Below are 144,179 nucleotides of genomic sequence, written 5' to 3'. Positions count from 1 at the left end.
CCCCCCCTTCATGTGATTGGTCCATATTTGATAGTTCTCCAAAAGTCACCAAATTTTGCATGCAAGCCAGGCCTGGTGATAAATTTGATATTTCATGGTTTGCTTTAATGGGCGTGGCCTAACGGCTCAACAGCGCCCCCTAGAATACTTTTCTCTGCCATAACTTTGGAATGGTTTGACATAGAGTTGTGGGTGGTGTCATGGGACTCTGTAATGAGTCCTTAAGCTTCGTTGGCCTTAATTAGCCCCGCCCCTTCTTCTGATTGGTTGTCCCTTTTTTCTGCTATAACTTTTGAATGGTTTGACATAGGAAGTTGTGGGTGGTATCATGGGACTCTGTAATGAGTTCTTAAGCTTCGTTGGCCTTAATTAGCCCCGCCCCTTCTTCTGATTGGTTGTCCCGATTTTCTGCTATAACTTTGGAATGGTTTGACATAGAGAGTCCTGGGTGGTGTCATAAAATTCTGTATGGAGTCCTTGACCTTCATTGGCCTGAATTAGCCCCGCCCCTTCTTCTGATTGGTTGTCCCTTTTTTCTGCTATAACTTTTCAATGGTTTGACATAGGAAGTCGTGGGTGGTGTCATTTCTGATACTTATGGGGGGCGGTGGCCGTGAGTGCGAGGGCCCGTTCATTGCTGCTTGCAGCTTTAATTAGGGCCCGAGCACCTTCAGAGCGAAGGCCCTATTGTATTTGCAGGAATTTTTATTATTATTAGGGCCCGAGCACCTTCAGTGCGAAGGCCCTATTGTATTTGCAGGAATTTTTATTATTAGGGCCCGAGCACTTGCAGTGCGAAGGCCCTATTGTATTTGCAGGAATTTTTATTATTATTATTATTATTTTCCTGACAAAGTGAAGGCCTTTTTGCCCCCCTTAACATGCCCAAAAAGTCACCAAATTTTGCACCCTAGTCAGGCCTGGCGAAAAATTTGATATTTAAAGGTTTGCATTAATGGGCGTGGCAAAATGGCTCAACAGCGCCCCCTTGAAAACTTTGTGGCTCAAGCCCCACGATACGGTTTGACGTACATGCACGAAAATCGGTACACACCTGTATCATGTGACAACTTAAACAAAAGTCTCTTGGGGTCATGCCCGAAACCGAACAGGATGTCGGCCATTTTGAATTAGTCGTGACATTTTGGCGAAATTTATGCCATTCCTTCGAAAGTTAATTCAGCCCGAACCGTAACGTGCCCCCAAGTGTGTTATACATCAAAATGTGCGTCTCCCTCCTGCGACCACACGCATTACTTTTCTCTTTCAAAAGCGTTACCGTGGCGACGCTAGACGCCAAAAAGCGCGCCCACCCTTCATCTCGTTGCTTCAGACAGAAAAAACTTTGCGCCTCAAGCCCCATAATACGGTTTGACGTACTTGAACGAAAATCGGTACACTCCTGTATCATGTCGCAACTAAAAGAAAAGTCTCTTGGCGCCATGGCCGAAACCGAACAGGAAGTCGGCCATTTTGAACATTCTGAATTAATCGCGTAATTTTGGAGCAATATATGCCATTCCTTCGAGAATTAATTCAGCCCGAACCGTATCGTAAACCCAGATGTGTTATACATCAAAATGTGCGTCTCCATCCTGCGACTACACGCATTACTTTTCTCTTTGAAAAGTGTTACCGTGGCGACGCTAGACGCCAACAAGCGCACCCCCCCTTCATCTGATTGGTCCATATTTGATAGTTCCCCAAAAGGCACCAAATTTGGCATGCAAGCCAGGCCTGGCGATAAATTTGATATTTCATGGTTTGCATTAATGGGCGTGGCAAAATGGCTGAACAGCGCCCCCCGGAAAACTTTGTGCCTCAAGCCCCACAATACGGTTTGACGTACATGCACGAAAATCGCTACACACCTGTATCATGGCACAACTTAAAGAAAAGTCTCTTGGAGCCATGGCCGAAACCGAACAGGATGTCGGCCATTTTGAATAAATTGTGTCATTTTGGCGAAATTTATGCCATTCCTTCGGCAGTTAATTCAGCCCGAACCGTAACGTGCACCCAGGTGTGTTATACATCAAAATGTGCGTCTACATCCTGCGACACCACGCATTACTTTTCTCTTTCAAAAGTGTTACCGTGGCGACGCTAGATGCCAAAAGGCGCGCCCCCCCTTCATGTGATTGGTCCATATTTGATAGTTCTCCAAAAGTCACCAAATTTTGCATGCAAGCCAGACTTGGTGATAAATTTGATATTTCATGGTTTGCATTAATGGGCGTGGCCTAACGGCTCAACAGCGCCCCCTAGAATACTTTTATCTGCCATTACTTTTGAATGGTTTGACATAGGAAGTCGTGGTTGGTGTCATGGGACTCTGTAATGAGTCCTTAAGCTTCGTTGGCCTTAATTAGCCCCGCCCCTTCTTCTGATTGGTTGGCCCGATTTTCTGCTATAACATTGGAATGTTTTGACATAGAGAGTCCTGGGTGGTGTCATCAGATTCTGTATGGAGTCCTTGACCTTCATTGGCCAGAATTAGCACCGCCCCTTCTTCTGATTGGTTGTCCCTTTTTTCTGCTATAAATTTTGAATGGTTTGACATAGGAAGTCATGGGTGGTATCATGGGACTCTGTAATGAGTTCTTAAACTTCGTTGGCCTTAATTAGCCCCGCCCCTTCTTCTGATTGGTTGTCCCGATTTTCTGCTATAACTTTGGAATGGTTTGACATAGAGAGTCGTGGGTGGTGTCACAATATTCTGTATGGAGTCCTTGACCTTCATTGGCCTGAATTAGCCCCGCCCCTTCTTCTGATTGGTTGTCCCTATTTCCTGCTATAACTTTTGAATGTTTTGACATAGAGAGTAGTGGGTGGTGTCATCAGATTCTGTATGGAGTCCTTGACCTTCATGGGCCTGAACTAGCCCGGCCCCTTCTTCTGATTGGTTGTCCCTTTTTTCTGCTATAACTTTTGAATGGTTTGACATAGGAAGTCTTGGGTGCTGTCATTTCTGATATGCTTATGGGGGGCGGTGGACGTGAGTGCGAGGGCCCGTTCATCGCTGCTTGCAGCTTTAATTATTATTATTATTTTCCTGACAAAGTGAAGGCCTTTTTGCCCCCCTTAACATGCCCAAAAAGTCACCAAATTTTGCACCCTAGTCAGGCCTGGCGAAAAATTTGATATTTAAAGGTTTGCATTAATGGGCGTGGCAAAATGGCTCAACAGCGCCCCCCGGAAAACTTTGTGCCTCAAGCCCCACGATACGGTTTGACGTACATGCACGAAAATCAGTACACACCTGTATCATGGGACAACTTAAACAAAAGTCTCTTGGGGTCATGCCCGAAACCGAACAGGATGTCGGCCATTTTGAATTAGTTGTGTCATTTTGGCGAAATTTATGCCATTCCTTCGAAAGTTAATTCAGCCCGAACCGTAACGTGCCCCCAAGTGTGTTATACATCAAAATGTGCGTCTCCATCCTGCGACAACACGCATTACTTTTCTCTTTCAAAAGCGTTACCGTGGCGACGCTAGACGCCAAAAAGCGCGCCCACCCTTCATCTCGTTGCTTCAGACAGAAAAAACTTTGCGCCTCAAGCCCCATAATACGGTTTGACGTACTTGAACGAAAATCGGTACACTCCTGTATCATGTCGCAACTAAAAGAAAAGTCTCTTGGCGCCATGGCCGAAACCGAACAGGAAGTCGGCCATTTTGAACATTCTGAATTAATCGCGTAATTTTGGAGCAATATATGCCATTCCTTCGAGAATTAATTCAGCCCGAACCGTATCGTAAACCCAGATGTGTTATACATCAAAATGTGCGTCTCCATCCTGCGACTACACGCATTACTTTTCTCTTTGAAAAGTGTTACCGTGGCGACGCTAGACGCCAACAAGCGCACCCCCCCTTCATCTGATTGGTCCATATTTGATAGTTCCCCAAAAGGCACCAAATTTGGCATGCAAGCCAGGCCTGGCGATAAATTTGATATTTCATGGTTTGCATTAATGGGCGTGGCAAAATGGCTGAACAGCGCCCCCCGGAAAACTTTGTGCCTCAAGCCCCACGATACGGTTTGACGTACATGCACGAAAATCAGTACACACCTGTATCATGGGACAACTTAAACAAAAGTCTCTTGGGGTCATGCCCGAAACCGAACAGGATGTCGGCCATTTTGAATTAGTTGTGTCATTTTGGCGAAATTTATGCCATTCCTTCGAAAGTTAATTCAGCCCGAACCGTAACGTGCCCCCAAGTGTGTTATACATCAAAATGTGCGTCTCCATCCTGCGACAACACGCATTACTTTTCTCTTTCAAAAGCGTTACCGTGGCGGCGCTAGACGCCAAAAAGCGCGCCCACCCTTCATCTGATTGTTTCGACAGAAAAAACTTTGTGCCTCAAGCCCCATAATACGGTTTGACGTACATGAACGAAAATCGGTACACACCTGTATCATGTCGCAACTAAAAGAAAAGTCTCTTGGCGCCATGGCCGAAACCGAACAGGAAGTCGGCCATTTTGAACATTCTGAATTAATTGCGTAATTTTGGAGCAATATATGCCATTCCTTCGAGAGTTAATTCAGCCCGAACCGTATCGTGAACCCAGATGTGTTATACATCAAAATGTGCGTCTCCATCCTGCGACTACACGCATTACTTTTCTCTTTCGAAAGTGTTACCGTGGCGACGCTAGACGCCAACAAGCGCACCCCCCCTTCATCTGATTGGTCCATATTTGATAGTTCTCCAAAAGTCACCAAATTTTACATGCAAGCCAGACTTGGCGATAAATTTGATATTTCATGGTTTCCATTAATGGGCGTGGCCTAACTGCTCAACAGCGCCCCCTAGAATACTTTTATCTGCCATAACTTTTGAATGGTTTGACATAGGAAGTCGTGGGTGGTGTCATGGGATTCTGTAATGAGTCCTCAAGCTTCGTTGGCCTTAATTAGCCCCGCCCCTTCTTCTGATTGGTTGTCCCGATTTTCTGCTATAACTTTTGAATGGTTTGACATAAAGAGTCGTGGGTGGTGTCATGGGACTCGGTATTGAGTCCTTGACCATAATTGGCCTGAATTAGCCCCGCCCCTTCTTCTGATTGGTTGTCCCGATTTTCTGCCATAACTTTTGAATGGTTTGACATAGAGAGTCGTGGGTGGTGTCATCAGAGTCTGTAATGAGTCCTTGACCTTCATTTGCCTGAATTAGCCCCGCCCCTTCTTCTGATTGGTTGTTCCTTTTTTCTGCTATAACTTTTGAATGGTTTGACATAGAGAGTCGTGGGTGGTGTCATTTCTGATATGCTTATGGGGGGCGGTGGACGTGAGTGCGAGGGCCCGTTCATCGCTGCTTGCAGCTTTAATTATTATTATTATTTTTCTTCTGACAAAGTGATGGCCTTTTTGCCCCCCTTAACATGCCCAAAAAGTCACCAAATTTTGCACCCAAGTCAGGCCTGGCGAAAAATTTGATATTTAATGGTTTGCATTAATGGGCGTGGCAAAATGGCTCAACAGCGCCCCCTTGAAAACTTTGTGCCTCAAGCCCCACGATACGGTTTGACGTACATGCACGAAGATCGGTACACACCTGTATCATGGCGCAACTGAAAGAAAAGTCTCTTGGCGTCATGCCCGAAACCGAACAGGAAGTCGGCCATTTTGAATTAGTCGTGTCATTTTGGCGAAATTTATGCCATTCCTTCCAAAGTTAATTCAGCCCGAACCGTAACGTGCACCCAGGTGTGTTATACATCAAAATGTGCGTCTCCATCCTCCGACACCACGCATTACTTTTCTCTTTCAAAAGCGTTACCGTGGCGACGCTAGACGCCAAAAAGCGTGCCCACCCTTCATCTGATTGGTTCAGACAGAAAAAACTTTGCGCCTCAAGCCCCATAATACGCTTTGACGTACATGAACAAAAATCGGTACACACCTGTATCATGTCGCAACTTAAAGAAAAGTCTCTTGGCGCCATGGCCGAAACCGAACAGGAAGTCGGCCATTTTGAACATTCTGAATTAATCGCGTAATTTTGGAGCAATATGAGCCATTCCTTCGAGAGTTAATTCAGCCCGAACCGTATCGTGAACCCAGATGTGTTATACATCAAAATATGTGTCTCCATCCTGCGACTACACGCATTACTTTTCTCTTTCGAAAGTGTTACCGTGGCGACGCTAGACGCCAACAAGCGCACCCCCCCTTCATCTGATTGGTCCATATTTGATAGTTCCCCAAAAGGCACCAAATTTGGCATGCAAGGCAGGCCTGGCGATAAATTTGATATTTCATGGTTTGCATTAATGGGCGTGGCAAAATGGCTCAACAGCGCCCCCCGGAAAACTTTGTGCCTCAAGCCCCACAATACGGTTTGACGTACATGCACGAAAATCGGTACACACCTGTATCATGTCGCAACTTAAAGAAAAGTCTCTTGGAGCCATGGCCGAAACCGAACAGGAAGTCAGCCATTTTGAATTAATTGTGTAATTTTGGCACAATTTATGCCATTCCTTCGGCAGTTAATTCAGCCCGAACCGTAACGTGCACCCAGGTGTGTTATACACCAAAATGTGCGTCTCCATCGTGCGACACCACGCATTACTTTTCTCTTTCAAAAGTGTTACCGTGGCGACGCTAGACGCAAAAAAGCGCACCCACCCTTCATCTGATTGGTCCATATTTGATAGTTCTCCAAAAGTCACCAAAATTTGCATGCAAGCCAGGCCTGGCGATAAATGTGATATTTCATGGTTTGCATTAATGGGCGTGGCCTAACGGCTCAACAGCGCCCCCTAGAATACTTTTCTCTGCCATAACTTTTGAATGGTTTCACATAGAGAGTCGTGGGTGGTGTCATGGGACTCTGTAATGAGTCCTTAAGCTTCGTTGGCCTTAATTAGCCCCGCCCCTTCTTCTGATTGGTTGTCCCGATTTTCTGCTATAACTTTTGAATGGTTTGACATAGAGAGTCGTGGGTGGTGTCATCCGATTCTTTATGGAGTCCTTGAACTTCATTGGCCTGAATTAGCCCCGCCCCTTCTTCTGATTGGTTGTCCTTTTTTTATAATAAAATTGCCGCGAGCCGCCAGTCGCTCTCGCGCTGACTCCCGCTTCCTGATTCAAACGTCTGCCGGCCCCGCCCCCTGACCAATCAGTGGCGAGTAGGGTGATGGCGGCCCCGCCCCCCGACCAATCAGTGGCGAGTAGGGTGATGACGGCCCCGCCCCCCGACCAATCAGTGGCGAGTAGGGTGATGACGGCCCCGCCCCCCGACCAATCAGCTCCCTGTAATGTGGTGACTTCAGAAATATTCCCGGCTCAGCCCGGTTACAACCTTGGCAGAATGGTTACAGAAAAAGTAATAATTTAAATAGTAGGGTTTTACTAATATTTATAACTTACAAATATTTAAAAAATTAGGAAAAAAAAGTTCCAGACATTTTATCGCTATGTTGGTCTGTCCTAAGCCAGTAGGTCAAATAAAAAGGAATAGCTGAGACTTAGCTCAGCCAGATTATTGCGGTCTTTGCTGCCAGAGGTCGAGAGTTCAAGCCTGGCTTGATATGCCAAAATTTTTGTCAGCAATTTTTGTGTTTTTTTTTACATCAGAATGTTCGTCTCTGTCCTGTGACGACGCACATTACTTTTCTCTTTCCCCTTCTTCTGATTGGTTGTCCCGATTTTCTGCCATAACTTTTGAATTTGAGTGGAGTTTGCGCGCGCAGCTCCCGCGGGGGGAGGGGCTGATGTTCAGCGCGGCCGCCATCTTGGTCGAGGCGCCGCATTGACTGCCTGAGAACGTCGGGCGTGGCCGCCATCTTGGATCGGTATCGCTTTAACTCTAGAGCGTTCACTTCTATTGTGGAAGGAGGTGTCTGCATAAGTAAAATAACTATAACTCACTTGATTTTCAACCGATTTTCACGCGGTTTGCTTTGTTACAAACGGCAGACATGTAGCTATGATACAGGATGCTTGATGTACGTTAAATATGCAAGCTTTCATGCTAAAATACGTTCTGCAGGTAGTCACACTTCAGGTATACACACACACACACACACACATATATATATATATATATATATATATATATATATATATATATATATATATATATATATATATATATATATATATATATACACACACACACACACACACACACACACACACACACACACACACACACACACACACACACACAATATACACAATACAAAATACAGTATAGCATATTAATGAATGTATTAATATATTTGAATAACAGACATAACAAGCTTAAAAACAAAAAACATAACGGATGACAGCATACAATTGTCATAATGGAGAAAAAAAAGAAACATTTGGAAGGAGTGTGTGTGTGAGGAATTGTATATTAGTGTTATAAATTGAAATTATATAATAATGCAATCGCTATGATATATAATTTTACAATATAATACAGTCAAAAATATATGAAATGAAGCAACATACAATGCAATAATACAATATGCTATATCACTGGGTACGCTAATATGAAATAACAACATGTAATATAATATGGTATAATAGATTAATATAATATCATACATTCTGGACCATGAGATACAGCTGTACTGTATGATCGTCGTTCATTTGAGTGATCTGATTTTTTTTTTCATGGTTTGCATTAATGGGCGTGTCCTCACGGCTCAACAGCGCCCCCTAGAATACTTTTTTCTGCCATAACTTTTGAAAGGTTTGACATAGAGAGTCGTGGGTGGTGTCATGGGACTCGGCATTGAGTCCTTGACCATAGTTGGTGACAATTAGCCCAGTCCCTTTTTCTGATTGGTTGTCCCTATTTTCTGCTATAACTTTTGAATGTTTTGACATAGAGAGTCGTGGGTGGTGTCATGGGACTCTGTAATGAGTCCTTGATCTTCTTTGCCCTGAATTAGCCCCGCCCCTTCTTCTGACAGGTCGTCCCTTTTTTCTGCTATAACTTTTGAAGGGTTTGACATAGGAAGTCGTGGGTGGTGTCATTTCTGATATGCTTATGGGGGGCGGTTGACGTGAGTGCGAGGGCCCGTTCATTGCTGCTTGCAGCTTTAATTATTATTATTATTTTTCTTCTGACAAAGTGATGGCCTTTTTGCCCCCCTAAACATGCCCAAAAAGTCACCAAATTTTGCACCCAAGTCAGGCCTGGCGAAAAATTTGATATTTAATGGTTTGCATTAATGGGCGTGGCAAAATGGCTCAACAGCGCCACCTTGAAAACTTTGTGCCTCAAGCCCCACGATACGGTTTGACGTACATGCACGAAATTCGGTACACACCTGTATCATGGGACAACTTAAAGAAAAGTCTCTTGGCGTCATGCCCGAAACCGAACAGGAAGTCGGCCATTTTGAATTAGTTGTGTCATTTTGGCGAAATTTATGCCATTCCTTCGAAAGTTAATTCAGCCCGAACCGTAACGTGCACCCAAGTGTGTTATACATCAAAATGTGCGTCTCCATCCTGCGACTACACGCATTACTTTTCTCTTTCAAAAGCGTTACCGTGGCGACGCTAGACGCCAAAAAGCGCGGCCACCCTTCATCTGGTTGGTTCAGACAGAAAAAACTTTGCGCCTCAAGCCCCATAATACGGTTTGACGTACATGAACGAAAATTGGTACACTCCTGTATCATGTCGCAACTAAAAGAAAAGTCTCTTGGCGCCATGGCCGAAACCGAACAGGAAGTCGGCCATTTTGAACATTCTGAATTAATTGCGTAATTTTGTAGCAATATATGCCATTCCTTCGAGAGTTAATTCAGCCCGAACCGTATCGTGAACCCAGATGTGTTATACATCAAAATGTGCGTCTCCATCCTGCGACTACACGCATTACTTTTCTCTTTCGAAAGTGTTACCGTGGCAACGCTAGACGCCAACAAGCGCACCCCCCCTTCATCTGATTGGTCCATATTTGATAGTTCCCCAAAAGGCACCAAATTTGGCATGCAAGCCAGGCCTGGCGATAACTTTGATATTTCATGGTTTGAATTAATGGGCGTGGCAAAATGGCTCAACAGCGCCCCCCGGAAAACTTTGTGCCTCAAGCCCCACAATACGGTTTGACGTACATGCACGAAAATCGCTACACACCTGTATCATGGCACAACTTAAAGAAAAGTCTCTTGGAGCCATGGCCGAAACCGAACAGGATGTCGGCCATTTTGAATACATTGTGTCATTTTGGCGAAATTTATGCCATTCCTTCGGCAGTTAATTCAGCCCGAACCGTAACGTGCCCCCAGGTGTGTTATACCTCAAAATGTGCGTCTACATCCTGCGACACCACGCATTACTTTTCTCTTTCAAAAGTGTTACCGTGGCGACGCTAGACGCCAAAAGGCGCCCCCCCTTCATGTGATTGGTCCATATTTGATAGTTCTCCAAAAGTCACCAAATTTTGCATGCAAGCCAGGCCTGGTGATAAATTTGATATTTCATGGTTTGCTTTAATGGGCGTGGCCTAACGGCTCAACAGCGCCCCCTAGAATACTTTTCTCTGCCATAACTTTGGAATGGTTTGACATAGAGTTGTGGGTGGTGTCATGGGACTCTGTAATGAGTCCTTAAGCTTCGTTGGCCTTAATTAGCCCCGCCCCTTCTTCTGATTGGTTGTCCCTTTTTTCTGCTATAACTTTTGAATGGTTTGACATAGGAAGTTGTGGGTGGTATCATGGGACTCTGTAATGAGTTCTTAAGCTTCGTTGGCCTTAATTAGCCCCGCCCCTTCTTCTGATTGGTTGTCCCGATTTTCTGCTATAACTTTGGAATGGTTTGACATAGAGAGTCCTGGGTGGTGTCATAAAATTCTGTATGGAGTCCTTGACCTTCATTGGCCTGAATTAGCCCCGCCCCTTCTTCTGATTGGTTGTCCCTTTTTTCTGCTATAACTTTTCAATGGTTTGACATAGGAAGTCGTGGGTGGTGTCATTTCTGATACTTATGGGGGGCGGTGGCCGTGAGTGCGAGGGCCCGTTCATTGCTGCTTGCAGCTTTAATTATTATTATTATTATTAGGGCCCGAGCACTTGCAGTGCGAAGGCCCTATTGTATCTGTAGGAATTGTTTTTCTTTCTTCTTCTGACGAAAGGAGGGCCTTTTTGCCCCCCTAAACGTGCCCAAAAAGTCACCAAATTTTGCACGCAAGTCAGGCCTGGCGAAAAATTTGATATTTAATGGTTTGCATTAATGGGCGTGGCAAAATGGCTCAACAGCGCCCCCTTGAAAACTTTGTGCCTCAAGCCCCACAATATGGTTTATCGTACATGCATGAAAATCGGTACACACCTGTATCATGTCGCAACTTAAACAAAAGTCTCTAGGGGTCATGCCCGAAACCGAACAGGATCTCGGCCATTTTGAATTAAACGTGTCATTTTGGCGAAATGTATGCCATTCCTTTGGCAGTTAATTCAGCCCGAACCGTAACGTGCACCCAGGTGTGTTATACATAAAAATGTGCGTCTCCATCGTGCGACACCACGCATTACTTTTCTCTTTCAAAAGCGTTACCGTGGAGTCGCTAGACGCCAAAAAGCGCGCCCACCCTTCATCTGATTGGTTCAGACAGAAAAAACTTTGAGCCTCAAGCCCCATAATACGGTTTGACGTACATGAACGAAAATCGGTACACACCTGTATCATGTCGCAACTAAAAGAAAAGTCTCTTGGTGCCATGGTCGAAACCGAACAGGAAGTCGGCCATTTTGAACATTCTGAATTAATCGCGTAATTTTGGAGCAATATATTCCATTCCTTCGAGAGTTAATTCAGCCCGAACCGTATCGTGAACCCAGATGTGTTATACATCAAAATGTGCGTCTCCATCCTGCGACTACACGCATTACTTTTCTCTTTCAAAAGTGTTACCGTGGCGACGCTAGACGCCAACAAGCGCACCCCCCCTTCATCTGATTGGTCCATATTTGATAGTTCCCCAAAAGGCACCAAATTTGGCATGCAAGCCAGGCCTGGCGATAAATTTGATATTTCATGGTTTGCATTAATGGGCGTGGCAAAATGGCTCAACAGCGCCCCCCGGAAAACTTTGTGCCTCAAGCCCCACAATACGGTTTGACGTATATGCACGAAAATCGCTACACACCTGTATCATGGCACAACTTAAAGAAAAGTCTCTTGGAGCCATGGCCGAAACCGAACAGGATGTCGGCCATTTTGAATACATTGTGTCATTTTGGCGAAATTTATGCCATTCCTTCGGCAGTTAATTCAGCCCGAACCGTAACGTGCACCCAGGTGTGTTATACATCAAAATGTGCGTCTACATCCTGCGACCCCACGCATTACTTTTCTCTTTCAAAAGTGTTACCGTGGTGACACTAGATGCCAAAAGGCGCGCCCCCCCTTCATGTGATTGGTCCATATTTGATAGTTCTCCAAAAGTCACCAAATTTTGCATGCAAGCCAGACTTGGCGATACATTTGATATTTCATTGTTTGCATTAATGGGTGTGGCCTAACGGCTCAACAGCGCCCCCTAGAATACTTTTCTCTGCCATAACTTTTGAATGGTTTGACATAGAGAGTTGTGGGTGGTGTCATGGGACTCTGTAATGAGTCCTTAAGCTTCGTTGGCCTTAATTAGCCCCGCCCCTTCTTCTGATTGGTTGTCCCTTTTTTCTGCTATAACTTTTGAATGGTTTGACATAGGAAGTCATGGGTGGTATCATGGGACTCTGTAATGAGTTCTTAAGCTTCGTTGGCCTTAATTAGCCCCGCCCCTTCTTGTCATTGGTTGTCCCTTTTTTCTGCTATAACATTTTAATTGTTTGACATAGGAAGTCGTGGGTGGTGTCATGGGACTCTGTAATGAGTCCTTAAGCTTCGTTGGCCTTAATTAGCCCCGCCCCTTCTTCTGATTGGTTGTCCCTTTTTTCTGCTATAACTTTTTAATGGTTTGACATATGAAGTTGTGGGTGGTGTCATGGGACTCTGTAATGAGTCCTTAAGCTTCGTTAGCCTTAATTAGCCCCGCCCCTTCTTCTGATTGGTTGTCCCGATTTTCTGCTATAACTTCGGAATGGTTTGACATAGAGAGTCGTGGGTGGTGTCATCAGATTCTGTATGGAGTCCTTGACCTTCATTGGCCTGAATTAGCCCCGCCCCTTCTTCTGATTGGTTGTCCCTTTTTTCTGCTATAACTTTTCAATGGTTTGACATAGGAAGTCGTGGGTGGTGTCATTTCTGATACTTATGGGGGGCGGTGGCCGTGAGTGCGAGGGCCCGTTCATTGCTGCTTGCAGCTTTAATTATTATTATTATTATTATTATTATTATTATTATTATTATTATTATTATTATTATTATTATTACATTATTTGTTTGCTCTAAAGTTGCTTCTCCCCTCTTTCTCTCTCTGCAACACTTCACTGTAACTTTGAGCAAACCTTTGGACCTAATGACCGACTGCAGAAGAAAAACAATGTTGGATGCCAAAACACGAGCGGCTTTTTTATCAGAACAATGACCTATAAAGCAATTTCCCCGCTGAGCAGGTGAGTGGTACTGACAGGATGGAGATAGGAGGACACCTGTCCATCAAATCAGTGTACACATCAAAGTTCAAAGACACTGCCTGCAAAACATGTTTTCTCCCATCTCAATGAGAGTCCACGTGGGGTCAAAGAGGCAGTCATAAACATGTGGTTTAAAAGCCTCAGCAGGAATAAATTACCTGTAGTTGCGAGAAAAAAAAGAAATTTTAACTATTTTCCTGGTCAAAAAGTGATGGGTGCAATAATGATTATTTCTATCATATATGGTGTCATTCAAAAAGACTTACTCAATATGGAAACACAAAATTAGCTTAAACGTTATGTCAAATAATAGTACCCAAGACAGTTAGAACTTGCACGTGGACAAGAATTGACCAGGTCAAAGTCCAAACTTACCACAACAACCTTTTTATAACAATTACAGCTACCAGTTTCTTGGAGAAAGACACTATTAGTTTGGCAATACTGGAAAGGGAGCGTCTGTGTCCCGGGCAGGACAATGGAGCCGTGACTTTGCCCCCACTGACCCAGACACTCGCAGTGCCAGTCCCAAGCCCGGATAAACGGGCAGGGTTGAGTCAGGAAAGGCATATGACGTAAATCCTATGCCAAACCGATATGTGAAACACAATGGTCTGTAGTGGCAAACCTTCAAAGGGAAAGGCCGAAATAAGTTGCTTTGATTTGTCCCAAGACAAAACTGCTGTCCTTATTTTTTTATTTTTTTTTACAGAACTGTTACATCAGGATGGACGAGCTGCTGCTGCTAACGATCTAACGAAGTCATATCGCAGATTCACAACGAGTTTGAGGTCTGCTAGATTCTGTTACACTAGCAAACAGATTGATCAGCCACCACAAAAGCTGATGTTTTAGGGCTTCGCTGATTTGGAGCATTCAAGTGTGCGCTAACACAACACCAAGTAAGCAAGACATCAGTTTTGATCTGACAGAAACGCATGCTGTTCTTCACCAATTTGGGAAGAGTTAAAGGCCATTTCCATACAGTCGGAAGTCAGTCACTCTACAATAACTATCTTTATTCACAACAGTCAAGACAGTTTGTAATGTTCCCAGCATTGGAGGTCCCAGAAGGTCCACCCTAAGGTTGGGGTACAGAAAAACCTTTGCCTTGTTTGGAAGGATTGAGAAAGACTCTGAAAAGAAAATGCAAGCATGTCTTCGGTTTGCAAGCCTATCTTCTGAATAGCCAAGACCAAAGTTGAGATGTTTCTGTACAGTGTTACATTTGTAAAAAGAAAAAATAGCCAAATTAGCACAAGCACCTCATACCAACTGTCACACATGCAGTTGGAGGTGCACTGATTTGGAGCTGCTCATTGAGTTGGCCATGAACTCCTCTGTATACAAGTTACCTTAGTCAAACATGAAGCAAACTGACCCACAGATAAAACTAGCCTAAAATAGGCTTATGCAACAAGTCAGTGACCCCAAGTACACCTGCAACCACGCCCGCCGATAGGGGGGGACAAACGGGTCTGTTGTCCCGGGCCCAGGGTAGGGAGGGGGGGGCCAGAACTGAAAAAAAATACAAAAATAAAAAAAATAAATAAATAAATTAAAAAAAAAAAAAAAAAAAAATATATATATATATATATATATATATATATATATATATATATATATATATATATATATATATATATATTATTATTATTTTTTTTTTTTATTTTTTTTTTTATTCTCATTAAATTATGGAATTATTTTTTCAAAATGCTTCAAAATATCCTTATTTGTGGAAAGAATATGTAGTACTTGAGTTACATAAAAGCTTGTTTTCTTCCTAATTGTCCTTGTGGTCAAGAACACCCAACACAAAAATGGTTTGGCCGCTGATCAAAATTTGATTTCATTTAATTCAACCATGAGAATGGTCAAAATGTCCAGTCAGCACAAGTCCAGTGCTCAGAAAAGAAGAGAAAAGAAAAGAAGAAAAGAAGAAAATAGAGGACTCATAGATTCTCTACACCAATATTTTAAAAAGGGTGGTGACGGTGAAGCTGGAATTAATAAAGTCAGCGTAGAGCAAGGTAAGAAACAGTGCAGCCAACGTTTACCAACCTTGTAACTTAACCTAACTGGCTAGCTCTAATGTTAACGTCCATTAGCTTGTATAACCTGAAGAGCAGAGGGAGAGGAGAGGAAGAGGAGAAGGAGAGATACGGACGTAGGGGGGCCCATCTTAGATTATTTTGTCCGGGGCCCCGGCAAGACTGTCAGCTGGCCTGCCTGCAACTGTGCTGGAAAGTGTCTGAAAAAGAAAAGGAAAAAGGTAGGTAGGCCCAGGTAGAGTTCAGACTTCAACCTGATTAAAATGCTGTTTTGGGACCTTACAGGAGTCAAATACCTGCAAACCTCAATACTGATGTTGCAAAGAAGTGTGGGATGAAATTCATCATCATCGATATTAGGGAATGATGGATGATGCAAGAAACATTTAAGTTGTTGGGGCGAAACTTGGGGTGAAGACATGATATAATATATTCTGTCATGAGATGCCTTGCTCACCTGAGATTCTATTAACTAAGTTTCAAGACCAGGTAAGACTGATGATGTATCTGGGATGGATGGATGGATGGATGGACGGACGGATGGACGGACGGACGGACGGACGGACGGATGGAAGGATGGATGGATGGATGTGCTTTTACAGCCTAACCTTCTCAACTGAATGAAATCTAACCACTCATTAAAGTAGAGCATCCCTCCAATTATATAGGTTTGATCAAATCTTTTTTTTTATAGTTTTCTTTATCCCAGTTAAAGCAGCACAATTTAACTTTCAGCTTTTGTTGAGTTTGGCGGCTCCTTTGGACAAAAGCGGTAGTGCTTTACCAGAAAGAACACTACATTTCCCATGAGCACCAGCGCGTACTACCGGAAAGATCCTGTCCCCGTCACGTGCATTTGTTTTGATAGTGAATGAGAGAAGACTTTCAAAACTACTTTTCTGTTTTCAGCGGTCGTTTGCAGGATGGATAGCGAAGAGGTAATGTATCTATTTTTGGCTAAATATTGTTGAAAATCACTAATTTCAACTTGGTTTTATTAGTGAAGTCACCCCCGCCCCCCTGTCCTGTTTCAGCCAGATAATGCGCCCCAAACTACAATCTCTACAAGCTACAAGCTCTGCACCTTTTTCCTGTCACGTTTTTTAGAGGGACTTCGTCATAAATTAGTAGTCCAACATACTTACTGACAAAATAAAAAAATACTTTATAACCTGTTAATAACTGAATGTTTTGCAGATCAGCCCTGCACAATTTTACAGTTCTCAGGAAAAATACTAGAAATATTCTATACATTTTCTTTGCATTGCATTCTTTCCTCTAGTGCTGTAATTCTATTCAATTGTATTGAACATCCCTCTTCGTCTTTCATTTCACGCCAGCGAGTGAATGTCGGGCCAATGTTTATTCTTGTCCGGGCATTTAGCTTGTTACTCTCCCGCTTTCTTTTTTCGCCTCCTCCGATAAAACTTTTATTTTCTTTGGTTTTTTCGCTGCTTCGGCCATGATACCAGCTTCTGCTGAGCTCTGCGCTCCAAGCCCCGCCCAGCTTTCGTCTCAACTACGAATCGGGAAGGAGGGGGAAGTGACGTATGCCGTAAAGCAGTCAAAGCCGTAAAAATGTGTCGTTTTTTGGTGTGGCAGGGTTCCTACCATGCTCCTCAAAGTTACATAGTGCCAGTGAAGGCGATACAGAGGTGTCATTAAACCTATTGGAAGTTGATATACCATCACAATGACTCTGGAAATATGATATTAAGGTGGAAAAGTGACATAATGCTGCTTTAAAACATTATGCTAACAAATCTGTAGTTACACTGCTTTTTTTTTAGATTCTCCGTCACTGAAGAGCACCCCACACAAGCTTCTGTGTTAAACTGGAATGTTTTTCTCCCAGTGCAGCTTTTCCTCCTGGTTTCTGGGTGAAAGGGGAACTGAATGAAAGAGCAGGATCACCTGTGTCACGGCAGGGGTGACGGACAAGCAACGGATCAATGAACCATGCAGTCCAACAGAGGTCTAGACCTAATACCTCATTAATATGACAACAGGGGGAAATCTGACCTTTACTCAGAGGCGGTTTTAGGCACTGGCGAACCGGGCAGTCGCCTTGGGCGGCGTTTATTCATGACACATGGGGGGCTGCACGGGCACTAAAAAAAGAAAGAAAGAAAAAAGAAAAAAAAATCTACAGTTTTCTATTATCTATCATGTCAAATCATATGTGGGGAAGGGTTTTCCCCTGGCGAGTAATCCAATGCCACTGCTTTACCTTCAGAATATCAGCTGTATGTTTCATGCATTGAAACAGAAAGGAAATCTGATGAGGTTAAAGAGAGTTTAGTAGCAACTTTATTTTTCCTACGCTGAAACTAATTACCAGTATCATTTCATTCATTCATTTCATTTATTAATTAAGGACTGCACAACAAGTCGGCAGAATTTTCTTTCGGCACAGCATAGTGCCAGCACATAGTACTGTGTGGCAACAGACATCAGTTATACATTTAACATACATAAGTATCAAACATTAAAGAGAAAAACACTATGGATTTTGTTATGTGGAGGACAACGATCAAAGGTGAAAGTCCCCGCTCATGAATGTGTATCTATCACAGCAATATGGACTTATAAACTCAGGAAGAATGAGAAAACAGGACAAGTCCCAACACATGTCCCAACACATGTCCCAACGCCTACACAATGAATACTTTGAAAGGTGCATTCATCCTGAATAAAAGACCAAATGAATACACTGGCTTTGTGCTAAATGCAGTTCAGAGTGCTACTGATGAGGTGATGGAAAGATTTTTACTCAGAGAAATGAATCCTGAAGAGTAGAACCAGACATGCCATGGCCTTTTGTCAAAAGTTGATACAATGCTTTTGAGCTTTTCATAAAACTTCTGTGGCATCTTAAGCGAAAAATAACACATGGACACGCCACAGAGGTTTAAAACTGTGATGGAAATGTAATAGTTTGTTTTTCTTTGGTTTTTTGGTAATCAGTTTAGATTTTAAAATAATATTTCCCATTTAAAATTACTTTGACTTAAGTGTCCTGCCAAGACACTTCTTCTTGTTGCGTAACTTGCTGTTACATAATAGAGCAATTACCTAATCAGATTCTGGTCTTGATTAGTCACTTTCTTTATCACAGTGAACTATGAAGGGCTTTTTATCAATGGAGTCCAATGATAAAAACATTTCTTTCAGCTCGATCCATCCATCCATGCATCCATCCACCTTCACATATCCATTTGGGTCGTGGGAACAGCATCAAAAGCAGAGAGACCCAGACCCCCCTGTCCCTCAGTCACCTCCTCCAGCTTTTCCACGATGGTACCAAGGTGTTCACAGGCCAGCTGAAAACTATGATGTTTCCAGCATGTCTTGGGTGTTCCTCAGGGCCTCCTCCTGGTTGTACGTGCCCAGAACACCTCGACACCAGAGAGCTGTCCAAGAGGCATCCGATCGAGATGCTTGAGTCGCCTCAACTGGCTGCTCTTGATGTGGAGGAGCAGCAACTGTACTCCAAGTCGATACCCATTAACGCTCTGACGAAGCCTCCAGCCACCTCTAAGATAAACATTTGTTTCAGATGCTTCTATCTGCGATCTCGCTCTTTTGGTCCGTACCTTTGGTCTTGTACTCTTCCTCAACACTCTCTTTGTCTCTAAAGATCGGTACAAAGTCTGCACTACTGCAGATTTTCCACAACTCAGTTCTCTCAGTTCTTCGAAACTGATGCCAACAATCAAAAACAATAATGCTCCAATGAACACCAGAAGGAGGAGTTTCATGGGAATGAACAGACCTCCAGACGCATCACATGAAAGAAAGCAAGTGGAAACAAGGCGCTAGCATTGAGACGTCACATTTGTATTGTAGTTCCTTGTGTTGAACACCAGGGAGCCCGTTCCTTATTTCATGTGCATTAACATGGGGATTACTTTTAGGACATTTTGCCATGTTCCTGTGGTGACGTCACTTTTATCAGCAGAAAGCGCCCAGAATAACTTAAGAGTCTCCTCCAGACTGTCTCTTGTGACATCAATGTATATTGTTTTTAGCAAAAATTCACCGCCAACACATTCATGGCAAAGGGATATAAGCTTAACAAAAAATTAAAAATACCAATGACACAAATTCCAGCTGTAGAAACACACTAAAACATGTACATGGATTTAAGTTAACTGATTCATGTTCACAGCGTTTCACAGAAGTCCTAAAGCCCCACTGAGACTGTCATGAAAACAAGAAAAGTCAGTAGTTTTACAGCATCAACAAACAGCTGACCTTTGACTGACATGGCTCCCTTTGATCAGAGAGGAGACTCCTCGAGGAAGCGGCGCTTCTCTCTGGGTCAAAGTGCACTCAGAGATTGCTGAGAAGAAAAACAGTAACACGTTCCAAAGTGAGGAGGAGCTCAAGACTAGAGATGCTGAAAGAGTCTGAAAACTGGGGAAAAGGTCAGCGTGATGGGAGTGAAAGTATCAGTCTTTGAATTGTTAATAACAGCTGCTCCTAATGCTTCCCATGTGACAACAACAATATTTCCTCACGAGCACATGAACTGCACACGAGCACAACCTTTTACCCAGTTTTCTCCTCCTGCCAAATCCAGTGACGTAGAAATGATGCTAAGAAGATTCAGAAGTTTGGCCAGGGGGAAAGGACTGCGCTCCAAAAACCCTCCTCTACTAAAAACAAGTGATTTAACGAATAAACCAAAGCTCAAAACATGGCAGTAAATTCACAGTTTGTTTTTGTCATTGTTCCTCTGTGTCAGGATGATTTTGAAGTATGAAAGATTTGGGGATTAAAAGGACAAGAAAATGATCATGGTGAAATGCAGATTGTGCCTGGGTGATAATAAAGGTCCGTCCACAGCAAAGAGCTGCAATCGAGATGAAAAAGCATCTGCAGACTAAAGCGCCAGTTACAAGCTTCCAATACAACTGATATGAAACTGTTAATAAATCACAAAAAAAAGTCATTACTTTGAATTAAATACAGGGTAATTAAATAAAAGCATAGTTCAAGTCATTCAATATTGTTGATTGTAACTCAATTCCCTTTTTCATTGATATTTATGGAGACGAGATGGTCCAGAATCAGAGGATGAATGCTCAATACAGTCAGGGCGGCACAACATATACAGGATGTATATATGCATGAGACTGGCCTTAATTGTTCTATTTTCATGGTTTAATGCTTTATAATATAACAAGAACCGTAAAAAAGTTAAATGAAAAGAAAAAAGTGTGCTTGTGTGTCATAGATCATTCAAAACCATCAGTCAATTTGTTCAATCAAACTCAATTAAGTACAGTTACACTGTTCTCTGAAAAGTTGGTTCATGCTTTTATCTCCAGTAGATTAGATTATTGCAATGCACTTTTTGCAGGACTAACAAAGCAAGTGTTACATAAACTCCAGCTTATTCAAAATGCTGCGGCCAGAATTCTAACAAAAACCAAGAGGTATGAACACATCACTCCTGTTTTATCCTCTCTGCACTGGCTCCCTTTTAAACAAAGAGTAGATTTTAAAGTACTTCTTATTGTCTTTAAATCTATGAATGGTTTATCTCCCTCCTACATGGTTGACATGCTCACTGAATACATACTGGACAGATCCCTTAGATCAGGGGTCACCAATCCTGGTCCTCGAGGGCCGGTGTCCTGCATGTTTTCTCTGCTTTAACACACCTGATTCCAATTAATCATCGTCATCAGCTTGTCATTGAGGTCTGCACAATTCTCTTAACGACACAGTCACTTTTATCATGGTGCAATGAAGCAGCGAAACATGTAAAACATGCAGGACACCGGCCCTCGAGGACCAGGATTGGTGACCACTGGCTAAAATCATCAAATATAAGAGTCTTCTCATCATACCTAGAATCCACACTAGATCTGCTCATGGTGCTTTCAGTCGAAACTACACTCTCTGCAGGAACTAAGGTCTGCTCCAACAGCCCTCTTTCAAAAGCAGACTAAAAACTTACCTTATTGCACAGGGGTTTGAGTAAACTCTACATGGTTGGCAGGGTGATCGCACTTTTGTTAAAATGGAATTATGGTTGTTATTCTTGTTTTTCTCTTGACATACTTTTGTCTGTTTATGTTATTGTAAACCTGTAATTTTGTTTGTTTGTTTGTTTGTTTGTTTATGTATTTGAGCACATTGAGTCCATGCTCATCATGTGAAATGTGCTTTATAAATACATTTGCCTTGCTTTATTCTGGGTTCAGTGAGTGAAACAAACGAAGACAAATTCCCTGTTCATATAAATAAAATAAAAAAATAAAAATAAAATAAATAAATAAATAAATAATAATAATAAAAATAAAGCTGATTCTATTCTATTCTATTCTGTTCTATTAGGCATAATGGTATTGGTGAAAGCCAATTACATCAAAAAATATTGTTTTATTTTATTGGTTTAGTTGATAGGGACAATGCAGTTTAAACATAGTTTCAGTACAATGACAGCAACTGATGTTCTGCACATAGAGTTTATAGCTATTGCTAATTTGCAACTCCTGTCCCTAGTTGGGCTTTTCTAACAATAAAATACAATACAACAATATCTAGGACCAATAATACAAAATATACAATTACATCTATTTAAAAACAATCACAAAATAAACAGTCACATAATCCCACAATCTCCACACATCATACACATACTCCCTCACTCATTCACTCCCTCACTCATTCACTCCCTCTCAACATGCATACTTCTTTATTTCTTGTAAACGTCATCACAAACTCTTCCAGACAGAATAGTTTCAACAATTCCTCTTTCATAATGACTTTTAATAATCAACCAAATCTTTAATAGTTAATCTTTCAGTGGTTTCACTTCCCTCATCCGTCGTGTTGTCCATGTGTGTTACTGAAGTTACTGATCTTTACAACACGGGCACTAGTGGTGAGAGATGGATCCCCAGCTCCGGCCCTTCAGCCATGCGCGTCCGAGCCCCAGCAGCCGGGGATATTTCTGCCTGGGAGGCTGATGCAACATACCAGACGCGTAACAACAGCCCGACCTTTCGCACACTAACCCACTGGTGCCTGAAACGCGGCGAGCCCCCGCCTCTCCCCCACGGTTCCACCTCTCCTCCGCCTCTCCTCTCCTCACATGTGCGGGTAGGAGCACGCTGCACACTCGTGTCAAGGCCTACGGCGTAACCTACGGCGTAGTCTCTGCGTAGGTGTAACGCGGAACCATAAATCAGCCTTCAGCCGTGAGCGATTGAAGCCTGGTGACAGAAGCTGTCTTCATGTGTTGAGACGATGAATCAAAAGATAAACATAATTTGGAAACAGTTTGAGGTATTTATAAGAAGAGGCTGCCACGCAGCTCCGTGATCATGTACTTGTGATACACAAACAAAATAAACACAGTTGGTATCTACAACTGAACTTTGCCATAGAAACATAGAATTGAGGTCTAAGGTGAGATGTAAACAGAGGTGTCAAAAGTATTCACATTCATTACTCAGGTAGAAGTATAGATACTAGAGTTTAAAAATACTCCTGTAGAAGTTGAAGTATAAACTCAAGTTTTTTACTCAAGTAAAAGTATAAAAGTACTGGTTTCAAAACTACTTAAAGTATAAAAGTAAAAGTAATGTAAGGGGGAAAAAACCCATTAAGGACAAAAGCCATTGAAAATGAATGCATCTTAGTATAATGCAAATATATTAAAGAACCATATATGTGTACTATTGAGCATTAACATGTGTTTCAGAGAGCAGGAGATATGATGACCAGATGCCTATAAGTATTGTAATGGTGCAAAAAGTAAAACTTCAGAGGCATGTTATCATTTATCCAAACTTTATTGGAATGTACATCCAAGTTTAGTTGCAGGAATCTGAGGGAACGGATGTAAGAACAAAACTGGACAAGAACATCTGAAACAACCACAACTAAATTCACTCTATCCGGAAGGCGCAATTTAACTGGATAGTTATTTTTTAAAGGCGGAAATGAAATAGAGTAACAAGGCTGTTTTTAAAATGTAAGGAGTAAAAAGTACAGATAATTGTGTGAAAATGTAAGGAGTAAAAGTAAAAAGACGTCTGAAAAATAATTACTCCAGTGAAGTATAGATAACCAAAATTTCTACTTAAGTAAGGTAACGAAGTATTTGTACTTCGTTACTTGACACCTCTGGATGTAAACTACATTTAAAGGGCTTGATTTAATACTTTGATTAAACAAAAGAGGTTTACAGTTTGATGTATATTTGCGTGTTTATTCGACATAGTCTGCCAAAGTCTTCAGGGGATGAACTTGTTCAATTTAAAATCTGTATACGCTCTTCTATTATTACTGAAAGATCCTCGTGTTCGTTTGTCTGGTGCACCATAAGAAAACCAGTGAACAGAATCAAATGTTAATACAAGCTTTTATCACGCACAATGTTTTCCAGCCGGAGGTTCACTTCTCTCAAACCACCTAGATAAGAGAGAAATGCACACTGTGGTCATCAATCCACTCATATGTATACTGAAAAAGGGAGGTGTTTTGTACATTATAGGAGCAGATGTTGAACCTTATCTGTTGAACCTTATCTGGGAGGCCGACTGCAGGGAAAGAAGGTTAAACATGTCACACCTTCAGCCATAGATTTTCTGTTGTCTATCTCTAATCCGACATACCAACCCAGCAAAGACCTACAACAACCAAAACCCAGAGAAAAACAGGAGGAGAACCATCAATCTTAAACATCCATTCCTCTTCACCGTCCTCACCTAAAGAAGAACTCAGCTAATCAGTCTGGTCATGAAAACAGGAGGTGGTTCTGCACAGAGAGCAACCATCAGTGTACAATCTTATAGAAAAAACCCTCGTACTTTTAACAATTTCATAAAATCCTAACATTACACTGTATTATTACACTTTTAACCGTGAGCTTATTAAACCTTTAATGTGCAGATCATCTGCTTGTTGAGCTGAGTTTGTTTTGTTTCAAAGAATAAACCAAAGATACAAAAATGGTCAATTAAAAAAAAACATCAGTCATTGGTGCTGAAACAAACACGAGGCACAACCTGTTTCTGTGTTCAACACTCACTGGTCTACAAATACAGTGCTCCTAGCACGTGCTGCTTGGAGCAGCCGTGTGTGTGTGTGTGTGTGTGTGTGTGTGTGTGTTTGTTTCCCCTCCTCCCCAAACCCATACCAGACACACGTGGCTTAAAAAAAAAGAAAAAGAAAGAAACAAAGAGTGAAGGTCTGTTTTCAATTTTCCCAGTAGGACCTAATTATATTGGAAGTTCAACATAATTGGTTCTGTGTGACTGGATTGCCTGAAGTCGTTTTGTTCTGATAAGAAATGCTGCAGCTTATTTTTAACACGATTTTAACTGAACATCTGAGTTAAACTGCGAGTTCAGGTAACACTGAGGTTCCTCCCTGATCTAAAAACAGACATCGTTGCAGGCCAAATATCTGCTACCTTATCTTTGTTTTATTTACTTCAGTGATTAGATAAGTTTGCAGAAATGTCACTACCAGAAGCATTGTATCAAAGCAGTGTCTCCCAACCTGGGGTCTGGGCCCCCCCTGGGGGGGCGCCAGAGATCTCTGGGGGGGGCGCGAATCTTTGTCTGCTTTGAAGATATGCAGTTGTAAAAATTCTATTTGCGCATGTTAAATAAATACAAAAATCATAACACACCTAATGGAATACTGTAATCCAAGTCTGTATAAACCCACTTAGTATTTTATTTATTCATACTACTACTCTGACAGGTTGTTGAAGGAAAAATGTTGAACAAATGTTGCTCTCATATTAAAACACACACATTTTTCAGAAATTATTTTATGTTTTTGTTCGTATTTTATACATTGGTGACACAAAATGAAGGTGAGAAAAAAGAAGTCATATCTGTACAGGGTAAACCAAAGAGAAATGTATCAAAAAAACATAATTAATGTTAAGTTTTATCAATTAAAGATTTTTAACAAATCACTTTACTCTATTGGTGCTAGTACGTACGGGTCGGGGGGCCCGGCTGGTCTTAGACACAAGTAGGGAGGCTCCAAGGAAAAAAGGTTGGGAACCACTGTATTAAAGTAATAAACTAGAAAAAAATAATTACAAAATTACCATGAGGAAATAATATTGGGACTTTTCTGTGATCTCTCTGTAGAAATGTTGAACAGCTCAGCTTTTTGCTTGTAGTAAACTTGTTAATAACTGGCAATCGAAACGTATAGAAAGTAAATAAATGAAGCCCTAAATGTTCAGTGAGATGGAACCTCACCAACCCTCAACCAGTGGAGGCAGATATCTGCCTTTCCTGAGATTGGTTACACTGGAAGCGTCTTCCTGTTAAAAAGGAAGTTCTTCCTCTCTGACGCACAACACCGTGTGAATGCTAAATATGGAGGATTTAATCAGAATCAGAATCAGAAAGGGGTTTATTGCCAAGTTTTCACACGAGGAATATGTTATGGGGATTGGTGCAACACAATACAAATATAAAAACAAATATATAAGAGATAAAATAAAATAGAATGAAATGTATAAACAATAAAAAGTATAAACAGTAAAATAAAATATAGACCAGAAATGTACAATATAATTTAAGTGAAGATTCAATCTGATTAGATTTACTTGGGCTAAGGGTTAGGCTAGGTTTTTTTTTTTCAAATCTATGTTTAAATAACTGACGTTAAATGAAAACAGTTTTAAGTAAATTAACTGAAATTGACCTGGATAACTGGATAGGATGGAGCTGCACACCTCTGTACTTCCACTGCTGAGGGATTGGAGATGGTACTCTCTGTCCTGCAGCCAGTCACGGCTGTCTGCAAGGAAAATTAACAGCACAACAAAATGTATTCTCTTTTAAAATGTAAATGATTATGCTCCGTTATACCCTTATTCACAGCTAAGCTTCAAAATGACGGTGTTTGATTCCTGTGCAGTCGGAAGTTCACACTCATAATTTTTCATAAATTATTGGCCTAATAATTTTACCTGATTTTTTTTTTAAATAACAAAAATCTGCCATGGATGTGAAATTAGCTATGCAGCCCAGTGTGCCCGCCCCTGGTGGTCAGTCAAGGAACTGCAATTGTGTAACAGAACGTAGTTTTCATGAGATAATATAGTTGTTACAATATAAAGACAGCTAATTTTAAAAAGTCTTCTGACATTTTTATCTTGCCGCTTCCACCAAACGTCATTTGTAACGTGTCTGATGTACAAAAGTCACAAACCCACTGAAAACACATCATACTGTCATGGTGTGGTTGTTGAGGACCCAAAAGCAGGAGCGCAGGAGGCAGGAGTTGCAACAAAACAGGATTTATTTAGCAAAAAAACAAAAAACAAAATCGCTGCAGAGCAGGATCAAAGGCTGAACAAAAACAGGAATCCAAAAAACCAGAGGAGACATGGAGGGAACAAACAGTACGGACCGACAGGGAAAAGGGGAATGACAAGACCAGATATACACAGGGAATAACGAGACACAGGTGCAGACAATCAGGGCAGATGGGACACAGGAGGGACAGAGCTGAAACTGAAAAACTGGGGGGGGTGTCAAACCCTGACACATACAAAGTAACACTGGACCCTTCTGAGTAGCATTAATGCTTTGTGATTATTTTATGTTCCATTAAATTGTGTACACTTTTAAACACACGTGCTTGCAAGCTTAGCTTTGATGTCATCAAGTACATAATTGCAGAAGAAATTAAATGCATCCGACCGGCAAGTACTTTCAACTACCCGAGTCCAAACCTGGCATCCTTGTTATTGAGAAATGAGATTATTCTGGTTCCTCTGGAAACAGTCTGGCAGAGCAACAACAGGACAAGTATCAACAAAACACAGCCAAAACAGCGTTGCAGTGAAGTTGGAACGCTGGTGAGCGGCTGTTGTTGGTTTACAATCAAAACATGTTGATGGAAGGTGTTATTAGCAATCCTGCTTTGTTGGATTTTTCAACAGTAGCTCTTGGACACTCCTGTCATTAGCTAACCCCCGCCTACTCCTCATTGTGATTGGATCAGTATGTTCTGTACCAGTGTAAATGGGAGGGGTACCAGATGCATTTCACAGAGTTAACAAGTATGGCTGGCCAGGATTGTGGTGATTCCTGAATTAACTAAAACCACACAACCACAAAAACTCCAGCCCTGCACACTTTGCACCTCCCAGATTTACTTCTGCAGAAGTCAGCACACATTTTTATTCCAATTCACAGGAAGCAGCTGTAAATATAGCTGAGCTGCGGCTCAGACATGTCAGCTTTAGCGTCCAAAAACAAACTCTCTCCGCTGAACATTGTGTCCTGCCGCGGCTGGGATGGTGAAGTGTGCAGGGCCGCTCAGGCCGAGGCTGCAGAGAGAAGGTGCTCCCCATCGTCAGCTGACAGGAGCAGCTACGGGACATACGTGCAGAAGTCCTGCGGCCTGCAGGACGAGCTACGTGACACCAGCAGGGCCGGTTATGTTCCCCATGTGCAAACCAAACCCACCCCCGTCTCAGCACAGGTATTACAGAAAACAGATGTAAGTGTGTAGAAGGCAGATGATAGTGCCAAAGTTAAATATAGAAACACAACTTTACCAGGTATCCCTGCTCCATGTTTCAGGAAACTTTAAAAAAAATCTTATTGCTCTTTATAACACATCATCATCACATCATAGTTCCTCTTCAGGAGCCTGAGTCGTCCTTTTTTTTTTGCAACTGAAGTGAATTCCGGCTCTGACGAGTCACAGACGGTAAATGACTGCAGAGACTTTTGCAACGACACATTGTTTTTTATGGGACTCCCCAGTCCTGCTTCAAACTCGGCGACCTTTTACGTTTGTCCTGGATGCATGTTCTACAGCTGGTTTGTCAGGTCGTAATTTCAGCCGGGACTGAATCATCTGTGCGTTTGTCTGCATTTACGATGGCCTGCAGGCTTTACAGGCCTTGACTCTCATGTCACCAGCATTTCCTTCTTCCAGGGAATTTTCTCAAAAACGTACCAGACCATCTGGAAATGTTGCCGGTATTCACGATGCCCAGATCATGGATCCCGCTGATCCTAAAGGTTCAGTGAAGGCTAAAAGTTAATGTTTGTAAAATAAAGCTATTAGAGTATTTCGACCAAAAAAGAGGCTGATTTGGGACCAGGTGTATTTATTCTGGAAAGAGAAAGTTAGTCTGATCAGAATGGAGATTTTAATTCACCAGAGGGTGAAAAGCAGCCAGATTTCAGATTTATCTCAAAACTAGTCAGCAAGGAAGGAGGAGAAGAGGTAGAATAGATCAACCTCATACTCTAGGATCTCCCCCCACACTGCCCCTGATCATGAAATTACTACAAACTATCATAAAAGTGCTGTGTGGAACATTAAATAGGTACAAAACATGATCTCATCTGTGTAAAGATTAACTGAAACCATTCGAATTTACATCTAAAAATATATTAGTTTTTTTATAATTCAAACACAAGCTAAATATTTATTTATAAAGGATTGACAACTAAGAGATAAAACTGTTTTGTTTGGTAAATATTTGTTGCTCTATTAGTCATCTATAACTGGAAAGCGTTGAAGAGAAATACTCCACAGTCGCAGTTTTTCTAGCACATACAGTAAAGAATGTGTTTCAGCATTTTCCAGTCAGGACACCACGTGCCTTGTGTCTACGAGTGTGTGTGTGTGTGTGTGTGTGTGTGTGTGTGTGTGTGTGTGTGTGTGTGTGTGTGTGTGTGTGTGTGTGTGTGTGTGTGTGTGTGTGTGTGTGTGTGTGCTGGTGCAGGATTGTGTTGTTAGGAATGGGTGAGTAAAAGGGCCCGAGGGCTGAACTTTCCCCTACTTCTCACAGCGACTCCTTCATCCTCGTTCTCCCAAACTCCTCGTTCAACTGATCAGCTTTTTGAAAAAGATAAACTGCATGTTTTATTGCTCTCGCTGGAAAGGTCACAAAGGGAAAAAAAAAAACGGAAAAACATTTTACAGCGGGGGACATTGATTAATGAGTTCAGTTATCAATCAGTGGTGTCTCTCCGGGTTGTAAAATGGGGATGTTTCTATGATAGGGATGTTGGATATGTGCGTCAGTCAGGCTGAAACAGATAAATACGGTATATGAATCCTGTTAAATGTGGGTCAAAGGGCCTTCTCAGCATGATAGTTTAACTTCTTTATTAGGCAATCAAAAGAAAATACCACCTCACAGGAAAACGTCTAAGAGTTTCAACTTCTCACCTGTGAGATTTCCCCCGCTTTCCTTGGCACACAAATGCTTCCTGGATAAAGACAAGTAGAATGTTCTGTGACTAATATGTCATATTTGAATCTTCACCCCTGTTTGAACTAGTTGTAGTATTTTTGTATTGATAAAAATATATTTATATGTATAATTCTTATCAAATCCCTGCGTCGGCGAGGGCTTAACCATTTTTTTTTCATAGCTTTCATTACATCATTGCCCATGTCCTGGCTTTGAAAGGCTTTCCCCTCCCTTCCCCCCACCTCCTCTTCCTCCTCTACCTTCAAGCAGCCAATCAGACAAGCCCTCTGTTGCAGCACAGAGCTATAAAAAAGCCCACAATGCCATTCAGCAGCACAGACAGAGACACACACAAGAAGAAGCACTGATTGCTACGCAAGAATTACAGATACAAAGATGAAGACGCCTCAGCTTCTCGTCCTCCTCTTGACCCTTTTGGTGAACGCCGTGGCTGGATTCCCCTCGGACAGAGGGAGCCGGGACAAGCACGCCTCCTGGGACGACGTGAACGTGGTGGCCCACGGCCTCCTGCAGCTCGGGCAGGGGCTGAAGGAGCACGTGGACAAGACCAAGGCCCAGATGAAAGATGTGAACAGCAAGCTGAAGAGCCTCAACGGCACGGTGGCCGAGCTGGAGAGAAAGCAGCAGGAGCAGGCAAAAAACACAGAGGGGGAGAAGACGGACAGGCTCCTGACAGAGCTGGCAGATGAGATGAATGTGAAGGTGGAGGAGGTGAAGAGGCAGACGCAGGACATCACCTCCAGGATGGACAGACTCGAGGAGGTGCTGACAAAGCCCATGCCGGACAGCAATGACAGCAATCAAGCAGGAGTTTCATTCATCCAGGTAGGCACAAGGATGCGTTCATGTTATATTAGTGAAAGAAAAAGGCTCTGCAAAGTTCACATATATGCAGGAGAAGCTGATGTGAATTATCAACATTTCCCCCTGCTGCTTTTTCCAGAAGTTGATGGCATCACAGAACAGACGCATCGACCAGCTGGTTGAGAAAATCCAGCAGCAACAGGACAAACTGGAGAAACAGAGTCTGCATCTCCAAGCCCTGCAGAACAAGGTGAGCTGCACATTTGTGGTTAATCCCAAACAGATGCACATTCCAGAAACTCAGGATGACCTCTGAAATAACAAACCTGCCTCACAGTTAACAGGAATGTGACAAACTGTCTTTCGTTTCTTCCAAAGGTTGCCCACAAGAGAAAAGTGAAATCGCACCGACGGAGAGATGAAGAGGTGGCATTGAGGGGCAAGGCAGAGCCCGTCCAAGCTGCAAGCGGTGAGATTTCAGCCCTGAAACAAAACAACTGAGCCTTGCTGCAATCATAAATCATTAATGATCCTGACAAATCAGCAGCCAAAATAGTTAAGCCCTTGCAGTCATTCAATCACTAATCCTGTAATCTTAGTGAATCACAGTGTGCAGCAGCAAAACACGGAGTCTCATAAGCCACACATGCTGGACACTCATCTAAAATATTATCACAGTCAGAGGAAACCAGCAAGCAATTCTTTTTAAACTGTAATAATACGTACAAGCTACCGAAGAGTCATTATATGACATAAGAGCATAAGGTTTCACCTTTGCACTTTGAATTTATAATGTTTGACTCGCTGGCAGAGCTGTTCAAGAACAGATCAAAGATCAGCTAAAATGAGGGCAGCAGCTTCTAAAACCCGTCTGCTGTGCATGAAGCTTCAGGGATGCAGAGGAATGAAATAATGGCAGGAAAAGATACAAAACTAGAGATTCATCAGCAGCAACATTGAGAAGTAAAGCTGAAGCCTCAGTCTCATAAAGCTCTGTGTTCTTCTGTTTTCAGGTTTGGCCAAAGACTGCCATGATCTGTTTCTCCAAGGACAGCGAGTCAGCGGCGTCTACAAGATCCAACCCGACAACTCGCTTCCCTTCAACGTTCTGTGTGAAATGACCTCAGGTCAGTCAAGACTGAGTGCATATGCACCAAGTGCAAATTCATTCTCGTTAATTGCATGAAAATAAGAAAGATCCCAGCTGGATGTGTGTCTGAACAGTTTTCTTGTGCTCTCTGTGCAGACGCTGGATGGACCGTCATCCAGAGACGCCACGATGGATCTCAAAACTTTAACCAGCTGTGGGAGAGCTACAAGAAGGGCTTTGGCGACATGAACGGTAAGATTATATGTCCCTTGAATTCATATATATTTTTTTTATGAATAATTTACCTGGAGTCACAAAAATAAACTTTTCTCATTTATTTTCCCTCTCAGGCGAGTTTTGGTTGGGTTTGGACAACATCCACTCCCTTTCCAGACAGGGCCAGTACACCCTGCAGGTGGATCTCTCTGACGAGGCGGGGCAGCAGCAGAACACTCGTTACAGGTTTCACCTTGACGGAGAAGAGAAGCTGTTCGCCCTCCACCTGGAGGACGAGTCTTCACCTGATGCTCAGGAGAAACTCCTAACCGCCGGAGCTGTCGGTGTTCCTTTCTCCACCGCTGACAGAGACAACGACCTCGCGGCAGACACCAACTGTGCTGAGCTGCTCTCAGGTATGTCGGCATCTCTAAAAAACCTCACTGAAAATGGACAGTTTGTCCACTTAAACACTAAAAAGTCCTGGTGATTGAGCGTTTTAGATTTTTTGGCGGTGGTCCTAAACAGCTGCTCTCGTGTTACAGGTGGCTGGTGGTTCAGCAGCTGCGGGGAGTCAAACCTCAACGGCAAGTTTCCCAGACACCCCACACTCCCGCGGAGACACCACTCCAGAAGACGAGCCATGTTTTGGACGAGCGCACAAGGACAGAGGGAAACTCCACGGACCACCCTGCTCAAGATCGCACCAGCATCCATAAAAAACTGAGCAGCAGGAGAACTATAATCACTTCATATAGTACCCTACTACTGAAAGACTGAAAGGAGCAGCTGTAATACGCACATTATTGATTTCCTGAGATTTTATGCAATGCATATGGGAGTTTAGTGTTTTAATAGACTTATTCAGTCACATTGACTTTGACTTTTATCCCTTTATAAGGGGTTTTAATATGTATTTTTCCATCATAACTTTGTACTTTTTTTTACTTTAAACATCTGATCCACACTTGAAGTGCTTTTTTTCATTTGTACTAAGTGAATAAACTCTCTAAACAGTAAATAACTCTGTTTGTGGTTGAAAGTGATGTAGTGCAGCTTTTTATATATGAATCAACATTTGATTGAAGTCTAAAGAAGAGATGGCAGATGTTTTATGAGCAGGTGACATTTCAATAACAGAAGGTGAATTAACGTTGGAAAGTTGAAGCTTTACATCTTATTAATCACAGTAATCGCGTTTCCATTATCCCTAGATTTGCGTAAAACCCAAATATCGAAGAAGAAAAAACTGTAGTTTGAAGTACGTACTGCATTGTCTTTTACAGGAAGAAGTGATTTAGTAAGAGCAGTGTGCACATTTCATTTACACGTGAACCAAAGCAGGAACAATCAAACCCCTAGGCGGAGCAGGTAGAAACCAGTGCAATGTTCTTGTAAATAAGGTGCTAAAAACCCCCTCAGTAGGAACATTGATGCAGTGCAAATAGCTTGAGTGTGTTGTTCTGTGTATCAGTGTGGATCCATATTAGCTTTGATTCTCCAACCTCCAGCTTCAGTTTTTTTTTCTCAACGAGTTTGATTCAGTATTGATCAACAGAGCCAAAGGTTCATGTTGTCAGCCACATTAAAAGGTGATAAAAGCTTTACAGATCCACAACCAAAAATGCAGATGTTAAAATATTGACTTCTTGATTTCAGGAACTGGTAAAAACTAAAATCAGCACGATGAAAAACAGACTTTAGACAAAAGAAGAAACTTAACGCTTCCTTGTTCGTACATTGAGATTATTTAAATATTAAGGGTCTGCTGGAACTAATCTCAGCTGTCATCACTGAGACACCATGCTGAATAAAGAGCAGTTATGATCACATCTTTAAAGGTAGGGTAAGGGATTTTTGGATATCATGACATCTGTTTAATAAAACAGAAAGTAAGTTCCTCCTTCCCTTTCCTCCAGTTTTCCTCAATAGACCCAATCACGAGCTCTGTAAAAGCTTTTCTCCTTCCCATGACAGTTATGTTTATTACGGTTTAGAGGGAAGGCTGCTATCAGTTTTTGTTTCTTTCTTATTAGTGTACTCACAAGACAGTCCTCAAGCAGATGGTGAGGAATTATTCACTAAATGTGACCAAAACTGTTCTGGGTTAGCAGCAATGTGGAAACTCTTAGGCCCCGTTTACACGGAGCAAAAACGGTGGCGTTTTCATGCGTTTTGGCCGTTCGTTTACACGAAAACGAAGCTCAAAGTCACCAAAAACTAACATTTCTGAAAACTCTGGCCAAATTGGAGATTTTCAAAAACTCCGTTTTCACGTTTGCTTGTAAACGGAGGGAAACAGAGATTTAGGCTTCAGAACGTCACATTATGAGACAGAAACGTCACCAGCATCATTTGTGCGACCTGTGTTTACAATTTGTTTGGCCACCGTCAATATTTTCTTGTATTTTACCTGTTTTATATTCTAAAGTCACACTTTAAAGTAACTCCACTTCTCTCTATCACTCCAAACGAAAGACTGTCGTTCCGTCTTGGAAGTAACTGGCATTGAAGGCTGATTTATGGTTCCGCGTTACACCAACGCAGAGCCTACGGCGTAGGGTACGCAGCGACCCGCACCGTACGTAGGCTACGCCGTCGATTTAACACGGAACCATATTATTCAGGCTTCACACGTGTCATTTGTTGACGTTTTTTTCCAGGATTCTGATTGGCTAGCATGACTTTACGCTTCTCGTTACACTGCCCCCTGCAGGTTTCGATGCTCATAGCACCTTAACAGCGTATTCATGCGGGTTCGTGTAAATGATGGTATTTTTCAAAACGTAGAGGGGGAAATATCAGTTTTTGTAAATACCTGGCTGTGTAAACGTGGCCTTAGTCTACCTTTTAGCTTATCTCCGTTTGCTTTTAAACTTGCTCATATTATAGGGGCCAAACTAAAAATACACTAGTACACTTTTACAGGTATAACTCCTCGGTTCATACTGTATTTTACACATGATCACAATCACTGAAATTGTTGCCAAAAATAAAAAATAAAATATATATGCAGCTAAAACAAGACTTGGAAAAAGATTGTTTACTTGTTTATTTATCTTTTTTTCAGTCTGAGTACATTTTACCATGTACAGATCATGATAGGTCATCTTACAGATGTTCAGACATTAACAAGGCATTTTATTGTTGTGGGTCCTGCGTGTCACCCGACCTTCCTGATAAACATTTACTACGTGAAAAGGTTCTCTTAAACTCTTGCAAGGCACCTCAGACTGCCAACAGTTCTTCAAACATCATCTTATAGGTCAGTTTGTTGGCACCAAGGCAAACATCTACTGTGCAAAAGTCTTCAGCAGCATAAAGAAAGAGAAGCTCCCCAGAGGGTTAAAGCAAATGACCGAGTGAAACAGCGACAGGTCGCTACATATTTCCATCATTTATGAATGCATAAAAGTTTTTCCTTTTTTTTTTTTTCTTTTCTTGTTTCTTAAAATAATGTTACCCAATAAAACTGAAGCAGGAAACTGTATATGCATTTTAAAAATAACCCATGATAACACATAACAGACCAATCTCAGAGAAAAACACTAAAAAAAAATGAATAAAGCGGTTAAGATTTGCTTGAATGCTCTGAAACAGTTGTACATTTGCTAACTTTACACCAGTGTTTATTAACAGGGAGAAGAGTAATATCTTGGTCAGTTGCGTTCAAGAGAAAAAGTTGCTAAAAAAGAATGAGCCTTTTCATTGTGAAACCTGCAAGAAGAACGTCCATGTATTTATGTTTTTGCATTGCTAAATATGTTGTCCAGTTAATGCTGCAGCAAGCAGAATTTTAAACATGTATCCATCCTCTTATTTTCTCTGTAAACCATCACCAAAACCACTGAAAACTCCATTGCCGTCTGTTCTGGATCAACAGTGCCCTCTGCTGGTTCTGGGGCTTCAAGCAATCCGTCAATCTTCCCTGTCAAACGCAGGAGGAAAGACTAGCAGACGCCTGAGCTTCCATGGTCTCATTCATGCAAGTCAGAGCGACATCTAAGTCTCGACATGACATTCTCATGCTTAAATGCTGCAGCATCTCGAAGATGGACAAACAATCCTTGAGGTGTGGCGCGGTTTGGCACAGTTAGCATTCAACAAATCATAAAATGAAGTGACGTAAGCGGTGATGCAGATTTGGATGACCAGCAAAAAGCCAGGAGATGAGGAGAGCAGGAGGTGAAGGAAAGTGAGTCTGTGAAAAAGCTCATCAGAGGTTCTCTTGGAGGAAATGCAGCAGTGTAATCTCATAATGCTCTCCAGACTCCGGACACCTGATGCTGTGTCGCTCGTTTGGATAAATCTGGAGAATCAGAAAATGACATCAGAAACAATTAATCACTGGGGAATACATTTCCAGGGTTTCATCTTTTACACCACTTTCTATTCTAGGTTTCACAGACCCGAACGAGAGCAAAAGGATCCTCATTTTACGTGTAGAACATGACTACTAATTAAGACCGTACGTTTAAATGTGCTGTTCTCTCTCTGAATAAAGAAGTACAAGAGTTAAAGGGTATTTATTAGGCCTGTTTTGAAAAAAATCGATTTCCCAATGCTAAATCGATTCTCATATTAATTCCTAAAAATCGATTCATATGTCTAAAGATCGATTTTTATTTAGTTATTTTTTTAAATTTATTTATGTATTTTTTTTTTCATCATTACATTACAACTTTTGGTTATTTTTTTGTTTATCCCCAAAAAAGGAATGTTTTGTTGGACACGAGAATAACTGGCGCCATGTTTTTGCCTTTAAATATTTTTAAAGGTATGAAAACATTAAAGTGTTAAGTTATAATTGCATAAATTATTATATTTCATTACTTTATATACTGTCTTGGGGTTAAATTTGCAAAAAATACTAAAAACCAAATGCTCAAAAATTAAAAACCAAAATAGACCGAAAATGGAACAAATAAAAACGGAATGTGGGAAAAAATAAAACCGATTTAATCCGTCTCTGTTTCCTCCCTGGATCTGTTTGATAATTCTGCCCCACGATGTTTCTGAAAGCAGTTCTATCAGCTGATTGGTCCTTACAGCATCATTAGCTGCCAATACTTGCTGTTTAATCTCAATATAATATTAGTATTAATATTTTGCATAACTACAGTCATATAATTCATGCAACAGCTCAAAAAACAGTTTTAATAACACTAACCCAAATCAATATCCGAATTGAATCAAATCTTGATAATCGATTCTGAATCTTAAGAATCGGAATCGAATCGGTTCTTGACATTTGAATCGATCCCCAGCCCTAGTATTTATGCTTCTACTTAAACCAACGACACATGCCGTTGTCCTAACCTCCTCAGTAGCCCGGCGTGCACCATCCAAGAAAGTTAGAAAGTTAGCCACAGGTCACGTCAACGCAGACCACAACAATGTGATTAGTCTACTTGGTCAAACTGTATCTCCGTAAACATATTTCTTGCAAGTACTACTTCATCATTTTCAAATCAGAAAAACAGATTCCTTTAATGTCAGTAAAGGTTTATAAGCTCCAACTCATAAAATATGTTCCATTTGGTCTGTTGTTATGGCAGCAACTTTCAGCTTACGGAGGTGTACTTACATCATAACAAACACGTGTAAACAGCAACCATGACGCAGGTTCTGTACATCATTTATGTGCATAGTTGCTAAATACAAGCATAGATCGCACTGTAATTAAGTGTTTATATCTTCAAACTTTCCTCAATTTGAAACAAACCCAATACTCAATACTGATGTCACCTGTCATGTTGCCTATTAGTTTGTCTAGTTATAATGTTGCTTTTTGTGCATGGCTTTTTATTCTGTGTTTAGTGCTTTTGTCTTGTTTGTTTTTGGCCTGTTAGAGTGTTATTGTGTCTTGTGTTATTAATGCTGATGTTACTGTTGCTGCTTCATGTTGTTTCTGTTTTCGTTTGTAGCAATTGTCTGTTGTTGAGCTTATGTTAACCTGTGTGTGTATGTATTTTAGCTTAGTTTTTTAACTCTTAATCTCTATTCTGATATAGCCTTTTTATTCGGAAAAGTTTTATTGATTGTATCTAATAATTCTTTCTTTTAGGTTGACTATTTTTACACCAGTCCAGGGACAGCGGATGCAAAATAGCCTTTTTGGCTAATTCCGGCACATTTTATATTTGTTTAAATGTGTTATTAATGTCAATTGTCCCTCTTATCTAAACCTTTAAATGAATAAAATAAAAATAAACTCACATCCTTATTAGTCTTGACTAAACAAAACTAAACGGTCATTGTGTAATTGTTAGTAAAGGATCATACCTGGAGGTGGTATGGTTTTCCTGCTCGGATGAGTTGAGACACCAGGAAGTTGGTGTGGAAAAAGTGCACATTCTCATCCAGAAATCCGTGCAGGATCAGCAGTCTGTTGGGCCTGTTTTGAGAACAAACGTTTTTTTTTAAATATATATTTGCAAACATGTGAGAAGAAGGAGGTGTACTGTACTGGTAGAAACAGTTGGAGGTTTCTGCGCAAAAAATAAATAATTACTGTATATAAACTGTAACCTAAAATATCGCCAGTAATAAAGTACAAAAAGAAAAAGGGATCATTTTTTTCAGGTGGATACATTTTGATTACTCTTATGTTAATAAGTAGCTACATTTATTCTCCGGAGTAGGAACAGCTGATGATTCAGTTCATCAGTCATGAGAGTGAGATTCTGACTGTGTACAATAAACAGGGCAGTTTACGACAACGGCTCTCACTCGTTGGGAAGTTTGTCGACGTGCAGGGCAACGGAGCAAGCTTCGTATCCCTCCTGGTTTTTGTCAGGCGTGTCCAGATATCGTTCTGTGTATCCAGTGTCGTAGGCCATCCACAGTGTCACTGGAGCTCCTGCAATGGCGACCTAAGAAAACAACAACATGGAACATTCCTTTCAATAAATAAACTACAGAATGTAGCTAAAAGTAAAGTCAGACATCATAACCTTAGACTTTGCCATAAAAACTACAAAACTAATAGAAAATGTATGTGTAATCCGATACAAGTTAAACAATCATATCAAATAAAATTATAAGCAGGAAGGCGTTATTTCTAATGGGACAACTTAAAATAGCTATAGGTGCCTAATACAAACTAATACCTTTGCATTTCAAAGCTCTATTAATTACTTACAATTCCTCATTTACTTCTTAGCTTAAACATTAAAGCATTTCTGGTGGAGGTTTTTCCACAAAATAAAATTAAGAAAAAAAAAGACAAAGAAATAAGTCACTCAAGAAAAGAGAAAAAACAAAAGTCTAAATCTGCATGAACTGCTGACTGAAAAAGGTAAACTGTAAGAAAAGATCTCCCCGTACCCCGGTGAATGTTTTCAGAATTTACCTTAAATACGTCAGGCTTGTGGATGAGGCCCATGAGGGAGAGGAAACCTCCGTACGACCACCCGTGGACAGCGACACGACTCAGGTCCACAAACTTATACTTGTCAGCTATATAGTGCAAACCCTCCACCTGGTCTTCAATCTCCACCTGACCCTGGACGGAGAACAACACCACACATATTTCACACAGCAGTCATTGATGGAACTACTGCCGTCTCCAGAACAGAAATTATTAATGTGACCACTGTACCACAAATGTACTTCTTAAAGTAATCATTCTGTATTATTTTTATATTTTGTTGTACTGAATTGAACATTTGTAAATGGTTGATGCACCTTTATTGCACCGTTCCAGATTTTGTTTCAGGCACCAAAATTAGGATTTATAGAAAAATAAATCAAGCCATGTTAATAACAATGAAAACTGGCTGGCACCTTAAGCAGGGCCATAAAGCTTCACTCCTTATTTAAGGACATAATGTATCTTATATATCTTTTCATTTGCATCCTTCCAGATATAATCGAAGTCTCGCTCTCTCTGCATCTTAACGTGCACATCTGACTCTCTGACATTTACCATTTCATCCTTCACAGCTCCTTCAAACTTCAGTCCTCGCTGGCAGGAGCCCCGTCCATCGATAACCAGCACAACATACCCGAGAGACGCCAGCGTGCTCAGCCGCAGGTACTTCACTCCCTTGTAAGAGTTATTCACTAACTGCACCTGGAAGAACAAATGTTTATATTAATGTCAAACTAATTCTGATCACTCACCAACAAAATGAGTTAACCAATCAGGAAAAAGTATTAAAAAAAACAACCAAAATAGTCATTCATAGTTACAGATTTGAACAGTTCTTCTAAAATACCGTATTTCCCGCACTATAAGGTGCACCGCATTATAAGGTGCACCTTCAATGAATGACGTATTTTGAAACTTTTCCATATATAAGGCGCACCGCATTATAAGGCGCACTAAATAAATGGTAAAACACCGTACTATAGTGGCTGGGGTTGAGTTACTCATCTACCTGATGGAGCTGCGCTACAGGAAATGCTACAAAATCTTACAGCAAATGCAAAAAAAAAAAAAAACAAGAAGAAAAGTACCGTATGTCAAACTTTATTAACAAAATAAAAACCAGCTTTGCTCCGTCTCGTCAAAGTCGCCATTATGCGAGTCTGCTTTGCTGCTGTTGTCTTGAACGTCTGTGACGATTCCTGACGTTTTTAGTGCCATTACTTTGGCGACACCAACTACAGTAGCTACAATCCCCCTGACTACAGCAACAGAAATTACCGTAATGATCATATATAAGGCGCACTGCATTATAAAGCGCACTGCCGGTTTTTGAGAAAATTAAAGGCTTTTAGGTGCGCCTTATAGTGCGGAAAATACGGTACATGAAAAAAGGACCATGAAGAGCCTCAGTAATTTTACAGAAGATCAATATCACATTAAATCCTTCATTGTTTCACGGCTTCAAAGCTTTACAAATTGAATCTATTTACAAAACGGAAGAGATCAAACCTGAGGGCCACCGTAGACAAAGAGGACGGTGGGATGCTTCCTGCCGGGGACCAGGTTGTGCGGTTTGTACAACAAGCCATACAGCTCAAAGCCAGACTTTCCTGTGAAGCTAAAAATTTCTGGAGTTCCAGCATCACACTGGTAACCTGAAAAAGGAAAAAAAAAATAAGTCTCACTTTAAAAAAAAAATAATAAATAAATAAATAAATCCCCTTATGATGTTGGGATCCTAACCATGGTTTAGCCTTACACCTACATATTCTGTGGGCTCCTTCTTAAACAGCAGAGATAACATTAATCATGCAGCCAAACAATGTCTGAATGGTTCAAGTGAGTGGAATTCAGCACCAGCAGATTCCAACATGCTCGCCCAGAACTGAGGCTCTTTGTGCAGGGGGTCGCTGTCCGAGCCGCTCAGCTTGTAGATGTGAACACAGGGAGTGGAGGTCAAGCTGCTGTAATGGCTGATAAACATGTCGAAGTTCTGTGTGAAAGAGAAGAGACAAGTCGCTCTTAAGCAGCGTCCACAACATTTGTAATCTCTATTTGAATCTGTGGAGCAAAACAAATTAGATAAATATGTGATATTTTGATTTCAAATCTGGCAATTAGGAGCAGAGTGGTGGTGTGCGTGACTGTGTGCGTGACTGTGTGCGTGACTGTGTGCGTGACTGTGTGCGTGACTGTGTGCGTGACTGTGTGCGTGACTGTGTGCGTGACTGTGTGCGTGACTGTGTGCGTGACTGTGTGCGTGACTGTGTGCGTGACTGTGTGCGTGAGTGTGTGCGTGACTGTGTGCGTGACTGTGTGCTGGGATACCTGGCTCACGGAGCAGCTGTGAGAGAAGCCCAGTTTGGTGAGTCTGACGATTTCACCCGGCGAGTCGTAGCTACAAACGTAAAGGTGATGCTCCAGAGGAGAGTCTTTGGTTCCCTGGAAGTAAACCAGCTTTGCTGCTTCGTCCACCCAAATCTGAGGACTGCATGAACGCTGCATTCACAGCAAAAAGAAAGAAAAAACAAGATATATCAGACTCATCCACTTTCTATACCTGCTTCATGGTCCCTGTACCACACATGTACTTCAGGTTGTGGGAGTCTATCCCAGCTCATTACAGGCAAAAGGCAGGGCTGGCAAGTCTATCACAGGGCCAGGTGTATAGACAAATAACCAGCCATCCAAATTTGTGTTTTGTGAGATCCTTACACAAACAGGAGTATGTATATGTTGCATACTCCTGTTAAATCCTTGTTTTGATTGTTTTTGTTTTTTTATTTATTTTTATTTATTAATTTTTATTATGTTTGCATAATGTTATGTTCGCATGTGTTAGCTAGTCATATTTAAGGAGAGGGGGTGAGAGTTTATAAGTTTTACTTCTTCTCACTCCCTTTCGAATATGTACTTTGTTATGTCTCATGTTAAGACGATTGTCTTATTTTCTTTCTTTTTTTATATGATTCATATTCGAAATAAACACTACTACTACTGCTACTACTACTACTACTACTACTACTACTAAATATTAGTCATCATCAGAATTGGTAAACAAAAGAGAAGAAGCAGGGCCTTACCTTTGCTCCATGATTGGCCAGCACCTCCCAGTCCCCACTGGTCACCGCCACCTCCTCTTTGATGGGACACTTGAAATCATCTAAAGGCAGAAGGGCAAAGATGAGCCATGACCAGATCAGCTTAGATAGATAGACAAAATTATATCTGAAGCTGCACAAAAACATGGACTAAAACACTGATGAAACTGATTTTTCACAAGTTCACACTGATGATTGTAAAATCTTGGACTAATTTTAAAAGGACATGCCCCACTTTTTCACAGATTGAGACAATGTTCTGGGGTCTTAATGAAACGTGTGATATGCTTTAGACAAAATATGACAAAGGCGAAGATAAACTACTCTCTTGAGTTAAAGGGGACCTATTATGAAAAACATGTTTTTTCTTGCTTTAACATATGTAAAGTGGTCTCCCCTCAATCTGCCAACTCAGAGAAGGAGGAAAGCAACCAAATTCTGCAGTTTCTGTACAGCCGCCCGGATGAGCCGTCCAGTGTGATGTGGCTTCTACGAGTCGTTCAGATTCTGCTCCCATTGTTACGCAACGACGGGAGCGATGCGTGAAACCACGCCCACAACTAACTCCGCCGGCCGGAGCTTCTGCCATTTTTTCGTAGCGGTGTATCGCGTCATTCAGGCAGCCAATCAGCACATGCCTCATTATCATAGCCTCCCCGCCCACTCAGAATCCCACATAGAGAATGAGGTTAGAGAATGGGAAGATAAATACATGGTTTAGAGGCGGAATTTCTAATGTCTTTAGCAAAAACAATCAAAAGCTTGTTTTTAAGACATTCAAGGCCTGTTTAAAATAGGTATTAGATGACATAATAGGTCCCCTTTAAAAACAATAAATAAAAAATTCTCCTTGTTTTACAGAGAATGAGGACACCACCTGATGCCTCTCCTCCACATGGTGCCATCTATCGTACAATGCAGCTACAATACAAAACTAAATTAGATGGAAATTACAGTCAATAACATTTGGAGCGCATTATCACCTTGAGAGCTCACGCAGCAAACCGAGCTCACACTACCAGTTAGGCATATGGAGAAGACTATTTCAGGATACATTTATTCTCAAATACCTTCCCTTATCTGCACTTTGGCTAAGAACAGTTTGTAATGTTATTTAAGCTATAATTTTGCTGGGAGCAACGATAATTACCAACAGGTTGAGGTGACCTGGGTGGTTAAAAATCTGACACCACAGAAGAATCAGCTTGATAAACTGAATTCGTTGTTTAGGCTAATGAGAAAACTGTTCTTTTTTTATCTTATTTTATTTTTGTCATAGGTGTTTGAGGGTAGAAATGTTGTTGCTACTAATAGTTCATTCAGAAGCAAATAGGAATATCCACCTTTCAACAAGGAAAGAAAAATTAAAGACTGTAAATTAGAAGTCAGATTTCCCATTTCAGGATAAAAGAAAAATAAAATGATGGTCCTAGCAGATCATTACTAGCTTGCTTCTTTCTTTCTTTCTTTCTTTCTTTCTTTCTTTCTTTCTTTCTTTCTTTCTTTCTTTCTTTCTTTCTTTCTTTCTTTCTTTCTTTCTTTCTTTCTTTCTTTCTTTCTTTCTTTCTTTCTTTCTTTCTTTCTTTCTTTCTTTCTTTCTTTCTTTCTTTCTTTCTTTCTTTCTTTCTTTCTTTCTTTCTTTCTTTCTTTCTTTCGGAACTATGTAAATGCTGATGATGAATTTGCTGTTGATAGTCAACCAAAAAGAAAGACAAAATTATTTAGTATAGTTCAGAAGTACAGCGTGTGAAACATGACGACACGTGGAAATGGGGAGGTTGAATAATTCTTTGAGTTTGTGGTTCACCAATTTCCTTCAAATCTGAACAGGTTCCTGAAAGAACATCTCCTTTCAGATGGATTATTTTCAAAACTTGGAGCCCCCCCCCTCTCCAAAAAAGACAAAAAAACAAAAAAGAACAAAACAAGATAGTGTCGTTTTAAAGATTATGAGTTGGAAGTGACTCCAGACACCCAAATAAATACTCAAGCAAAGAAAAAAAAAAATTTTCACAACATGCACTTTGATGAATGTGCTCCACATGGTGTTACCTTCAGAATGTGTGTAGCCTTCTGCCCAGTTATAGGTGCCCCGCTGTAACACGGAAGTGATCTTATACAAGTGGCAGAAGCCCGTTTTTGACTCATTTACTGTGATGAAGGTGATCTCGTCATCACTGGTTTGGACAAAAGGATGAAAGATGTCGTGGACCTGTAACAAAAACAAAAATATATACATTTATTTTTGGCCTTTCCGCACCCCTACCCCAACAACTAAAAGCTGCTCCGAGTGACATATCAGATCAAATATCTGCAAATTAAAACTTCAGCAGAACGGCATGACGAGAAATAACTGATAGCTGCTTCAATCCGTTTCTGCACTCCTCTCAGTCTCACACTGACGTGGGAAAGTCTTTGTGAGCAGAGCCTGAGACAAATGTGGTATAAGAATAAGAGCTCACATTGATCCAGATATTGCTGGTCTCCTGGTAGATGATAAAGGGCTGGACGGCGTCTCCCAGGGCCTCCAGCATCTTCTGTCTTTTAGCTTTGTCCTGATGTGCAGGGATGAAGAGTGCAGGAGGCAGAAGGACCAGCTGAAGATTTTGTTGCCGTCGGTCCATCATCACGGCCCATGCGCTGACAAATACAAAGAACGGATGGGAATTTGAGGATTTCATTGTGCCATTATGCCATCTAATCCTGAACCAAGCAACTGTGGGAATAGTTTTATTTTATGTTTATTTACTTTTCAATAGTTCTTAAGGAAAAACCTTACTATCGACCGTCTTTTGTCCATCCTGCTCTGGTGATGTACTCCACGTTGGGAAACAGGCTGGTGAAGGGGACAGGCAGCTCTTTCTCCTGTGTGCTGACGATCTGAGGAAAGTAACGTTGAGCAGAGTACAGCACAGCCCGCAGAAATGTTCTCACAGTTCATGGATTAATACACTTCATTACCAACATAATGAGCACTTACTTTCCCAAGATTGTCTGTCCTGATTTCCGCTATCTTCAGAGTGATGTCAGGATTCTTGCTGCCTGGAAATAAATTAAAATGAGATGCATTTAAAAACATGAGGAAAAATGGCCAAACTTGACAAATAGAAAGATGATTTGCAACATCTGCAAAAGATGTGTAGTGCAATTTAAAGACAGTCCCTGTCCTCTAATTTGTGTGGTAAAGGGTCCTCGACATTTCTGAGCATGGCAGCAGGATTCACCTGGTAGCCACTAGGACTTGGGACAAGTCAAGTGGTTTTTCCTGCTCCACCTCATCCTTTTACTTCATCTACTCGGCCTTTATCTTTTATTTTGCTAGGGTTTTTTTTCCCTCTTCATCTATATACATATTCTTTTCCACTTGAATGCATGTCAGATGGCTCACAGGACTGTGTCTCCCCATCCCTGTGGATTGAGTGATTTTAACCTCTGCAGAAGCCATCCTTTCATCCCCTCAGGCCTTTACACATTCTCAAATCACACAGCACTCATTTCACCCCCATTGAGGTTCTGTCACGGCTTCCCGAGGTGGGACAGCCACAGCCAATGAAGGCATCTTTTCTGGTGGCAAAATAGCAGAATCCCAGAGGAGTCGTGTCCTTGAAGATAAACAACTTAAAAAGACAATACCACCATTCGCCTCTAGGGCCGTCTCAAACATTTTGTTCCCTCTCTAATAGGCTGCCATTCAAAAAGCATCAACTAATCTCTGAAACACTTTGTCTATATTTTCAGATATTGACTCCTGACCAGTGCAATAGTGGTAATTTTGTAAATTACTTTAACCATTTAAGAGATATTAGATCTCATTGATATGTAGTTTTGCTTACTTAGCTTTTAAGTAAAGTCTCCACCTCCAGTTATGGTTCTTGTGAAAGTGGTAATGAGTGAAAGCCAAAGTCTGTGATCCATAACCAATCATAATAATAATAATAATAATAATAATTTCATTTAATTTCTATTCATTCCGTATCATGGAAATAGTTCACATACATGTTCCATTCCATGATCGAAAAGGGGCAAGAAGAAGAAAGCCTTATATAACAAGCCCCTTTCTCAAAAAAATAAAACAATTCGTATGAAGATGATCTGTCCGTCTGTTCAACAATCACTACTTATATAATACCAAAAAAAAGAAATAATGAAAAAACAAAACAAAAAAATAAGAAAACATACACACTAACTCACCAACAATACAAAAACAAAAACAACAAAAGATATTTTACCCATTAAATTCATATTGTCTGATTGTGTTGTCTTTATACAATTTCTTGAACTGGTGAATATTTTTACAATACTTTAAATCAGTTGTTAAGGAGTTCCATAATTTTACACCACATACTGAAATACACATTTGTTTTAAAGTAGTTCGTGCAAACGGATGTTTAAAATCAAATTTCCTCCTATGGTTCTTATCTTCTGAACTAAACACAAAAAAACATTGTATATTTTCAGGCAATATTCTGCTTTTTGCCTTGAACATAACCAATAAAGTCTGTAACTCAATAATATCTTTAAGTTTAATTAATAATATAATACATACGTAACATATAACACACATAACATAATAATAATAATGACCGGCTTATCTGCAAAACTAGTGCATCACTTAGGTTTTTTAGTTTCTTCATACCTGCACGGGGGTATCTGTAGACATCTGTCTTGCGCTCCTCCAGAGCAGGAGAAGGGACATGGATGGTTTCCACCTCAGACTCATCCACCTCCTCATATAAAATCTGCAGAGTCTTTCCACCATCAGGCTCTAAGACAGAAACAAATGACAAGAAAGTGAGTGGCCACAACTTTAACCAATGAGCCTTTTTAGTGTTGTGGCGTAAAACGGTTCTACCTTCATGAGCAGCTGGAGACCACCAGTATCCGGTGAAGCGATCAAATTCTTCCTGAGTGACAAAAGTGGCTACACCGGCAGATTTAGGATCCTCTTTTGGGTTATCAATTCCTGCAAGGAAAAACATGCAAAAAAGAAACAACGGTAAAATTTAGATCATTGGTATCATATATCGATGAACACATAAATATGATTAAATCCTGACCTTTATGGCAGAAAGTGAGTCTCTTCTCTTCTCCTGTCTCTATACTTGTCACCCAAATGTCATTGTTGTTGATGAAACCGATGAAGTTGGGGTCTCCGGGGCAGATCTTTGGGTCCATACGTGTGCCTGAATTCTGGCTCTTGATCTCTATGGGATTAACTGGAGACGTCTTTTAAAAAAAAAAGAAGCTATTATAAGATACCTGAAAGAATAGCCTCAATCGCAGTGACCAGGACATCCACATATGTCATATTAGTTCATAACAAAATAACTTTCAGTTTATTTGAAAACAAAAATGAAGCTTTGCATGACATGTACCAAAATAGCTACCAAGTCAAAGCAGAAGATAATCAAATACAGTTTATATTTGACCAAAGCAAATATTTAAAAGCATCAATTCTGATTCACGATTTCCTTGATAAATTAATGCTGAAATAATGAAAAAGTGTAGACTGGATCTCGTGCTTTATAAGTCATTCTAATATATTGTCAGAATTGCTCCAATATTTTCGTTCTCACTTTATTTTCTTATTTAAGTTTACAGTCATTGCACTACTACTACTTTTATGTCACTATATTACTATATTTACTATTTTTTTTCAATTTTATTGTTATTATTTGTTTTATTTTTTGTTTATTTTTATTTATTTTTTGCTATTCCCAAAGGAAACTTAATGATGATAACCATGGGGGGAGGGATGGGGAGAGGGAGAAAAAAAAAAAAAAGGTATGTTCATCTGTTTTGCTCTGTATTGTGGAAACAATGTGCCAATAAAAACATATATAAAAAAAATAAATAATAATTGCTCCAATATATTTTTCCCAGTTTCAATGTTCGTATTCTTATGGGGCATCTACATAGAAATAGAAATAGAAATAGAAAGCCTTTATTATCATTATATTTCTACAATGGAATTAGGCAGCAGCTCCGTCAAAGTGCAAAACAAAAAGACTATATAAACTATATAAACAAGTAGACTGTACACAACAAAAATGAACAAAAAAAGTAAACATAAATATATATATATACACTATAAGGAAAGAGTGAATGGGAGAATAAAATAAAATAAAAATGGACATGAATGAATGGGTGGAGGAATATTGCACTTGGGTGAGTGGAAGAATATTGCACTGAAAGGATGGAAGAGTATTGCACATTAAATATATATAGACATTATGGACAGGAAATAGGAAATATTGCACAGTGTGAGGTAGCTTAAGAGTTCAAAAAGTTCACAGCTTTGGGGAAGAAGCTGTCCCTGAGTCTGTTGGTTCGGGATCGTAAGGACCTGAAGCGCCTCCCAGAGGGCAACAGGTCAAAAAGGTGGAAACCGGAGTGGGTGTTGTCCTTTAAAATGTTCCTTGCCCTGTTGAGGCAGCGGGAGCTGTAGATGTCAGACAGGGAGGGCAGAGAGGGCAGAGGGCAGCCGATGATCTTCCGTGCTGTGTTTGCTACCCTCTGCAGCCTCTTCCTGTCTGCTTCCGTGCAGCTGGAGTGCCACACTGTCACGGCGAGGGAGCTAAATGTGACTTAAAATAATCCAAAATCTCACCCTTTGGCACAGAATTGTTGAAACATTGCCAATCAGCCTGGAACGGTCTGCAACAACCATTCTCTGTTATGTAGTGTCAAAAGTTTAATTTAACCGCCCTTTAACTCACAATAAAAGTGTTGTTTCCACCATCACGACAGTAGAACAGACTGCTGTTTGCTTGGAACAGGAAGAGGCCACTGGGTCTGTGGTAGTCGTAGGAGGTGATGCCGGACACCCCCAAACGCTTCCTCTCCCGCAGCAGCTCCTCTTCCCGAGAGAAGCCCCCGTGGTGAGAGCTGGCCTGGGGTCAGGGGGGACAGGAATGTGACAATGCAGACTAGCCATTGTAAAGATTTCGTCCAGGCATTGGAAAACAAACAAATGAAAGGAAAACATTACCAACTAAAGTAAAGAACTAATCAAATGCTTGTCAATAGTGCTCTCTCTCTTCAGCAGGTTTTTCTGTTTACTTTAGAAAACCCGAGACTGCATACAAGCCACTGTTTCCCTGGTACACCAATAAATCTGATAATATACAGAAAATAAAAACGTCCCTTTAAAAAAAAAGATGTCCGTAGTGATATATTGATGGTGATAAAGTGTCAAAATGTAACCCATCTTACCTGAAAATGATCCAGCATTGGTTTCCATGTCAAAACCAGCAGGGCGTCTTTGCGGATCTTCTTAGGAATGTCTGAGTAAAGTAATGCGTTTTCCCTGCTGGCGTAAGGCATTCCTGCAAGTACAAATACCAAAAGCAAACTCTGTAAGCTCAAGGAAAGCTAGCCTATCATGCTGTGGATGAGCTCTGGTTCAATTCTTGTTGAGAGCACTGAAATAAGCACTTTCAGGACAGCTAAAATAACCTCTGGTGGGAGACATGATGCTTAAACGCTTGAATAAATCATCCAAACGGCTTTTTTTAAGATTACCCTGATCTTGATGACTTAGAATCAAGACCAGCATAAGCATTTGACTGTGTCAGGTGAAACCTGATTGAGTCATTACCTGGATAATATCGGTGTTTACGTGCACTTAGCTATGGGACAATGTGCTATTACAAGATGTACAGGAGCGTCCCCACTCATTAGCCCAGGATTGTCAGTGGCTCCTCTATCAACACCGCAGATCAGGAGTAGTATCACTCCACAATGACCTTCAGTCTGTGCAGGTTTTCCTGTATGGAAGCCAGTGTGGTCACAAATGGAAATACACCAATGGATTTGAACCAAAGCTCATGAGACACAGTCACAATGTTGTTATCTGGTTTAGTAATGCCAGTTGTTGCGCAATATCTGACGAAAACATTGGCTAATGACACTGTAATGCAATACGTGAGTAGAATCACTACATTCAGTACCTTTTCATTTGTAAGCCTGTTTTTAAAGTATTTGGAAAGGCAACATATAATCCTGCCCACAAAAACTGCTGAAAGTCCAATTTCCTGACTTAAGACAGGGCAAAAATCCCAATTTTTGTAAGCATTTCCTGCAGAAGTCAAAATCAGATGATCTTGAAAAAGACGCGGGCAGGCAAATTTGATTCACCAGCTGACTACAGATTATTCACAGATGCAGGCTACCTTCTAACGATTCAAGCAACACTTGAAGCCCTTTAATCCAAGCTGGACTTTAGGAATGGGCGATATTTTACCGTTCACGATATACCGTCAAAAAAATTCCCCACGATAAGAATTTGTCATCTCGCAGTAAAAACGATAAATTCCTGTTGATGACGTTTTTGTGTAAAGCTGATTTATGGTTCTGCATTAAATCCACGCACAACATACGTGAAGGAAGGAAGGAAGGAAGGAAGGAAGGAAGGAAGGAAGGAAGGAAGGAAGGAAGGAAGGAAGGAAGGAAGGAAGGAAGGAAGGAAGGAAGGAAGGAAGGAAGGAAGGAAGGAAGGAAGATATGAGCCAGAAAGAAAGAAAGAAAGAAAGGAGCCAGAAAGAAAGAAAGATATGAGCCAGAAAGAAAGAGAGAAAGATATGAGCCAGAAAGAAAGAAAGAAAGAAAGATATGAGCAAGAAAGAAAGAAAGATATGAGCAAGAAAGAAAGAAAGAAAGAAAGAAAGAAAGAAAGAAACAAAGAAAGAAAGAAAGAAACAAAGAAAGAAAGAAAGAAAGAAAGAAACAAAGAAACAAACAAAGAAACAAACAAAGAAAGAAAGAAACAAAGACAGAAAGATGTGAGCCAGAAAGATGTGAGCCAGAAAGAAAGAAAGAAAGAAAGAAAGATATGAGCCAGAAATAAATAAAGAAAGATATGAGCTTTAGAGCAGTGTTTTGGGGGCTCCAAAGACTGAATGTGGTGATAGATTTATAGTTACAAAGATGGAGTTGAATTGTTTTTTTTTTTTTATTGTCATTTTCATCGTTATCGGGATAAATGCCAGAAATTATCGTGATACATTTTTTTAGTCCATACCGCCCATCCCTAACAAGTACTCATACACATTCACACTTACAGGCACTTTTGAATCATCAATCTACCAAACATACATGTATCTGGATTGTGGGAGGACCCCGGGATACCTGGAGAGAACCCACGCAAGCCCAAGGAGAACAAGCAAACTCCACACAGAAAGACTCCTGCCGGGCCCACAAGTCAAACCAGGAACCTTCTGTGTTATTGTATCGGAAAAATGATACTAGCATGTTCTAATTTTAGACCCTGAGTGGAATCACTGAGTCAAATCTCAGGTTTTAGTTTGTCCTCCTTACCTAGGTAGTAGATGCGGTGAGAGTGCGGACTAGCTTCGTCCTTCTGGATAAACTGGAAGTCATGTGGTGCCTTGTTGATGAGCACGCCAATATGTTTGCGGCTATTGTGGATGATCTTCCGCAGGCCGTCCCACGACTGCTTCTCCACCTGGAATTGAGCGGGAACCACGTCCTCCATCTCCACCACTTCTGTGCTGTCTGAGAGCTCGTGCACCCCCGTCATGCCTGCCAGTGCCTCCCTGACGCTGTTGGCAGATCAGCTCACCTCAGTCTACAATTAATGATGATGACTTCAAATGTTTGTTTAGCGTCACCAGCAAGTCAGTGTTTTTATTTAACTATGAAAGCAAAACTAGAATTAGGATCATGATAATAAGAGAGTATTGTGTTCAGACGACCACATGATTGTAGACTCCACATTATATCATATCATTATATCACCAGCACAAGCTTAATCTCTTTTTGTTTGGTTTTGGGACAAAAAAAAATTAATATGAATAAAAACTGGAGCCAAAAGGATGTTATCCACAGTTTTAAAAGAGAGGAAAGAAAAAGTAACTCCTACCTCTTCTGGACGTCTTCTGTTTTGTCCTCAATTTTCAGCTTCTTTACCTTGTGCATTAACTGATCAACAACCTTGAGCCAGACGTGACAGCCTGTTAAACACCAATGTGGAGACATAAGACCCGATGACAAAAAAAAAGTTTTACTCTAGGAAATTTCAGACAATTTACTGTCACAACAGGGCAACACCTGGTCTAAATAAGTCAATAAAGCCAGACTGAAATCTGGAACAATCCAGCGTACACCCCGAGTTGAGCTGACATGCTCCAAAACACTGGAGGTGTCGCTTTCAAAAGACACAAGCGGTTTCATGGAGCAGCTCCTCCTTCAGCTGATCAGCTTCACACTTCCAGCTACATTTCTGATGTAGTTTCACCATGAGTGTGCCAGTTGCGTGACTCTGACAACGAATGTCTGTGTCATAACTATGACAAATTTTACACTGTGACTCCACAATCTAATGCAAAAAGAATTCTGTTCAGTTGCCTGGGGCCTAAATAAAGGCCAAATTCTTCACAGGTTCATTTCCAGAAAATGCAACGGCGACTAGATCCATCCATGGCATTAACACACTTCCTACCATTTCAGCTATTTGTCAAGGTGTATTCAAGTAATAGTTACAAAATTAAAGATTGTCTAAAAGTACAGACTGCCGCCTTTAACTTATACAGGTTTTGTGGGGCTCAAATATTATTAGACAATTGACTCAAAAGGCTCCCTTGAAAGGAATGAGATATTCCTTCATTATTTTTCATAAACTAATCAAGTAAAAAGTCGGCAATTGACTCCAAGTACAGCATTTACCCTTGGAAGATCTTGCTGTGAACTAACATGTGGTCAGTGAAGCTATGAATTAAATTAAAACAAGTCATTAAGCTTCTAAAACTACACAAATCCATCAATCAGATCACAGAAATAATAAGTGGTCCAAGTAAGAATTCCTACACAACTTCAAATCAAGTGATGAACACTCTCCAGATATCTGACACGATTATCTAAGTCAGCCATGAAGAAAAAGAGCACAGACATCAAGAATCTTTCCCCCATTTACAGCATCATCTGTATAACACAGAAGCGGTGTGATGAGAATATAGGGAAAAGTGACTTTAAATAGTCCTAGGTCACTGATGTGACAGAACACAGGAGGTGCTCGATTAATTCTAGTGAATATAGTAACATACTGTACCAAAGCATAAAAATAAAATACAATGCAAAATCATTCCAGAGGTTTTTAAGGAAAAGGTCAGGTTTTTTTCTACAATGGCTGAGTCAATATCACCTGATCAGCACAATCCAGATGCATTTCGCTCCCATAAAATAAAACTAAGGACACTCAGACGGATCATACATTTATTCTGTGACTTTTGTTTGTCCAGTTTTATTTCATCCCTATGGACTGTAGTTAAAATTGGCTAGAATAGATGCGCATTTTCAAATCTTTCTCTTGATTTTAAGCACAACATTCTATACTTTGCTTGCTTTTTGGCATAAAAAGCCAAAATTATGAAAATTGTCCAACTATTTTCATTCTTGAGCTATAAAAAGTCAAACTTAGATAATAAAAGGTATATGGTAAAACACACAAGCTGCCACAGCCTGAGTCTCATTTCTCATTCTTCCTGACTTTCTGGCGAAAGACATGGCAAGTTATTTTCTTCTTTGAATAAAATTATTATAATGAATATATACATGGACTACTGAACTCGTTTACTGTCAGTGCTTTGAGTGAACTTTTGCCTTGAATTGGTGGTATAGAAATATAAAGATTTGATTAAAATGCATGCACAAAACCGATCAAAATGTTCATTAAAAGCTGCTGTGGCAGATTATGTTGACCTTTGTGTTTCTGACTAAACCATTTCTGCTGCGTCTACTTTCGGTTCCTCTTCCCATCTCCATTTCTCATGGACGCTTTGGTGTTAGAAACTAACTACAGGACTGTCTCAGAAAATTAGAATATTGTGATAAAGTCCTTTATTTTCTGTAATGCAAAAATGTCATACATTCTGGATTCATTACAAATCAATTGAAATATTCCAAGCCTTTAATTATTTTAATATTGCTGATCATGGTTTACAGCTTAAGAAAACTCAAAAAACCTATCTCAAAAAATTTGAATATTCTGGGAATCTTAATCTTAAACTGTAAGACATAATCAGCAATATTAAAATAATAAAAGGCTTGCAATATTTCAGTTGATTTGTAATGAATCCAGAATGTATGACATTTTTGTTTTTTTTAATTGCATTACAGAAAATAAAGAACTTTATCACATATTCTAATTTTCTGAGACAGTCCTGTAATCTTGATGTGTGCTTTATAATCCACTCATCAAACACGACACCTCACATGAATCTAACACATAAGACAATGAAAACACCCTCACATTTACAACACTAGGTCCAGAGAGCTGCTCATTTCACCATTTCCGCTTTGATACACCCTCCTAATGAAGTTATTAACAAGTGGAAACATCTGCATGAGTGTGCCCAATTCCTTAAAATCTGCCAAACTCTCATAATACATGTAATAAATGAGTGAATCTCCTACTTTGATGGAAGGAACCCCATTAGCCCGCAGAGCAGAGCAGCGCTAACACAGAACACACATGACAATCACCAATCAAAACAGTAACACAGGGATCGTTTCGTTTTTGGCTTACACTTTCTGCCCAGAGACCTTGAACGTATATTTCCTTCTGTCGATTTTTAGTTTTACGCTCAGAGTGCCGGTCTGGGTGTGAATGAGTAACACAAATGAACTAGTTGAGCGGAGCAGCTAACCGCTAACAACGCGGAAATTGACATACGTCAGATGATCCACTTCCGCGTCACGTGACCCGAGCGAGTCACAGGTTACAAAATTAAACTCTAACCCGGATAAGAAGGGCTTTCATTATTATGTTTTTTAAATAAAACAGAAAATACACCCACAATAAACCACATTATACGTTTTTGATTAAAAAAATGTATACAAATCTAAGGACCTTAAAGTATTTTAGTACTCTGCATTGCATTGTTATGCCCAAACCTCCAGACAAAGACAGTTTATTCCCCCAAGCTGTTGCTCTGATGAACTCTCAACACTCAAGAGTCTCAGAGTAATCAATCACTGCAATAATAATAATAATAATAATAATAACCACAATCATATGCTGTAACAATGCACCTTTCAATAACCATGTTTACCTCATTCTGCTGCACCTTTCACTTTTTTTTTAAATTGTATATATGTTAATAAGAGCTGTCATTTGTTTATTGACTGTATGCAAAATAACCGAGTCAAATTCCCTGTCTTGTTTGACCTGACTTGGCCAGTAAACCTAATTATGATTCTGATTATGCCTTATTTCTTTACATGGTCTTACCAAGCCTGATGGAGCAGACCCACCCACATACAGGAAGATGTAGGTCCAGGAAAATCTGTAAAGCACATTTAAATTTGCTAGTGGTACGTCTAAATTCCACACACATAAATAAATAGATAAACACATAAATAAATAGTGGTTGAAAATAATAAACAAAAAATCAAAACATGGGCGTATTGCTATACAGATCTTCCAGGCACAGTAGGCATATATACTGGGCAGCTATTCAAATGAGTTCCTCTTTGATTAAAACAAAAAGTTATCATTTCACAAGGTTTTTTTTTTTGTTGAAAAGTGAATGGGTATGGCTGTCCAGGGTAACGGGGCGTCAAAATCCCTCAAACAAATTAGAAAAAAAATAAGTACAAAAAAAGATAATTAAAGACATGACACACCCTTAAAGTACGTCTCCAAAAATAGGCAGGGTGAACAACCTACAAGTCAAAGCAGACGACGGAAAAATAAGCAACAGCAACTGATACAAATTAACCAAGGATTTAAAATGATCAGACACAAAGGAAACAAGAGCTAAAATGATCAAAATGTGATGTAACAAAAACACACACACACACAGTATCCTGCTAAAGTCTGAAGAGACCCCTGTTCTTGTTTCCTCAGGTTTAATGAGTCTGCCATCCATCTATCTGCATGCGTGTATAAAAAGAAATGTGTGTGTGATACATAGCTGGAGACACAGCAGCCATTGAATTGTAAATTGTTGGTTTGTGGTTGTTTTGCATTTCCTTTGTAGCTCTGCAGAGGGGCCCAAACTCTCATAATCCACCCAGAAACAGAAAAAGTCTACAAATTAACATTTTGTGTGATCAATCTGAAAACATCATTTATTTTTGACTGTATAAATAATAATAAAGATACCAACAAGCCTTGATATTGTTATCCCTGCATAAACAATATGATCAAGTTGCTTCGGTTCAATTTTCTGAATTGCCTTAATTCTTTAACATAATCTCAGCCCTTCAGTGCAGTCCGTACAATTCACTCAAGATCAAAGACAACGATTGTATCCGTAAAACATTTATTTTGAAATAAATTTATCCTTTTTTTCTTTTTGCATAAGTGCAAAAATGCACCCAAAACAGCCACCTGAGGGAAGTCTACATCTTTAAATAAAATAAAAAAAACAAGCAAAGTGTACATTTATAGTACAAAATTTTCATTTTAAAAAATTGCACAGTTTGTGTATAATATATATATATATGTATATGTATATATATATTTATAATCTCCATTTTAAACAAACTTTAAAGGCTCAGAAAGTAAACAAAAATTCACCAAATGAAAAATAAAAACATTTTCCCTAGATTTTAAAGCTGAGGAAAGTTAAGACCCTGTTTTCATTTGTGTCCATCATAAATATACATATTCAAATGCAAGTCTCTTTACATATAGTCTCTGTGCTAGTGTTTGAACAGACAATCAAAATTATTGCAAAGTAGTTTAGTTCTACTATAAAACATGGGTTGAGGTTGGGGTAATAAAAAGCTTCTCTCTGCTGAATGATGCTTAATTTATGCAAAGAAAAAAAATGGGTGTCTTTGCACACCTTTAAACACACTGGAATCCCTGCTGACACAAAATGTTTCTCGTTTCACAAACTGTGTGCATTCAACATTCCTAACAAACAATCCAGAATTCCAGTTACGCTTTTAAGCAAGAACACACACTTCCCTGACTTCTTTTTTTTTTTTTTTTTTCTGAAATTTACACAATGGCACCACCCTGAGGTGGTGGTCAGCGTCGATAGGGGTGGAAGCCCTGTACGTTGTGATTCTGCCCTCTGCCAAATGCATTTGCAGTGGGTTGGGGAGCGGTGGCGGGCTGCGCAGATGGGGCCCCGTATGAGGCAGCCGGCTGGTTGGGGTCTGCGAAGCTGTGGCCAAAGGCTGTCAGGTCCTGTCCGTACCCTGAGGTGTGTGACAGACAATAAAAAGCAGGAAAGATCGTAATGTGAATGTCTAGGACTTTGGACTGTGCTTAGGAAAGAGCCTCGATCCTATAAAAGGGTCAGAAGTAAAATGGTTTCATTTATGTTTAAAACAAATATCTAAAACCTGATTGGGAAAATCCACCTTTCATTTTTAGTTATTTTTGCCTATTCTCATTTTCAAATCCCAGATTTAATTATACTAATGCAAAGATGTGAACAAAGTGTACTTACTGCTCATCAAAACGCTTAATGTTTCCTGTAAAGTGATTACATTAAAAACAGAAGTTGCATGTACAGTATACCTGAACGCCTTTAGTAAGTGACAATTATCAATAAAGCATTAAAAAAAAAATTATTTTAGAAGAAAACAACCTAGACAGATTTGTTGGTACCCTTACAAATGATCATAAACGATTGTCTTAGGTTTCAGTAACTGTTAAACCTCAGTTGTCATCATTAGTGTCTTCAATATTTTTTTCAGCCATTCAGCCAATTGAAAGGGTTGTGGGGTGTGTAATTGTGTGTACATGGACTAGAGCAAGCAAAGGAGACGTATCTAAACACTCCAGTTGCAAGTATTGTTCAGTAGTACAGCGTTGATGAGTTTGAAGCCACACTTCCAGGATCCAGCTGCATGAGGATATGCAACCCAAGACTGATCAGAAGTATACTGATGCTTCTCACTCTTTGATCAGTCTCCATCGCCTTTTGAAGAAAAAAAAAAAAAAAAAAGGAGGTGGGGGCTGCAACCAAGGGCTCAGGAAGACACAGGAGGATTATTAAATTAAATAAAAGCTAGGGCAAGTTTTGCTAAGATTCAGGTTTCTGGCAGACTGACATTTGGGGTTACATAGCTGGAGCATTTTGTCACACCAGCTTCATGGTCATGTAAAGATAAAAAAAAAAAAATTGACAACACATTTATGAAATAAACACAGATTCTTGTTCACATTAGTGTTTCAACTCTGTGTAGGAAATGACACAACATACCGACATAAACACATCACACCGTCTCCATATAGCTGTTTATATTTTTATACTGTAAGGGTGTTGTCTTATTTTCTGATAATGGTCGTATGACTTATGCTTATAGAGCTGTAGCTGTGCATGTAATGCTTTGTGTTACAAAATATTAAGAATACAATCATTTTTAGAAATGCAATTTTCATTTGTCTCATTATGCAAAATATTCAGCTGAATGAAAAATCGGTCTGATTTGTGTCAAACATGGGATAAACGACGACCGTCCATCATCCATCAACCTCCACTTATCTTGGTTAGGGTTGATGGAACAGGCCCCTAATCCACGTTAATGTTTTCTTTTTTAGTGCAAAACCTTTTTTATGGTTATGCCTGGCATCAACACTTTTCTGGCATAATGGAAAGAATGTGATTTTCAAGTGTTGTGATGTGGACAGGTAAAGGGAAAACATTTGCTTGTGTTGTTCTCTCGGATTTAAGTCGCTTTGGATAAAAGCGTCATCTAAATGACAGTAGTAGTAATAATAGTAATAGTATTTGGGGGAAATTTTTTGATTTATGATTTGCTGCTCTGCGTCATACATATCCTTCCCTGATGGGTCACATGACCATCACCAAAGGATAACTAGCCAGAGCAGGGAGCACTGAAAACTGTGTTGTCCAAGTATGGATGTGAAATGCTTTTATGATTTTAAAGTGGTGTAATGTGGACTGAGGTCTTTTTCAATTAATTTCAGTTCAATAATACTCTATGCCCAAAGGGAGATTTTATATGAATATCATCATCTTAAATGATATCCCTTCATTTTCCAACCCAGGGCTGAAACACTAGTGTGGACGCAGATCAATTTTGTTTTGAAGACTGATTTCAGAACCAATATAGACATGAACTAAACAGAGAAGCCCATGTCCCTCTGGTCATTTCCACTAGCTCCTTCTGGAGGACACAGAGACCCCATTCAAACTCTGCATTAAAATGCATCCAAGGAAATCTGATCACAAGTGGCCAAACTAATGAAAGGTCTGAACACATTCCAGGACGGATATAGATGGGATCGCTCAGGATGCCTTTGAAGGTCATCTGGGAAACTGGTGTAATAATTCTCTTCATAGTCTGAGCACAAAAGAGTCCTGGGACGGATTCAGGTACCGTTTAATAAAGTAACATCAGCTTAGGCAATAACTAAATTGATTTTAGGCGTAAATTACCGGTAAAATAAACAGTATTAAAAACTGGAATGATAGCAACAGAGCTATTTGTCATTCGATTTCTTTTTCATGCATGTGACGGAGCTTTCCTTGTATTGTGTCCACCCTGATGTGTTATACACATCTTGTGTTTAATAAAGTTTTAAACAAACATGGACAAAGTTTCAGTGCGATAAACTGGATTATCGACACATCTGAAGAAAAAAAAAGAAAAAAAATCTAATATTTCTTTGCCATACTGAAGTGTTGCGCAAATCTAGGGGTAATGGCAACGTGACTGTACTCACCTTCCCCAAATTGCGGTTATTGTAGGTTGTGAAGATAATTCACTTGCTCCATGTGGCACAGCTGCATGCAAGCTATTGAGGTGGCGACTTGTTGAGTCACCAAACTTGTTGAGCTGTTGTACTCAAACGCAGCACCACATAATATACAGGTAGCTTCATAATTAATTAGTTTGAAATAGTCCCACATTACACTTTGTTTTGACTTCTTCATTTAAGTGGCTGCTACTTCTGAGCTTGGTGCAAAGATTTCGTGTTGCGTTAAAGCCTAGGCACCCTCTACTTGTGGACAGGATGATTAACTAACAATTAATTTAATTTTATCGAGTAACTTCTTATCGACAATTAATCGATAGTCGATTAACTGTTTACATCCCCAATAACACATTTGGTGTTTGCAGTGACATGCGTTTATATGCGTATGGAGTGGGAAGGTTGGATCCAATCACTAAACATGAATACACATTTTAATGCCACATGTGAACACACACTGACCCGCTTGTGATCCGGTTTCACAGGATGGACGTTATTGCAGGGTCTGAATAGAGCCGGCTGCACACCTCAGACAGCTGAGAGACATTACCCCCCCAGTGTGTCCTGGATGTCCCATCTCCTCCAGAACACCTTCCCAGAGACAAACCAAGAAAATAGCATTTTTGAACAAAAATGGACTTAACTTTAGCAGAGATACCAAGGTCTCTCTGGCAATTCCACACACTCCTTCAAGGAAGACACAGTTTGCCAGTCCACCTGTGCTGGGTCCTCCCAATGTGGAGGAGCCGCAACTCTGGGTCTTTCCAAGAAGACTGAGCTTTTCACCCCGTCTTAAACCCTGTGTGGAACATCTAGAGTCTGGTTGCACCGTTCCATTGGTTATGATTCATGACCATTCTAGTCAACGCGCACGTTCCCATCAAAAGTGTTTTCATGTGTATCAGCTCTGCTCCGCTAAAAATGTACATGTAAAATATCTTCATTCACATACAGCAGATGGAGCTGGCAGGAATCAGATACAAGAATGGTGTAGAGAATCCAGTCAGTTTCCATGAGTGGACTGACTTGTACATCAACACCAGATTGAGCCATGGACACCACAGGTAAACAAGTCTGGGTGTCTCAGAAAAGATTTCTACGACATATGCGGAGAAATTTGTTTTAGAAGTTGAAAAGCACCTTGTATTTGACACCACCCATCCTTTTTATAAGGATAATAGCTAAGAGGACAAGACATGGTGAGAGTTTTTAGAAGGGAAGGTGAGTATTACCTTATAATCATGTCTTTAAACAAGCAGATAACTGTAGTTCTCAACAGCACTAAAACCTTCCGGTAGACTTGTAATTTCACAAAACCAACCAAACGAATGGCACTCAGAAGCACTCCACTTCTGAAACGCTCCCAGTGGGATCTGAGGTCACGCTGAAGACAGAATATAACTGTGGCACAGCTAGACCACAGCATTCCCATCCCTGCTGGAACCCAAGCCAATGGGAGAGTCCAGCCACCCCTGCAGGGGAAATTCATTTCAGCTACTTGTATATGTGATCTCGTTCTTTCAGTCACTATCCATAATGTGTGACCATAGGTGGGGAAGGGAATGTAGATAGAGCAGTGTTGCCTTTTGGCTCAGCTCTCTCCACACCACAACGGACCCATACAGACTCCACATAACTGCAGATGCCATACCATCATCAATGCCACACTTCACTCGTTCCTCACTCAGATTTTTTATAGCCTCAGGTTTGAAGGTGCCGTTTCTCAACCAGAGTACTGCGCACCGCTCAAGTGAGATATGAAAATTATAGCTCAATGATGCAAAAAAAAGAAGAAGAAGAAGAATCACATCATCTGCAAAAAGGGACAGAATCATGAGGTTTGGTGGCAATGGTCTGTCATTAAAAAAAAATGTTTTCCATTAAATTTTGGCAGTTTCAGGTTATTTCATGACTAGTAATTAATTCTAATTTCACCAGGTAAGGGTACTAACAATTTAATATCTGTAATTTTCAGCTTTTAAATGCACACTATACTTTTTTTTTTGCATTTGTGAACAGCATCTGTAAACAATGAGACTCTTAAGCACAAGTTCTAAGACAATGCTACTGTATGTTAATCAGACAGATAAGTAGGTTCACCATAGGATTTTAGTATTTATTGTACATTTTACTTTTTTTCATTGTTTATTTTATATCTGTTTAAGGGGTCTGAAATACGTTTCTCTTTAAATAAAACAGATACATCTGAATTTGACATAGGGGAAATTACTTATCCAACAACAAATCAGCTCAGAAATGCAGTCTGTATTATCAGCAGTCTTTAAAAAAAGATTTCACGAGAGTCAAATACCATAATAATTCAATTAGCTCTTTCATTTAAAAACAGTTTTGTTGGAACTTCTTAAATATAAACAGGAAAGTCTCAGCTTTTTTTATTTACGAAACATGTTTGTCAGTTTTACTGAAGATAAAACAATGTCTAAATCCTCTTGCATGATCAGCAGAATATACACTATAATCATTACTATTCTGAATGTCACCATCTCCCTGCAAACACATGAGGGAAGCACAGCGACTCCCAGGGAAGGAAACTTATCTGCCTGCAGAAAATTCCAGACCACTGTTCAAGCCCACAGGCCTTTGAAATTGAAATGACTGAGAAGTTTGCTCCAAATTTGCTGGCCAGATCTGTGCAGAGTTCTGCTAGTGAATGGTCATTTTCCTGCCCTGGAAACATTCAGTTAACGCAAGAACCACATTTTTTCCAATATAAAACAGCTCTGGATAAAATTTATAGTAACAGAGGAGAGACAAGAGAGAAAAGAGGGAGAATGGGACAAATTTGAAAATACAACACATTTCTTTTGTAAAAAGTTTGAACACAGGAAGCAGTCTCAACGGGACTGAAAAAAAAAAAAAAAATCTGTGAAAAATTTAAATTTATTGGTACTATGGCCTTTAAATATTCTTTCCTTTATCACCCCTTTAGCTATATTGTAAAGACAGTACATGGAGGAAAAAACAACGAGTGAATGGACTACTGATGCATTGAGACAGCTGAACCATGAACAAATTTCCTGACAATTAGATCATCCTTTTACAAATCAGCAAAGCAACGCAGACAGTGAACAAAAAAGGGGGACATGTTAGTCTTGGTATAGTAAATCCACAGAAACTGACGGAGCTGACATGCTTCCAACCAAACTCGTCCAATTTTGATGTAAATTTCAAGTCCAGTCAGCTTTGACAGAAGTGATCATTGGATTTTACTATACAAGAGAACGCAGTAATTTGTATGTACATGCAAAATGTACATGCAAAATACCAAACACAGAGCAAAAGAAAGGAGACAAAGAATCAGGCTGCAGCTTTATAACAAAGTCAAGTACTAAACAAATGCTGGTTCTGGAGAAGGCGATGCTGGCACCTACCTGCACTATATCCTCCCTGCTCATCCTGACCATAATTGTGAGAAGGACGCGTTGGTCCGTAGGCAGAGGGGTCCTGAGGGTAGTTACCCAAGCCTATCAGGGAGACGAGGAGACCAGGTTGACTGAACCTACATACTGCTGGCCAGCTACTTTATATAGTTCCCCCACTTAATGAGCTAACAGAGCAGTACAGAGAAAGTCAATAGTCAATAGGTTGACACTATGCTTAGGGAGGCATAACTTTTTAGTTTCACCTGGAAGTCCAAATCAATTTTGAATCTGAGTGATAAGCTATTTGTTAGCACGATGGACGTCTTATTTTCAATATTAAATGATGTATTTATTTTTGACTTTCACATCAAGCCTACTCTTATGAAATTTTGTGAAATGTGTATAACACACTAAGGAGCATGCAATTAAAACATGGCTTTTTGTTAAGAATATTTTATGACAAGAATGGAATTGAGATCAGTGGTTTTGCATGTTTCTTAGGGATTTCCTCGTGTTTTCAGCTTCTTTCTGATCTTATATGATACTAGCAGAAACGTTTTGAAACTTGTTATATGTAACGTGCCACATTTAAAATCAACTTCAAAGTAAGTTAATGTTTGATGCACGCTTTAGACCGTTTTATTCTTGAAAAAACTCCATTCTCTTAGGAAAGGATATTATAAATATCCAGGAGGGGGACTTTTTAGATCAAACTATTGCAAGAAAGCAACTGCTTTGATCAGCCACTAACAAGCTAGAAATCTACGTCTTCTCATCAAATTGTATACTTTTTAAAGACAATCTTTTAGGGCCTTAGATTGCCTACAATATACACAACCACACATTTGACTTTTAACATGTAAATCATTAGCTCTGCCTCTACCTCGTCTGGCTGCAATTTCTTACAATTGACTCTGCTCATGTTACTCGCCAGCCTGGCAACACTAACACAGGGAAACCAATATGGTGTTAATGTCCAGTAAACTTTACTGCAGATTGTAATCTGTGACATTTACATCCATGGATTGAACAGGCTGGTATTAAACACTTGCTGCCTTCAACGATATGTTAAATACAACATAGACATTTGAGAGTGTCACTGATATAGTGGTATAGCTATATCAAACTGTAGGTTAAAAGAAATGTTTTATGATATTAAATGGACAATAACTTACAAAAACACTGGAATTAATCCCATCTCATAGTAACATTATTGAAAAGAAGAAGGTCCTCTCAAGCAACACAACCTTAATCAAAACCAGGCTTATTTAATCTGTCCAATTAAATCATTTTTAGCAACCTCACAATGTCATATCCAGTGTTAGCCTTTGCTAACAATCTAAAACAATCTTTCATAAATTTGCATCATGAGCACAACACTTCACAAAGCCGGTATGAGGCTGTGTTTTGCTCCTACTGACTGGTAGCCATACTTGAACAGGCAGCAAACATTTAAAGCAAAAAGCTGGATGGAAGATCGGCACAAGCAGCAAACACTGAACAAGATGAACACCTGCCATGACTGACAGCAATCAAATGGCTGTTTGAAATGGAGATTCAGAGGTTTGAAGCAGCTGAAAGCCAAGTCACAATACAAAATATCCGCAGCTGGCAAACAGAAGCCTCTGAATTAACACCTGCTATCTGAATTTGAGCTGACACACTGCTTTAAACAAAAATCACAATTTGAAGATTCCAAGTCTCCGTCTGTGCCGTCTAAGTTTCAAGGGGAAAACAAAAAAAAAAAAAAAACCCCAACCCTTTCAGCCATATTTGAAAATATTTTTAATGTCACCATTACAGGTCAGAGAACAATTATCCAGGCACCCAATCACCTGGCTTTAAATCAAACCCCATTTGTTATATCTCAAAAATTAAAAGGTCAGAACTCTTTCGTTCTGAAAATAGCGTCATTGTCTTTAACATCGCTTAATTTTTCATAGTGACTTGACATTAAGATAACTCCAAGCTAAAAAAGGTGTCATTGAAAAGGAAGTTTTTGATCTGTATCCCTTGGTTATTTTGCTCAAAACATGTCACAGCCATGTCATTGACCAATTTCTATCAACTTCTGAACAAAACGTGCATAATATGCTTCCTTTATGACATCCACAGCCAAGCTGAGGACAAGGGAAATTTAATTATTTGAGGGAAAAACTGCCAGTCAAGCATATATTTCTTAGTTTGGTGAGTGTCTAGGGTTGGGACTGTGTGCTTACTCTAACATTAAAATGTGCTTGGAATGTTATGGGGTGTAATTTCTGCCTAAAATATGTTTGCATGGAAGCACAAAGATGAAGGAAGGATCTCAAAAGAAGCACATTCTGAAATTAAAAAAAAGAAGAAGTTGAGGGGAGTGGAGAAGTTTACTTCAGCTGCACTCCAGGTTTTGAACTGCTGAATGCAAGTTTCCATCCATACCGTCTACTGAGAGAATTCACCTGTGTTATATTCCTGCATGTGACATCATCACTACAGTTGTTGCCCGGCAACAAACATAACACTCGAACGCATTTGTGATGATCTATGGGGTTTGAGACTATTATCAAACAGTTTCTCACCTCTGATTTATTTTAATGTAACTTAACGTTTACTATGCAATTTACTCTGTAAAAACATAATATCCCTTTCGGTATTAATAAAACATAATTTAGCTTTGTTATATTTGTGATACTAATGTTCGGTAAAACATTTTAAATCACACTCTGTGAACTCTGACTGAATTCAGTCAAAAGATAAACAGCTAAAAGGAGGTCCAAGGATAGTGTTATAGACTAAAAGTCCTGTTCAAGGACCACAAAATTCTCCACTAGGGTCAGAAATCCAGGCACATTAAAGGAATGGTCCAGAACTCAAGCATTCTGGATCTACTGTACAAGGCAAACAACATAACATCAATCTGCACACAATCATCGAAGGTTCCTGTGTAATACACATGAATGTGCGCAAAGTTTTTGATAGGTTGCTTGGAGGGTTGGACATGCCCAAGGCCAGATATTCATTTCAATGGACACATTATTGTCATGCTGGTGCTCTTCTATAGCAGCTATGTCAAGACCAGGAAAAGAAGCCAGAAAAGTCACCCACGGGGAGGAAGAGGAGCAGGAAGTGTAGAGGGGATTAATGAAAAGGCAGGGATATTAGGATCAAATCATATGTCAAGTACAGCCAGTCAGGATCACATCACACGACTTTTAAAATGAAAATAAATATGCAAAACAAACAAAAACATTGCAAGACAGGATGATCTAATTAATAACCTACCAATCTTTTTGAACTAATTGAAAGACCAGTTGGAACTCGACAGAAATGACTGCTGGAGGCTCCTGGATGTGGTGAAACTTCAGCAGCACCTTCATTGCAGAGCCAGAGGTAGTTCATGTATGCAAGAAGCATGTATGGATGTGTAGCTGCTCAAGCTAAATGGTACCAAGAGCAAGCTCCTGCTTGTACAGGAACTGTGGTCATTAACTTCAATGAGCTGTAGTTGCACCCATTTAAAAAAAAAAAAAAAAAAAAAAAAAAAAAAAAAAAAAAAAATTCCAGGGAGTTCAGCAGGTTCGAGACGGTGATTAAAATTCAAATGGGACAAAGAATGGGCAGCATACTTCTTTATGCACTGTTCTTGTCTTACCATACTGGCTATAAGGGAAATCATGCTGCCCAGTGGGTGCTTTGCTCAAGTCCTGAGTAGGAGTGGTGGCGGGGGCAAAGCCTAGCGGTGCCGTTCCTGGAGTGGTGGGTGGAGGAGGAACTTGTTGAGCATACTGGTCTGCTTGGGGTGTGGCAAAACTGTAACCTGCTGGAGAGTAACAAAATAATATTTCCCAGATCATTATTTTCAACTGTTGCTTAACTTTCATGAGGTTTCTTCTAGAGATGCACCGATTGACCGGCCAGGGACTGGAATTTCACCATTTTCAGCGTGACTGGCCTGACCGGTGACCAGCCGGTGGTCATCCTCACTTTTTTACCAATTCAATTCCGGTCCATTTTGCGCATACGCCATATAATGTACGCAGCACATTAAATATGACATATTTAGCAGGAGCAACACGATAACGTGGACATTTTTACTGACCATAGAACTTAAATATTGTTGGACAGATGATCCGCAACATCCCACTGTAGGTTTTTCTAAAGTGCAATTTTAATGTGGGGCGCCATGTTGGAAGACAACTCAAACGTGCCCACCTTATGTCAATGTTATCTGGGGCGACCAACTCCATCAGCCCATCCTTTTACAGCAAAATATTCTGTTTCACATATGGTTTCGGTGGTGAACTCAGAGATGACTGCTGTGTTTAGGCGACGCCAGATGTCCGGTGAGTATGAACTGCTGATGAGGAAGTGATGAAGGCTAGCCACTGACTAACCAGTATACCAAACAAAAGGCTTCGTCCCATAATATATATAAATTTAATCCATTACATGAATTCAGCTTAAGTGGTATTAGAGCCTTATTGGATGTGAAATCTGGTAATGGAGACCAAAACAGTTTTTTTTTTAAAATCAGAATAAAAATATGTTTATTTCTGACGTAAAGTTACACATTTCAATATGGAATTCAATGAAGGTGAATTTATATAAAGTAAAAACAATTGATAAATTCACCTGATGTGGTACGAATTGATAATATACAGTAGTCAACATCTAAAGTGAATTAAAATAACACGTTATGAAAGAATTTTGAACATCAATTCTTGTCTTCGGAAAATTTTGATTAAATGTTTTGATCCACTTCAGCCATTGATGACTGTACAGCGCTAATAACTAAACCGCTGAATTTGCTTCAGAGAAGGTTCAGCAACACTGAAGAGAAGCTACAGTTCACTCTGGCCAGTTATTGATTGCAAGGATGTTATAAAGTCAAAATTTAAAGCCTACTGTTTGTTTAATAATAATTAAAAAAAGTTATACCAATGAAATAACTGTACTATACGAATTTTACAATAACAAATAATTGAACAAAAAAATAATACAGTTTTTCCCAAAGAAAAAATAAATAAAAAAATACCCTGAACCCAGAAAAATCGGTATCGGCAGGTCAAACTCAAAAATCTATGATTGGAAATGGCCAAGAAAATTCCAATCGGTGCATCTGTAGTTTCTTCTCACACAATCAACTTCTAATTTTACACCGTATAATCCAAATCCCGTCAACTACTAACATCTTTCATAAACACTGGCTTCCAAATCAAACTGACCATTTCAGCAACATGCATGTCCTGTTCTCTTAGTAATCAACACAATATTAAGTCAACTGAAAGAGCAATAATATAGATCATTTGAAAGGAACAATCCTTTATTGTTCTTTCAGCAACACCACACCAAATTCTGGGTGTCTGCAGGCCATGCTGTCCCTCTCTGATAAGATGAAGGTTCCTCCCTTACCAGAGTTACAGCAGAACTGACTTAACACTTCACAAATACCATTAAGAAACTTACACACCCTTATTCTAAAAACATAAAAGTACTGCCTTGTAAAGTAATGAGCTCAAAATTATTTTTACTCTCCAGTATGACTTTTACGTTTTAGGCTTTTGCACTCAACAAAAAAACTTTATGGAAAGGAAATTCAAGTGCCACAACAGAAATAAGTCTTATGTGGACTCACACTGCAACCATATCACAAGTCGGTACTTTTCAGTGTAAAAGAATAACCCATCATCCAACAAATAAGTGAATTAATAACACTTACCAAACTGAGGTGCTGTTGTGTAGCCCTGTTGAGGATAGCCCTGAGGTGCAGCAAAACTGCCCGCTGGGGTTGTGACCAGGAATGCGTTAAAGGGTGATGGGGGATGTGTGGGGGTTCCCCGGCTTGCCGTTAGCGGAGGTCCATACCCACCTGGTTCAACACAGAGCATGATTATATGCTGGCTTTTATTGATTTATTTAAATGAATGATTATTTTTAATTAAGAACACAAACAAAAGCTACCATATCAAGTGGTATCCTAAGCAGAACACATGTATCTGAATTCCATCAACTTGTCATTATTGATCAACTGACAGATAATGTTGATGAAACATTTTTAAACTTCAGTTGCAGAACACCATTTGAAAGTGAGGCAGTTTCTAAGCAAGTACAGGGCTAATACTGCATTCAGCGCTACCGGCTGACCTGGACTCGGACCTGGACTAACCTGACCAATAGCAGGGGGAGGCCGGAATCCATTCAAGGCTACCATCTGTCTCAAAAAGCAAATTATCAGCAGCCCCAGCCTATAGGAATCAGTGATAACGTGTACTTTTAACTGTCATCAACCTTTGGGCCGAGCTGAAAGCAACCCCCTTTGTGTCATGTAAGCGTTGTAAGATAAGCACACGATCACATGGCAAAGTCACATCTATCTCCAATCTCACAGTTCCACAACATACAAGAAACTCACTATAGGGAGGTCAAGTGTAGGGCTAACACTTACCTATGGGCTGGCCAGTAGCGGACACCCAGACTCCTTCATGAAGACGGGGTAGGGGGAAGAAAACATTGAGACAAACTCATATATGAAAAGGTTAAATGATCACAAATTCAATATTCACAATATCAGCACTGAAAACATTGTGCTACATGCACACGTAGGGTTGCCACCCGTCCCTTAAAATACGGAATTGTCCTTTATTTGAGAAAAAAATGTTGCGTCCCGTATTGCACTAATACGGGACGCGATTTGTACCGTATTTTCATTAACTTTTACACCATATTCTAGTTGAATTATTGAAATAAATTAACCTTTACACCATATTCTAGTTGAATTATTGAAATAAGTTAACCTTTACACCATATTCTAGTTGAATTATTGAAATAAATTAACTTTTACACCATATTCTAGTTGAATTATTGAAATAAATTAACTTTTACACCATAGTCTAGTTGAATTATTGAAATAAGTTAACTTTTACACCATATTCTAGTTGAATTATTGAAATAAATTAACTTTTACACCATAGTCTAGTTGAATTATTGAAATAAGTTAACTTTTACACCATATTCTAGTTGAATTATTGAAATAAATTAACTTTTACACCATATTCTAGTTGGATTATTGAAATAAATTAACTTTTACACCATATTCTTCACCTATAGGCTATATTATACAGCTGGGCTGATGTGGACATACAGTAGCATAGGAGGCTATTTCAGTTGCTAGTATGGTTGTCTGTCTGTACAGTCATGCAAGTTCAATGCTATTAAAGCACTTTAAACTTTAAATCAAAGCATTTTGTTTTTTTATATAAAAATTTTATATAAAAATAAAACACATTTTTATTCAGTTTAGAAGTTTGGGGGCTTTTTTCTTTTGGCTCCTGCGCTGCTGAAATCAGGGTGTCCCTTATTTCTATTTCTGAAAGGTGGCAACCCTATGCACACGGTCACTTTTAAACTAAGAATTTAACACATTTACACAGTTACATCAAGGATTTTGTGTGAACACTCTGCTCTGGGACATGTTCCCACTCACCCTGTGGCCCATAAGTCTGTTGCCAACCCTGGGCCGGCTGTGCTGTCCAACCATTAGCTGCACTCAAGATGCCCCTGGGTGCCCACTGGCCAGGGCCAAGCTGGCCAGGGGCTTTGCTGTCACGAGGTTCAGCCTTCTTTACTTCCACCTGAACAAAGGACAAGGGGGGCACATTTGGCAACACCAGTAAAGGGTCAATGAAGTCCCTCAGCTAAATAAGCCTGTCTTATTATGTCATAATTATCCTCAACATTTTGGGCCAGTTTGAAATCTGTCACTTTATGTTTACTTGTTTAAAAGGGGAAGTTATGTAAATAAATATTACTGTATAGCCGCAAGAGCTATATAGCTATGTGTCTCAGGTACTAAGTGCTAGCTGGAATTTTAGCTCTAAAAATATATATAAATACCTCATCTCCAAAGTGGAACCTTATAAAAATGTACCTGAGAAACATAGATTTAAAAGCAATGTATAATCAATTGTCCTATAAACGATAAATACATCTAATGTAAGGCCATGACTTACCTTTCTCCAGCTAACGCTTAAAAAGGATCTCATTTTATTTTATTTGCAATACGTTTTGTAAGGGAGAGGGGTGGATGTAAAGAGAAATTTGTACCTCAATTCTAACAGAATATTAAGTAAGCATGCAGAAAGTACAAATAAACAGTCTTTTTGACCAATAAGAAAACAGAACCTTCATACTGTGTCAAATGGGAAAAAAGGCTTTTCAATAAAAGAGCAGGCGACTCATGCACTGTTGTTTGCACTTAAAGGTGTGGTACACCATCTTTATGCATTAAACATTTTCAAGATATTAATTTTTTTTATGACTGAAATAATCTATTGTTGATAATTCAGTAATGGTCATTGATTTCTTTATTTGTGTGTTATTACCAGTTATATTTCATCATGACAAACCTTCCTGTGGGTAATTAGGTAAGACTACCAGCAGTTAACCAGAGCAAAGAAACAGGCTGAAACCAAGGGGAAACAACCAGAAATAGACTGAAGGGTTGAGTTATTGGGGTCACCTTGCAGCAGGAAACGAACCACAGATACCTCCCTGCTTTAAGGTGTTACCACCTTCCCCAGCCTCCTCCCTTTCTTCTCTGTCGACCTAATTACATGCACATGTTTCCAGCAGTGGCCTCGCCATCGCCGCCAGCTACCTGAGCGTCCTCTCCCGTGGGCATCGCATCTAGGAGTGATGGATACCATGACTTCTATACGGTCCCCAACAGCACAACTGGGATTTGTTCCACAGTTTGATGTGTTCCCATTTCTAATTTTATAACTCATATCTCTTGGCCTCCCTCAAGTCCCAGCATAAGGTAATGTCAAGTCAAGAACAATGGATTAAGTCGAACCTCGATTCCTGCTGAAAATGAGGTCAAAGTCGAGGGGAACATGTGCTAGTGGAGAGCATGCAGGTTAGACCCAATCGTTTACATAAGACATGAGATTTAACTCGTCTGTGTAATAGAATAATCAGTGACATCTTAACTAAATAAGTTGTTCATAAGCTACATGTTTGAAAAAGGTATTCAAAAAGAAAATCAAATTTGGAGGTTTTCCTGGGTTGTTTTTCTTTTTTTTTTCCTGGTAAAAATATTTGCATAGATATTGATTAATTATTGGGCAGCAAATGTACCATTTTATATCCACAGTATCTTTATATATATATATATATATATATATATATTTTTTTTTTTTTTTTTTTTTTTACACAGCTTCATGAATAACATACATTGTCTGTCTGATTGTCTTTGTTCTCTCTTGATTATTTTTAATTTGGCTCTATTTACTTTACTGTTTATCAGTATTACTCTTAAATTTAGGTTTAGGTCCGTGCAGCCTGCTTAATTGTTTTTTTTAAATGTTTTTGTTGTCGTTTTTGTTATTGTATGACTGCACTGTACTGTATTTTTATGTTCAGGACCCCAGGAAGACTAGAGGCATATTTGTGTGCTTCTAATGGGGATCCTTAAATAAACTAAACTAAACTAAACATTGAAGTGGACAGATGAAGCTCTACTTGAATTTCTTTTTTCTCTTTTCCATCATGGCCAAATCAGGTGATCTTTCTTCTAATCGCTTTGTATTTCAGTGTAGGTAAAGCGACTGGGTTAATAACTGAGCTAAAACAGTGCAATCAAAACCTCTTGAGTCTTGAGACCAGATGTGTGCCAATTAAAACTTGGCGGTAGTTTTACTCAGCTGAGGTGCCAGGTGGGTGGTATTTGCTACATACTACAGTGCAACACAAAGTTTGCCAGATGTTTAGTAAAACTACTAAACATAACACCATTACATACATTATGCGGTGTTGTTGCCTGGATGGGCGGCCTACCTGATACTATCCAAATTGACTTAATGCAGTAAGCCCCACCCATCTGGTACACCCACTGAGCTAAACCCTTTCATTGGTTATTTCAATTGACAGACACAGTATGGAGATTCTTCAACTGAGGTCACTGAGTTGAGCTTTTCAAAAAAGAACCAAAAAATAAATAAATGTTGACATGTAAGTGACCTGCAAACAAAACATTAAAAAAAAAACAAAACAAAAAAAAAAAACTGATTGGACCAATCCTTTAGGTGAAGAAAATCATTTCAGATTTAGATTCTTATTTTATTCTGTATAGTCCTTATTTTGTTACAATTTGTACACATATTCAGCAAATCGAAAGACTCAAAAGGAAAATACAATGAACTTATTGCTCTTTTGTCAGATATATTGCACCCTAAAGGAGTGGTCAGTTTAAACAAAGCCTTGGGCGACAACTGAATCTGCGAGAGGAAAGAATGAAAGCTTACGAGTAAAAAGTGCATGCACTATAATAAGTAAATTTGTCATCCTACATGTAACTACTTTCGAGTGCAAGAAGCTGAATTTGAGCTGTTGCTGATGCTGTTATCATCAGCCAAAATTCACTGGAAAATATATTTTATGTAATACGACAGCATCACAGTACTACTATCACTCCATCGCCCAAGCCTCTGTTTGATTTTAAGGGTAAAATAAAACTACAACTACACACTTTTTTGCCCATGATGTCGTGAAAATGCATGTTGACAGCCTGGTCCACTGATTGTTCGGCCTCGAAAGTAATAAATCCAAAACCTAGCCAACGACCAAGAGTGAATCAAGGTAGCAGGGGGGGTTGTGACAACACAAGATGAAGAACAGTATTGGGCTTCAGCAGAGTGAGGATCCATCAAGACTGAGCAAGAGGCTCCTGGGGTTCGGATGATGTCGCAGACGTGTAGAACAACACAAATCCAAGACTAATGCCTGGGGGATTGAAGGAAACCGCTCTCTTTACTGTGCAGACATATTGGTCAAGTTGACAATTATGGATTTCTTAACTGTTAAACATGAAGGATGACAGGTGTAGCATTTGATTTAATGTGAAATGTCACACAAAAAGGTCATTTAAGTCAATTTTTCCAACTTTTGATGAGACTGAACATTTAGCTGATAAATGTCAATTGAAACAATATCACATTTTGTTATTACTTCATGCCGTTTCATCCAAACCCCACCTTGATCTGTCCCTTGACATATTGCTGTGGAGCACACACTCGCAGCAGCCATTGTTAATGCATCACAAAAATATGGAGAAACACAAATTGTAAAATGCCTAAAGCTTTCTCCAAGCTTTCCCAAATTTGATTTTTTTTTTTTTTTTTTTTTTTTTTACTTTTGAGTCAGCCAGGATAAGCCTAAAATGGGCAATTAAAATATTCCTCACAATGGTAACACAAAGACATAGGCCATAATGTTTTGAATTGGGTTTTTGTTTGTTTGTTTTTTTCAAAATTATGAGTTGCTAATTTTCCTCAGGGTGGGGAATATACAAAGTGCATCAACAGAACATAGTTCAAACCAACATTTTGGCCATGCCAACTGTTCAAAAAACTAGTTTGTTTAATGATATGCAACGCAAGTCTTCCGAACCTGAACATGCCGCTGCACTGTGCAGTGATCTACTTTCATCGCGATTATCTTTTGGTAGTGGCAGAATTGGTGCACATCTCCACTTGGGGCCTAACCTGAATCCAATTAAGCCTCCCATGAGACAAGTGAGATTTCAGAGACCTCTAGTACCATGCCAAGCGTTCCCACTCGTCATGCTCTACTGCTAATAATAACAACATCTGTCAATGACACATCCCTAACCTAAATTTAATACCAACTTGGCACTATTGACAGGTTTGACTTAACTTGGTTAAACTGAAAACTGAAATTGTAGGCTCTGATTAATAAAAATAATTTATCAAATTGCTGTAGACTTACTTTTGTTTAATATTATAATTTAGGTTGCTTAAAGGAGACAATTGTTTTTTTTTCTGCTATACAAAGAAAAACTGAGAATTAAATGTGAAGTACTTGACACTTTGTTTCCTTACTTTTCCATGAAGTAAACTAAATATCGAAGATTGACTATATAACATTTTACACCATTGGCTTACAGTTTACTAACCAAACTAATAAGTAAAAAGAGACAATTAATGTTCAAATTAAAATAAGTATCCTTGAACGGTGGAAATCCGTATCACACATGTTGTGACTAAAAAGATCAGCTGCTTAACGTGCATTTACCAAACCCAAAAAACATCAGAGAGCCATTTTTCCCTAGTTACCGATAACAGACCATCTTTCAGCAGTCGAAAAATAAGTAAATTAAAATAAAAAGATTTTTAAAAAGATGCACCTTATGTAAACCCCACTCAGAAAGAATAAAAAGATAGAAACTTTTACATTTGGCCTGTACCTCTGTGCTATCTGTGAATGCACAGTAACCTAAAGGAGAAAAGACAAATCTTAAGAGACACCGTTAATCACATTCAAACCATTCACAAGAAGAAGGGGGACAGAAGAAAGAAAAATAGAAAGGGCTTACTTACAAAAATACTTAACTTTCTACATATGGGAAAACATATACTAAGATACATGTATTAATTACTTCTAAATCAAGGTAAAGAAAACTTATTCCAATATTGAAAATATAATATTTTATCAAAAATAAATTATTTAAAAAAGATTAAAAGATTATGTAATGATTGTTACTGGTGTGCTAAATCAAGTGTAATTTCAATGACAAACTATTCTGGGTTTCTCCCAACAGAGAACGAACACGGTTTAAGTGAAACATGTTGGGGGTCAGTTGCCACTGCATGATTGCTATGTAGGACAAATACAGATGAAACAGCTGTGACTGTAACTCAGTATGTCGACTCTGACACCAACGCTGCCAGTGGCACAGGTCTGATTCCCTGGGGAACATTCATGTTAAAAGTGTCAACACATATCAAAGACATAAAAATGTATCTATGACCTCACTGAGCAAACAAAAGTTTTCCATTTCCGCAATGTAGAGATGGGGTTTAAAATTTTTATTTATTTTTAATTCTCAAATGTCAAAGACCTAGAATCTTTTCAAAAGAATACCATTGTTCTTGTGATAACAATACCACATTGGCCTCCTACATTTTGGGCAGCAGCCACCCTTTCTGAAGGACAAATTCTCCTTAAGATGCTACAACTGTTCTCATTATGCCAGCTGCATGGTTTGATTAAGTGCTGCACTTTTTGGAGCACCTACTTTCCTACAATCGCTCTCTTCACAGTTAGTAGTTTTGTTTGTCCCCCTGGAACATAAAGCATTATAATACAAATTTCTAATTAAATGTATGAAGATATTTTACGTGCAATATAGAATTTTTATGAGAAGAGAAACATTTTTAAACAAAATCTTAAAAATATATACAGTATATTAATATAATAATCCTGAAATATAAAATAAATCCTGATATTGTGAACAGAACTGTTATTTAAAAAATTAACTTGAAAACAGCTGTTCTGTTTAGTCCAGCAAAGCTGCTCTTGTGAAAACGCATTTAAAAAATTTCCACCCTTGTCATCTCAAAACCAGCAATTGTTCAAAGGTCCGTTACTAAAGGCTCATAACAAAACTGATTTCCTATCTGTATTTTGAAAATGATTTTCAAGTTTAAACACATTCAAGGAAAAAGGAAAAAAAAAGGTGGGTAATAATAAGGTGGGTAATAATAAACTACCATTCAAAGCATACCGTTTCTAGGACCTGCTTCTGAAGAGTCAATGGAATCTCATGTTTTAAAGGAAACCATGTACCATGAGGTGAAGTTTATTTAAATTACTTTAACTATGTGAAAATACTGCACTGTAACACATTATGTGTTTTATACATTAGGTGAAAGATCTTCCTTCTTCTAAATTTAGGAACTTAATGCATTACAATATGTGTCGTTTTTTTTCTGTAATTAAAAAAAAAAAAAAAAAGACTGGTTGAAGCTAAACTAATTGCAATTTTATTGATTTTTGTTTTACTCGGTTTGTATTTGCCATACAGAAAATTCTTGTTATAGGTTTTGGTGTTGGGTGTGGAACTAATTTGAAGGGGGCTTCTCTTTGGGCCAGAATAGTTTGTCATGAGATTTAAATTGGTAAGTAATATAGGAGGGAGAGCAAAAAAAAACTGGATCAGCTTTTACCTCGGGGCCTCTGCTTCTCCGCATCATAGATCATTACCACCTCTGTGACCTTGAACGGGACAAAGGGAAACAGTGGCTCAGTTTAGGAAACCAGAAAGGGTCCCATTTTTTGTTTCAGTTTACAATTCTGCTTTGATTAACACAGTTTGCCCTGTTCCCGTCAGTAAACCCCCATGTATGCTGTAATATTGACCCTGTTCAATGTCATATTCATTCAAGCAGTCTTAACGACAATACGAACAGACATCATGCACTTGGAAATACTCACCACTCCGAATCTATTGAAATAGTCCCTGAGTTCAGGCTCGCCGCAGTTATGGGGGATTCCACCTACAAATATCTTCTTTGATTTATTGCTATCAGCTTTGCTGCCCTTCTGAAAAAAAACAGGGAGCGTATGGATTTCAATGTCTGTTAAAGGATCACTCTGGGAGGGGGCCAATTAGCCATCATCTATTCAGACAGTGCAGAAGAAATTAGGTTTGCCTCTTGCCCTGGGGTATAATTCTTAACATGACATGTCAATGCTAACACTAGGCTCTACAGATCAGAGAACACGGCTTCTTCCACTGAGTATTTCACCACTGCAGTGGACTGCACTCAGGCCATCGAGGCTGGAGGCTGCTTGGAACAGTGATTCATAACAATTGCATCTTGTGGTTTTAAAGTAAAGTGTTTGGTACTTGCTACATGACTGAAATGCAGTGGCAGAAGGGCCAGTAGCAGGAAAGAGGTCTTCTTTTACAAATGCTTCTGACACACAGTGTGTTTACAGCAAAACAAGGGATTTTTACATTTCTTTTAGTGACAATAGAAATACAACTCAAACCTTTTGCCAAAAAGAGACAAAATTACTATAATAAATCTACAAGGGGCTATCAATATTGTTAATTGGCCCACAAATTACTAAACACTCAGGGATTTTATTTAACACAATCTAACTCATCATGAAAATTTGTTTTCTCAAAAAATGAAAACATTAGTAACATATTTCAGACAGAAAAGCAATAAAAACAATACAACTCAATCATGGTCTAATTCCAACATTTGACACATCTTGATAAGATTTTTTTTCCCCACAACATCTGGGTAGCGTGACCTTGTCAGTCATATTCAGACAAAAGCAGTACCAGAGAGACACAGATATTGTTGCAGTCCTTTGGTCAGTACTAGAGGTCAATGGACGTTTCTCAGCTGCTCGTAGGATTCATTAAAACGTCAAATTAATTTCTAGCATAGCTTTAAACTGCATCATGCAATATGCATGAAGAATAGAAATTTGTAATTATTTTTTTAAAGTCCAACCTCATTAGGTGGAGAAGATGGAGAGAATGTTGAGCCTTATTCCATCAAGCACACCTAAACTAGCCTGCCAGTAGAATCAGATTCGTCTTACCCAGCCCTCCTTGGTTCGAGACTTTTCAGGCTGCATTCCTCTGGGAGTGCATGGCTTCGGGTCAATCTGACGGCAGAAGGAGAAAAAAATGTTTCCCATTATCCTCAAATAAAGGCACCTTCAAATGTTCTTCATTGCTCCATTATAATTTATTCTCAATAATTTAGTCTCAATAATAGTACATTCAGTAAATAGTGATGAGAAATTAAGTAAGTGGCAAATAAAATGTTAAATCTCATTTCAAGGGGTGCAACGATAATTCGACAAAAATATTATAATTAAAAATATATAAAATAATTAAAAAAACATTTCAACAGAGTGAGGCATCACCTTCCTTCCCATCTCTGCTGAGAATTGCCTATATGCAATAGTGTTCAGCTGCTATAGTCACTACACGCGTTTTGCAACTAAGTCGGACATTTCTTTTCCATCCTATCTCTGCTGAGAGTTGCACATGTAGAGTACAGCACCAGGTAAACAATATCGCAGAGGCTGATGCAACGAAGCACCAACCATCTCACTTTCGCATTGACACTCATGTAGAACTAAGATTAGTTGCAGTTCCTCGACTAACCGAAAGAGACTGACTGCAAAAGTGAGTGAATCTCCATCAACTCCCATGTTAAAATGTCCAACTTTAGAGCAGAAATAAATATATTTACAAGTTGATTAAAAAAAAATGTTGGTCTCAATAGTTTGATTTCATATCCATGCCAACTCTGAGGTCTGTGGGGGTTTTTTATACCACACCAGGAGAGTTTATATAAAGCAATACATTTCTTTCAAATGTGATTGATTGGCTGCCGGCTCAGCCAATCGCTGACCATTATCACTTTCTTATTTCTAATTGTCATGCTACAACGTTTCGCAAAGCAACAACTCATTAACCCAGCGTCACCTAAACGCAAAAGTCGTCTTAGATTTCCCCGTCAAGTCGACATTTTAAACAGTATATTCTGCCGGAAACGTCTCAAAGGACTCTGCAGATATTTTGGAGGCATTCAGCTTAAGAAGCTGGGAGTAAAGCTAAATTCAATTGAAGTAAGCTCATTAAAAGATGTTTCTTTGAATGAAATGTCCATCTTCCTTGTCCTTTATTTTTAATTAGCACATTGTTTAAACAACCCTCTATATATATATATATATATATATATATATATATATATATATATATATATATATATATATATATATATATATATATATATATATATATATATATATATATATATATATATACACATACACACACACACACACACACACACACACACACACACACACCGGTATATGATATTATTTTATACCACGGTCTGTGTGAATACTCGATTCTGATTGGCTGGCAGGTGTAGGTTAAAAGTGATAACCTACACCTAGAAAACAAGTTCGGTCAAATTGCCTGATAACTTTAATATCATTGGGCTGGATCAACTGCCAGGTGGTAACCGCGAGGTGGACGAGGTGTACATTATCAGAAATATATGGATGACGCGGGGGCGTGAACCTCCGGTTTGTCTCCGCGAAGTCCTCCGCTTTGCGTCGGACGGTTCACGCCCCCGTGCCGTCCATATATTTCTGATAATGTACACCTTGTCGGGCATTATCCCTTACATATACAGTCCCACCTTGTTTGTTCTCACTTTTTCTAATTCGACATTAAACAGTTAAGTGTTGTTGGACAAATGAACATCAATTTGTGCAAAATGTACTCTGTTCAGTTGGTTTCAGGCATGTACATACACCACCCAAAGAAAAGCCGTCCTTCCCCTAACAATAAGCTTCTAACTACTGTGGATGATGAAATACAGTATGACGTTTTTCTAAACTGCTCACACAAAGCAAAGGCAGATTATTCTGACTGATTTGCCTATCTAGTTCTTCAAATTAAAATACTCACATTTCTTCCATCGAGATTATGTGGCTTTGTCTCCAGCACTGTCCGTACACAATTGGGGTCTTTGAACTTAACAAAGCCAAAGCCTCGCGACTGATTTGTAGTTTTGTCCTTCATGATAACACAATCTACTACTTCTCCATACTGTGAGAAATAGTTTCTCAGTGTCTCTGAGGAAAGAAAAGACAGAAATTACAGTGGCATTTTATAAAGTCAAGCATAGAACAATGCAGCAACACTGCAGCAACACTGCAAACATGAAATCAGGATTTGGATAAGCCTTCTGAAAAATACAAAGAAGTAGTGTCATAATTTATAAATTGCTCTTTTTATAAGTAAGCCTGTGAAAATATATTAAGCATGTCTCCCTGATCCAAAACTGTTACTGGAACCAAGACAGGTGTGGAAATAAAAAAAAAAAACACAAGTACCATTACACAAAATAACTCGCAGGAAAATAAAAATTGGCAGGTAACCTTAATTTTTTTTCTTACAGCAGATTACTGGTGACTGCGCTACTTACACAAAAATATTGAATTATATTATTATTATATTGAGTTCTACACAGAAACTCCCAAAGAGCAAACAAACCACTAACCTAGTGTCATTTTCCATAGCACCAAACATCCAACTAAGAACTGTAAAGCCTTCATACACCCACAGGGGCAACTCAAGCAAGGCGAGCAAGTTTGAACAAATGAGGAATAACTTTGGAGCAAGTTACCGTGATTGGCTATCTTATTGCTGAAAAGCCCTGGGGCATCAGTGCAAAAACAAGCAGGGAGTTACACAGAACTGTAGCTCAGATCTTACGGTTAACAGGGCTGGTAACAAGTACTTGTGCAAAGTTACACAACGGGAAACCAACCATGAGCCAACAAAGGGCTTTAAGCAAAACTATGTAATCTCTGGACCATTTCAGGCCATCTACTGTGGATGTAAACAGCATTAATACATACAGATACTGGCTATATCTATATACATGTCATTAACACTCCATGAAAGAATGTACCTTGCGTATTTTCTCGAAAAAAAATTAAACAACATTAAGAAGAAAAAAAAAGCACAAAAAAGAAAAAAAAGAAAGGCACCTGTGCTAGGTAGAAACAAAACAGTACCGTACTTCCTTTCAGCTTTTGTTTTTGTTTTGCTGCTTTTTATTTCCTTAATTCAAACCATCCAGACCACACACTGACACTCCACACCTTTTAATATTAACCTAAAACAATAATCAGTGTCACTAGTATCTAATCAAACCTGTGTCACAACCCTGTGAAGTGCGACCCACTTGTGATCTTACCTTCCTATTACTAATGAGTTGTCAACTCTAGTTGGTTTAATAATACCTTCAAGAAGTGCACGGGCCAAGTAATACGATGTGACTTACCTTGTGTCGTACTCCAGTCCAACCCACCCACAAAAAGTTTCCTACAAAGAAAAAGTTATCATTGAGTCATCACTGATCATCACCAAGAGAGTAAAAGGACAAAGTGTGAAACATCAGGATCCAGTCACAGGAAGAAGGTTCATAAAGAAAGCAATTTTTAAGTCTATAACATTTTGAGTGTATTTCCCACAGATTATGAGTTGAGGAATATTACACATTTTGAGTGTATTTCCCACGGATTATGAGTTCTGGGAAATAGAAAGTTTTAAGTTGTTAACTTAAAACATTTAAAAATATAACTCAATTTTTTGGGTAACTCGTTGCATCAAAAATTCTGAGTTCTGTGAACTTATTCGGGTTAACAGTGTAGCTTTTTCAAAGACTGCAAATACTTAGGACGCAGACGCCAGAAAATAGGGATGCACAAGAATAAAAACCTGCCTGGAGCTGGTGCAGCATCGGGACATTGACACACGCAGCAACATTTACAATCCTGGCTGTTTAAATGACTCATGTTCACATCTCGTCTCTTCATCAGCATTGCATTCAAATAACCTAACAATAAAACTCTTTACACAAACGTCCTGCCACGTAAGTGGCCCCCGGAGGTGAAGCACACCGAGTCCACAAAGCTGCCCGGCTCCCACTGCTCCAGAGCGGCGCAGAGCTGCAGCGGAGCTCCGCTGCCGGCTGCATCATTAAGGTTGATTTATGGTCCTGCGTTAAACCGACGCACAGCGTTACGGCGTATGGGTGCGCGTCGCCGCGTAAGCCTACGGCGTAACCCTACGGCGTAGGCTCTGCGTCGATTTAACGCAGAGGCATAATTCAGGCTTCAGAAGTTCGGGGGCGGTTTTAATCATTAAACCAACGGATAAAGAATGCATGCGTTGGTGCAAAAAAACCGAGAGCGGACGAAGATGCTCCAGCAGTGCCCGCTAAATGTCCTGAGAGCAGAGCAAGAGCAGGAGACTCTCGACTACTGGCAACACCGTTAGCCACGTTAGCTCCGCCACTTCAGCTAACTGGGAACAACATTGAAATAAAGTGACTACACTTCCATGTGTCACACTGACAACTAACGGAGAAACAACGTTGCAGACGAGCCTGTCACATTTCACCGCTAAACAGCACCGCGAACACTTGTCTCACTTTGGAGGACTACTTTCACTTTTCTGCTCTCTTTTTCCTCCGGCTTAATGCCGAAGCTAACGTAGCTCGCCGGCTAACGTTAGCTGTCAAATGTCAGCTTGTTAACTGCTAGATTCGCTGTAATGCGGTGGAGCCGGGGGGGGTGGGGGCTTCGTGAAACGCCTTACCCGACTTCATCTCCAATGAGGTTGTTGTTCATGTCTGAGGCTGTGGGGAGTGCGGAGCGGGGAGCGGGTCGTGCTGCAGCTGCTCTCAGACTGAGGAGGAGGAAGGTCACTCCGCTCTTAGCTCCGCTCTTTGGTTCAAACTGTTCTGCGCAGTGACGCCGCTGCAGGGGGCGGCGGCTCTTAAAGGGACAGTACACCCGCAACACCCGCACTCACCACGGTATATCATGGATGTATTATATGTGTTTCATTACGGAAGAGTATCAGGGCCAGGCAGGAGAAAAAATATTTGAGAGGGGAAGATTTTTTTTTGTGTGGTGTACTTCGAGAAAAAAAAGTCGAAATGTCGAGATTAATGTTGAAATACAATTTCAAGAAAAAAGTCGAAATTTCGTGAATTATAAATTTAGCCTTTTTACTCAACATTTCAACGTCATTCACGAAATCTTGACTTTTTTCTCGACATTTCGATTTTTTTCTCGACATTTCGCCTTTTTTCTCAACATTTCAACTTTATTCACGAAATTTTGACTTTTTTCTCGAAATTGTATTTCAACATTAATCTCGACATTTTGACTTTTTTCTCAACATTTCAACTTTATTCACGAAATTTTGACTTTTTTCTCGACATTTCGACTTTTTTTCAACATTTCGACTTTTTTCTCGAAATTGTACTTCAACATTAATCTCGACATTTTGACTTTTTTCTCGACATTTCGACTTTTTTCTCCAAATTGTATTTCAACATTAATATCGACATTTCGACTTTTTTCTCGACATTTCGACTTTTTTTTCCAAATTGTATTTCAACATTAATCTCGACATTTCGACTTTTTTCTCGACATTTCGATTTTTTTCTCGACATTTCGACTTTTTTCTCGACATTTCGACTTTTTTCTCCAAATTGTAATTCAACATTAATTTCGACATTTCGCCTTTTTTAATCAACATTTCAACTTTATTCACGAAATTTTGACTTTTTTCTCAACATTTCGACTTTTTTCTCGAAATTGCAATTCAACATTAATCTCGACATTTCGCCTTTTTTCTCAACATTTCAACTTTATTCACGAAATTTCTACTTTTTGCTCGACATTTCAACTTTTTTCTCGAAATTGTACTTCAACAATAATCTCGACATTTCGACTTTTTTCTCGACATTTCGACTTTTTTCTCGAAATTGTACTTCAACATTAATCTCGACATTTGGACTTTTTTCTCGACATTTCGACTTTTTTCTCGACATTTCGACTTTTTTCTCCAAATTGTATTTCAACATTAATCTCAACATTTCGACTTTTTTCTCGACATTTCGAATTTTTTCTCGACATTTCGACTTTTTTCTCCGGCGTATCCAGGAGGGGTGGGGGCTTCGTGAAACGCCTTACCCGACTTCATCTCCAATGAGGTTGTTGTTCATGTCTGAGGCTGTGGGGAGTGCGGAGCGGGGAGCGGGTCATGCTGCAGCTGCTCTCAGACTGAGGAGGAGGAAGGTCACTCCGCTCTTAGCTCCGCTCTTTGGTTCAAACTGTTCTGCGCAGTGACGCCGCTGCAGGGGGCGGCGGCTCTTAAAGGGACAGTACACCCGCAACACCCGCACTCAACACGGTATTATACCGTGGTGAGTATAGTATAGAAACACATATAATACATCCATGATATACCGTCGGTATATCATGGATGTATTACCGTATTTTCTGGACTATAAGCCGCTACTTTTTTCCTAGGTTTTGAACCATGCGGCTTATACAAAGGTGCGGCTATTCTGTGGATTTTTCTTCCACCGCTAGGGGGAGTGCTAACCGGAATTAGAATAAAAACTAAGACAAAATAAATGCAAAGAAGAATACGCTACTTCTTCTTTAGCAGATAGAAGTAGGTAGAAGCAGATTTCAAACTAGAATAGATAAATAAATACCGGTTATTTTCTCTTGGTTCAGTCCAGTTTTAATCAGCAAAGTTGCTGCCGTGTTAAAAGACACTGTTAGGAAAGGATCTATTTAGGTACAAACATGTACATCATTTACACTTCAAAATCGTTCTGTACATGTAGTAAATATCTAATCTAACAACATAAATATCTGCGGCTTGCATATCTTTTTTTTTTTAAATAAAAGTGGGTGCGGCTTATATACAGGTGCGGCTTGTATATCTTTTTTTTATTGTTTTTTTTTAAATAGAGCGGGTGCGGCTTATATACAGGTGCGGCTTATAGTCCAGAAAATACGTATATGTGTTTCATTACGGAAGAGGGCCAGGCAGGAGAAAAATAAAAATAATATCTTAGAGGAGGAAGATTTTTTTTTATTATGCACTTCGAGAAAAAAGTCGAAATGTCGAGATTGATGTTGAAGTAAAATTTCGAGAAAAAAGTCGAAATGTTGAGAAAAAAGTCGAAATGTCGAGAAAAAGTCGAAATGTCGAGATTAATGTTGAAATACAATGTCGAGAAAAAAGTCGAAATGTCGAGAAAAACATGGAAACGTCGAGATTAATGTTGAATTACAATTTGGAGAAAAAAGTTGAAATGTCGAGATTAATGTTGAAATACAATTTGGAGAAAAAAGTCGAAATGTCGAGAAAAAAGTCGAAATGTCGAGAAAAAGGTTGAAATGTCGAGATTAATGTTGAAATACAATTTGGAGAAAAAAGTCGAAATGTCGAGAAAAAAGTCAAAATGTCGAGAAAAAAGTCGAAATGTCGAGAAAAAAATCGAAACGTCGAAATTAATGTTGAAATACAATTCTGAGAAAAAAGTCGAAATGTTGAGAAAAAAGTCAAAATTTCGTGAATAAAGTTGAAATGTTGAGAAAAAAGGCAAATTGTTGAGATTAATGTTGAAGTACAATGTGGAGAAAAAGTCGAAATGTCAAGATTAATGTTGAAATACAATTTGGAGAAAGAAGTCAAAATGTCGAGAAAAAAGTCGAAATGTCGAGAAAAAAGTTGAAATGTCGAGATTAATGTTGAAATACAATTTGGAGAAAAAAGTCGAAATGTCGAGAAAAAAGTCGAAATGTCAAGAAAAAAGTCGAAATGTCGAGATTAATGTTGAAGTACAATTTCGAGAAAAAAGTCGAAAATGTTGAGAAAAAAGTCGAAATGTCGAGAAAAAAGTCGAAATGTCGAGACTAATGTTGAAGTACAATTTCGAGATAAAAGTCAAAATGTTGAGAAAAAAGTCTTAATGTCGAGATTAATGTTGAAATACAATTTGGAGAAAAAAGTCGAAATGTCGAGAAAAAAGGCGAAATGTTGAGATTAATGTTGAAGTACAATGTCGAGAAAAAAATCGAAATGTCGAGATTAATGTTGAAATACAATTTGGAGAAAAAAGTTGAAATGTCGAGAAAAAAGTCGAAATGTCGAGAAAAAAGACGAAATGTCGAGATAAATGTTGAATTACAATTTGGAGAAAAAAGTCTAAATGTCGAGAAAAAAGTCGAAATGTCGAGAAAAAAGTCGAAATGTCGAGATTAATGTTGAAATACAATTTGGAGAAAAAAGTCGAAATGTCGAGAAAAAAGTCAAAATTTCGTGAATAAAGTTGAAATGTGTGATTAATGTTGAAGTACATTGTTGAGAAAAAAGTTGAAATGTCGAGAAAAAAATCGAAATGTTGAGATTAATGTTGAATTACAATTTGGAGAAAAAAGTTGAAATGTCGAGAAAAAAGCAGAAATGTCGAGAAAAAAGTCGAAATGTCGAGAGTACAATTTGGAGAAAAAAGTCGAAATGTCAAGAAAAAAGTCGAAATGTCGAGATTAATGTTGGAAGTACAATGTCGAGAAAAAAGGCAAGATTTCATGAATAACGTTGAAATGTTGAGTAAAAAGGCTAAATTTTGAATTTATTCACGAAATTTCGACTTTTTTCTTGAAATTGTATTTCAACATTAATCTCGACATTTCAACTTTTTTTCTCGAAGTGCACCATAAAAAAAAAATCTTCCCCTCTCAAATATTTTTTCTCCTGCATGGCCCTAATGCTCTTCCATAATTAACCGAGTTAGTAAGTAAGTAAGTACATTTTATTTATATAGCACCTTTCACAGACAACGGAATGTCACAAGGTGCTTCAAGGCAAGTTCATTTGTACAGCACAATTCAATCCTGTGACATTTAAAAATAATAACACAAATAAAACACTACAATAAAAGTAGAAATATGATAAAAACAAGACATTACCGATAAAAGCTCCTAGAATAAAAGTACATAAAATCAACATGATGTTCATAAAACAATCCTCTCACCACTTGTACAAAGAAGTAGTGTCATGATTTATAAATTACTCTTTTGATAAGTAAGCCTGTGAAAATATATTAAGCATGTCTCCCTGATCTAAAACACAAGTACCATTATACGAAATAACATGGTGGACAACAAGTATTGGCAAGTAACCTTTATTTTTTTTCTTATAGCAGATTACTGGTGACTGCACTACTTACATGAAAATAATGGATTACAGTGAGTTATACACAGAAACTTCCAAAGAGCAAACAAACCACTAACCTAGTGTCATTTTGCATAGCACCAAGCATCTAATTAAGAACTGTAAAGCCTTCACACAGCAGCAGCGGCAATGTTTAATAAATGTACATAAAATCAACATGGTGGTCATAAAACAACCTTCTCACTAAAAGCTTGGAGGAACAGGCGGGTTTTAAGTTTGCTCTTAAAAGCATCGATGGAGTCCAGAGAAGAGACAACGGGAGATTGTTCCAAAGCCTCGGTGCAATGGCCTGGAGAGAGCCATCTCCTCGCGTCTTAAAGCGGGTACGAGAGACACTGGGTAGGCTCTGGTCACAGGATCTCAGCCTCCGAGATGGAGTGTAAAGGCGTAGTAGGTCCTTGATGTGGGAGGGGGCCTGACCATGCAGAGCTCTAAAGGTTAGCACCAAAGTTTTAAAGTTAAAACGAAAAGGGATGGGGAGCCAGTGAAGAGTTGGGCTGATGAGCCCTTCTATTTGAGCAGGTCAGAAGCCTTGCTGCACAATTTTGGACGAGTTAGCATTTGACAAAAATGTGTTATGAGATCATATAGAAATTGTCAGGGTTTTTTTTTTTCAATTAATTTTTATTATGACTGTAATATCATGAAAAATGTATCTTGAAGTTAGAAGACAACGCGTTATTCCATGCTAAATAGATATGCTGAACTTGAGTGGACATTTGTGATTCCAGCATTTATTAACACACTTGCATTGCACCGTCATGTCTATAATGTATGAAGCTGGAACTAAAGCATGTACTTTTGAACATCACAATGTTGCTGATCTTCAGATATAGAAATGTAAACCTTAAGAATGTATTTTGAGATATTTGAACGATAGTAATCAAAATTCCTCGTCAAACTGTTGCTGTTGTTGCAGCGATGAACATCTCATACCCAGAGCTTTAAAATTCGTCCTGCATTGCCAGCAGGAGGTGTTGGAACAAGTGATTTATTGTGGGTCATTTCTATGCTAGAAGCTGAAAAGGATCTGGATCTCAATCAAAATTCTTCTTCTCAGATGAAGTCTTTATTTTGTTTTATTTTATTTTATTTTTACAGAAAAAATAATTAAAAAAAATACATTCAAATGTCAATTCGGCAATACTTTATTGATTATCGAAGGGCAGTAATATATAATATTTGTATATGAATAATGTGAAATAAAGTAAAGTTAGAATTATTTCTGAAAAAAAAAACAACGTAAACAACCCCAATTGTTGTTTGTTGGGAACATTGTGTAAAATGTGAATAAAACAGAATTAAATAATTTGCAAAATCCTAAACCCAATTGAATATAAACAACATATGAGATGTTGAAACAGACATTTTGCAATTTCACCAAACCCTGGACAATGTTTACCATTGTGTAGCATTTTCTTTTAACAGCTGCCTATTTTTAAACGTCTAAGAAGTGAGGAGACCAGTTGCAAGAGTTTTAGGAGAGGAATGTTGTTCCATTCTACACAGGATTCTAGCTGCTCAACAGTCCTGGGCTTTCTTTGTCATCTTTTTTTAAATTTGTTTTTATTTATTTTTATTTGTTTCAAGATTCTCCAAATATTTTTATTGCTGAAAGGTTTGGACTGCAGGCAGGCCAGTACAGCACCTGAACTCTTGTCCTGTGAAGCCATGCTGTCGTGATGGATGCATCATGTTGCAACCCCATACGATCAGAGATGCAGGTGTTTGAAATAAGTACTGGTAACATTCTGGATGTTTCCTCTCCTCTGTAGCCCACAGTACACGGCATCCGTGGTTTTCAAATAGAATTTTGTGTTTTCATTCATCGGACCACAGTACAGTTTTCCAGTTTGCCTCAGACCATTTCAAATGAGAGAAGATGGCAGTGTTTCTGGATCGTGTAGAGCTTTAAGCTGCATTTATTGATTGCACAGTGACCTGTGTTCACAGACAGTGATCTCTGGTAGTGTTCCTGAGCCCAAGCAACGATTTCCAGTAGAGAATCATGTCTGTTTTTAATAAAGTGCCACCAGAGGCCCCCAAGATCATGAGCATCAAATTTTGACCTTCGTCCTTCCTTGCGTTCAGAGACTCCTCCTAATTTTCTGAATCTTTTGATAATATTATGCACTGTAAATGGTGTTATCTTCAAAGTCTTCACAATTTTACATTGAGGAACATTTTCTAAAAATGATTCCACAATTCTATGTCGCTGTTTCTCTCAGATTGGTGAACCTCTAGCCATCTTCAAATCCGAGAGGCTCTGAAATGTACCTTTTATACCCAATCGTGTCACTGACCTGTCACCTACGAAACCTAATTAGTTGTCAAACTCTCCTTGGGCTTTTTGTACCAGTTACTGTTCCAGCCTTTTTGTTGCCCCGTTCCAACTTTTTGAGATGCAAATTCTAAATGAGCTAATATTTTCCAAGAAATGGCAAAATGTTTCAAAATCTTGCATGCTGTTTATGCCCTACTGGGAAAAAAAACATGGCTTTATGAGATTTGTAAATCATAGCATTCGGTTTTTATTTACATTTTACACAGCGTCCCACCTTTTGGAGTGGTATTTACTGACCATAGGCCAAATCTTTATGTGGATCACAATGATCCACTATGGAGACCCAAACCAAGGAGGAAATGATTCAGTTAAAATAATGTTCAAACTGACTTGAATTTGTCACTTTAAAACCTTTGGATATACAAATGTTCAGTTTTGTTTTCAAACTGAAATCTAGATTTTTACCTTGCCTTCAAATATCTGAATGCGTATAGTCTGCTGCTGTTATTCCCAGCTCTGAATGGCCAAATATTATGCATTATTAAATTAAGCCGACTACACTTCCTGAGATCTCAACAATACTTTCATTCAAGCCATATCTGATTTAAATGTTCTGCCAGCTATGGAGGGGGGTGGGGGAAGGGGGGTCTTTTAGGATATAAAATAAATAATCTGAAAATCCTCTTGTGTGTTATTTATTTCTGCAAATACAAGTTGGATAATTCATACACAGTTCTTTCTTTCTAGAGTTCACCTAGTCTTATAAACATCAAATGTATTGCACTTGAGTGATTAACAATGAAAACAGGAGGACATATCTCTCCTAGTAGTATTCCCTGAGCGTTCATTAACCTCCCAGTGGGAAGTTTGAAAGCCAGAATGAGATTCACCTCTTCACTCGGTATCGTGCGTGTCCCTGGAAGATGCTCGGTTTCTCGTTATCTCATCCATATCATTCAGGGAGGACAAAACAAGGTCACACACTGGTGTGTCAAGACTTATGAAATACTCTCCACCAGGACCGAATCCAATTTATTTCAAATTACACTGGATGTAGGAAAAACAGGTTGATCAGGCTCGTCAGAGGAAATTGGCTCGCTCTTGTTTCTTAATAGACCGAAAGTGTACCAGGAGGAAAATAATATGACATCATTATGCAAACAGCTCAGTTTTAGTTGCTGCAGTTAACTCTCTCTCTCTAAAACATCAAATCCTACCCAATTTTGCAGGTACTTTTCTTTTGCAAAGATATTAGACTCTTTAGCTATCAAAATAATAATGATGTAGAAATAATAGTAATTTTGTGAGCCATGAAAACACAAAATTGGTTCAAAAATTCGAACTGGCTCCAGGTATTTCTCCTCAAGAGAAAAAAAAATTCTGCCCTTCTAGTTTATTCTTTTAACTTTGATCTGACGACAAGAGGATTCAGTCAAAAGTCAGTTGTTCAGCCAGCAACTTTGCATCACTGCAGTCCCGACTGGGAAGGTTTGACATAAAAGTCCATCTTATATGATACATTTGAGACAATTGTCATAATACTATAAAGCTCCACACTGCCACTACCAGCAAGACTTTTTCACCTCCACTGGTTTATAAAACAGCACCCTCTTCCTGTTTCCACTGGGACACTGCAGGACGACCATGCGTTATACTACAGGGAAACTGCACACCTGAACAGCACTTTTAGTAAAAACCTCCTGCTGGCAATGCAGGAAGAATTTTAAAGCTCTGGGTGTGAGATGTTCATCGCTGCAACAACAGCAACAGTTTGATGAGGAATTTTGATTATTATCTTTCAAATATCTCAAAATACATTCTTAAGGTTTACATTTCTCTATCTGAAGTCAGTGACATTGTTCTGTCCAAAAGTACAAGCTTTAGCTCCTGTTTCATACATTATAGACATTATAGGTGCAATGCAATTGTTTATAACAGATCCTGGAGTCACATATGTTCAATCAAGTTCAGCATATCTATTTAGCATGGAATAACACGTTGTCTTTTAACTTCAACATTAAATGCACGGTGAAATTATTTTTATATACCGGTATATATATATATATATATATATATATATATATATATATATATATATATATATATATATATATATATATATATATATATATATATATATATATATATATATATATATATATATATATATATATAATATATTATATTCACTGCATAAATGAGAAAACTTGAAGTTGCCTCTTTGATTGGTAAAAATGTGGCAGTAGAATAATATTATAATTTAATAGTAATAATAGGTTTAATAGAATAATAAAAGCCTTTTTTTATGAAGATTGTACATTTCCTCACTTTCAGTATTTTCAATGTTTTCTATATTCTAATATTTGCATTTTGTTTTTATTTACATACCATACTGTGTCCCAACTTTTTTTAAGCTGGGATTTATGTGTTTTGACAATGAAACTACAACATAAACTTTGAAAAACAGTTTGGTGCCAGTCGTGTGGACACACACTTATTGAGTGTAAATAATCCTTTATTAATCCCAAAAGGAAAATTTGAAATTTGTCTGGAGTCCAGTTGAATTAAGTTTCCTGAGTTTCTGAGCAGAACTTGCAGGTGTGTCAGCAGACTTCAAGAAGATTTGAAATTAATTTGTGGGGTTTTGAGCAAACTGACTACAACATTTAAGATCATGTTGCTTTAATCATCATATATTATTTTAATTTGGTTAAAATGAAAAGTATCACTTGTTACTTTCTCATTAAATGTTCAGGAAGGAGCAATTCAACATATTTTTTTATGGAGGTACATTGAGACAATAAAGACAATACAATCTTTAAAACATTTGAATATATGCAGAAATGGTGATCTGGTTAGTTGGAAGTTTTTTTTAACACATTTTGCAGATATTTAACCGTCATGTACCTTTTAGTGAGGCAAAACCAGATCATAGAAACAGCAGAAGAATTGTTTTTAATAGAAACCTCAGATAATTTCTTGCTGTGATGGGTTTCATGTGGGTGAAAAGGGTTAGTTATTACATGATATTTCACAAGTCAAAACATGCACATAATTGATCTGTTGAAATGACTGATATTTATTTTAGTGGAAATGATCCAAGTGATATGACGCTCTTGTCTGCATTTCAGCAACAACACTGTCCAACCAAAATGGCCCATTTCCTGGAGCTAAATCTCAACTCTTTAACCATGACATGACTATATTGAAAGCGGAAGAAGAGTGGTGATTCTTTTTTTCTTTGTTTCGCATGTCAGGATGCATTAGTTTCTGTATGAATGTGAGCCTCTGTGAAGATAAGTATCATGAAAGGCAGAGGAAATAAAGTGCCTCATGTAAGAGTGGTGGGCGGATGAGAACCTGCAGTGTGACGATCAGCCAGCCCCACTCAGCTTCATCTAATGGGACTGAAGAGGATGATGGGTAAGCAGGCACAGGAGCTGAGAAGATGATCAAGTGATCATTTCTGACCGTCAGTCTGTTCCATAGTGTTGTGAGTCACATCAGCCACAGGAAAAAGCTAAGTAGTACTAAATTGCAGAGCTTGGAGAGAGAATGTGCCTGGTATTTAGAGTTCTTTTTGCAAAATGTAATTGTACGATTTTTTTTTCCCATAGAGAGCAAAATTTTCAAATTGCTCAGAACCCTTAAGCCCCCTTTTGCAAAGACTGCAGTTTCTACATCTCAGTTATTGATTACATTGCTATGTGTGAGCAAGAGTACAAAATCCAAAGATTAAGTCTCATGCAAGAAGCTGAAATCAGTCACTTTTCACATATTTCTTCTCCTCTAGAAGCAACCATCAAACAATCATCAACAAGACAATTTCCAAAACAGCTGTAGCATATGTTCATTTTCTGTTGAATGTCTGACAGTTTTAGATTTCAACACTACTCTTGGTATTTAGATCACATTTTCACAGTGTGTTTATTTGTTTAATGGGATTTTTCATGTTTTCATGTTCTCGTCGAAATGTACACTAGAAGTCTGCAGTAAATGTAGTTTTTCATGTCCTTAATACAATCCTAATTCAAACATGGAACGTATATTGTTTCTTTCTTTTTTTTTCCCAGCTGTTTTTTTGTCAACAGTTGCATGTGGAAGAATTTTCATGCAGAAAGTCATTGTCTTAAGCAGGTTCAGCATAACAGCTAAAATGTATAGGGCAGAAAAATATAATGGAAAGTTGTTTTTAAAGACAGAACCTTTTGACCATCTGCAATCTCTGTGCATGCCACATATGCAGTAGATCAGAGTGCTTAATGACGTTGTAGCAAGAGCCGACTTCCAACATGTATGAATAAGATCCCGTGTTTGACCTCAGCTGTACATGCAAACACTCAGAGAGTGGAGAGTAAACGACATCTCACTCTGATGTTAGTCCTCAGTACCACATAAATTATCCTTGGATTTGACAATAGCATGGCTTCAACTAAGCCTACATTTTGACGGTCATAACTTTCCTTGGAGCTAAATCCCCTTGGAAGATCCTTATCCCTGACCTCGGCATTTTCATTGTAGAAACCGGGAATTAAACACAGTACAGCAGAAACTCATCACCCATTACGACTGTACTCTGATTGGGAAGAAGTACATTTTTTGAAACTAGCAGATAATCTTGGGGTAGGAATTGGGAGTATTTCTAATTGGTTGAGCATTGCCAGTGCCTTAGCGAGTAAATGAATGAATGAATGAATGAATGAATGAATGAATGAATGAATGAATGAATGAATGAATGAATGAATGAATGAGAGGGAGCAACAGTCTTGGGAACAAAGAAATTCATCATAGGAGTAAAATTGTTCCACAGAATTTACAATCCAACGCACAAATAAAAACGTTCACACCTCAGCACAAAACTGCAGAAAGACGATTTATTTCTGATTCGTTTGACTGCAGACCACCTTTCAGACAGAGCTGCAGACAGAGAAGAAATTGCAGGAATATAGATTACAAAGTAACTGCAGACAATTCCTCAACAACTGACCCTTATTTATTCCTTAAGAAAATGTCACTTGGACTTAAATTACAGTATTTTTTTTTTTACATTTCTAGAAATGTATTAAGTACTGCTCATCTTTGACCAACCTGAGGTTCATGACTGATTTTGTTAATGTGGTGAGCTTCAGATGTGTGTGCATGTCGGTGTGTGTGTGGCAAAGTGTTAAAGGAGCATGAGGCAGGATTGAGGCAGGATTTATGAAAAAAATTTGTATATGTTTTAAGTTTTCTAGTAATGATGTCAGATGAAGCGTTCCAAACCAAAAACAATGAGCCCTCTAGTGTATCTCTCCGTTGCCTTGAACAGGCTGTGTGCTGCAAAATGTGCTGCAATTCTGGGCCTGAATCTCCCGCGCTGGGCTGCGGATGTGACGTCATGCACGTTCTCCCCGTTCTCCCGTTCTCCCGTTCCGGCTTCGCTGTTGGCTGCAGTACCCCTGACGGGCGTCGTGGTGAAGGGTGGCGCTATTGAGTCTCATTTCTTAAAAGGAGCCTCATGCTCCTTTAAATAAAGTTGTGATTCAATTAAATATAAAGGATATTTGGACGTAGGACCGGCTTCATTCTGAACCAAAATAAACTGTTGACATGTCAGCAGAAAAAAGCAACAGCAAAGATTTAGTGTTAATGCATCTTTTTTGAGAAAAACGGTGTTGTCTGATTTCTGGTAGAGTTTAATTAATTGATTTATTTTTCCATTCGAAATTAGTAATGTGTGTACAGGAATGTCTTACTTCTAAGTCTGTACAAGCGTATACACACACAATTTTTTCCATAAACATAAGTACTGATCAAGTTCTATGGAAGCAGATGCTGGAAAGTGTACTCCCTTTGTCTATTGACTAGCCCAGAGATCTAAAAATTGTCCCCCGCCTCTTCACAATGACTCAACTTAATGGATGATGCATCTCCAGGTGGTGTTGCAGCATTTATTTTGTGTTGCTGCAAAGCAAATTAAATAAAGTATGTCAAGCTACTATCCGTTGGAGCTCATCAACTATGCCCCAAAGTCTTGTGGAGCCAACCAAAGAAGTCTACCCTTGTAGAGATCGTCTCTTGGCAGGTTTAACACGATGAGGACAGAGCAGTGATGTAATCTGGATGTAAACAGTGTAGATGCAGCTGAGGATTAACGGTAGTTTGAATCAATTTTGGCATTGACAGTTAAAGGTTTTTCTTTGAAAACTGAAAGAAGATGGCACTCAAATCATTCCTTCCAATGAAAAGGAAAGAGACAAACAAACTTGGACTTTCTGCCCATCAATTTACCATCCACAACAAGTTAAATTCTAAATGCCCAATAGCTGATATTTGGCGGTCATGAATCCTAGCTTTTGCAGGCGAAATGATTGGTCGTAGCAATAACCAAGTGCCTGCAAAGTAGTTTGACAAGCAAACGTTGGTGCTGCCCCTTGGATGTGAAAGACCAATGGATCATTTATTTCTCTCTTTCTATTTCTTTCTATATGTAGGTCTGATCTATCAGGCAGTATTGAGAGTATTCTGCACAATATTGAAAGTTGACTTGTTCAGACTCATGACAAAGGAAGGTTGTTCCTGTTAGATAAAATTACCTGGGCTCATCTGAAAGAACTCTGTCCACAGTACTACTTAAGTGGAATTACATTTCTAAATCTCTAGAGGCTTAAAATAAATAATTATTCTGAGATCTCTCCTGATATCAACTGCAACGTTTATTCATCTTGAGTTCAAAACTGTTTCAATTCACATCATTTTCCTTCCTAACAAACATGTACATTCATTACTATCTAGTAATAAACCTAGATTAACTCTGAATGCTTACTAAAGGGGACCTATTATGAAAAACACGTTTTTTCTTGCTTTAACATAAAGTGGTCTCAGCCTGCCAACTCAGAGAAGGAGGAAAGCAGCCAAATCCTGCAGTGTCTGTAAAGCCGCCCGGATGAGCCGTCCAGTGTGATGTGGATTCTACGAGCCGTTCAGATTCTGCTCCCTTTCGTTACGTAACAAAAATGCGATTTACATCGGTTATTATTATTATTATTATTTTGGCTGTAAAAGAGTAGGAAATCATATTATGAGAGATTGCTTTTGACATTTTTTCAGAATAACCTTAGCTTTCAGTATCTGGTAGTCACTTTACGTAACTGTGTAATAAGACAATGCAACAACAGTTAACAATATAACTCTTCCCAGGATGGAATATCAGGAAGGTATGAAAGAGTATTAGGGCCATGCAGGAGAAAAAATATTTGAGAGGGGAATATTTTTTTTATCGTGCACTTCGAGAAAAAAGTCAAAATGTCAAGAAAAAAGTTGAAATGTCGACATTAATGTTGAAGTACAATTTTGAGAAAAAAGTCGAAATGTTGAGAAAAAAGTCGAAATGTCGAGAAAAAAGTTTAAATGTCGAGAATAATGTTGAAGTAAAATTTTGAGAAAAAAGTTTAAATGTCGAGCTTAATGTTTAAATACAATTTCAAGAATAAAATCGAAATTTCGCCTTTTTTCTCAGCATTTCAACTTTATTCACGAAAATTTTGACCTTTTTCTCGACATTTCGACTTTTTTCTCGACATTTCGACTTTTTTTACGAAATTGTACTTCAACATTATTCTCGACATTTCGACTTTTTTCTCGACATTTCGACTTTTTTCTCGACATTTCGACTTTTCTCGAAATTGTACTTCAACATTAATCTCGACATTTCGACTTTATTCTCGACATTTCGACTTTTTTCTCGACATTTCGACTTTTTTTACGAAATTGTACTTCAACATTAATCTTGACATTTCGACTTTTTTCTCGACATTTTGACTTTTTTCTCGAAATTGTACTTCAACATTAATCTCGACATTTCGACTTTTTTCGCCAAATTGTACTTCAACATTAATCTCGACATTTCGACTTTTTTCTCGACATTTCGACTTTTTTCTCGACATTTCGACTTTTTTTACGAAATTGTACTTCAACATTAATCTCGACATTTCGACTTTTTTCTCTTGACATTTCTACTTTTTTGTGCATAATGAAAAAAAAATCTTCCTTCTCTAAAATATTATTTCTATTTTTCTCCTGCCTGGCCCTAATACTCTTCCGTAGGAAGGGGAAAGAAGAATATGAAGTTAATTTGTTCCTTAGAAAATGTTATTATAGCCTATTATATCTTACAGAACTTAAGATCCAACCCAAGGATGCTTCAGAGGCTTGTTGTAATGTCAGATTTGTTTTATTGTTTAAAAAAAAAAAAAAACAACCACAACAAACGAACAAAAAACCATCTGAGTGAAGCTCCCACTCCTCCAGGCGATCTTGGAACATGCCTGCGTTTTGGACCCGCAGTCACATTCCTGCGCCGTCAGCAACTTGCGAGCCCCATATATACCGCCGCCTCCTCACTCTCACTCTCTCCTGTGCCTGCCAAACCTGCGACCAAACAAATACAACATCCCAACAGCCATGACCTCCGCTGCGCAGCCCATCTTCTCCAAGGGAGAGGACTGCAAGTCCTCCTGGCACGACGCCAACGCCGGGTACAATGAGACCGACACGCACTTGGAGATCATGGGCAAGCCCGTGATGGAGCGCTGGGAAACCCCGTACATGCACTCTCTGGCAACGGTGGCCGCCTCGAAAGGTAAAAGCGGTCCCAGTGGAGGGGGGGAAGACGCAGATCCTATTATCGGACACGGCATTGAGCTGCATGCTTTGTCCGATAATGGACAAAGTGCAGCCAAACTGGACCAAAACACTTAAAAAAAAAAAAAGAAGATGAATCCTCAACAGAAATGTGTTTCTCAAGACTTATATTTAAAATTAGTTTTGTTAAAAGTTGTATTCCATCCATATATCATCATAAAACAAAAAAAAATGCTGTCAAATAAATATTACTATTTAGTCTTATATTAAACCTCTTGTATAAGTTTTGGGGCATTGAAACAGGTGGTAAAATGACAATGACAAAATCTTAATTTAATTCAAATGACAAAAATACGGAATACTATGCATTGTAAATAAAAAACAAAAATTTAGAATCATACTTTAGGATTCAGCTTATAACCCCTCCATATGGCCATAATATATTATTTGTCTCTATCAGTGGTTTGACAAAAAAAAAACTTCTATTAATTTCCTTTTTCATTTTTCCCTGTTACTTTCTCATGCCACATGTGAGTGTGAGCGGCATGGTGTCCAGTGTTGAGGAGTACAACTGCAGCTGTTACTTCACTCCCTAAAACAGGCTAAAATATCTGCAGGGGAACAACACAGCTCATCGGGTTTAACTAAATGTGGAGCCAGAATGAGAATGGTCCCCTCATAGACATGTATATGCAAAGAAACAGTCTATCCAATGTTGCAAGAATTCAGTTTTCATGCATTTGAAATTAAATATTTAAAAGTGTTTTTCAATAAAAATGTATCTTCTTTCTATATATAATGGCCTCTAAGTCACAAAATGATAGCAAGTACATTAAATATACATGCTGTCCACTCACAATCCTTTACATTGTAAATTATTTCACTTTTTACATAATTACATTACTGGATATTGCATTTTTACTCAGGTTTTTGTTCATCATATGTACACCTGTCATTCCATGTAAAAAGATGCAATTTATGGTATTTTTTAATGGGTAGATGTGCACATTTATTATTTTGTTCTCTTTCTTTTTGTGTATTTTACCACATGTGATAACATTTCCTCAATGTTACACTTAATTTTAACTAACTTTTCAAAATGTAAGTATTTCATTAAGGGTCTCCTACAGCTGTCTGAAGATTCAGTAAATCATCATGAAATGGTCAACCAATAACTAGAAACCTTTGCTCTCCTCTATTTATATGCTACTGTAAAAGGAAATGCAACCCCTTGACCTTTTTGTGGAGCCACATGTTACAACCAGTTGGCTTTCCCGCTCCACCCAACAGAGGGACAACCCGTCAAACCATAAAATTTAGGCTTCCAGCAGTGTCAGAAAAAAATGCAACACACAATAATGATCTGACAACATTACTAGGCCTAACTATCATTCATTCATATACATATACATACATGAAGTACACATATACAAGCATATTAATATATATATATATATATATATATATATATATATATATATATATATATATAATATATATTTTGAATATTATTTTTTTTTATTTTTCTTTTACTGTATGTATTTGTTTTTATTTTCTAAAAAAAACATTATTAGTTGTCTTTTGGTGACCAATTGAGAAAAAAATCTTACACTGAACCTAGGCAAACTTCTTTAAACATATTAATCTATTGATATTTACTTTCTGCTGGGTTATCTTTGTCTGATAGGCGGTCGGGTGCTGGAGATTGGTTTTGGCATGGCTATCGCTGCCACCAAACTGGAGTCATTCCCCATCGAGGAGCACTGGATCATCGAGTGCAACGATGGCGTCTTTGGCCGACTGGAGACCTGGGCCAAGTCTCAGCCACACAAGGTCAGTTAATCTTACCAGTAAAAGCATATCTATCACCTAACACTTGCTGCATATGCACGCACACAAGTTTCCTGCTCATGTTCTGAGATGTGAAGACGTTGATGAGTGTTGTTGCTGCTGCAGGTCGTTCCTCTGAAGGGCCTCTGGGAGAACGTTGTTCCCACGCTGCCAGACAATCACTTTGATGGTAAGAAGTAAAACCAGACGTGGGCGACTTTGATCCTATGTAGGGATATTGACTGACTGTAGTACTTGGCTGTTGGAACACTTGTTTCCTTGAATACCTCAACACTATTGAAACACAATTTTAGGTGAATGCAGGTACATCCTGCATTTAAAAAATAATAATTTAATACAAAAAACAACATAAGTAAATGCTGCAACACAACCTGGAGATGCATCATTCATTAGGTTGAGTCATTTTGACGAGATGGGGGACAAACTCTCAGTGCGTGTAGTGTGTATATGTGTTAACACGAATCCCTCGTCTATCAGGTATCCTGTACGACACGTACCCGCTATCAGAGGACAAATGGCACACTCATCAGTTTGACTTCATCAAGGTAGGTGTTTAAAATGTAATTACATAACTTATGCCATCTGTGGAAAAAAAAACCTGGAACTGAACCACTGACGGCATCCTGGTTTGCACATGCGTGTTTATCCGCAGGGTCACGCTCACAGGCTGCTGAAACCCGGCGGCGTGCTCACCTACTGCAACCTGACCTCCTGGGGCGAGCTGCTCAAGACCAAATATGACAACATTGAGAAAATGTTTGAGGTTGGTCACTTTTAGGATCTAGATTTAGCTTTACTGCTTTAGCTGCGCTCCATAAAATATTGACAATAACCATTTTCAAAATACATACATTCTTGTTTTCAGTGCACTTAATTGCATCACGTACCAAAAAAAAAAAAAAAAAAAAGAAGCAAATAGTGTAAAACTGGGACAAGGCTGTTGCCCGAATACTTCATCCAGCGTTTGGCAAAAAAGAAAAAGACACATAACACCAAATCCAGCAAGCAAACGGGCAATGCCCGAGGTTGGGGATTTTTACAAGCTGTAAACAGAAATTCATTGTGTTTGAACTATTTCGATCCATCAATGCAGCAAAAAAAAGATTCTGGGAGGTATAAAAAGGGGAAAGAGTGCAAAACTGTCGATTGTAATCATTAAGTCACTAACACTTATTGAACCTGGGAATCATCAACATGTGTTTTCTGAGGTAAATTATAAGCTTCACTCATCCTCTGACATGCAATGTGTACAGTATGTCTGCAGGACTGTCCATGGCAGTATGTAATCATACACCAGATGCACTGATGAATATTTTCATTTCAAGGTTGCTGATAAACAAGAACCCGTCGGCGAGCCGCCTCATGCTGACCTGCTCTCTCTGTTAATTATTTCCAGGAGTCTCAGGTGCCTCATCTGCTTCAAGCCGGCTTCAAGAAGGAGAAGATTAGCACCACCACCATGGACATTGCACCACCCAGCGAATGCAAATACTACTCCTTCAAGAAGATGATCACCCCCACTATTGTGAAAGAATAAAGTCCAAACACACTGCTGCAGCTTTTTTATACTCTTAACGTGCCTTCCCCCACTCACCTCAACCCCCTGATACTAATTCCACTTTATTTTACAGTTACATATTTTAATAAACCCAAATTCACCCACCCCATCTCAGTGTAAAGGTTCTTGCTTTTATTTTAAAGCAAGCATTTTCAAGGTTGATGTGAGTGATTGATGTGGGTCATGTCGCTGCGGTGTTTCAGAGTTGTATCCACCGATGTATTTCAGTTACAGCAATACTTTGTTACAGGTTTAGTATCACATGTTCACTAGTATTTTCAGAGGTGCCTTTGGTCAAATGTCTGTTTTTTTTTCAGCCAAGTGGTGAAGGAAGTGTTCACGTCCTAAAGTAGAAGTACTAATAGAAGATGTGTTGATTCACATGAATGTAAAAGTTCACAAGGAAAATGCTAAATAAACACTTTGTGTACTCTGGATATTTTTGTAAGCATTTCTATGAATCTTTACAAATATATAATAAAAAAACAACAAACAAAGAGACTGAGAAAGTTTAACTTTCCTAAAGAGGTATCAGGATAATATCATTCATAATTTAAGAGGTACCTAATGTAGAACATGTTGAATAATATTAAGGTTTTACTGTAGTAGACAGTGGGATATTTTAAAATGTTCAAATGGGATTGTAACTACTTTTTTATTTTCATATTGTGATCATTTGATTTTATTGTCCCAATAAATCATAAACGTGTCAGAGGTTGTTCAGAAGTTGCAGAATGAAGGTGAACGCCTTCACAATGTTTCAGCTTCGTTGAACGCAATGATTCTCACGATATTAAAGATAAATTATAAATATTCAGAAAAAGTTTCTTTAACAGTAACATATTTTGGAATAATCTGTGTGGGCCTTTGAAGTTTTAACAACTCAAATGTCCATCTTACGTCAGAAAATACATTATATATATATATGATTTGCAGGGTATCGTTACGTCACAGAACCAGCTCAGAGTAGTCGAGGAGGATCAATACCAGCTGTCGAGCACAGAGGTGGTAGAATCATGATTCAGGCTCCTTTGTAGCCACACAATTTGGACACCTTGTAGTCAAGTCAACCATCAAAGCCTCTGTATATTTCATTTTTTTTCATTGTAAGTTTAATTTTAAGTTTAATAAGAGATCTTTTGTCTCTTAGACAAAACACCAACAAATCTGCAACAGAACAGCTGAAAAAGAGTACAAAACAGTCGGGTCAACATCCAGACTTCAACCTAAATGGAAAGACAGCTGCAAGTAAATGAACCCTCTAAAATTCAATTAAATAAAGCATTATTAAAAAAAATAGAAAGTAGATTAAAATTCCTCTGAATCGATGTGGAAAAACTGATAATGTAATAAACAAATTATCAACTTACGGTATGTTATTGGTGCAAAAGGTGGTTTCTCAAGCTGCTGCACTTCCAATTTTATACAGGCATTTTTTTTTAATCAGCCTGTGTAAATCAAATAATGGCACAGGATAAATACGTCATGCAATATTGATCACCTGAAGATGTATTTACCTTATTTTAACTTATGTCCTGATATGTAAAACCTTATTTATTAAAACAGTCCTTCAGTAAATCTAGTTGAGTAAAAAGAAATAAATAGTTTGGAGAAAGAAAACGGCAGATACAGGACATGAGCTGAATGAGAATTAAATAGTGAATCTACCCAACTGCAAATGAAATAAAACAGAAAAAAAAAGATCTTTGAAACTGTAACGCAGTAACTTATATAAAGAATGTATGCCACTTTAACAAACAGCATTCCAACAGCTTTAAAGAGTTCTCATGTGAAGCATTACATCAGCTTCTGGCAGTGACTTGCCACAGGCGGAGCGCAGTATCTTAATTTATGGGTGAGGATAACGGCGTGTTCAGCCCGACTCTGTGGGAATAAGCTACCACCTGGTAAGGACACATTAATCATTAAATGGGAGGATGATGCAACACCAGGCTGCAGCCAGGTGGGAAACTACAGCAGCTGCTAGATGCGAGCAGAGACTCCAGCTGATAAACACACACATTGAAAGAAGCACGAGGAAGCAGATCCAACCCTGCTGTTTTCATTTTCTGACTGAATTATGCAAATTCAGCACATGGTTGATTCATGCTTCATCCTGCCGTCTGTTTTTATGTCTTTAAATAAACCAAACAGTAAATATAATTGTCAAGATATGCCACTTTCACCTTTTTGAAAGCAGTTTAAAAAAATCTAAGTTATTACAGGAACTGCAAAAATGCTGAGGAACAACTTCAAAGACTAATTAAATATTTGACTCATAAAATCACAAGACCTCACCAGCAGCAAACACGACTGACCCGTCATAAATAATAATTACTGTTTGTTTACACAAACAGTAATTTACATCAGCTCTAGTTTCTCATATTTCAGTTTGAGGCCTTGCAGATTGTTTGGTACACAATAAAAATGCCTCTGCTGAGCATCTAAAGACACGGTGAGGGTCAGAGCTGGTGACCACAGGAGCCACCTGGTGGTTGCAGCTGCAGAACACGACAAAACACCAGAGAAACACTGGTCTTTTTCAGGAGAGCCAAGTTTATTCGAAAATTAAACTTAACATAACATGGTCTGCCACTCATATTGTGTTTATGACTGAGAGTTCTGTGTCATAAATGTGCTATTTATTGAACACAACTGCTTAAATGAACACTTGCTCAATTCAAAACTATAGTTTTAAATTCTGACACAAGCAAAAACTGTCTCTGAAAACGGTGATGCTGATTCCATAAAACCGCTGAATGGGTTAAGCAGCAGTGTATAAATTACAATAATGACTGTATTGAAGTTCCTGCAGCTCTACGTGGAAGAGGAGCGGTGCCCCAAATGCAACTTGAAATATAACATTTACATACCAGGTACACACAGATACTGTATATATTTTACACATTCACTTCCTATACCAAATCCTTATCTTCTTCTCGCGCTTAATTTTCTTCTGCAGCTGTAAGGTCCCGTAAAGGAGAGCTTCTGCAGTGGGAGGACAACCTGAGGACAAATGAGCATAAACGGACATCTATTTAGCACGATCTGGTCTTTTACTTACAGTTCAGTCATTTTTTGGAAAGACAGTGACCTTATAAACTCCTGTACATGCTGACTGAGGAACTATGTCCAATACAATACATTGTTATGGCTGCCATACTTATAGTGACAGTGTAAATGACATCAGCAAGACGACACAATTGTGCAGATTTTAAATAGTTAAAATAATAAATATAACTTCAGACAACATGTATTTATGCATAATGCATGTATGTCTTTAATAATACATGTTCTACTGCTACCAGTGCTACAGCCACAACTGCTGTTCACACAATTACAGTATGGTTCTACAGTACTAATGCGTTTTACTACAGTAACTTATACAAGTACTTCTTTAACTGAATATAAGCCTGACTTTTGTAACCTGACTGTGAATTACATCCATAAAATTTTCTATTGATAAAATAAGGATTGTATTCCCAAACAAAAACCGACAGAGTTGACAGAACTATCTCATCCTTCACTTCAGCAAAAATCCTCATGTAATAATCAAACTGAAACGAGCATACTTTTGTGGACAATAAGAAATGTAAAAGTAAGAAATAAGGTTTAACATTCACGGGATACCATGTTGCTGAATATGATCATCCTGATATCATTTATCAAAGTGGTTCATACATTCAGCAAAACAAGACTAACCAAAAATCATCAGATTTTAAAATATAAATACAAAATTATACTGTATAAAAGGATATTTTGCTCTACAAATTACTTTTAGATAAATAAAAACCAAAACAAATCAAAACTGTTCCCATACAATTAACAAGTGAACTGAGTGAAGGCTCTTGTATAAAAGTATCTTTGGAGGAGTAACTTAAAGGAGGTCACTGAGTCAGCTGACCTGATTTTCTCGGGCAGATCGTTCCAGGGCCTCAGGGCCCTGACTGCAAACACTCTGTCTCTTTTAGTTTTCAGCCAGGCTCCTGGAACACACAAAAGACCTCTGCCCGAGGACCTCGGAGCCCGTACCAGCATGCATCGTGCTAAGAGGTCAGACGTATAGCCCAAAAAGAGGCCATGAAGCCTCAGCGGTAACGAGTAAAACTCTTCACCCTGTCACTGAGCCACAACAACAACATATGAACCGTCTTTTCATCCGCTGGTGCTGAGCATCATGTTACACCGTTAAAATGGTTCTTAACTCAGGATAAACCTGCAGGCTGGATACCGTTAGATAAGTCAATATTTTTATGAAAATGTCTAACTTGTGCTTTATAAACCAAAGCAAATCTTGAACCAATCTTCAAAAACAATCCCCAGTCTTGTTATCTCAGCAGTGTTGGGTGTAATTTAGGTCTGAGTTCCGTCACACCAAATACTGTTTGTACAGGGCACTATTATATTAAAACAGGAACAAAACAGCGTCAAAACTGTTTTTTTTTCAACGCTTAAAGTTCCCCTAAATTCCAACTAAAAACACCAACAGCCCCCGGACTTTTGGGCATTTAAAACTTTTAAAGACCACTACCAGTAAAGGATAAAATACTGGGCATATTCTGTCTTTTGCAGAGTGGGTGCAGATGTTATGACTACCTGGAACATAAATGTCCACCGGGACGATTCGATCGCAGCCTCTGACGACAGCATAGGAGTAGTGGTAGTAACCTCCTCCGTTAGCACAGCTGGAAATGAAAACATGTTTAGTTAGATTATCACTCCGACTCTGTACATAACTACATTACTAAACAGTAAAAACAAACAATGTATATGCAAGTCTGATATTTAATGCCATGTTGAGATCTTAACCTATTAAATTATGAAAAACTAAAAGTCCCAGGGAGCAGTTGTAAACAAACAACCGGTCAATGCTGCCACCGTGTGGTTGAGCTTTTCCAGGATGACTGCGAGGTCGCTCGCCTGTAAACAGCCCTGCTAATAAGAGACTGTCAAATGCACTTCTTAGCTGCACCTTGAAACCTAATCGGATGATGATGTTTCCACCCTCCCCAACAGAGCGATGAATACTAAAGATACATTTAAAGATCATTGTGATGGCAGGTTTCAGGAGGACAGATGTTGATGAGAAAGTACTAAATATTGACAATAGCTGGTTCAGAGACATTTTCACAAGTTTCTCTCTGGAAAATAAAGCAAAATTATAATTTTTTTTATCCAGTGTTAAATTTTCTTTCAGCTTCCTGTCGTTGTGGCTCAATTCCACATCACACACTGATTTTTTTTTTTTTTTTTTAAATCCTGCTGTAATGGTAATCTGAAAAAATCTCCCTATAATCCCCTTGTGTTACATTCACAAAGAAGCTTCTTATTTCTTTGCCATCTGTAGATCATTTTTAGTTGCATATAATTAATAAATTGAAGGAAGGCCAAAATAAAAGGAAAATATTTTTTCCAGGGGAACAATCTCCACTCCGTAACACCACGTTAAACTACAGGTTTGTGTGTGTAGTCTGCGTGATTCCAAGTGGAATTTGGCTTCTGCGGATTTAATTGTTAAAAACTGAAGTTATATTCTTTTAGTTTTTCGTATGAATCTGTATGTTTGATTAAGCATGAGATCTGTGCATCAGAGAAGCAAAACAATCAAAGGCTCAGTTTAGGGCCAAACTAAATCACTACATCTTTTGTTTGCATATTAATATTAAAGGGAAATAATTACAGAGATAACTTACCTTCCCATGGAAATGACGTATCTGGGTTCGGGCATCTGGTCATACACCTGTCGGATGGAAGAAGCCGCTGTTGAGTCATTGTTATATAAAGTATGAGTCAGAGCTAATCTGTAGACTCAGATGGAGGAAAGCTTCATGTTCGTCTGTCAATTCTTCAAAAGGCTGCTCATAATCCAGCCAGCAGTTGCACAGCTTTGCTATTCCTTTTGCTCCCAGCCTGCACACAAAACTCTGGGTAACAGCCCTGGAAGTGTCTACAAGCTATAAACACAAACTTCCATTTTTTTTTTTTTAAATTTCCACCCATTATTTCAAAGCTCTAAGTCAAACATTAAGTTGTTGCTGCTGTGATAAAGCAGATTACTATAAATTAGGCCTGTGTTGAAAAAAATCGATTTTCTGATTCTAAATCGATTCTCCTATTAATTCCTAAAAATCGATTTGTATGTCTAAAGATCAATTTAAAAAAAATTTTGATTAAAGAAAAATATTATTATTTTTTTTCATCATTACATTTTTGTCTGGTGAACTTTAATCCCCGTAGTCCCAGTAGTTTTGAAAACTCCTGAACTAAATTAACTTTTCTTTAGAGAAAATGCTGGACATTTCAGCTTAAATTTCTAAATGTTATATTAGTTCAATGAAGTTCATATAATCTATATTTACTATAGCTTGTTTGGTTTCTCTGTTATCGGACACGGTTTGTCATGAAATACCTGAAAAATGCTGGGTGTTTCATGGCAAGCTGTGTGTCTGGTGACAGAATAAATCAGACAAGCTAAAATAATTTGTTTACTGCTTGAGCTGTTGCAATTTCTTTCTTTTTTTGCACTTTAAATGGATATTGAAATGCCTATTTGAGTTATTTATTTCTTAGTTATTTCACAATAATTATTGTGTAATTATTATTTCAATAGTTATTTTACAGTCATATAATCCAGGCAACACTAACCCAAATCAATATCTAATCGGATCGAATCAAATCAAATGGTGATAATCGATTCTGAATCTTAAGAATCGGAATCGATTCTTGACATTTGAATCGATACCCAGCTCTACTATAAATGTAACTTGATGTTGACTGTTGCTTCTATAACCAAACTGCCTAGACACTGTCACATTATTCATTGTCTTTTTTTTTTTTTTTCACCTTCCGCAAGGCTGGTGCCATCTTATTAGTCAAAGTTCCTGCCACAATCATGACATCAGCCTGCCGGGGACTTGCTCTGAACACAACTCCAAAACGATCCATGTCATAACGAGGGGCCGCCATGTGCATCATCTCCACTGCGCAGCACGCCAAGCCGAAGGTCATCGGCCACAGAGAGCTCTGATGGAGAAGCGCAAAAATGATAAACCAAAAATAGGCACAGAAGAGGGGCACAAAGGTACTAATAATACTATTTAAAACACATTTTGAACAGTTAAAGACTAGCAGCGACTACACAGTGTGTAGGTTACTGCCTATCAGAGTTCATTTTTATATCCCAACAGTTCTGATCTCTTTTTGCCTGCTGTTGTCCTAAAAAGTCCACTCTAGGCTTCATGAAAAATATGGACTGTGGGATGGAAAATGAGTAACTGTTTATAAAATATCAGAAAAAGTCAGAAATCAGTTCTGACATGAATCTAATCCCCACAAGCAGGACATTTACACAGCTAATCTCCTGTAAATTACTCACCCTGCGTGCCCAGTTGACGAGGTCATCAATCTTGGCAACAACATACTCCCCCTTGCTGCTAGCCACAGATGATGGTTTGGCTGCTGCCACTGCCGTGCTTTTCCCTCTGAATGGTACCACACTGCAACAGATTGTCAGGAGAGAGCTTTACCATGTTACCACAGTGTTTAGGGGGTGCCTATATTCTTTCTGGGAGACTCACCTTGTGTTATCCTTTTGAGCACTGCTGTGCAGGCATTTCTGTTGAATAGCAAAAACTGAAAAGGGCCTATGAGACAGATGAGAAGAGGACAAAGAGTTCAAATGGTCAGTTCTAGAAGAGGACAATATTGTTGTATTAAAAAGGTGAAACCCGGATGAGATCCTTAAACTTGATAGTACTTTAAACCTTCACCAAACTGTTTCTCTGAACAGCAGCAAAGCTGAGTACCGCTGATGCCAACAAAGAATTACTTTCACTATTTATGGTGCACTGTTTTTGGTGGGAAACTATTTGATCTCAATAAATATAAGAGGTATTCACAAAAAGTGTATTAAGTGGCACACAAAAATGTGGCAGCTGTTGAACCAGAAGGAACCAGATTGAATTAAGTTTCACCACGAGCAAAAGGATTAAAGGTTCTTACCTTGTTGAAAAAGAGCCAAACAAGGCCAGACGAGGAGCTGCAAAATAAAAGCATGACACAAATTGAAAAAAGACTTAAAAACTTATGCTGAAGGCTTGAAGCAATATGGGCAAAAGTATGATTGTCCAACCCTATCATCACATAATAGTCATTAAATGAGTCTTGAAATAATAAAAACTATAGTATTTTTTCTCTCATAGTTGAAAATATTTTATTAATGAAACTATAAATAAAGGGGTTAAGATGGAAAGGATATTCACACGTAAAAAAAGGTGTGTGTCTTCATGTAGACCTCTATACTGCTACTAATTATGAAAATTCTGTCTTATTGCTGTGTTTAAAGGATTGATGCAAAAGATTTAACCGATTAAAAGCCAAATTATTTTATTACTTTTCTTAAAAATACTTATTTATCGCAAAGCTTGATAGGAATTATTGAATATTCCACTCCTATGTAAATTGGCTTTTATATAAGACATTACATGTAAACTAAATTTAAAAAAAATCTATTTTAACATTGCAGTTCAGGGTTATGAGAGCAGGATGAGGGTTAATAAAGGTGTCAAATCGGATGCCGAAGCCCAGGCTACCTTTGTTATATAGTTAAAGTGTTTAACTTATATTGTTGGCAGAGATTTAGTCACAAGAATAAGTGGAGAATATTAAACTAACATTTTTCGCCAAAGGTTTGGTTTCATAACATGTGCCCATTTGTTGACGTAACAACTCGTCTTATTATGCTCACGAACCACGCAAATAATAAATAATTGCGACAAGATGCTAAATATGTTTTAAGAAAAACACGAGATGTTAAACAACATTTATCCAGCTGGTTTGATGGTTAGTTAACCCGGTTAAACCTGAATGATGGTTCTGCGTTAAATCGACGCAGAGCCTACGCCGTAGGGTACGGCGTAGTCTACGGTAGGCTCTGCGTCGATTTAACGCGGAACCATAAATCAGCCTTTAGCCGAGCTGCTGCTAAGGCAGACGGAGCAAGGTCAGTGTGCTGCGCATTCACTAAAAGTGACAAATACGATTCTCGACGCAGTCCAATCGCTATTTATCACACATTTGTGTGCTTATTCAGAAATATTGTGGGTAAAATTAGCCTACAAACAGTATTTATTTTACAAAAAGAAGAAATCACCCCAGTCAAAACATTACTTACCCACCAGCGCCGCCATCTTTAGATGCTGTGGTTACGTCACGTCTTCTTCCGGTGCAGGTATGAGCTCGAGCTGCAGGGGGCGCTGCAGCCTAGAGTACTAGAGAGTACTAGAGTACTATAGTACTCTACTGCAGCCTCGCGCTTCCACGTTAACGCTCATTTATTTTTTATTTTATTTTTCTATTTTTTTATTGAGAATAAAGTATTCGAGTTGAGGGTCGAATATTCAATATATTTTATTTCATGGCATCCCCCTGAAATAAAAACGGTCAAAATCATCCCCCTGTAAAACTGGCATCCCCTCTTTCCATCCCTTATGTCATTTCATCAATGAATGTGGTTTTACTGCTATTTCAACATTTAGAGTCATCACCAGAAAAATAACACCAGGAAAATAACTTATTTGACAATTTTCCCCTGTTTCAGGTACATTTTCACTTGAAATAAGTAGGAAAATCTGCCAGTGGGACAAGATTTATCTTCTCATTACAAGCAAAAAAATCTTGTTCCACTGACGATTTTTCTACTTATTTCAAGTGAGAATCTACTTGAAACATGTGAAAATTGTTGTTTTTTCCAGTGATGAGTGTTTTTTTAAGTGTGATGAGATTTTTTTTAACTAAAATGAGACATTTTAACTAGAAATAAGACAAATATTCTTGTTAAGATTTTGAGTTTTTGCAGTGATCCATTTTACTTATCCTGTGAAGGACAGAGTCATATTGATAAGTTCAGAAAACTGTTTTTTATTGTTGTGTTTTGATGTATTTGATGTAAGCCCAGTGGATATTTAAAACTTACAGAATGCTGCATTTAACTGCTGCTATGTCATTCCTGCAGGATTTCTGCAGGTGTTTTGGTCAGTGCTATTATTCGTAATATATTATATTATTTGTAATCAGCAGAAATGATCTGTCCCCATATGATAAAATCCCCCCCCCCCCCCTGATATTTTTGTACAACTCGAGTACTGAGAATAAGTGATATACAAAGGACATCAGACAAGTACTCCAATATATATGTATAAAATAAATATAAAATGCCAGTGAAATTAACAGAAGTAGGGAGAATGACACATAAACGAGTGAATAAATAACATATGAAAAAGAAAAAAAAATGACAAAAAATAAGTAAAATGTAAATACAGTATTCATCATTAAAAAAAACTTTGTTTGGTGTCAATTAGTGATGTCATTTTCTCCATGGACAGATTAAAATATCACACTCCTACAGTCAATTGAGACGTTTATCTTGATTTTAGACATTATATATTATTCAAATTGAGAACAGAAATTGAGAGATCGAGCACAGTGGTAGAATAAATGAGTTATGGTTTCTGGTTCCACTTTGCAAAAAGTGCAGTTATTTTTCAATATTTAAGAATTTAGAAAAATATACATTTGTTGGATATATACAGTAGTGTGCAGAATTTTAATGTGAACCTCTTTTATTTTATTGGAGATACAATACTTATAAGGCAATGTCCAGGCCTTACGTTAATGTTTGTTGAGGAGAAGATGGTCAAACTAATGACGCAACAGCTTTCCTAATTCTACTTAAACCATAATTTCTTATCTCAGAAAACAATTTCCTGGTGGGTTTATGATAATAGAGCAGATGGAACCTCACATCAAGCTCATACCAGACGAGATTAATGACTCAAAACAGAAATACTACAAACTTGTCCAACAAGATGTTGATAAATCTGGAGATGTAAAATATTAAAATAGAAAATGAAATTAAAAATTTAATAAAAAAAGAGGACAATAACAAAAAGAAACAACTGAGGTCTACAAAATGTTCATCAATGCTTGCCCTGAGATGTTTTTTCTCTCTCTAATGCTCCCGTTTCATTCTGGATAAGTTGTTTAAAATTGTATACTTTCAGTGAGACTCCATTAACTCCCAGTAGTTTGATACTATAATCCTGCAAGATAAGATCATTTCTAAAGTGTGTGTCTCACTATTCAAAATGTCACATATCCTTTGCTTATACTTGGGAAGCTATGTTGCAGTTCATACTTTAACATAGAGGTTATGTTGATATTAAAAGTATGTATGGAATCAGAAACCAACCACACAAAATTTCATTAAAGAAATTTCATTTCAAGCAGCTGGTATATTTTATTTATTTTGATTTAGTTTCTAACCTTTATTAATGTCTTTTGAGCAAACAATGGTCTCTGAAACTCTGAGTTAATACTTACTTCACTCAGAAATATGTTGCATTTAAATGTGACCAAACATTTTAGGGAGCATATGTGGAGCAGAATCTATAGTTTCTAACACATTAGCCTGTTACTTTTTTTTTTTCACTTTGAGGTTAAGCAATGACTTTCTGTGATCCTGATAATTAAACTGGAGCAACAGCCTTGCTCTGCTAGTTGACCTGCATTTCCAACTGTTGCCATAACATATACATACGTAATTTCACATTAAAAGAAGCTCATGTCCCCTTAGGGTCATTTAGAAACTCCCATTGCAAGAACAGTCCAACATTTTTTCTCTGAAGTACAAACAATATAATAATTTAACTGACTAATACATTTGTACAGTCTCACCATGTGGTTGAGAGCTCTGCACTGAGATGAGATATTACTGTTGCTGTGATTAAATTAGTTAAATGAGCCCTGCTGTTCTGCTTTTCTGTTTCCAAACTACAAGAACTGCGCTGTGAACTCAGGGAGCAGCAACAGATCTTCACATAAACTTAACTCTGAAAAAGCTATTGAGAGCAGCTGACTGTGGTCACACTGGGCAGATTCAGCTCCATGGGAACTGCAAGGACCATGAATGTCTCAGATTTACTCCATAATATGACAACGTACCTGATCTGATCAAATGGAAATGCATTCCACATTTTGATTACTGAAGTAGGCTACGTCCCAATTCCCAAATAGTTGTGACTCTGTGTAAACTATAAAGACCAGAATAGTCATTTTCAAATCTCATAAACACTTATTTTATTCTCAACAAAACATAGAAAACATATCAAATGTTGAAAGCAGGGAAATGCATCTTCTCCAGATAACAGAAAAAAACGATTATTTTAAATTTGATAACAGGAGTGGTACCTGGGTGTTTCTTGCTGATTTTTTCCTTTCACGATTCTCCAAATGTTTTCAACTGTTTAAGTCTGGACTGTAGTCTGGCCCGTTCAGAACCATGAGGTGCAGCGTGTGGTATAACGTTGTCTTGTTGAAAGACGCAAGGCCTTCCCTGAAATACCCACTACCTGCTTGGGACCGTATGTTGCTCTAAAACATGTGTATACCTTTCAGCAGGGATGTTTCCTTTAAGATGTGCGAGCTGCGTATTCCATGAGCACCACTAGCATTTAAGATTGATAACAAGCTGCATGGTTCCTGGATGGATAGGGTGACCAAGGCTTCCAAACCAAAGGACAGTTTTCCACTTTGCCTCCATTTCAGTCACACAACTCATACATTGCCATTTGTAAACACTTTAATTAGAAAACATACTTGATCTTTGATGTTTAGGCTCAGTCCAAGCATTATTTATCAAAATTACAAAGAAATATAGAGGTGTACAACTTAACCCCCCTCTGTAGAATCAGAGCCCACAGGTGGAAAGATGGGGAGAAGGTGGGTTTGCCGTTTGAGAGTAGCAGAGACCTTGGTAGGTGAGACATCCGAAGACATGAAATGAAATGGTCCCATCTCTTTATATATGTAAAAGAACAAGAGGGAGTGATTTTAATGAACCACACAAAGGGGACAACGTAAGTAGACGCATAAACTGCAGAGATTGCCTGCCTGAATTCAGTCTCGGAGGTCGTTTCGTTTTAAATGAGCTCAGAACTGTGTCCTTAGAGGGCGACTACTGTTCAGAAGCTGGTTTAATTACTGTAATATGTAGTTCACATATATATATACACACATATATATACACACGTATATATATATATATATATATATATATATATATATATATATATATATATATATATATATATATATATATATATATATATATATACCCATGTAGTCATTGATTTTCTATACCTGCTTCATCCTGTCAAGGATCGGAGGCTGAAGCCTCGGTATCACTGGGGAAGATTGTGTTTATACCATGGACAGATTGTGTGTGTGTGTGTGTGTGTGTGTGTGTGTGTGTGTGTGTGTAACAACACGAGTCAAATGGTCTGAGTGAGAGAGATGCAAAAGAGAGAGATGCAAAACATAATTTGATGCCAAACAATTAACTGGGAAAAAACAAGAAGGCTTTTTAGTTGCTGTGTTGCAAGAGACTTGTTGTGGGAATTTTCCCAGCAGTTTAGCAAATCATACTCATCACAGAGCATGACTTTGTAGGACTAGAGTACAATCAATAGCTGCCCCCTCCCTGGAAATTTAACCTAGAAATACTCAAATTCCAGCAGCTTTTTTCTGCTTTGATTTTGCTGTTTTGCTCCCTTTTCATGTAAAACTGCTGCACAGGATGTAAGGTTGTGTGTGAAGCACTTCTGGAGAGAAGCAGCTGCTCCTAATTTAGAGACAACAAAGGCAGCAGCCACATCCAAACCTGAGTTTCAGGTCTGTATACTACATACGATGAAGGAAATCAGAGTACCGCCCTAGCCTTTTGCTTTCAAACGCTTTCTGCACAATTTACTTTTGTGCACCAAAGTGTGCACATCTTATCACATGATGATTAACTCAAATCTGATTTGATTTTGGGATTGTTGGAGTATTCATGCATAAGGGAAAAGTTTCATGTGCATACAAAACTTGCTGCAGTCTTAAAGAAGTACACCCACTTTTAGCTCTGAGGTTTTATGTTTGTCAAGACTTAAACAAAAAAAAAAATAAAATAAAACATATTACCTCAGGTAAAGAGGAAGACATATTATGTGTTATCATTTATTTAACAAAAATTAAGCCAAAATGTAGAAGTAGTGCATGAAAACTTAAGTTTAGCTCATAATTTAGCCGTGTCTTGAACCATCTCCTGCAGCTCCTGTTTGACAGCTTCAGTTTCTCACACTGTTGTCGAGACATCACCCCTTTTCAGCTAAGTTTGTTGGACACATGTCCTCACATTTGATTCAAGAGTGCTTATACGGCGTAGAGGAGTTCATGACTGGAAAGTCCTGTAGCTGTTGTGCAAACACAGATCCTCACCTCCTCACCACCATCACCACCAGGTGTTTATGGCCAAACGTTTGGCCATAAACGCCTCATTTAGACTTGTCTGTCAAAATACACTCTCCAAGAAATCTTATGTTCTCTTCAGGTGCAGTTATGAATACCTAAATTGATCCACTGTATTCTTTTAAAAGAGAAGGTTTATATTGGCAACCCTTCAAAACAAGCTGCAGTGTACTTGTAAACATTTAATTTGGGACTGAATTAAAGACTGAATTTGGGAAGTTTGACAACTGTCTTGATTGTTTGTTTCAGTGTAGCTTTTTAATATAATGACACAATATGTGTTCTTACTTATTTAAGGTGTATTTACTCAATTTTAGAGTCTGGTAACCGCTTTTGTCTAAGTCTGGCTACCGCTTTTGTCCAAAGGAGCCGCCAAACTCAACAAAAGCTGAAAGTTACATTGTGCTGCTTTAAACTAGTAATAAAAAGACCATGGATTTATCACACGGCTGTAATATTGTGACCTCAAATAATACCTTGTGAACTGTATTTGATGATTCAGTGAGTACCGGCATAAATTAGGAAAAATAAGAAATACATTTTAGCATTTTTGAGCTTGAGAAGTTGTATTTTTGACTTGAATATCTTTAGTCAGCGAGTCGTCTTTAATTACAGGAATCGAGTCGGCTCATCAATCTCCGTTTGGCCGAGCGTTCAAATGAAACGAGTGCATCTTATTTTGTTTTGGTTTTGTAGCCACAAACTGACAAGTTCATCAGTGGTCCGCAGTGGGGACGCCAGCGGGGCAGAGATGTAGAGAAACACAAAGTATAATCACATAATCACAGTTCCTGCTCTGAAAACAAACTTTCTTTTTCTCCAGGAATAGCTGCTCAGACGAACGGTTTCATAGAAAACCGTTTGGAAAAGATAAATATTTTCTTTCTTTCTTTCTTTTTTACAAAAGCCTTTTATTCACTCTTTGTCATGTACAAAGTTTCTAAATAGTTGAAATTACAACAACTGCAGCTGCTTTGTGTTTTTCTGTAAGGCCAAAGCAAATTGCAGCTATATATTCAGCAGAGCTTCAAAGTACAAAGAATTAAAAACATTAAATATAGGCACTGGAAGAGCTTAAAAGAACAAACGTTTTATGACCACAGCATTGTTTAAAGGCATCCACGGCCACTAGCATTCAGAGTTCTTGCATTTCAGATGATAAAACACAAGTCCACATAAAATGAAAGGCTGCACACGGAGGAGCACAAACACAAGTGAAGCCGTCACAGAGTTGTAGGTTATAGTGGCAGCGGGTGGAGCCGTGCTGAACTGCAGACCGCAGGAATGGGCTATTTTTGGAAAGATCGCCTCCTCTTAGAGAAGAAAGCGCAGCTGGCCTTCTCACTGAGCGTCCAGGATGTCTGTGGGTAGGATGTCTGGTTTGCCACTTGGGCTCTGTGATGTCCCCCCCGACAAGGAAGAGGGGGTGACCTGATTATAGACGACGTCCTGAGAGCCAAAGAGGGGCTGTTTGAGATTGCGGCTGTACATGAGGAACAGATTGAGACCAACCACGGCAAGGAGCGGGAAGACGGTCAGACCGGAGCCAAACCCTCGCCAGGAGCTGCACGTGTGCAGGCTGAACCAGTAAACAAGCCTGTGGACGATTGAAAAACACACAAACAAAGAAATCAGATCAAATTCAAAGCAAAGATTCAGCACCCCTTTAGATTGTGTGCACATTGCAAAACACACACAGAAAAATATATCAACAAGTTCGACTGCAGCTCAGCTCAGTTGTGATTATTGAAACAATTTGACCATTTTTGCTCAAAATGCACCTATCGCCTACAGTCAAATTACAGTGCAGATGAAATTGATAATAAACTGAGGGGAAAAAAAATAATAGAGTATTAGCCAGGAGCTGGTGCAGAGAGAGAGAGAAAACAAGCAGAAAGAAGACTTCATCAGGCCACAGACACCACTTGGATTAACAGTTTAGACAGGCTGTCACCATGGTAACGTAATCTGATCACATTAAAACCAAGCCTGTAAGCTCCAAGAGAAAAAACATCTTTAGCTCACTTTAAGGCCAATTAACAATAAGTGATTATTTGGGCTCATTTTTTTTTTTTAATCAACTATGCTTGAGGGCTTTTATTTTTGTGAATTTGGATGTATTCTGTCATTTTAGTATGTGTAAAAATCCAAAACCCATCAGTAATTAAAAATCTTGTCCATCTTTTAACAAAATCCCAAACGGTGCAGACTGATTACAAATTAAACTGGTATTTTCTTATATCCCTTCTTATCTCTTCAGGAGATGAGCTGCAGATCCTGAGTCTTTTCACTCCAGATGGAGAGTTCAGTGTCAGCACATCTATTGTTTTGCTCGACTTTATTTCTGATAAACAAACAAGCAGAACAGTTTATTTGCTTGCTTATTTGCAATAAATGATGTATTGATTATGGTTGTTGCTGTGCCCTTGGTTGTTATGGTCCATGTAGACTCAAACTCTATGCAAGCAGTTTACTTACGATTGATCAAAACATTGCTGTTGATATTTTTCCTGTGAGGAATTTTGATTTCCTGTAATATACATGAATACTTTAAAAGATAAAATAAAATAGGTAAATTGGTATCAAAAATTCTCAATTTTCAAAAATGAATATTGTGGAAATAATTCACCTAATATTGTATGTCATATTCATGTGAATGACATAAAATATTAGAAACTCCTTTGAAATAATCTGGGGGAGACGTTTTTCTGCATGAGGACAACGTCCAGCGCCTGGAGCTTCAGTGTTAAACCTCAGGTGCAGACGGAAGACGTTTCCTTCAATGTTGAGGCAGAAATCCCACCATAGGACAGCATTCCCAAATCAAATTCCACAAAAAAATAATTAAATATCTAAAACTCATATTCTGTACAACACTTAATGAGCTTGATGATCCAACCTCCAGTCATTTTTGGTGTGCTTGGACCAGTCTCCATTCTTTCCACATCTCCACTGTCCTGCTGCAAAAATGAAGCTGGGAGGGAAGCTTTTTGGCTACGGGACAATGTCCCACATTTAAACATTTTGTACCATATGATTTTCTGTGCTGCCATGACCGACAGTGATGGATGAAGATGAGGAAGAAAGGGACTGGGCATCTACACAGCTCAGCTGCTCGGGCTACAGGAAGAAATAATGATTCTCCACATGTGAAGCTGTACTGGCGACCGTTGCTAGTTGAATGACAATTATACTGAAACACACAGCCTGTTCCATGATATTGGACATTTTCTTATTATTATATATCTTAAATTATCATATTATATATATCTTAAATAATCATATTATATACAGTACAGACCAAAAGTTTGGACACACTTCCCCATTTGTTGTATACACTTCCCCATTTGTTTGAATGAGAAGGTGTGTCCAAACTTTTGGTCTGTACTGTATATGTATGGTCTCCTACGATACATTTAGTATGTATTTTACCGCATGAATGAGGTTCTGCTGACAATACAAACCATGACATGTTTTCAAAAGAGAAAGATAACTTGTTTTTGCATGTAAGGATTAAGTTAAATATGAATTACTAATATTCGGGTTTGAGTCCAGGTTAAAAAAAGACCCTTCTTTTTTCTTACACTTAGTATTTCATATATTTACATCTCCACCAATATTTTCCATAAAGCTTTGCAGCAGCGACGTTTCTTCCTTGTGATTCTGGCCTGGAGCCTCTGTGGTTGACAGACTAAACAGAGCGTGGCTGCTGCAAACTGAGCTGATAAAGGAGTTTGCTTCATGCCTTCTCCACTGCTCTGTGCCATGCTGCCAAAAACAATCTCTCTGGCTTTGTTAATGACAGTGGATGTGTTTGTTTTTAGCCATGTTAGGGGACGGTGGCGTCGGTCAGTGAGTCTGCAGCTTTAGCTCGACAAAGCTACTGGAGGTTCTTGGGACACAGCAGATGAAATCTACTAACTCTGGTGAGGATCAACACCACCAGGTGTTTTCATATATTCACATATTTGGCCTCCACAGGAAGATAACTTTCAAGAAACAATGACTTTCCTCTGATAATGATGACTTTTTTCACATTTGTTTTATAAATGCAGAACTGAAACAATCTTGGGTGTCTGTGTCTTGACATGTTAAGTTTTCTTTCTCAGTCAAGTTCGTTTCAGGTGTTATTAAATGACGCTTAATTAAGTCTGACTTCATCAGCTCAGTGGCAGTTTTATGATTGTGTGACAAACATAAACTTTTTGAGTCTTACCTTCCAAACATGAACATGGCAACCAGTATCGGCACCAGCTTGAGCTCATCTTGAGGGAGTAACGCGGCCATGACAACAAGATTGAGGACGTAGAGGAGTAGCTGCTCCGAGGAGGCGGCGACAAACAGCTGCTGGAGCGCTGGCTTTCTGGGAACTGGATCCAGACTGAAGGAGCCGCTGCAGAACTGGCATGCTGCGCCGATGAGCATAGCTGCAAGGGAGACAAGAGGAGTGAGCGAGTTAGCATTTTGAACCTGGGCCAGCTTTCCACAAACGACTCTCATCTATGGCAAACTCGTCTGACAGCACCTTTTGATTTTTTTCAATTTCTTCATTTGAATACGGCAACTGCCAGCAGAATAGCCCACATGCAAATACTGCTCACTGTCATCTGCTTGATAAATAGGTGAAAGGAAAATCATCTGGAGGAAATTTAATGTGCGTGTTTTTGTCGTCTACTCTCTCTCTCTCTCTCTCTGAGTTGCCCAGATTGGTAATTGATTAAAAACTACTGAAACAATGAGGACACAACCTGAGAGACAGAGACGCAGCCAACCAGTTATAAGGGTTTCCATTTAAAGCTATGTGAAGAAAAAGGAAATCATGGTTATCTCCGGGGGCCCGCGTGTGCTCCACTGGGGCTGAAAGTATATGAAATCAAAGGGGATCCTGAAACATTCCTAGACGAGACAGCCAGACAAATCAAATCCTCTCTTAATCTTTATTTTTCATTTGAGGCCGTGTTTGTGAGCGTGCAGGTGTTGGAGTCCTACCGAGCAGGACGGGGAGCGTAGCCACAACGCAGCAGCATAAGGTGAAGACCACGCGGCTGCCTGTGTCTGGGCAGTCGGGGGGTCTGATGGGGACGTAGAAATAGAGTGCATAGAGGATCCCAGCTGCACACAGAAGAGAGGCCAAGACCGACAGGAAGGCGGGAACCCGGCCGCTCTGGCAGCATCTGCACTGGCAGCAGCGGCAGCAGCATCGTCCCCGATCTGAGGCCTCCTCCGCTGCCGCCGTGCAGGTCGCTCCCGCAGGACTCCACACTCCCAGCTCCACGCTCTCCGGCGGCGGCCCGATCAGAGGCCGGCCCTCGTCCAGGGTACAGTCCAGATTAGTGGATACTGGACTCCAGCTCGGTGTGTTGGTGCCGTTGGGAATGTCTGGCCGAGAGGCCGGCATCTGAGGCCCGGCCTGGTTCCCCAAGCTGTGTGCTGTCAAGACCGGCCGGGAAATGGTGTGAGCCAACTCCCCCACTCCTCTCTGACTTCCTTCTGCCTTTCCTGGGAGGCCGGGACGCTGGTGGCACGAAGCAGCACCTAATCAAATCAGAAATGTGCCAAATGTGTATTATTCCCAGTACTCGAGTTGAAGGGGGATGAGGGGGGATCGCATCCCCCCTGAAATAAAAACGGTCCAAATCATCCCCCCTGTAAAACTGCCATCCCCCCTTTCCATCCCTTGTGTCATTTCATCAATGAATGTGGTTTTACTGCTATTTCAACATTTAGAGTCATCACCAGAAGAATAACACCATAAAAATAACTTATTTGAAAATTTTCACCTGTTTCAAGTAAATTTTCACTTGAAATAAGTAGAAAAATCTGCTAGTGGGACAATATTTATCTTCTTATTACAAGCAAAAAAAAATATTGTTCCCCTGGCAGATTTTTCTACTTATTTCAAGTGAAAATCTACTTGAAACAGGTGAAAATTGTTGTTTTTTTCCAGTGATGAGTCCTGTTTTAAGTGTAATAAGATTTTTTACTGAAATGAGAAATTTTAACTAGAAATAGAACAAATATTCTTATTTTGAGTTTTTGCAGTGATCCATTTTACTTATCCTGTGAAGGACAGAGTCATATTGATAAGTTCAGAAAACTGTTTTTTATTGTTGTGTTTTGATGTATTTGATGTAAGCCCAGTGGATATTTAAAGCTTTCAAAAGGCTGCATTTAACTGCTGCTATGTCATTCCTGCAGGTGTTTTGGTCAGTGCTATTATTTGTAATATATTATATTATTTGTAATGGGCACAAATTATCTGTCCCCATATGATAAAATCCACCATCCCACAACTCGAGTACTGATTATTCCACAAATGAAAATAATTCCCATCAAATGTACGAAGATAACTTTTTTTTTTTTCTTAAATTACAGAGTCCGGCTTTTTTTGGAAAACTGCAGCAGGGTTCAAAGTCTTAAAAGTTGCACCAGCACACTTTTATTTAATATTTGGACCTTTCACACACTGCAGGTTTTATTGAGAGGAGAGTCAAGTATACTATGTGAGATGTTTTGCCAAATATCATTAATAATCGACCGTTCTTCAACTATTTGACAGGGAGACCTTCATAAAACGTTCTAATCAAAATTCGGATTTGGAGCCAAATTGTAAAAAAGAGCCACTCCCCTCCGTTGCTGTAAGCAGCTAAACAACATCCGAGAAACCTCAGTCTATCTGGAATATCTGTACAGTGTAAGGTACAAACATTCACTCAAGTCACATTACAGAGGAAGTATACCCCTGCCCCTGTCAACATGGGTATTCTGGGATATAAATGATCTGAATAATGAGACTCCATGTGGTTTAGTCCACGGGATCCATGTTGGCTCCGTGTGAACCCAACTAGCATACAATCCCATACCGGGTCCCATTTTACAGCCCGTGTCTGGAATACAAATATTACAAACATACAAATGTTGGCTGGCCTGGCATTTCCCATCTTTGTTGTTGTATCTCTTTTGTCGCTGCACACTGAAGTTAAATCTCTTGTTTTTCTGTCATGTGTCCTAAGAGGTGTCAAGTAACAAAGTACAAATACTTTGTTACCTTACTTAAGTAGAAATTTTCTATACTTCACTGGAGTAATTATTTTTCAGACGACTTTTTACTTTTACTCCTTACATTTTCACGCAATTATCTGTACTTTTTACTCCTTACATTTTAAAAACAGCCTTGTTACTCTATTTCATTTTGGCCTTTAAACAAAAAACTATCCAGTTAAATTGCTCCATCCAGATAGAGTGAATTTGGTTGTGGTTGTTTCAGATGTTCTTGTCCAGTTTTGTTCTTACTTCGTCAGATTCCTGCAACTAAACTTGGATGTACATTCCAATAAAGGTTAGGATAAAAGATAACATGCCTCTGAAGTTTGACTTTTTGCACCATTACAATACTTATAGGCAACTAGTCATCATATCTCCTGCTCTCTGAAACACATGTTAATGCTCAATAATACACATATATGGTTCTTTAATATATTTGCATTATACTAAGATGCATTCATTTTCAATGGCTTTTGTCCTTAAAGGCTTTTTCCCCCTTACATTACTTTTACTTTTATACTTTAAGTAGTTTTGAAACCAGTACTTTTATACTTTTACTTGAGTAAAAACTTGAGTTGATACTTCAACTTCTGCAGGAGTATTTTTAAACTCTAGTATCTATACTTCTACCTGAGTAATGGATGTGAATACTTTTGACACCTCTGTGTGTCCTGTTGTCACTATATAGCTATAGCTGTACTGCTAAGACATTTTCCCTCTCCAACAGAATCGTCTCATTAACCTGGAGGGTTAGTTGGTCACAGTTTGGAAGTTGATATCACCCTTCTGAGGGCACATTTAGTCAAGTGCTAGAAATTAAAATTTCCTTTAATCCACTGACTGTGTCTTCACTTCAAATATGACTAAAGCTTTTGCTAATTTGTTCTGGCCTACTGTCAAATCCTGCAGCTCAAATAGGCAGATGGCAAAAAGGCAGCGGTAATAACTCACTCCTTGGCTGATCTGTTGCTGGTGGCAGCTCCAGAGAGCGCTGGGAGCCGGAGACGGAGTGGGAGGACGAGTGCAGCTCCTCCATGGAAGACTCGGGGCTGTCTGACACCGGCGCCAAGGAGATCTGAGTGTCCAAGTCCAGGAAAGGGGAGAAGGAGAGTCTGGCAGGGTCGATATCCTGGAGCTGGTTGATGATATCGCTGATGGACTCCTTCATGCTGTCAAGCTCCTTCACGTTCTGATGGTTAGTGGCCTGAAGCCCCGAGGTGCTCATAGTCACGCAGCCTGAGGGGAGACGGGGGAGATCCAGAGGAAAAACCAGGCCAGAATCAGAACCAAAACACCAGAACTGGGAGACACAAGTCTGAGAGTGAAAACTCCTGGCAGATTGTTTACTTCCAACTTTCTTTTTTACTTTACTCCAGCATGTGGATAGCCTTTACACGACATATGAAAAATCTTAGCAGGGCATACAAAGTAATCAAAAAGGTTCAAAACAATTGAACTAATTTGACCCAAACCACTACAAAGCTACTCAGATTCTCCCCTGAGCTTCCCTGGGGAGCTTTTTAGCATTTTTATCATTTTTCACTGGAGAATTTAGTTACGATTAATCTCTTTTGCTAAATCACCTTTTTCTCATAACAGGACTGATTTAAAAGAGATGTTTGAAAAACAAAACCCCGATGGGACCCAGCAGGGATAACCAACAATGGGTTGTTAAAGTTTATCGTGGGGTAACTGTCTCAGCACGTCTGAAATGTCTTTTTCTCACAAAATACAAATCATGGTTTATAAACATAAGCTGCATAAGTTGCAGTAACATGTACTTGAAGCTTTAATTGCATGAGTTACAATAAAGTGTTATTCAAGTACACATAATGGTAAATCCTGCATTTATATTTACAGTCATTATTATGCATTAAGATATCAAGTAATGCAGCATGTTGACGTGAATGTGTTTATAATACTAAAGTGAGGACATATAAACCTGTTTTCACCATTATCTTACTATAAATTAAAAGGATTAAAATAACTCTAATATCAATCTTCTTTGGGAGCAGTAGACTTGTAGCTACAGAGGTCGGGTCTGGAGCACTGAGTGACCCACTTAGGGCCCCTGAGCAAGGCATTAACCTCGCTGGGCGGCCCACTGCTCCTAGTTCAACTAGTGTAGGGGACTCATTTCTCCTTTTGAGATGAATAATAGTTAATAAAATAAATTAGCCTAAGCTGGCTGGTGTAGCTTAACATATCAAAAAGCCACCAAAATCTTCCTAAGCTTCTTAATAAACAAAAAAGATTTGTCATACCTTTAGTAAAGTGTATAATATATACTAACGTACACTTTACTACAGGTTGTAGGTGAGGTTTATTGAAGCTAGAATGGCTCAGATATATCCATTTTAACTGTTTTATCTTCTACTTTTCATGCTCAAATAAGCTCACCTGTTAAGACAGGCTACAGGTGAGAGAAATATACTTTATGTTCCACAAAAAACAAAAACTTACTCTCCAAAAATATATCCACTCTTTGCAAATTGTTCTCACTAGTCAGTGGTTCGGTGATCACAAGTTACATTTTGTTTTTATACCTACCTTTTATACCTTATGTTTGTTGAATGCATCCAAAAAAGGTTAGATTGAGTTGTAACAATAATCTTATGTTTATTTTGTTTTTCTTGTAAAAACATTATTTCGTTATTTCATGTTTTTTTCTTATCCAATTCATTTAATTTGTCGATTTGGGATTTTGTGACTGCAAACAGAGCCCGACAACTTGGGACAGTAAAGCTGCTGGAAATATCTAAACACCTAAACACATTCTGGCCTCTGACAGCAAACAATAAGTGTTTCAGTTGTTGTCTTGTGGTTCAGTTGTCCCACTCTTCCTGCAAACAGTGAACAGTTTTTGTTTCTGGGGACAAGATGTGACTATAGGCAGGCCAAAGGAGTGATGGTCATTTCATCTTTGATCTTTGAGCACATTGCACAGAATTCCTCCAAAAAAGATCAGGAATAATGATTCGTCTCCACTGCACCCATTTCTGCAGGACGGTCCATCCCAGATGCAGTTAAGCTCAGAAAACTCAAGAGAACTCTGACAGGATTGACGTATGATACATCTTTTTTGCACAGCAAGGTTTTCAGTTAATTTTTTGACTGTTACTCTATGTTGTTTTGTTCAGCGACGTTATCCCACATCCATGTCCTAGCATCATAACCACCAACCAGCCATAACATTATGACGTCTCACAGGTAACACAAGTTAACAATGCTCATCTTATAACAATGCAATGATCTGCTTGGAAAACGTGCACAGGAAAGTTATTTTGGCACTTATGACCTACCAAAAAAAAAAAAAGATTTAGCAGACTCCAGCATAGTGACATAGAATCCACTTCCCCAAGGAAGTCAACAGTGTATGCTGTATATATTATACAATATATTATATTAGAAGAGTTTGCGGCTAAAGTCCCTGATGGACAACGGCATCTTTGGAAAGCAGTCCTGATCCACAGAGACTTTTCCTCACCACCCACAGGGCCTAAATATCTTCATCCCAGTACCAGACAGTCCAGGACACCCTGAGATGCTCTTTGTTATGATTTCAAGCACCTGATTAAAATAAGACTATACATTTGTGTAATTTTTTCAGACTAATTTTAGGTTAATACTTTCTAATCTGCCTTTCCTTCCCAGTTCTGGAGGGTGAATTATTTTACTGATAATATTAATGATGAGATGAATGAATCCAAATGATTTTGAACAGGACAGCTGCTCTTACTCGTGACCTACAAGTTTTTAAACTGTTGGAGCAACATCGCTGAGACTGTCATCGTTGTTGATATCATGACAGTGTACAGTGCCTGCAAATAATCCCACTTTATTTGTATTTTTCTGAGACTTTTTCCATTCGTGTCACTGTTTATTTTAGATTGTCTTCATTAGTTTCGTTTTGCTGCATATCCAACACATCACTTCCTCCACGTTACTGCATTATCCTCTTTTTTGTTTCAGTAATAGATCAATAGATAGATAGAGAAAGAGAGAGAGAGAGAGAGAGAGCATAAATTCCAGCCTTCTGCGAACCTGAACAGCATGAAGTGGGTAGAAAATGGATGACTGGATGACTGCACGGTGGTCATGTGCTTCATTCTTTTCTCATTGAAACATAAAAAGCAAAATATCTAATTATTTACTTCTAGTGATGTTGCACCTGCTTAAATACACCACTTTGAGACCTTTCTGAATGCCAGAACGCCTCTGTTTGCTCTGAGAGCTTCTACGTATTCAGAACTGGTTTAGTAAGTACAATTTCTGCCCACAGGCAAAAAGGAAGCAAACTGTAAAATTAGATGAAGAGAAAGCATTGTTGTTCATCCCACGGGCTGTTTGAACGGGTGGTGCCAAACAGCAGCCAGTTTAAAACAGAGAATGAACAGCTGTCTTTCACGCTGCCATATTTGATCAATCAGCTAACCAGTCAGATTAGACGAGCCAATCAGGAGAGGGCCGTAAAGATAAAGGAGCTAAAGTAAAAACAACTAGATAGACTGTGACAAGAGGTGCTGCAGCAATGTATATGTATAGCCTGGTCTGTGTGTGTGTGTGTGTGTGTGTGTGTGTGTGTGTGTGTGTGTGTGGTTCCCCTGCTTTTTTAAAATTTTACTCTCAATAATTTAAGCCTATTCTACATGACATCTTGAACCTATAACAGAGAATTATATGTGTAAACTCTTACATTCAAATAGTGATGAACTATTAGTTTTATGAATCTATTTTCTATAGGTGAAGTAGAATGATTATTTAAAAACAAAGTTAAATAATTCTACAGTTTTAGTTTATGTAGAGCAGTCAGGGGCGAAAATCCTGGGGGGGACAGGGGGGACAAGTCCCCCCCATTAGTAAAGCTGTCCCCCCCTAGAATAATTTGAGACAGAATTAATAATTTTGGAACAATGCAGTAGTATTTAGTAGTGATGCACTAAAATGAAAATTTGTGGCCGAAACCGAAATCGAAAATAATAATAAACAGTAAAATCTCATTACACTTAAAACAAGAGTCATCACCAGAAAAATAACTTGTTATTTGACAATTTTCACCTGTTTCAAGTAAATTTTCACTTGAAATAATTAGAAAAATCTGCCAGTGGAACAAGATTTATCTTATAAGCAAAACAATCTTGTTCCACTGGGAGATTTTTTATTTTATTTTTTTATTTTAAGTGAAAATCTACTTGAAACAAGTGAAAATTGTTGTTTTTTTTCAGTGATGAGTCTTGTTTTAAGTGTAATGAGACATTTTAACTAGAAATAAGACAAATATTCTTGTTAAGATTTTGGGTTTTTGCAGTGTATTATGTCAGATGTGCTGTATTATTGCCACCTTCCACCTAATACCATTGTTTTGTATTGCTCTAAGAAAGATCTTCTGCCTGTTTGCGAGATAGAGTTGAAAATGTCAAAATGCTGTAATAAAGGAAGGCTAAAACTTTTATTCCTTGTCCCCCACTGGATTTATTCTCTAAAATTTTACTGTTTATTGTCCCCCCCAACTATGAAACGGGATTTTCGCCCCTGAGAGCAGTGGGTGTTTCTTTCAAGGATATTCTTGGAACAGAAAGAGGTGAAATGATACAGTACTTGAGCTGTTCTGAACATGATTACAGGCTGAAAGAGGAAAAGACGAATTTTATTTAAGAACAAAGTGGTCAGAGAGAAGCTTAGAAGCCTAAAAGCTCATCAACATTTTATTATCACTGCCATGATACATCATAGGTGGAAAAACCTGAACCACATCCATTTAGAACAAAATCTGAAAGATTTTGAAAGTTTTTTAACTCCGTTTTTCTCCCCTAAAGCCTGAATTATGGTTCTGCGTTAAATCGATGCAGAGCCTACGCCGTAGGGTACGGCGTAGGGTACGCGGCGACGCGCAACGTACGGTGTTGTAGTAACGTGGAACCATAAACCAGCCATGCATGCGTGACCTTTTTTCTTGCCATAAAAACGTATAACTTGCACTTCCAGCTTCCTTCATAAAAACATCTGCCAGATGAAAGTACCACCTCGCTAATCACGCGCTTGTAGGGCTGGCTGGCTGTCTTTGAACTGTTTCAGCTTCATTAACATCTGCAGGCTGGATTTGGAGCAATTTCTTCTGGACTGCTTTTTTTTCCCCCTTCTTTTTTTTTCTTTCTGGCGCACATCCAGCCGCGGCGAGAAGTCGAGCTGCGCAGAGATGATCTTTGTCCAAACACATGAGGACTTTTACCATTTATAGAGCTCAATTAGGAGGCGCCAGAGTTTAAGGTCGGAGGAGAATAAATCACAGTTTTGGTTTGTGAGGATGCAGAAAGAGGCGCGTTCCATTTGTCCTCGGAAGTGGGGATTTCCCAGTTCCCAGTTGGATTTTTCAACTGGAACGCCCCTCGAAGGAGGATTTCCCACTGGGAAAGTGGGAGAGTCTTCACCACCCCCGAGTTCACATTCCAAGATGGCTGCCCCGGTTGTAAACAGTAGAAGAGAGCTCCGTAAAAACTCGTAGCACTTCATTCTAGTTTTGGTCACACTAAATCAGTCGTATACAAGTATTGTTTGGCATATATATGCTGCTATAGTGTAATTTACATTTTTCATGTGGTATATGCGAACTACAAACTTGTTTTCCTACTTTGTAACTGGAACGCTGATAACTCGGCTGTGACGTCATTCCCAGTTGCGAGTTCCGACTTCCGAGGTAAATGGAACGCAGCAAAAGAAGCGATGGGGGGGAGTTGGAGGGCGCAACAAGCCTTTACTCCAGGATTATAAATAAATAAATAAATACATTCCCTTCTCTGTTCTGCCACACCTCCCCTGCAAAGCGACTGAAATCGTGTTTAATGCATGATCTGCGTAAAAAAATGGATTTGCAACAGATAATTGGGCCAGGTCATATGAATCCGTGTGTGAAGTACACACAAGTCATTCACAAATCTCTCATCTTGTGACCATTCAAGCAGCAATAAAAGCACTGAAATGTATAACATATCACACTCAAACTTTACTCGATTTGTTTCCATGAGTTCTGTTGAAGGGAATAGTTAGCTGGGGTTTTTTTTTTTTCTCCAGGGTTGAAAGCATTTCTGGTTTAAATGCACTTACTTTGGTTGGAGCTTGCAGACTGTTGAGGTGACTTGACTCTTCTCGCAGTCTTTCTTTCTTCCCTCCCCCTCCGTTTGCTTTTTGTCTTGCAGGATCCTGAACTTTCTGAATCAAATTTCAGGACAGACAAAATACTAGGCTTTTCCTCCGCCCACACACGTTTTTTCTCCCCCCCTCTCTTTCCTGGGTACCATGTCAAACACCATATGGAGCAAATAAAGCCGGAGCCGCAGCAGCAGCAGCAGAGGGAGGAGCTTCCTCGTTTACCCTCAAACTCAACATTACCGATCACATCCATCACAAACTCAAGTCCATCTAAACATTTACTCTCAAACTAAACTAGGCTCTCCCTTTATATCTATACAGAGAGATGAGTGTTTGTCCTGCTGAGATGCACATATTCCTCCAATCGGTCTACACAGTACTCGAGTTGTAAGAAAAATCAGGGGGGATGGTGGATTTTATCATATGGGGACAGATAATTTGTGCTGATTACAAATAATATAATATATTACAAATAATAGCACTGACCAAAACACCTGCAGAAATACTGCAGGAATGGCATAGCAGCAGTTAAATACAGCCTTCTGTAAGCTTTAAATCAAATACATCAAAACACAAAAATAAAAAACAGTTTTCTGAACTTATCAATATGACTCTGTCCTTCACAGGATAAGTAAAATGGATCACTGCAAAAACTCAAAATCTTAACAAGAATAATTGTCTTATTTCTAGTTAAAATGTCTCATTTTAGTAAAAAAAAATCTCATTACACTTAAAACAAGACTCATCACTGGAAAAAACAACAATTTTCACCTGTTTCAAGTAGATTTTCACTTGAAATAAGTAGAAAAATCTGCCAGTGGAACAAGATTTTTTTGCTTGTAATAAGAAGATAAATCTTGTCCCTCTGGCAGATTTTCCTACTTATTTCAAGTGAAAATTTACCTGAAACAGGTGAAAATTGTCACATTTTTCTGGTGTTATTTTTCTGGTGATGACTCTAAATGTTGAAATAGCAGTAAAACCACATTCATTGATGAAATGACATAAGGGATGGAAAGGGGGGATGATTTGGACTGTTTTTATTTCAGGGGGGATGCCATCCCCCCTCAACTCGAGTACTGGGTCTACAACGCAGCGTCCTTTTTGTGCTTTCAACCATTTACCAGAGGTGGAAAAAGTACTGAAAAATTGTAATTGAGTAAAAGTATCTTTACTTTGCTTAAATCATACTCAAAGTAAAAGTACTCATCTAAAAATTGACTCGAGTAAAAGTACAAAAGTACTTCATTTAAAATCGAATTTGAGTAAAAGTTACTTTCAGTTATTTAATGCAAAAAAAGGATGAGTCACGAATCAAATACAGCACAAGTTGTTTTAATTAACTTCGAGGCATATTATCCACACTTGTAAAAGTTCAGCTGAGCTCAGTAACATGATCCTTAGTAGTATTCAAGTATTCAAACACAAAATAAAATGCCCAATGCCCGCAGGATCCTGCTATTCACAATAAACCAAAAATAAAATACCCACAAGATTTTCATCATGAATGTTGTACTCAGTAACGTGAGGGGGTTCAAATGTAGCAAAGTAAAATACTTGGGTCAAAATGTACTCGAGTAAAAGTAAAAATTACATATTTCAAAAACTACTTAGAAAATTATAAATTACTCATAAGAAGTACTCAATTACAATAACGTGAGTAAATGTAATTTGTTACTTTCCACCCCTGCCATTTACATATGAAATACCATGATTTACTATTCAAATATAGACTTACACCTGCCCCAAAGGAGCCAGTCGTCTGCAGTGACCTTTTAGAGAGCTTGTGTTGTTTTACCAGTGGCTGTTTAATATTTGCAGTGACTTCTGCTGTATGATCTAGTTTCAGGTTGTGAAATATTTGACTTAATTGTTGCAGCTTTTCAAACAGAGTTAACTATTCTACAACAGTGAGACGACTCCTTTTTAAGTCAAACACATGAAACCCCAGACACAAATTCTTTTGATTTATTTTCTCTTTTTTACTTTGGAAAAGAGAAAGTTCCCAGTGACAGCAACACATTAATTTGTGGCCACAAGGAATCTGCTTTCCGTTGCTCTTCTTAGTAATATAATTCCCTTTCGCTCAATGGAAAAGTACTTTTACTCTCTGATGTCGACAGAAGGGAGATGCAAACTAAAATGAGTTTCTCTGATCAGGATGATGCATTGAAGCTGGTTGAAAAGGAGGACGTATAACCTGACACGGCCACTTTAACAGCCTCTTTTTCTTCAGTGATTTACATCCGATATAAATATCAAACAACTAAACCCGGTCTGAACTAAAGCAATGACAGGCACCGGAGCTGTATTTTCCATTTTTATTAGGATCAATTTACTGCATATAGAAAAAGAAATTTCTAAAATGTACAGATATCAGCTGTTTATTAACAATACAATCAATAAATAAAAACGTATAACTATAAACAAGAATGAACAAGAATTTGTGTCTTGTTTAATATATACACAGGTTAGCAGTTACGGACTGTGGAATGAGTCCTGGAGAAAATATGGGTCTAAATGACGTTTGATCAGCAGCACGTCTGAAAACCAGTCATCCTTTAAATGAACGGGGAGAACAGAGGAGGGCGAGCAGACCACAAACCAACTGTATGCAGGGTCACCATTTCAGTCTGATTGGACTTTTTAACCAAAACAAAACAAAAGCAAACATAAGCTGTGAAAGTCACGTGAAGTAGTCAGAAAGAGGGTTGGGTGGGGGTGGTCCTGTCAGTCCTCTGACAGCAGCCTGTGAAAGTGATCCTTCCTCTTTTTCAGCACCTCCTGAAAATCCTCCTGAAAAAACACAGCGGGAGATATTGAGACCGTTCCTGAAGCCGGAGCAGGAAAGACAGCGGGCAGATGTTGCTGCGGATAAGCAGCTGCTATACGCACAACTAAGTGCCTGGAAAAGCTCAAAAGAAATCATAGTTTGCACTAATAATCACTGTAAAACCTTGAAAGATATTAGAAAATATCTTCCACAGACTTATAATCACTCCTCTGATATATTTGATGCCACCTGTCCTGATCTTATAGCACATCTTATAGGTCATACTAATTGATCATTTGATTTCCCTTCTATCAGGGTGCTGAAAAGTCTACAGGACTGTCTCAGAAAATTAGAATATTGTGATAAAGTTCTTTATTTTCTGTAATGCAATTAAAAAAACAAAAATGTCATACATTCTGGATTCATTACAAATCAATTGAAATATTGCATGCCTTTTATTATTTTAATATTGCTGATTATGGCTTACAGTTTAAGATTAAGATTCCCAGAATATTCTAATTTGAGATAGGATATTTTAGTTTTCTTAAGCTGTAAGCCATGATCAGCAATATTAAAATAAAAGGCTTGCAATATTTCAGTTGATTTGTAATGAATCCAGAATGTATGACATTTTTGTAATTGCATTACAGAAAATCACAATATTCAAATTTTCTGAGACAGTCCTGTATACTTAAAGGCTAAATCATAACAAATATCCTCAATCATTCTTAAATGAATTGTTTCTTCTGTGCAATAGTTGAAAACCCCCAAATACTTTTGTGTGTGTATATATGTATAAAAACCATTTTTATTTCAACAGTTAACATTTTGATCCCACAGAACTTATTATAAGATGCAATAGGGCAGTAAAAGCAGACAGTCACAAATAAGTAGCACATTGCGTTTAAGATTGACATTTAGAATGTATACAAGTCTTGTTGATCTTTCCTGATCGGCTACAGTGTTTTTATGAATAATAAATATGTCAGATTCATGACACTTCTCAGTGTTAAAAAAATAAGCGGTTTTATACTTCATTAAAGCAACAATGGTTTTTCTATTAGTAAAGGGTCCATAATTTGAACGTGCCTTCCTTACAAATGCTGTATGTTACACATGCAATGTCACACCGTGACCACTTGGCGGCAGCAGAAACATGTTATATAAAAGAAAAAAAAAAATGATAATAATCGGGTGAAAATTTCCAGATGAGGAGAAGAATAAAAGCTGCAGCTGCACTATGTTCAACAGCTTTTTGCCAACGGCTTTTTTTTCCTGTTTGAGGCTGAGAAGGCTATGTAGAGTCATTGTTTAGATATTTTTCTCTGAAAACATCTTCTTGCTTTTGGAGAAAACTGGGAAATGGCAGCAGTGTATGAAAACTGTTGGAGTCAAACCGCTAAACGTGGAACTGAAACCAAATGGGAAAGATACTTACAGCATTAGCCAGTTTCTCCATGTAGGGGATCAACTTGTGCAGCTCTCTGTCCTCAGCCGCTCCAGACCAGCTCTTGATGGGTATCGTGTTCATTAGCTGCAAGACAGCGTAAACTAGGAGTTTGACAGAGCCCGTTTGAAGGGTAACAATTTAGGCACCCCAAAAAATAAAGTTTAATTTAGCAAACATCATGCTATACCAGTTTACATTGCAGTATTTTCATTTTCAAATCATTTAAGTACTTGAGGCTTTAGACGACTGCACCAAAGACAACTGAGAATTCAAAAGCAACAAGGTTTTCTTGTGGAATTTTCTTAAAAGTTAAGAAACAGAAGTTTAAAACTAAAACCCCCCGGTACTCACATGGTACGGATATGTGTGAGGCGCGTTGTCCAGAACCACCGTCTTTTTGGGATCTCTCCCGAGAATGCTGAGATCTTTGATGTAGTGTCCCAAAACACAGGCACAGTCATCCTGGTACAGACGATGTCTACAAGAATTAGAAAGAAGTCGTTCATTAAACACTTGAGGCCAAACTTATATTTTCTTTCTACAATCCTGACTGACAGTGAGGTATATTTTAAGCTGTAAAATATAAACACATGCAGAAGCAGTGTTCTGGGAGGCGTACCGAAACAGCTTTCTCTGGGGGTCCATGATCTCCAGTATCTTCTCAGCGTATTCTTTCTTTGCACATGTATAAACAAACAGCTGGAAAAAAAACAGACAAACTGTTACAGTTCAAGTCTGGGCATTGCATACATCCAAAAATCAAGGGGATACTACAACAAACCTCCTGAAAAGCAGACATAACTTGTCTAAAGCCAGCTATTAATCAACCAAACATTTTGATTTATTGTATTTTTCCCCCTTTATGTTTTCTCATCCAATTACACATACCTCATATATTTTTGCCATGGCCTGCAGAAACTCCTTTACATGTGGTCGTAGGATCATGTACACCTGTTTCGGGGAGGATGAAAGGAGAACTGCATCACTGAACATGTTATCCATTTCTTCATTTTTGTTTTGATCTTATAACTGAGCATTTTTGCAAATACTTGGTCTTATTCTTCAAAGATTTATATTATTACTATACTGTAGGGCTGTGCAATTAAATGATTTTAAATCTAAAATCGGATTTATTAATCAAGACGATGTTAAAAAAAAGGGAAAATCGGAAAATCGATTTTCCTTTTTTGCAGCTGGCTGCAATACAGACAGAGCTCGTCTAGTCATCTTTGTTTGGTCAAGAAAATTGTAAATGTCACTTTACTAAACTCAAGGAGGATTTACAGTATATTTCAATTGCACTTCATTCCCAATAGGGAAATGTGTTTGTTATTTTACTTTAAAAATAAAGACAAAATATTTGAAACAATTTATTCCATTGTTTTTTGTAGTTTTACCAAAAAAAAAATTTAGGTCGAAAATCGGGTTTTCAGAGAAAAAATGCTGTCATCTCTCAACCAGAGTAATTAAAGAATAGACTGTCTATTTCTGAGGGTATTTCCATTGCAAGGATGTTTTTGCATTGATGTGGAACTACATCTGTGTAGAGAAGGCTCTCGTTTCGCTCACGGTGACTGTAGCTCACATGGGGATTCTCTGCCAGCTACAGGTATCTAATATCCCTCACATCTGTCTGACTTTGAAAATGGGTCTCCAACAGGTTTCCCCGTGATTTTGAGTTATGCCAACATAATGATTGAGTGCTAACTAGTGTCCACCGATGGTTGTTGATTTGCTTCTGACCAGTCGGCGAACTCAATTACCGAGCGCTGTGAAAGCAGCTTAACCTGGTACTTATTCCTAATGGTCTTATGTTGACATCTAGTACTACGGTACTCCAAGGAACCATGGGGTTACTCTTGATGAAGGTCTGTCCTTAAATTCACAAATCGGCACGTCTTCTTTCACCATCATAATACATCCAAAATTTGAAGAAGTTGCAGTGTTGCAGAAAAACCATTTCCTGCATATGTTACTTAATATTCACTTTCTGCTACTAGATTTTAGACGCGTGTCCCAAAATTACCCTGACCAACCTCCAACTGATCCAAAATGCTGCACTGCGAGTCCTGATGAGGTTTAGCAGGAGATGTGTTTCTCTTAACTTCTCTATGTCGGTTTCCTGTGAAATCCAGGATTAGAATGGAGGCAGAGCCTTCAGCTGTCGGCCCTTCCCTTGTGGGACCAGCTTTCTGCTTGTGTTGGGGCTCAGACACCATCCCTCTCTTAGAAAGTAGACCTAAAACTTTCCTTTTTCATAAAGCTTTTAGTTAGGGCTGTCTCAGGATGTCCTAAGGTCATCCTTATTATGATCTTAGGACTTAGATAACACTCCTTTCCTCCTTTTCATGCATGTAGCTATATGCCATTAATACTTTATTACTGCCACTACCTTTGCGTATCTCCCTCTCCCTTTATGTATTTTTAAATTGATTTGCATTATTTGTATATTAATTTAATTGAACTGGATATGAATTTCAATGAAACAGCTCTGTAATACTAGTGGAATAATAACTGGATATAATTAAAGGGATTTTCATTGTGAGGCGGGATTACACAAATAAACTGCACTAAACGATCTCTGCTTTGCTCAGAGCTGAAGTTAAAACAGTTTGAAAAGTTTTTCATTTATGCATTCATATTAACCAAGTGGTCACCTTATACTGATGATCTTGGAAAGCTGCGTGAAAGGTGTAATCTGCTTCTTCAATCACATTCAAAGAACTGAACATCAAGGTCTCCTCCTGCAAGAACAGACAGTTACACTTAGTTGTTGTCTCTTCATCTTCCACAGCTGTTACCAATGACCATATACAGCTAGTGGCTCAGAGAAACTACATTTGCTGTCCACTCATAAGAGTTTGCAAACAAGTATGCAGTAGCATCGATTCTCACAAAGACATATATATATATCTAATGGTTTCATGCACCAAGATCTAGTCACAGTAAAGTGGGATATAGAAAGCGACACCTCCCATAAACAAACCAGCAAACAATATTTACATTAGATTTACCTCAGTTGTGCCTCTCATATTTGCAGACAAGCGTGGTATAAACAGATCTATTTTTTCCCTGATACTGATACTAGTTGATTCAAACAACCTATGTGCTAATCACGAAATAATAGTAGTAATAATAATAATAATAATAATAATGATGTTAATTTATCACATTTGACATTACTGTGACCCAACCTGCTGTGTAAAGTACAGTAAACAGAAAGCCGAAGGATGATTAAACTCACCAGGTCCACCACCAGCGTGGCCTCTGGAGTGCTCCTGGTCTTGGGTGGAATGTCTCTGAGACGGGGACGGGAATGCTGAGATTGTGACGGTATGTTCTTGATGAAGGCAAGTCTAAAATAGAAGATAGTGTATAGGAAGAAGAATTGCCAAGACAATTGTGTACAACATCAGGTTTCATAGATATACAGAAAAGAAGAAATAGAAGAAAATTTATGTTTCCGTTTCTTTAATTTCATTTATGAAATCTAAAGTGTTCCCATAATAAAATAACGATTGAAAACCTTTAGCTAGTCAACATCCACCTCCACTAGTGTCTGGGGAGGAGACGTCATCAGTAGCAGAAGAGAGAATCACACTTACGGATCAAAGACATCCTCGTCCTCATCTCCAGCCAGCAGGTCAATAGAACCATAACCAAATACACCTTGTTCTGGGCTCAGCAAAACACTGCTGCCAGTTCCTGGACACTTCATATCTGGAAAGAAAATCAGTTCATTAAAAGCATACCAAATAGATAACCTTCTATAACCCAGGTTTTAAAAATAATACATTTATATTACACTTTACATTTCCAGGTAAATGTCCAAGTGCTACAACAAAGTATCACTTGTGTGTGTTTGTGGGGTCGCAACCTGACAGAGTTGAGTATCATCACCGCAGCAATGGATAATGTGGCCCAGGGGGAGCAAATAGATGGTGAAAATGGTCGACCTGAGGACCAACCCCTGAGGAACGCCACAGGTGACAATGTGGAAGCCCAGTTTAGCATTCTCCAGAAAGTTTAATGAAGAGTTTTAAGCGGTCCAAAATGATGCTGTGATCCAAAGTTTTGAAGGCGGAGAGGCCCAGGAGGATGAGGTGCATAAAGAATCCTGACCAGAAGCCACCAGCAGATCATTAGTGACCTGGACCACGGTTTTCTCAGTGCTATGGCAAAATCTTGACTTTTCTGAACGTTTCACAAAGGCTGAAGGAGCACAACTGGTCCCCGGTCAGGGTAGTAACTACTTTCTCCAAAACCTCTGAGAGAAAGAGGAGGTTGGAAATGGGCAGGTGGTTAGCGAGAATCTCAGGGCATAGGGAGGGCTTCAAGAGATGACAATGGATTTAGCCAAGATTGCAGGGCGAGGGTTCAGTGGACAGGAGGATGAGATCCTCTACCCGTCTCTGTGTGAGAGGAGTAAAATCGGAGAAATGTCTTACAGGGCCCGAAGTGGTAAAAGATAACTAAAGGAAGAGAGAAAAGAATGTATGGTGTTGATTTTGGAGGTGAAAAAAGTGAGAAATGTATTGTACTAGTCCTTTGTATTATTATTGCATCTGTTGCTTAAGTAGGTAATTTATTGTTAAGAACAGTTGTTTTAAAATTGCCCATGTTATTGTTTGTGAATAATAAACATTAATACGGTGAATGCGCCCAAGTTATCGGGCATAAAGCTTCTGGTGCTCATGAAATTCCATGCAGTCAACCCCAACCATACTCACTGGTTTCACCAACACTGACATTATATTGGAAAAATATACTTTGAAATATTAATATATTAACTTGGAAATTGACAAACAAAACAAAAAACAGTCCATTTAATTCTTTAGGGTGACATTTTTGCCCGTCATGCCTTGAATTCAGTGCAGCAGTCAAGGGTACTTACTCTCTTTGCTGGGTGTAAGGAAACGGACTATGGGCGAATAGATGTTTCTGGCCGTTGCGTTAAGAGGAGTTGATACGTCAATCTCCGACAGCATCTGTTCTTGGCGCATTATAGGCCTTAGTGGAGTCTTGAAAGCCGATTCTAAACCAGAAGAAAACAATCAATCAATCATGGGAAAAAGGCAAACAACTAATAATCATAACGGTGGAATTTAGGAGCATTATGACTTTACCTCTAACAGAGATAAATGCCATTATTGTTAGAACTCTACCTGACTCACGGTCATCAACAGCAATTGCCCTCTTTCTTGCTCGCCCACGAGGCAGCTGCCGCCTCATCATGATGGGAACTTCATCATCCGAATGGTTATCCAAGGTCACTTCATCCTATACAGCGAAATATGGGTGGGTGAGGGTGGGGTGCAATAATAAATAAAATAAAAAACAACATAATACAGTTAATTACTGTCACTTGCTTTAATTATACCTGTATCAGTAAAAAAAATAATTTTGCTTTCAACTTTCACTCAAAAGTATGTCAATTTTGCTGGCTTAAATTGTTTATACAACATGCAAGGCAGAATGTAATGCCCTATAGTGACCTACTTTACTACGGCCACCTCACAGCTGGACTAATCCTCTCCCACTGGATCAATCTCTCAAGCCCAGCCAGCAGATCATGAACAGCAAATCTCACAACCCCAAACTGGGATGGAAAAATAGCAAAGTATCACAAGACAAAAGGTCTTATGATTGCAGACCAAGCTGCCATGAGATGTAAATGTTTTATACCCAAGAGTTGGTAAATGCAGATTGTCCCGTTGAAAATCAGGGGAGCGAGTTTACAGGTTTTTCTGTTTTTTCTAAACTAAACACTCCAGTCACTATTTTCTCCAAATAGATTTAATAAAACCATCCTAAAGACAGTACATTTCTACAGCGCCACCTACAGACGCGTGTACAACATCAGGTTTCATAGATATACAACACTTTGAAACATGCAGACTTATTACAGTTTGACATCTGACCAGGGTTCATGAGGCGTGTGAAACTTGCACCTTGGTCCACAATAAGATTTAATTTCATATAATTTAATCTTCAAGAAGGAAATTCCAAGTAAACAAAGTCAACATATTTGTATACCGCATACTATCCTGCACTGTCCCACTGAGCTGGCCTTTTGGCGGAGCTCAGCAAAGAAGAAAATGTGTTTTTCCCTTTCTTTAATTTCATTTATGAAATCTAAAGTGTTCCCATAAGAAAATAATGATTGAAAATCTTAAGCTAGTCAAAAAAAAAGCCCAAAATATATTAAAAGACACTTCACACCCTGGACACTCACTGTTTGAACTGCTGCCATCTGGGAAACGATACAGACTCATGAAAACAAGGACAAACAGACTCAAACACAGCTTTTATCCAACAGCAATAACCACTCTTAACAAAAACAGGAGCTAATGTGCAATAACAAAAAAATATTGTATGTTGATGAAAGTTCTTGTAATGTCCGTGTGTTGATCAATGTGTGGAGGGGTGAATGTGTCTATATATATATTTTTTTTTAATTTAATTATATCGATTTATTTTTCAGTTATTTTATTTTTATATGATGCACTGACTGGAGAGCACTTTTAATTTCGTTGTACATAGTGATAATGACAATAAAGATCTATCTATCAAAATAGTTTTTCTTCACCTCATAATTTTGATATGCGCTTTTACTGGAGGTGCAATTAAATAAAAATAGGTAAAAAAAAAAAAAAAAAAGTTGCCAAAGTCATTACCCTGTTGATCTTATAATCCGAGGTGTCAAGTAACAAAGTACAAATACTTCGTTACCTTACTTAAGTAGAAATTTTGGTTATCTTTACTTCACTGGAGTAATTATTTTTCAGGCGACTTTTTACTTTTACTCCTTACATTTTCTCGCAATTATCTGCACTTTTTACTCCTTACATTTTAAAAAACAGCCTCGTTACTCTTTTTCATTTCGGCCTTTAAAAAAAACTATCCAGTTATATTGCTCCATCCGGATAGAGTGAATTTGGTTGTGGTTATGGCTCAGATGTTCTTGTCCAGTTTTGTTCTTACATCCGTTGCCCTCAGATTCCTGCAACTAAACTTGGATGTACATTCCAATAAACGTTAGGATAAAAGATAACATGCCTCTGAAGTTTGACTTTTTGCACCATTACAATACTTATAGGCAACTCATATCTTCTGCTCTCTGAAACACATGTTAATGCTCAATAGTACACATATATGGTTCTTTAATATATTTGCATTATACTAAGATACATTCATTTTCAATGGCTTTTGTCCTTAATGGCTTTTTCCCCCCTCACATTACTTTTACTTTTATACTTTAAGTAGTTTTGAAACCAGTACTTTTATACTTTTACTTGAGTAAAAAACTTGAGATGATACTTTAACTTCTACAGGAGTATTTTTAAACTCTAGTATCTATACTTCTACCTGAGTAATGAATGCGAATACTTTTGACTACTCTGCTTATAATGAATAAAACAATCCTAAAGACAGCAAGTTGCTACAGCGACGCCTACAGACGCGTTTTAAAAATGATATTTTTTGAATCAATCGCGCGGATGTCCCAACAAAAACTGAACTATGTGACTTTCACGGGGGGAAAGGTCTGCTGCAACACTTTGTCCATGTAAAGTGTAACCTTCCCCAAAGATCCAGCAGCAGAAGCAGAAGCCTCTCGTCCAGATGCTGCTGGACGACCACAACAACCACAACAACAGCAGCAGCTACAGCCTGATTTATGGTTCCGCGTTAATCGACGCAGAACGGTGTACGTCGCCGCGTACCCTACGGCGTAGGCTCTGCGTCGGTGTAACGCGGGACCATAAATCAGCCTTAACTGCAGTTAGCAGCAGCGCCACTCATTTGAACCGGGCAGGTTAGCTTCATTAGCTCACCTTTACAACACCAAGCGATTACAAGCCGTGCCATTTATCTTAATAAGTTATTCACTTATTTATTTGACTAATACCACTAAGTTTGTCGATGATGGTCACTTGAAACACAAAGTTAGCATCATAACTTGTTACCTTCGGTTGCTGCGGGCTCTCAGTCTCGGAGCCCGACAGGCGCGTCCGTCTCGGTGTGTTCTTGTTGCAGCGAGGCCGGAGGTTCCTCGGTGTCCCCGCAGCAGCAGAGGTGGTTTTTCGAGACCTAAGTCTCATTTTTGTCTTGTTCTGATGGGACTTTGCAGCATTTAAAACGCAGACTCCCGTTACTGCTGTACCGTCCGTGCGGGTCTGCTCATTTCCTCCCACCCCGCTCTCTTCTCTACACAGTTGTTTGGTGGAGATAACTCCGCCCACCTCAACCAACCGCGCGTCTTCTCGAATCACGGAACGTGTTTAAATGCACTGGGGTGCGTCTGGTTCGTCGCTGCTGGACAGCTCGAGCGGGCGGTGCGTTCAACGTGACACGCAGCCATAGGTCACGTTTCTTTTTTTTCTTCTTTATTGAACACAATAAAACAACATAGAACAGTAATTAAACATCTTCTCGTAAGGATGATGAATTAATGAATTAATGAATTAATTAATGAATTAATTTATGAATGAATGAAGTGTCTTTATTTCGAAAAGTACAAGTTATTTTTCAAAACAAAATGAAAAAAGTAAAATAAACATTGCTTTTGCCGAAAAGGTGTAGGCTACCTTTTTTCTCTTGTGATCAGCTTAAATCAGAAACATTGGCATTAATCCGTGGAAACAAACAATGCATAAAGAAGACAAAAATAAATAAGACAAAATATAAAATGGACATTTCACATTCTAAAATTGATAATACACTTTATAGTTATAGTGTTTTATATTTATTTACAATATTTTCTTTAAACATTTTCTTAAACTTGTAGATAGAACTGCACATTTTTAGGTCGTTGTCACAACTATTTCATATTTCTCTTGCCTTAATTGATGTACATCTTTTTTTTAATATTTGTTCTTGCTGTCGTCATCTCAAACATGAGTTTCCTCCTCAGATCATAGCGGGTTTCTTTAATTTGGAACAAATCCTGAATGCAGTTTGGAAGCAGTTTCTGCTGCTTCCAAACTGCCATGATAGTATACTTAGTAAACATAATATGAGATGCTGTCAAATATAGAACTATATAGAAAAACAATTAACTATATATTGAAATAAAAGACAAAAAGGGGTTTTTATAAAGTGCAAACTATAAAAGTATCACAGTT

At 38.8% G+C, this 144,179-nt stretch overlaps 7 protein-coding genes across 14 annotated transcripts; 2 read left to right on the top strand and 5 right to left on the bottom strand.

Annotated features, from left to right (window-relative positions):
• The first annotated feature begins 30,177 nt into the window (after window positions 1-30,177).
• LOC133458549 (angiopoietin-related protein 4-like) lies at window positions 30,178-32,975 on the top strand. Its single transcript, XM_061738567.1, has 7 exons — window positions 30,178-30,675; window positions 30,794-30,904; window positions 31,033-31,123; window positions 31,668-31,781; window positions 31,901-31,996; window positions 32,095-32,376; window positions 32,506-32,975. Exons 1-7 carry the CDS (start codon window positions 30,226-30,228, stop codon window positions 32,685-32,687), a joined length of 1,326 nt encoding a protein of 441 aa, XP_061594551.1. The 5' UTR covers window positions 30,178-30,225; the 3' UTR covers window positions 32,688-32,975.
• Window positions 32,976-34,997: 2,022 nt separating this feature from the next.
• Window positions 34,998-55,118, bottom strand: LOC133458548 (dipeptidyl peptidase 9-like). The gene is made up of 21 exons (XM_061738566.1): window positions 54,981-55,118; window positions 52,320-52,410; window positions 51,755-51,999; window positions 49,652-49,764; window positions 49,156-49,329; window positions 47,494-47,662; window positions 47,289-47,399; window positions 47,073-47,201; window positions 45,417-45,478; window positions 45,216-45,316; window positions 44,899-45,076; window positions 44,489-44,648; window positions 42,419-42,498; window positions 41,664-41,834; window positions 41,193-41,328; window positions 40,845-40,990; window positions 39,891-40,037; window positions 39,315-39,467; window positions 38,693-38,835; window positions 38,246-38,357; window positions 34,998-36,269 (listed from the first exon to the last, which is right to left on the bottom strand). Exons 2-21 carry the CDS (start codon window positions 52,373-52,375, stop codon window positions 36,177-36,179), a joined length of 2,679 nt encoding a protein of 892 aa, XP_061594550.1. The 5' UTR covers window positions 52,376-52,410; window positions 54,981-55,118; the 3' UTR covers window positions 34,998-36,176.
• Window positions 55,119-56,277: 1,159 nt separating this feature from the next.
• dazap1 (DAZ associated protein 1) lies at window positions 56,278-83,645 on the bottom strand. Of its 7 annotated transcripts, XM_061738562.1 has the most exons (14): window positions 83,529-83,645; window positions 82,210-82,250; window positions 80,826-80,992; window positions 78,929-78,994; window positions 77,801-77,908; window positions 77,533-77,581; window positions 74,034-74,116; window positions 70,989-71,136; window positions 69,951-69,983; window positions 69,225-69,374; window positions 67,158-67,325; window positions 63,533-63,625; window positions 60,603-60,731; window positions 57,477-57,610 (listed from the first exon to the last, which is right to left on the bottom strand). In XM_061738562.1, the coding sequence occupies exons 1-13, from the start codon at window positions 83,558-83,560 to the stop codon at window positions 60,634-60,636; spliced, it is 1,236 nt and encodes a 411-aa protein (XP_061594546.1). In that variant the 5' UTR covers window positions 83,561-83,645; the 3' UTR covers window positions 57,477-57,610; window positions 60,603-60,633. The 7 variants fall into 7 exon arrangements, with proteins under 7 accessions (XP_061594542.1, XP_061594543.1, XP_061594544.1 ...); XM_061738558.1 differs by lacking the exon at window positions 60,603-60,731 and having other exon boundaries at window positions 56,278-57,610; XM_061738559.1 differs by lacking the exon at window positions 60,603-60,731 and having other exon boundaries at window positions 56,278-57,610; window positions 67,158-67,322.
• Window positions 83,646-98,633: 14,988 nt separating this feature from the next.
• gamt (guanidinoacetate N-methyltransferase) lies at window positions 98,634-102,732 on the top strand. Its single transcript, XM_061737211.1, has 6 exons — window positions 98,634-98,884; window positions 100,574-100,719; window positions 100,843-100,906; window positions 101,215-101,282; window positions 101,390-101,500; window positions 102,134-102,732. Exons 1-6 carry the CDS (start codon window positions 98,707-98,709, stop codon window positions 102,272-102,274), a joined length of 708 nt encoding a protein of 235 aa, XP_061593195.1. The 5' UTR covers window positions 98,634-98,706; the 3' UTR covers window positions 102,275-102,732.
• A 2,099-nt stretch (window positions 102,733-104,831) lies between these two features.
• On the bottom strand, window positions 104,832-111,519 carry ndufs7 (NADH:ubiquinone oxidoreductase core subunit S7). The gene is made up of 8 exons (XM_061738557.1): window positions 111,468-111,519; window positions 110,297-110,333; window positions 109,873-109,938; window positions 109,671-109,791; window positions 109,139-109,318; window positions 107,989-108,035; window positions 106,892-106,980; window positions 104,832-105,301 (listed from the first exon to the last, which is right to left on the bottom strand). Exons 1-8 carry the CDS (start codon window positions 111,481-111,483, stop codon window positions 105,204-105,206), a joined length of 654 nt encoding a protein of 217 aa, XP_061594541.1. The 5' UTR covers window positions 111,484-111,519; the 3' UTR covers window positions 104,832-105,203.
• A 6,034-nt stretch (window positions 111,520-117,553) lies between these two features.
• On the bottom strand, window positions 117,554-130,966 carry LOC133457849 (uncharacterized). Its single transcript, XM_061737210.1, has 5 exons — window positions 130,787-130,966; window positions 124,637-124,921; window positions 121,631-122,176; window positions 120,858-121,068; window positions 117,554-118,238 (listed from the first exon to the last, which is right to left on the bottom strand). Exons 2-5 carry the CDS (start codon window positions 124,908-124,910, stop codon window positions 117,983-117,985), a joined length of 1,287 nt encoding a protein of 428 aa, XP_061593194.1. The 5' UTR covers window positions 124,911-124,921; window positions 130,787-130,966; the 3' UTR covers window positions 117,554-117,982.
• Window positions 130,967-133,138: 2,172 nt separating this feature from the next.
• Window positions 133,139-143,283, bottom strand: ctdspl3 (CTD (carboxy-terminal domain, RNA polymerase II, polypeptide A) small phosphatase like 3). Of its 2 annotated transcripts, none has more exons than XM_061738556.1 (11): window positions 143,022-143,283; window positions 140,229-140,334; window positions 139,949-140,089; window positions 138,660-138,774; window positions 138,299-138,410; window positions 137,712-137,798; window positions 135,943-136,005; window positions 135,674-135,753; window positions 135,406-135,532; window positions 135,043-135,138; window positions 133,139-133,627 (listed from the first exon to the last, which is right to left on the bottom strand). In XM_061738556.1, the coding sequence occupies exons 1-11, from the start codon at window positions 143,154-143,156 to the stop codon at window positions 133,562-133,564; spliced, it is 1,128 nt and encodes a 375-aa protein (XP_061594540.1). In that variant the 5' UTR covers window positions 143,157-143,283; the 3' UTR covers window positions 133,139-133,561. The 2 variants fall into 2 exon arrangements, with proteins under 2 accessions (XP_061594540.1, XP_061594539.1); XM_061738555.1 differs by having other exon boundaries at window positions 140,220-140,334; window positions 143,022-143,282.
• Window positions 143,284-144,179: the final 896 nt, after the last annotated feature.

Source organism: Cololabis saira, chromosome 13 (genome assembly GCF_033807715.1).
Source record: "Cololabis saira isolate AMF1-May2022 chromosome 13, fColSai1.1, whole genome shotgun sequence".
NCBI lineage: Eukaryota > Metazoa > Chordata > Actinopteri > Beloniformes > Belonidae > Cololabis > Cololabis saira.
This window is presented reverse-complemented; position numbering and strand designations above follow the sequence as displayed.

What these genes read in the sequence shown, in the direction of transcription:
- ndufs7 (XM_061738557.1), bottom strand. An exon ending in TTTGGCTCTTTTTCAACAAG is followed by an intron (nt 109,939 to 110,296) that starts GTAAGAACCTTT and finishes TCTGTCTCATAG; the next exon opens with GCCCTTTTCAGTTTTTGCTA. An exon ending in GGTGGACATTTATGTTCCAG is followed by an intron (nt 105,302 to 106,891) that starts GTAGTCATAACA and finishes ATTTGTCCTCAG; the next exon opens with GTTGTCCTCCCACTGCAGAA.
- LOC133458549 (XM_061738567.1), top strand. Translation starts at nt 30,226, where the DNA reads ATGAAGACGCCTCAGCTTCTCGTCCTCCTCTTGACCCTTTTGGTGAAC. An exon ending in CAGGAGTTTCATTCATCCAG is followed by an intron (nt 30,676 to 30,793) that starts GTAGGCACAAGG and finishes TGCTTTTTCCAG; the next exon opens with AAGTTGATGGCATCACAGAA. An exon ending in GCCCGTCCAAGCTGCAAGCG is followed by an intron (nt 31,124 to 31,667) that starts GTGAGATTTCAG and finishes TTCTGTTTTCAG; the next exon opens with GTTTGGCCAAAGACTGCCAT.
- gamt (XM_061737211.1), top strand. Translation starts at nt 98,707, where the DNA reads ATGACCTCCGCTGCGCAGCCCATCTTCTCCAAGGGAGAGGACTGCAAG. An exon ending in AACGGTGGCCGCCTCGAAAG is followed by an intron (nt 98,885 to 100,573) that starts GTAAAAGCGGTC and finishes TTTGTCTGATAG; the next exon opens with GCGGTCGGGTGCTGGAGATT. An exon ending in CCAAGTCTCAGCCACACAAG is followed by an intron (nt 100,720 to 100,842) that starts GTCAGTTAATCT and finishes TTGCTGCTGCAG; the next exon opens with GTCGTTCCTCTGAAGGGCCT.
- dazap1 (XM_061738558.1), bottom strand. Translation starts at nt 83,560, where the DNA reads ATGAACAACAACCTCATTGGAGATGAAGTCGG. An exon ending in CTCGAACCAAGGAGGGCTGG is followed by an intron (nt 77,909 to 78,928) that starts GTAAGACGAATC and finishes GTTTTTTTTCAG; the next exon opens with AAGGGCAGCAAAGCTGATAG. An exon ending in ATTTCAATAGATTCGGAGTG is followed by an intron (nt 77,582 to 77,800) that starts GTGAGTATTTCC and finishes GTCCCGTTCAAG; the next exon opens with GTCACAGAGGTGGTAATGAT.
- ctdspl3 (XM_061738555.1), bottom strand. Translation starts at nt 143,156, where the DNA reads ATGAGACTTAGGTCTCGAAAAACCACCTCTGCTGCTGCGGGGACACCG. An exon ending in AGAGCCCGCAGCAACCGAAG is followed by an intron (nt 140,335 to 143,021) that starts GTAACAAGTTAT and finishes TTCGCTGTATAG; the next exon opens with GATGAAGTGACCTTGGATAA. An exon ending in CCACGCTGGTGGTGGACCTG is followed by an intron (nt 137,799 to 138,298) that starts GTGAGTTTAATC and finishes CTGTTCTTGCAG; the next exon opens with GAGGAGACCTTGATGTTCAG.
- LOC133458548 (XM_061738566.1), bottom strand. Translation starts at nt 52,375, where the DNA reads ATGCACAAGGTAAAGAAGCTGAAAATTGAGGACAAAACAGAAGACGTC. An exon ending in ACAGAAGACGTCCAGAAGAG is followed by an intron (nt 52,000 to 52,319) that starts GTAGGAGTTACT and finishes ATCTGCCAACAG; the next exon opens with CGTCAGGGAGGCACTGGCAG. An exon ending in CTACAGATACCCCCGTGCAG is followed by an intron (nt 45,479 to 47,072) that starts GTATGAAGAAAC and finishes ATTTATTTCCAG; the next exon opens with GCAGCAAGAATCCTGACATC.
- LOC133457849 (XM_061737210.1), bottom strand. Translation starts at nt 124,910, where the DNA reads ATGAGCACCTCGGGGCTTCAGGCCACTAACCATCAGAACGTGAAGGAG. An exon ending in AGCAACAGATCAGCCAAGGA is followed by an intron (nt 122,177 to 124,636) that starts GTGAGTTATTAC and finishes TGATTTGATTAG; the next exon opens with GTGCTGCTTCGTGCCACCAG. An exon ending in TACGCTCCCCGTCCTGCTCG is followed by an intron (nt 121,069 to 121,630) that starts GTAGGACTCCAA and finishes TCTCCCTTGCAG; the next exon opens with CTATGCTCATCGGCGCAGCA.